At 34.4% G+C, this 106,202-nt stretch overlaps 9 protein-coding genes, 2 long non-coding RNA genes and 1 pseudogene across 19 annotated transcripts; 5 read left to right on the forward strand and 7 right to left on the reverse strand.

Moving 5' to 3' along the window:
- Nucleotides 1-375, reverse strand: part of LOC133703897 (tetrahydroberberine oxidase-like) — a 1,737-nt pseudogene extending 1,362 nt beyond the window's left edge.
- Nucleotides 376-12,963: 12,588 nt separating this feature from the next.
- Nucleotides 12,964-14,558, forward strand: LOC133670684 (uncharacterized). The gene is made up of 3 exons (XM_062091256.1): nt 12,964-13,076; nt 13,288-14,312; nt 14,407-14,558. The coding sequence occupies exons 1-3, from the start codon at nt 12,964-12,966 to the stop codon at nt 14,556-14,558; spliced, it is 1,290 nt and encodes a 429-aa protein (XP_061947240.1).
- A 4,297-nt stretch (nt 14,559-18,855) lies between these two features.
- On the reverse strand, nt 18,856-31,618 carry LOC133670695 (tetrahydroberberine oxidase-like). Its single transcript, XM_062091266.1, has 2 exons — nt 31,417-31,618; nt 18,856-20,344 (listed from the first exon to the last, which is right to left on the reverse strand). The coding sequence occupies exons 1-2, from the start codon at nt 31,616-31,618 to the stop codon at nt 19,074-19,076; spliced, it is 1,473 nt and encodes a 490-aa protein (XP_061947250.1). The 3' UTR covers nt 18,856-19,073.
- Nucleotides 31,619-35,089: 3,471 nt separating this feature from the next.
- LOC133703852 (tetrahydroberberine oxidase-like) lies at nt 35,090-36,782 on the reverse strand. Its single transcript, XM_062128559.1, has 2 exons — nt 36,730-36,782; nt 35,090-36,664 (listed from the first exon to the last, which is right to left on the reverse strand). The coding sequence occupies exons 1-2, from the start codon at nt 36,780-36,782 to the stop codon at nt 35,263-35,265; spliced, it is 1,455 nt and encodes a 484-aa protein (XP_061984543.1). The 3' UTR covers nt 35,090-35,262.
- A 10,870-nt stretch (nt 36,783-47,652) lies between these two features.
- On the forward strand, nt 47,653-49,301 carry LOC133687238 (tetrahydroberberine oxidase-like). The gene has a single exon (XM_062107026.1). It carries the CDS (start codon nt 47,668-47,670, stop codon nt 49,261-49,263), a length of 1,596 nt encoding a protein of 531 aa, XP_061963010.1. The 5' UTR covers nt 47,653-47,667; the 3' UTR covers nt 49,264-49,301.
- Nucleotides 49,302-52,005: 2,704 nt separating this feature from the next.
- LOC133692303 (uncharacterized) lies at nt 52,006-53,372 on the forward strand. Its single transcript, XR_009841864.1, has 2 exons — nt 52,006-52,152; nt 52,881-53,372. It is a non-coding gene; the product is annotated as an uncharacterized LOC133692303 (long non-coding RNA).
- Nucleotides 53,373-57,013: 3,641 nt separating this feature from the next.
- On the reverse strand, nt 57,014-59,501 carry LOC133675586 (patellin-4). The gene is made up of 5 exons (XM_062097015.1): nt 59,374-59,501; nt 58,193-59,276; nt 57,870-57,994; nt 57,637-57,781; nt 57,014-57,499 (listed from the first exon to the last, which is right to left on the reverse strand). The coding sequence occupies exons 2-5, from the start codon at nt 59,240-59,242 to the stop codon at nt 57,242-57,244; spliced, it is 1,578 nt and encodes a 525-aa protein (XP_061952999.1). The 5' UTR covers nt 59,243-59,276; nt 59,374-59,501; the 3' UTR covers nt 57,014-57,241.
- Nucleotides 59,502-61,847: 2,346 nt separating this feature from the next.
- LOC133690523 (twinkle homolog protein, chloroplastic/mitochondrial) lies at nt 61,848-73,063 on the reverse strand. 2 transcript variants are annotated; one of them, XM_062110760.1, is made up of 22 exons: nt 72,634-73,063; nt 72,298-72,422; nt 71,008-71,063; nt 70,869-70,926; nt 70,665-70,775; nt 70,247-70,336; nt 69,748-69,828; nt 69,114-69,179; nt 68,919-69,035; nt 67,920-67,967; nt 67,755-67,840; nt 67,587-67,647; nt 67,023-67,205; nt 65,817-65,948; nt 65,354-65,415; nt 64,960-65,043; nt 64,045-64,176; nt 63,139-63,235; nt 62,922-63,056; nt 62,616-62,683; nt 61,977-62,082; nt 61,848-61,946 (listed from the first exon to the last, which is right to left on the reverse strand). In XM_062110760.1, exons 1-21 carry the CDS (start codon nt 72,911-72,913, stop codon nt 62,007-62,009), a joined length of 2,148 nt encoding a protein of 715 aa, XP_061966744.1. In that variant the 5' UTR covers nt 72,914-73,063; the 3' UTR covers nt 61,848-61,946; nt 61,977-62,006. The 2 variants fall into 2 exon arrangements, with proteins under 2 accessions (XP_061966744.1, XP_061966738.1); XM_062110754.1 differs by having other exon boundaries at nt 61,848-62,082.
- Nucleotides 73,064-73,863: 800 nt separating this feature from the next.
- Nucleotides 73,864-78,911, reverse strand: LOC133689305 (primase homolog protein). The gene is made up of 14 exons (XM_062109120.1): nt 78,650-78,911; nt 78,389-78,540; nt 78,142-78,197; nt 77,980-78,031; nt 77,783-77,893; nt 77,576-77,656; nt 76,706-76,786; nt 76,478-76,543; nt 76,275-76,391; nt 75,910-75,957; nt 75,716-75,801; nt 75,094-75,154; nt 74,624-74,713; nt 73,864-74,367 (listed from the first exon to the last, which is right to left on the reverse strand). Exons 1-13 carry the CDS (start codon nt 78,810-78,812, stop codon nt 74,624-74,626), a joined length of 1,164 nt encoding a protein of 387 aa, XP_061965104.1. The 5' UTR covers nt 78,813-78,911; the 3' UTR covers nt 73,864-74,367.
- Nucleotides 78,912-79,392: 481 nt separating this feature from the next.
- On the forward strand, nt 79,393-82,424 carry LOC133696722 (protein BCCIP homolog). Of its 6 annotated transcripts, none has more exons than XM_062119014.1 (10): nt 79,393-79,554; nt 79,836-80,020; nt 80,120-80,193; nt 80,285-80,509; nt 80,895-81,104; nt 81,202-81,267; nt 81,364-81,453; nt 81,530-81,586; nt 81,970-82,082; nt 82,197-82,424. In XM_062119014.1, the coding sequence occupies exons 2-9, from the start codon at nt 79,864-79,866 to the stop codon at nt 82,066-82,068; spliced, it is 978 nt and encodes a 325-aa protein (XP_061974998.1). In that variant the 5' UTR covers nt 79,393-79,554; nt 79,836-79,863; the 3' UTR covers nt 82,069-82,082; nt 82,197-82,424. The 6 variants fall into 6 exon arrangements, with proteins under 6 accessions (XP_061974998.1, XP_061975004.1, XP_061975012.1 ...); XM_062119020.1 differs by having other exon boundaries at nt 81,970-82,077; XM_062119028.1 differs by having other exon boundaries at nt 80,129-80,193; nt 82,188-82,424.
- A 6,950-nt stretch (nt 82,425-89,374) lies between these two features.
- LOC133701343 (transcription factor bHLH52) lies at nt 89,375-90,363 on the forward strand. Its single transcript, XM_062125233.1, has 2 exons — nt 89,375-90,064; nt 90,157-90,363. Exons 1-2 carry the CDS (start codon nt 89,375-89,377, stop codon nt 90,361-90,363), a joined length of 897 nt encoding a protein of 298 aa, XP_061981217.1.
- A 4,726-nt stretch (nt 90,364-95,089) lies between these two features.
- On the reverse strand, nt 95,090-98,364 carry LOC133701350 (uncharacterized). Of its 3 annotated transcripts, none has more exons than XR_009843555.1 (3): nt 98,145-98,364; nt 96,146-97,316; nt 95,090-95,606 (listed from the first exon to the last, which is right to left on the reverse strand). It is a non-coding gene; the product is annotated as an uncharacterized LOC133701350 (long non-coding RNA). The 3 variants fall into 3 exon arrangements; XR_009843552.1 differs by having other exon boundaries at nt 95,724-97,316; XR_009843551.1 differs by having other exon boundaries at nt 95,090-97,316.
- Nucleotides 98,365-106,202: the final 7,838 nt, after the last annotated feature.

The following is a 106,202-nucleotide window of genomic DNA, read 5'->3' on the forward strand; positions in this document are numbered from 1 at the left end:
GGTATAACAGCAACATAAGAGAGACCCTCGTAGTCATGGCCACCACTGCGGACTCTAATTTGCAGGCCATGTTTCTGGGAACAAGTAATGGCAGCTTGAATGTGGGCTACATTTAGAGGTGTAACAATAACTAGTGGTTTCGGGGTGGCACTTGTGTTGAACCTGCCGTTTCGTATAGAAAACTGCAAGACAGATGAATATGAGGAGTTGATTGGGGTGTAAACGACCTTAGAAATGGCGTCAGAGTTTTGATAATGAAGGCATTGAAGAAAATCCTCATGACGATCAGCTGAAGCTACCCATGAGAATGAAAACAGAAAGAGAAACAGGAATGGGAACATTGAAGAGCTTAGAGAGTTCATGATTCTTAATGTTTTGTGCATATAGAAAGATGCAAGAGACTCGCTTATTTATATAGTTCTGAAGGGTACTTGTTTATGAGGATTTTGTTCCGTATTAATCTAGAAGATGATGACAATTCAACCATGATCTGGATTACAGCTGAGGAACATCGACAAATGGGAACGCCAAAATTTCCAAACAAGGATCGTAGCCAACTTGTTCTACAAGGCAAGAAGTTGACAATTTATGGTAGCAATTTCTGGGGTGTTAGCTTTGTTCATATTTTCTTGTTCTGTTACATGTGCAATGACAATCCAGCCATTGAATTTTCAATGAACTATTATTAGTTTATTCAAACGATTGAAATAATAATCGGATTGAAAGCTTGTACGTTCTAGTAATCTTTCTGCTTGTTATGCATGCCTGCAATTAATAAAATTCTCGCTCTGGATGATGATCCTATATATGCTTCAGTATCCATGTTGATCAAATTTTGTGTTTGGTAGGATCATGATGACGTTGTAATTGCACTCCATTAACATAACCTTCTTTCTTTGAGGGAAATTTTTTATTGGTCAAAATTGTACTTTTTCGGAAACGAAATAAATTTCTCATTACAATTATCCTTTAAACCACCGGCCGGCGAGATTGTCCATAATCAATTGTTAATTTTCAAGGGTTAAACGTACAAGATAAACCAAGTTGAGATGAGTTAATAAATAAATTTCCATTAATTAATTCAATCAGATTTCCAGAATTATCGTTGAAAGGATTGGACGTAGTGAATAATCTCAGTATAAGATACACTTTGCGGCACTATATGTTTTTTTAAAAAAAAATTAATTTTTTATTTTTTTAATTAATCTTTTTTTATATTTTTAACTTATTTTATGTGTTAATGTAAAAAATAAATTTACAAAAATATAAAAATATTATTTTAATATATTTTCAAATTAAAAATATTTTAAACAATAAAAACTATAATAACATCAAATTATATCTATAGCTAGGTTGATAAGATATATTCAGCAAAAAGTCAAGCCAGCCAATGAGATTTCTAGCACGAGAATTTACACACTTGCATGATTTTTGTGACTTGTTGCGTGGATGTCAAGATCATCTTATAATAAGTTTATGTCGCATTCATAGTTGACCTTTGGATAAATTATTCTAGTGTATGAATTTTATTAGCGGCACGTGCCAAACAATTGACTATAACCTTTAATTTATCCAAACATGATCTGAATCTATAAGTTAAGACAATATTTTTTTTAATAATACAATAAACATGCTTAGAAAGCTCAAAAAAATTTCAAAACAGTTTACATATTCATGTAATATGGATTTAAAATTGGTTTTCTCAACCAATTTTTTTTCATGAACAGGCTCAATAAACTTATGATAAACACTTTTGCATTAACATGCATAACGTAAACTAAATCAAAACTAAAAAAAATATTTATATATCAAAAGAAAAACTTAAATAGAAACTTTAATACATTAAAAACATAAAAACAAATATTAAAACAACTTCATTAAACAAAAATGAAGGCAATAAAAAGGTGAATGCAACATTGATTGTTAAGCATTCAAAAAAAATTTATATTTGTAAACATAGACATAAACAAAACAAATATAAAAAACAACAGGTCACAAAGGACCTACTTTTGGGTTTGCAATGTATACCTAGAATAGCTATTCTCTCTTGACTTTTCTTTGAAAAGTTTTACTTCTCAAAAGCTTACGAAGCTTAAGAACACTTGATTTTTTCTCTTGGACTTATAGTCTTATATTTTTACTATCATTACGCTCCTTTTTCTTATCTTTTCTTATATTTTTCTTCTTCTTTTTTCTCTTTTCTGTTCCAACCCCTAAGCATGATTTATAGGATTTTGAGAAGTCTTGAATCCATTCCTAACCTCTTGATCATGAGATGAGTTTTGTGAACCCTTGATATGGATCTATTTAGTAGCCTTTGAGTGTGAACACATGAAAACCAAATCATTTTTTCTAAGATAGTTGCACTGTCGGGATTGACTGATTTGTCCACTTTCGATGCTTCATTAATGCACTTTTAACGTTATCTTCGGCTAAGACAACCTGAATCTAATAGAGGGGGTGTACACCTTTCATTTGGATCCATCATTACTCAATTTGAAGGTTTGTAACTCCACATTCATTCATTTAAAGGTGTCAACCTGATTAGTCTCAAATCTGAAAATTGAGTGATGAATGATTAGGGACAAGATGTTACGGACTTTCATGGAAAAATTAGGATGTAAACATTTAATTTCATGGAAATAGGGTTATAAAAAGGATGTTAGTGTTTTTAATTTTTTATTTGGCAAAGTTTTAATTTAGTCCTTGTTCTTTCAATTGTGGCACATGCACCTTTAATTAAAACAAAAGCCTTTTAATTGCATGCAATTTAACCCCCGTCAAACTCAAATATCAGCCCTTAAGTTTGTTGCCTTTTTTATATTGATCCCACTACAACATTATCCAGTTTTACCGACGGACCAATTTCGTCGGTGACAGTAATGAAATCCGTCGGTGAAAATAATACCGACGGACTCACCGACGTACCACGTCCGTCGGTAAAACGGTCGTCGGTAAATCCCATTTCCGTCGCTAATGCTGTCGCAAATAAAAAAAACCACCTACCGACGGAAACACCGACGGTTTACAGACGGATACGCCCGCACCAAAAAAAAAGTTTCCCGCCGGAACATTACCGACGGAATAAATTCGTCGGTAATTTCAAGGGTAATTACCGACGGCATTACCGACGGCAAATCTGTCGGTAATTATGGCATGGCTGGTAATTTTGTTGCAACTCTCTGTGTAATACCGACGGATTATATCCGTCGGTGATGCCGTCGGTAATGATGGCATGGATGGTAATTGTTCGGCAACTCTCTGTTAAATACCGACGGATAGTATCCGTCGGTATATCCGTCGGTAGTTATTTAAAATATATAAAAATAATAATTTATTAATTGTAAAAAACCTTAATAAACAAATAGAAATGCATTAAACATTAATAATGTAAAAGTAATGTTAAATAATATTCATTACAAATTTAATGTGCTTAAAAAGCAAAATTAAACTAGAATAGCGGCGGAGCTGGAGGAGGAGGCGGAGGAGGAGGAGGAGGCTGGTTGTTCCCGGGACCATACGGCCAAAAAGAAGCTGCACAAGTATTGTCACCCATCTTTGATCTCATCTCCATGACTATTTGACGGAGCTCATCATAATTCGTCGAGAGTTGTTGATATTGTTGTTTCAACGCAATGAACTCCTCAGACTGGGTGTTCGATACTGATGGAGAGCTTCCAACAGTTGAGACACTACGAGTCGACCGCAAGTTGTCAGCCGTAGTGTTGGAGAGCCCGTAGACCCTATTTTTATCGGGTCCACCAGACGATCCCGCCTCCATCCACAAATCTGGATCGAAATCTGGATGGGTCGACGGATTGTCCCCATATCTCTCCCTCAACCGGCTATTATAGGTCTCCTGAAAATTCCATCGGTAAAAAAATCATCAAATGCAATTCAAGATGCAATTCAAGAAAATAATAACTTACAAAATAAAATAAATGAACGAACATACCACGAAGTGCTGAGCACGGTTGTCCACGAACTGTTGCACCCCCTTTTGGCGGTCTTGACTCCGCACATGCGTCTCTAGAAACAGCTCCATTGGACTCAGTTCACGTCCAAGAGACGCAGCCTGTAAGGAAAAAATAGGTTGAAAGTTAAATATATTATAAGGAACGACAAATTAATTAACGATATATTTCATTAAAATTAATCTTACCATCCGCTTTGCATGTGCGCTGAATGGGACGGATCCGCTAGTGTGCGTGGTCGCTGAACCATAAATTTGCCGGTTCCGGTTGTCGGCGCCAGACTGTGAGCGCCGTGAGAACCGCTCTGAGGTCACGTGCTCAATATATGCCGTCCATATTTCCCCCGAGATGAATGGCGGTTTGAATTCCTGCCAAACCGCCACCTCATTCCATCCTTCAAGACCGTTATCCCTCGCATGTCTTTTTGATTTTTTTTGGGTGTCATACCAAAAATCACGCAACCTACTTCCATAGTAACAAATTAGAATTTAAAACATAAAATTATAAAACAAAAATAAATATTATTTTCGATGTTACCTAGTTGCCGCGTGATTCTCCCATACCCTCCTCACAACATTGTTGTCCGCCCTATCCCACTCAAATTTGTTCTGTGTATATAAATAATTCATATAAAATAAAAATAGTACAAGATATAAAATTATAAAAATTATTTATTAAAAATTAACACCGACCTGAAATCGCTTAAACCATGCATCGATATTAGGTTTCCACTCAGGATGTTTGGAAACCTGGCTCCATTGAAACAATGGAATCTCCATCGACGATTTAAACGCCAATGTTATAGTCCTTACAACCTCAATGTTTGTGAACCTGAAATTAAATAAAAGTAGTAATTAATATTAATTAGTTGTTCATAAATTATGTTATAAGTATATAAAAAAAAAAACTAAAACCTAAACAAACTTACATTGAGAGGTCATCCTTCCATTGTGCCTGGTACTTGCGGGTGAATTGACCCCGCTGTGAAGGCACACCGCTTCTGCGCTGTGAAACCGCGCTAGAAGAGGCAGCATCACAAGTTGGCGTAGATTCCTCGCTGTGATCAGCACCTAAGGATACGTCCTCCTCGCTACTAGAAGAACTAGCTGCAACCGTCTTCTGACGACGTGCTGTAGATTTCATTCTACGCATCTACACAAATGTATACGAATAATTACATAATTAACTTCGATTATTTAAAAAAAAAATTCGATAGAGTCTCCCCTGTACTGGGGGGTCCCAAGTTGTCGACAAAATCATATTACACTTCCAATTTTATTTCACATCCCGATCCAATCATCCTGGATCTCAACCCAACTCATCATCATCAACACAACATTTTATTCAATAACATCATATAGAATTACAACTATGAACATTCATTGTTAAATTGGTACTAACATTAGATTTAAGTCATACAAATATCCTAAATTAAGATAAACTAATTAAATGCAATTCTATATATATAAATTAACATTTTTAAAATAAATCAACAATAACAATTATATTTATAAATTAACATTTTTAACATAAATTCAACAATAACAATTATAGCAATACAAACAATAATATCCTAAATTAAGATAAACTAATTAAATGCAATTCTATATATATAAATTAACATTTTTAAAATAAATCAACAATAACAATTATATTCATAAATTAACATTTTTAACATAAATTCAACAATAACAATTATAGCAATACAAACAATAATATCCTAAATTAAGATAAACTAATTAAATGCAATTCTATATATATAAATTAACATTTTTAAAATAAATCAACAATAACAATTATATATATAAATTAACATTTTTAACATAAAATTCAACAATAACAATTATAGCAATACAAACAATAATATCAAAACTAAAAAACTAAAATTAATAAATAAAATTAAAAAACTAAAAAACTAAAAAACACTACACAACACACAACATAAACACAAAACAAACAATACACAAAACTAAAAAACATTATATCAATTCAAAATAAATTTGGGAATAAAAAATGCTTACCTTAATAATGTATTGAATTTAAGATTTTATCTACAAACAATATACAAAACAAAGAACACCAAAAAAAATAATCATAATTAAAATAAAAAAAATAAAAAGATAAAGAAAAAAAAATACATACCTTTTAAAACTACCACCAAAATAATAAAATCCTTCTAAAAGCTAAATATAAATGAGAGAAGAAGAGCAAGGGAGAAGAGAAAGGGAGAAGAGGAGAAGAGGGGAAAATGAACAAAGTGGGGGGATGGGCGGTATATAAAGCAATATTTCCGACGGAATTTCCGACGGAAATTAATTGTTGTCGGTGCAATTAATTTCCGTCGGACATTCCGTCGGAAATTAATTGAAATTCGCACCAAAAAGTTTGGAAATCCCGCCAAACTTTTCGATCCGTCGGCAAATCCGTCGGAAATTCCGTCGGTACGGGTGCAGACGGACACGTGTCACACATGCGTGATCCGTCGGTAATGCCGTCGGTACTGGACGTCGGAAAGTCCGTCGGTAATCGTGCAGACGGACACGTGTCAGACATGGGACAACCCGTCGGTGATTCCGTCGGTATTGGACGTCGGAAATGCCGTCGGAAATCCGTCGGTGAATGTGGCAAAATCCTGTAATTTGTTTTGCAACTCTCTGTGAAATACCAACGGTTTATATTCCGTCGGTAAATCCGTCGGTGAATGTGGCAAAATCCTGTAGTTTTGCAACTCTCTGTGAAATACTGACGGTTTATATTCCGTCGGTAAATCCGTCGGTGAAAAGGTAAATTTTTATTATTTTTTTAATGTAACCCTCTCAAAAAATCTTGAATTGCAATCTTACAACACACACAACACAATAACAAAGGCTGACCCTTAAATAAGAATAAATATTTCATGTTTCAAATTATTACATTATAAAAATAAGGCTTTATAACATGTTTAGTTAGTCGGAATTTTCATCTTCGTCCTCTATTGAATTGTTATCATCAGCTTCATCGCACTCTTCAATTTCGTTATAATCTTCTTCAACAACATTCTTTTTTCCACTAGTAGAGCTCAGAACAACATTCAACTCCTCTGCGTCAACATCAACAAGACTATCGTTGAAAACACGAAAATTCGAATTTTCTTCTAAGTCAATCGACGGAGCAACTCGGTATGGTTCAACCAACTCACTAGCTTGAAAGACTTCATCTATCACACTTGTGTCTTCGTTCTCATCCTGAACAACCTCGACACGACCCTTGGGTTTTGTTTTTAAAACGGATAACCAATCAACTCTTGATCGGTCCTTTCTAAAGGAAGGGGTGTATGTGTAATAAACTTGTTGGCATTGCTTTGCGAAAACAAAGACGTCGTTTACGTTGCGGTGTCTAGCTTTTGAATTGATTTCAACGAGACCATAGTGAGGATCTACTCTGATTCCTCTGTCAGTTGTGTCATACCAATAGCATTTGAATAAAAACACTCTATTTTGCTCGCTATGATATTGCAATTCGATGACCTCTTCCAATCTACCGTAGTAGTCAACTTCAAACTCACTAGAAGTCGATCCCTTAATACAAACACCGCTGTTGTATGTCTTTCTTCCATGCCCGTATTCTTCAGTATGAAAGACATATCCATTGACAAAATATCCATTATAGCACTTGACTTTTCTTTCAGGGCCCAAACATAGTAAAGACAGTGAAATAGCAGCACTACCTCCCATTTGATAAACCTAGCTTGTAAATTAAATACAACAATAATCAATAAACGGATATTATGTAACATTGACTACAATTAATTACATTGCAAGAGATAATGAGTTTGTAATAGGACTTACATGTGTTCTAAACCATGTGGCAAATTGTTCATCTTGTAATTGAAAGATCTGGGATTCGGTCAGCTGTGAGTTATTGGACAGTAAGTATCGTCGATGTTGCCTGCAAGGTTGTTCCAAAGTATATGAGTGTATGGTATCACAAAACATAAATAGTACACTCTTGACAAAGTTTAAGTCGAACATCCACTTACTTAATAAAAGGTCTAAGCTCATCACAGTTAAATAGGACATAATTGTGTGCTTGTCTGAACTCTATTTCAGAAAAATATCTTCCCCTCACGGCATTTTTAGGTGTGGGTCGTCCAGGATTGGAGAATATTGACAAGTTCCCACTTGAATGCACTTCACCACCATCATCATGTCGTGGAACACGGTTTATCCTCGTTCTCAAATGAGGTTCAAAATAGTATGAGATAAATGTTGAGATCTCCTCAACAATATACGCCTCACATATCGACGCCTCAACATGCGCCTTGTTCTTAACCTTTTTTTTAAGATTGAACAAGTATCTGCATATATATATATATATATATATATATATATATATATATATATTAATAAAAAATTATCAATTAAAAACATTAAAATAAAAATAAAAACATTTAATTATAAATGTCATAGCAACTGTAATATCTAACCTCTCGAATGGATACATCCATCTGTACTGGACCGGTCCTCCAACTTTTACCTCAAACGGTAAATGTACGGGTAGATGCTCCATTGAGTCAAAAAATGATGGAGGGAATATCATCTCAAGTTTGCATATTGTCTCGACGATATTCTTTTCAAGCCTTTCAATGTGATCAACATTCAACTTGCTGGAGCATATGTCTCTGAAGAAATGACTAATCTCCGTTAGTGCATCCCATATCCCCTTTGGCAACAAATCACGAAAAGCTAATGGGATGAGTGTTTGCATAAACACATGGCAGTCATGACTCTTCATTCCATATAATCTGCATTCCTCCGTATTAACCAGCCTTGATATGTTCGAGGCATGTCCATCGGGGAAACGCAGACTCTTAAGCCATTTGTAGACTAGTAGTTGTGCGTTTTTCTCTAGCACGAAGCTTGCTCTTGGTTTTGCGACCCGTGACCCATCACAAACCAACTCCATATTTTTACGGTTACAGAACAACGCTACATCCAATCTAGCCTTGATGTTGTCCTTTGTCTTCCCCTTCACATCCATGACGGTGTTGAAAATGTTCTCAAACACGTTCTTTTCAATGTGCATGACGTCAAGGTTATGGCGGAGAAGATTGGTCTTCCAATAAGGAAGCTCCCAAAATATACTTCGCTTCACCCAATTATGGGTCAAACCAAAACCAGGAAACTTCTGCTTGCCTGATTGGAGACCAAACACAATTTCACCGTACTCTGACACAACATCAAACAATTCTTCACCGGCAAGACGCGGGGGTGCAACATCATTTTCAACTCTGCCAATAAAGAAATCCTTTCTGTTCTTTCTGTACCTGTGGTTATGTGGCAAGAAACGACGGTGACAGTAAAAAAAAGAAGCTTTACCCCCGTTTGTTAGCGTGAATTGTTCTCCATACAATATGGACATGCTAGCTTTCCATGCGTGCTCCAACCAGAAACCATTCCATAAGCTGGGAAATCATTGATAGTCCACATCAAAGCCGCTCTCATAACAAAATTTTGTTTCCTCGAGATGTCATAAGTCAAAGCTCCAGGGGACCACAACTGCGTCAACTCATCAATCAACGGACGAAGACAAACATCTATATTCCGCCCCGGACTGCTCGGACCTGGTATGACCATAGATAAAAACATGAACTCCGGCCTCATACACATCCCCGGTGGCAAAGTTATAAACCGTCAGTATGACCGGCCAACAAGAATAAGGAGCAGCAAATGACCCGAATGGGTTGAATCCGTCTGTACACAACCCAAGACGTACGTTCCTTGATTCAACTGAAAAGGGAGGATGCATACTGTTAAAGTGTTTCCAGGCTTCACCGTCAGAAGGATGAACCATCACTCCATCAACCGCATGGTGTGATTGGTGCCATGTCATGTGCTCAGCAGTCCTTGGTGACATGAATAACCTCTGCAGTCTAGGTGTGATTGGGAAGTATCTAAGTTTTTTATATGCCACGAGAGTCTTCCCTCTACCAGTTCTGGGTTTGTAACGGGAATGCCCGCATGTCATGCACTCGGTCATCTCAGCATTTTCAAGGTAGTATAACATGCAGAAGTTAGGGCATATCTCAATTTTCTGGTATCCTAAACCGAGGGGTTTCATCATGGACTTGGCAGCATAGAAGTTCTCTTTCAGCCTGTTCCCTTCAGGTAAAATGCTTCTCGCCCATTCAATAATCTTGTCATAACCGGCCTCACTCAACCCGTGATCTGACTTGATGGTGAACACCTGTGCTACGGCTGATAATTTACTGTGGTTCGTGCAGCCATCCCATAATGGTTCGTCAGAATCTCTCAACAGATCAAAAAACCTTGCTGCATCTGCATTAGGTTCTTCTTCTACGATTGGACATTCCCTGACATTACCTTCACTCATTCTCATTGCATCCATAACCATATTCCTGTAAGGATTACTGTTCTCATTTCCAACTTCATGCATGTTGCTAGCACTAGAAGTTGACCCAACCACCTGTTCTTCCATGCTCTCATCATGAACAAATAGTTCTCCGTGAGCATACCAACACAGGTAATCTTCCATGAACCCTTTGGTTAGAAGATGCATCGTTACAACATCTTGATGCAGAAACTTTAAATTTTTACACTTCCTGCATGGACACCTAATACCGCCATCAGTAAAATTCCTCAGAATAGATGTTGCGAAATTAATAAAACCCTGGATACCATTACAATAATCCATCCTCCGCAATCCTTGGGGTGAGTCCCGATACATCCATGAACGATCATCCATGACTTCTATTGAACCTCTATAAAACATAACAAAAATATTGGTTTTCCCCGACATTATCCAACAAACTAAAACAACACTTATGTTAAATATTCATTATCAATTATCAACTATCAACGTTCATACAAACAATTTAACAACTACAAAATTATACATTCATACTACAAGTTTCTTTGACAAATAACAATTAAACAAGTACAAACATTAACAAAATACATATACTAAAACAATAAAATTCACAATTAAATATTAAAACTAAAAAGGATAGATTTACTTATAAAAAAATGATAAAATCTACAAGAAACGGATATTGTGACCACGTACAAGATATAAGAAACTTGAGTGCTCGTGTTGAGAATAATGGAGAGTTTGGGATGGGTGTTTGGCTGCAGTTTGGAAGGGGAGCTGTAGTTTAGGAGGGGAGAGGTGGGATGGGAAAGAAGAAGAAGGAGAAACAGAGGAAGAGAGTGTCGGCAGATAGGTGCATATAATGGTTTTTTCCGACGGAATCACCGACGGACTCCTTCCGTCTGTGATTCCGTCGGTGATGCCGTCAGTGACAGCGCCACGTCACTGTACGGCTATCTCAGTTTGAATCCCTCGGTAATTTCCGTCGGTAAAATCGCCTGACGTCACCACGCCGTTGCATATTTCCAGACGAACTGTATACCCCGTCGGCGAAACCGTCGGTATATACCGATGGAATTGTTCCGTCGGTATATACCGACGGAATGACCGACGGAATAAATCCGTCGGTATATACCGACAGATTTTGAGACGGAATTATTTCCGTCGGTAATAATTACCGACGGAAAAATTCCGTCGGTAATTCCGTTGCTTTTCTCCGGTTTTCTGGTAGTGTCCTTGGTTCTGAATTTATGCATTTTGACCCTCAATTGACCAAGAAACTTTTAATTTTTTCAATTTAACCTCAAAAAGAAGAGTTTAATACTTGAAAGAGCTTGCCTCCTTGAAAGAGCTTGAAAGAGTTTAATAGTTGTTTAATAACTCTAAGTTTAACAGTAGATTTTCATCTTATTAGTTCATTAAGAAAGAGCTTGCCTCCTTGACTGTATATAAGGCCCCTCAAGCTTGGCTTTCTTTATTTTACTTGGCTTTTAATAAGCACTATATATTAGCCCATCACTTTAAACGTTCATCTTTTAATATTTATTTTTATTTTTTTAGCTTAACAAGATTTTTAATGAATTTTATAGTACACAATATATAGATGGTAGCCCTCCCTCATTTTTAAATCAAGTCCCACCATTCTCTAATGTTCAAGTAGGAATGCCATGTCTTTCAAACAACTGAATTTTAAAAAATAGGAATTAATTACCATTTGTACTATAACAATACTTGTTAGTGTTCAACATAATCTTTGCTTGTCATAAATTTCTTGATTAGAAACTTTCACATCTTGAGCTCCCCACCTAATCCTTGAAAAATGCTTGTTAGTTTTTAATCAAAGGTTGGTGTTGATTCTTGGTGGTGCCGGTTTGAGCAAGGCTTCTGGTAATGTTTTTTAGTTTTTTCAGTTTAGCTCGGTTTTGGCTTGGTTTGGCTCGGTTTTTTCAGTTCCAGGCTTAAAAAACCGAAACCGAACCGAACCGGTCGGTTTTTTTCAAAATTTTAATCGGTTTAATCAGTTTTTTTTCACGGTTCAATTTTTTCAGTTGTTTTTTTTCCAGTTTTCTCGGTTTAATCGATTTTTTGATTTTTTTGAACACTCTTAATTTTAGTAACCTTTCAAGAGCTCCGGGTAGGTTTTTTTATAGTCCTTTGACAAATGCATGTAAACATTGTTTATGGGCTAATGAATACATTCAGAATATATTCATTGATTTGTTGTAAAAAAGCTTTTAAATTGAGTATTGATTGGTCCTATGCTTTTGCCAGAAGTGATTCATTTAATGCAATTAGTTGGATTATAAGATGATAGCATTTACAAGGTGAATTCCATGACATTTCAAATGCTTGTAGTACCCTCTCTTTTGTGAACTTTACATACACTCTTAATTACAAAACAGAATCATGTAGCGAGCCATTTGGCAAAACATGAAGTCCAAAAAGAAACAAATTTAGTTTTGTGGATATTTATACACACCACACCAAACTAGGTTAACTTGAAATCATTCAAGGATCAAGAATTAAAGGTTCATTCACTTCGATTTTCATTAAATCATCATGATTTAGTTAAAATGGGTTTCGGTTCAAAACTAAAACCTCATGATTAAAAATCATTATAATGCTGGAAATAGGAGAGGTTTTGCAGATTGAAAAACCTCACAATTTAGATGACTTCACATCCTATATAAATCAGCAAAGGCGTAAAGAGAAGGCTGATTGGGAAGCATCCCAGTGAGCATATGTTCCTCTTTGTTCAGTAAGGATTTTAAATCTCTTTTCTTATGCAGATTCTTTCATGGAATTCTTGTGGTTTGGGGTTAACTAGAAAGAAGAGAATAGTTTCAAAGTGAATCAGGGATTTTAATATAGAGGTTTGTTTTTTGTTTGAAACTAAGTTACAAAGTTACTCAGACAGATTGGTTTTTCAGTTATGGAACGTCAGCAATGTTTCTTGGTTTGGTAATGAGGCTGAAGGTACTAAAGGGGGCATTTTGGCTATGTGGGATAACTCTAAGTTTGCGGTATCATCAGTGGAGTATGGTCATGGTTGGATCGGGTTATTTGGGCAGAATGTCTTGACTGGCTTCTTAGGGGCGGTGGTAGGTGTATATGCCCTTTACAATCAAGCTGACAGACTTCTTCTTTGGAAGGACCTTCGTATTCTGAAAGCTGCTTTTGAGTGTCCTTGGTTTTTAGCACGTGACTTCAATGAAACTTTGTTGCGAAGTGACAGAAGCAGCGACTTCATTAACAAGGTGGGTTCAACGGCTTTTAGACTTTTTATTGATGATTGTAACCTAATCGAGTACAACATGTCAGAGGGTTCGTACACCTGGTTTCGTGGGGGATCCATGAGTAAACTGGACTGTATTTTTTCTAGTCTTTGTTGTCATTTGCAATTCCCCCTTTTGTCTCTTCGACGGCTTCCAAGAGGGTTCTCTGATCATTGCCCTTTAATCCTAGGGGTTTTACCTATAGAAAAAGGTTGGATTCCTTTCAAATTCATGGATTGTTGGCTTCATCATCCAAATTTTAAAGATATCGTAAAGGGTATATGGGATGAAGCTTGCAATGAATTTTCAGGTCAGTTCAAGCTCATTAAGAAGCTCAGCTTTATGGCAACTCGGCTCAGACAGTGGAATTGGGTTGGGTTTGGGCATCAGGAGACTGCTTTGGCATTGATCCAAAGCAATATTTCAGCTATAGAACAAAAATCAGAGTATGGGAAATTATCTACTGCAGAGCAGAACTCGCTTGATTCATTGATCAAGAAGCAGTGGCAATGTAACTTGCATATAGAAAGCATGTGGCGTCAAAAGTCTCGCCAAATTTGGTGTCGCTTGGGTGATCGCAACACGCGTTTCTTCCATCTAATTGCTAACTTCAGGAGGGCTAAAAACTATCTCCTGAAAGTGGTTCATAATGGTTCTGTTGTTGAAGGCTTACCGGTCATAAAAAGATGTGGCAGTTAGCTTCTTCTCCAACTTATTCAGAAGTCCTGATAGATTCCGAATTGGTTTAGGGCCTATTGGTTTTAAAACACTCTCGGCTTCTTCTTCAGCTAGCTTGGAGCGAGATATCACATTGGAAGAATTAAAGCAGAGCGTTTGGGATTGTGATGGGAGCAAGAGTCCGGGTCCAGATGGTTTCAATTTCAAATTCTACAGGCTTGTTTGGAATTTCATTGCAGATGATCTGTTAAAAGCTCTTTAATTGGCATAAATGTTGGGGAAGATCTTGTGCTAGTATGGTATATTCAGTCTTTTGCAGATTTGATTCCTTGCCTTGCTTTTATCTGGGCATGCCTTTGGGATCCAATCCTAAAAGATTGTCTACATGGAAGCCTATTATTGAGAATTTCAGAAGAAAGTTGAGCATGTGGAGAGGTCGTATGCTTAGTATGGCAGGGCGTATTTGCCTAATCAAAAGTGTCTTGAGTTCATTGCCAGTATATTATATGTCTTCTTTTCTTATGCCGAAAGGTGTCTGTAATATACTAACATCTATTCAATGAAGATTCTTGTGGTCTGGAGTGGCGAAGCAAAAGAAAATCTGCAAGGTACAGTGGCGTATTGTTGTGAAAGCTCGAAAAGAGGAAGGCCTCGGGTTGGGTTCTTTAATGTCTAAAAATATATCCATGCTTTTGAAATGGATATGGAGGCTAAGCTTACCAGACCATGCCTTATGGAAACAGGTAACAACCCATTTTTACTCCCTAACTTTCGAGAATGGAATCCCAAAATTGCATGGTCATATTTCCCCATTTTGGAAAGACGTTTTGTCAATCTTAGATCAAAACAGTGTTATCGGCTTAGTATTGCATGAAAACATTAAATTCATGATTGGAGATGGATCCTCCATTCTCTTCTAGTCTAACGTGTGGATAGGATCAAATGCTTTACATAGCATTTTCCCTAGGCTTTACCAAAATTTTACTTTTCGGAATGGTTTGGTTAATGAGATGGGTCAATGGGTGAATGATCAATGGCGATGGAATTTGGTTTGGCGTAGGAACCTCTTATCTTATGAAGAGCAACAATATCATCATTTGCTCTCAATGCTGGAGCCAACGATAATTCAGCAAGGAAAAGATGACAAACTTATATGGCCATGTAATTATGATGGAAGCTTCTCAGTTAAATCTTGTTGCTCCCTAATTGATAATACCTCATCTACGAATGATAGAGTTTTCGAAGCTAATGTTTGGATTAAAGGGGCCCCTCCGAATGTTCAGGTGTTTCTCTGGTTGGCAGTACAGGACAAAGTTAGTACAAGAGCTTTTCTCTATCAACGGACTGTTTTGTCTGCCACACAAGCTTCATGTGTCTTTTGCAGCTCAGATTTGGAGACCTCAGAGCATCTTTTTATACATTGTATCTTTTCTATGAGTGTTTGGATGAAAGTTTTGGATTGGTGGGGTATCCAATGTTGTTTACCGAGAACACTTGACTCGCTGCTTCTGCAGTGGCCCGAAATGGTAGATGGCAAATTCCAAAGATCAGCTTGGAGACTAATTTCAAGTAGTACTATTTGGGGTATTTGGTTGTTGAGGAACAAAATTGTTTTTGAGGAGGGAACTATAAACTTGTTTGATTGTTTCTCCACCATCCTTCATCGGGTTGCTATTTGGTTGCATACTCAGGATTCAAACTTCACTTATACAGGAAATGACCTCTTAAGATCTTCTGATGGCATCAAATTGTGGTGTAATAAGAAATCTTAGGTAGTTTTTTTGTTGTTTGCTGTAGTAGATCAATTTTTTTCTTTTTTCATATCCCTTATATTTCTCTTTGGCTATTGGCTTTATGGCCTTCTCAATATACTCTCGATAATTATAAAAAAAAATCATTATAAACATGTTATTTGTACGAATAAACACTAGATTATTGGTTAGTCATGCATAAGAAAGAGTTTTGTGCAAAGAAATAGACCAAACATGGTCTGAATCTAGGAGCTAAGGCAATGTTCTTTCCAAGAACACAATGAACATGCCTAGAAAGCCCAGAAAATTTCCAAAACATTCTACATGTTCATGTAATATGGATTTAAAATTGGTTTTCTCAACCAAGTTTTATTCATGAACAGGCTCAATAAGATTATGATAAACACCTTTGCATTAACATGCATAACTTAAACTAAACCAAAGCTAAAAAAATATTTATATATCAAAAGAAAAACTTAAACAGAAACTTTAATACATTAAAAACATAAAACAAATATTAAAACAACTTCATTAAACAGAAATGAAGGTAATAAAGAGGTGAATGTAACATTGATTGTTAAGCATTCAAATTGTTTTTATACTTGTAAACATAGACATAAACAAAACAAATATAAAAAACAACAAAGCACGTCACAAAGGACCTACTTTGGGGTTTGCAATGTATACCTAGAATAGCTATTTTCTCTTGGCTTTTCTTTGAAAAGTTTTGCCTCTCACAAGCTTACGAAGCTTAAGAACACTTGATTTTTTTCTCTTAGACCTATAACTTTATATTTTTACTATTATTATGCTCTTTTTTCTTATCTTTTCTTATATTTTTCTTTTTTTTCTTTTTCTCTTTTCTGTTCCAGCCCCTAAGCATGATTTATAGGGTTTTGAGAAGTCTTGAATCCATTCCTAACCTCTTGATCTTGAGATAAGTTTTGTAAACCCTTGATATGGACCTATTGAGGAGCCTTTGTGTGTGAACACATGAAAACCAAATCGTTTTTTCTAAGATAGTTGCACTGTTGGGGTTGACTGATTTGTCCACTTTCAATGCTTTGTTAATGCACTTTTAACGTTATCTTCGGCTAAGACAACCTGAATCTAATAGAGGGGGTGTACACCTTTTATTTGGATCCATCCTTACTCAATTTGAAGGTTTGTAACTCCACATTCATCTCATTTAAAGGTGTCAACCTGATCAGCCTTAAATCTGAAAATTGAGTGATGAATGATTAAAGACAAGATGTTAGAGACCTTCATGGAAAAATTAGGATGTAAACATCTAATTTCATGCAAATAGGGTTATAAAGAGGATGTTAGCGTTTTTAATTTTTTATTTGGCAAAGTTTTAATTTAGTCCTTGTTCTTTCAATTGTGGTTATTTGGCAAAGTTTTAATTTAGTCCTTGTTCTTTCAATTGTGGCACATTCACCCTTAATTAACACAAAAGCTTTTTAATTGCATGCAATTTAACCCTCATCAAACTCAAATATCAGCCCTTAAGTTTGCCATCTTTTTTATTTTGGTCCTTGGTTCTGAATTTGTGCATTTTGACCCTTAATTGACCAACAAACTTCTAATTTCTTCAATTTGAGCCCGAATTTGGTCAATTCCAACCTGCATATTCACGCATCTTTTTCAATTTGATCCTTGGTTTTGGATTTCTTCATTATTTATCCAATTAAGCCCCTAATTTAATGAAATTAACTCTTAAAAATTACAATTCAACTTCCAGACTTTAATTAATTCTAATTAAACTTTAAATTGACTTTTAAAAATCAATTTTTCTTGCAATTAAGTCCTTAATAAATTTGATCTTCCTCAACCAGTCTTCGGCAATTTTCTAGGCATTCTGATATACTCTTCTCACTAATATATCTTTTTTATTATTATTTTCTTTCAACAATTTTTATTTTTTTATTTTCTCTTTTCTCTTTTTATTTTCTCTTTTCTGTTTATGTGGGTTCAAAAAATAAGTAACAATAGGCAAGACTAATTAGGTTTGACTAGATCAACACCCACCTAGTTCGACAAAAAACCCGGGTAAACCAAGTCTTAGGTTGTAGGTTACGTTATTGACCTACTAGAAAAGGAGAGTTTAACAACTCTAAGTTTAACAATAGATTTTCATCGTATTAGTTCATTCAGAAAGAGCTTGCCTCCTTGACTATATATAAGGCCCTCAAGTTTGGCTTTCTTTATTTTACTTGGCTTTTAATAAGCACTATATAGTCGCCCCTCACTTTAAACGTTCATCTTTTAATATCTATTTTTATTTTTTTAGCTTAACAAGATTTTTAATGAATTTTATAGTACACAATATATAGATGGTAGCCCTCCCTCATTTTTAAATCAAGTCCCACCATGCTCTAATGTTCAAGTAGGAATGCCAAGTCTTTCAAACAATTGAATTTTAAAAAATAGGAATTAATTACCATTTGTACTATAACAATACTTGTTAGTGTTCAACATAATCTTTGCTTGTCATAAATTTTTTGATTAGAACTTTCAACATCTTCATCAGGGAAAGAAAGAAATTAACAAGTGGAGACACGCAAGCCAAGGCAAAACAGAAAAAAAATCTTAATCTGTGTAAGGTCTAAGCTGTGCAAGGAAAAAATGATCCTAATTTACACAATGAGTGCCAAGTCAGTTTGCTATTTTCCTTTGCACTGGTGCAAGAAAGCTTTTTCCTTTTCTTTTTTCTTACAGCAAAGGAAAGAAAAGAATTGTAAATGAAAGCATGCAAACCAAGACAAGAGACAAAAAGAGTGAAAAAAAAATTTCATGTGCCATAATTCATCAACTATTATAAATCAAACATTTATACACTTCTTTAATTTTAAATGCTGAAAATTATGTCTACACCTTTATTTATTAATTACTAACTAGGCAAATCAATACAACGTGAAATTCTATCCATGACTAGTCAGACATGAAGAAGACCACCATATCTTTTATTATCTTTCATTTTTAATTTATTCAACAATAATATGTATAATATTTCTGATATACTATCACCAAGATGAGAGAGGAGGGATGCTTTGTTCATTTCTAAAGAAATTAGCTGGATCAACTTTTGTCTTCACATGCACCAACCGGTCAAAGTTGTTCTTGAAATATTTGGTACCCCAAATTCTTGCTTGTTTGTAACTTGTGTTGCCCAGGTTGTTCATTCCCAGGTCAAGATCTCTGTAATTGATATATGCTTGTCGTGGATTTTTCGTAACATAAGGAGTCATATAGCTGTAAAGTTTTCTGATCCAGCTTGTATATATTTGAGATCTCTCAGTGTCTTGATCGCCCAAAAAGACTGCATAATGAATTTGGAATAGATTCCCAGCTCTATGTGGAAATGGAATGCTGGTCTCGGAAATTCCGTCCATTTTTCCCCCATAGCCTGTGAATTGCAATTCAGCTACTTGGGCATCCAGTTGGTTAAGCCTTTCCCATATTCCTTCCAAAGCGATTTCAGGTATAGGCTCTGTCACATAGTCTGTTTTTCCTTTGAAAGATGTTGTGGATCCTGGCCTCCTATCAAGCAAAACATCCAAGGATGTATTGCGTGGAAATTTAGCAAAGTAGACAGTAGACTCGATCCAACTCATCTCGATGCAGTCTTCTTTAACCAAACCGAGCTGGGGAAAGCTCTGTTGCATCATTGATAGGAGTCTATCGACTCCACCAAGAAACAAGGAAGTGTATACGGCGAGTATTGTTGTCTTTCCTTCCTGAGAAGTGTTAACTCTCGAAAGGAAAATTCTGGAAAATAGATCTTCGTCAAACTTTCCTATTGCCGACTGCCACTGATGAACCAGTTTTGTTGCATTTTGTTCCAAAGTTCTAGTGACATTGAACACTGTCACAGTTGGTGGAACTGTGACCAATTCCAGTTTCCACGCAACAACAACTCCAAAGGTGTTGCCTCCACCTCCTCGAATGGCCCAAAACAGATCCTCTCCCATCGATGCTCGGTCAAGGATTCTACCTTTAACATCGATTAATTTGACATCAATAATGTGGTCTGCAGCGAGGCCATATTTACGCATCATCATCCCATGTCCTCCTCCACTAATGTGCCCACCGGATCCCATAGTTGGGCAAACACCTACTGGGAAGGCAAGAGTTCTACTTTTCTCAGCAATTCTGTAGTAAACTTCTCCTAGTGTAGCACCAGCTTGAACCCATGCAATTTTGTTTCCTACATCAACTGTAACTGTTCGCATATTGATCAGATCAATAACCACAAAGGGTAGAACCGAAACATAAGAGAGGCCCTCATAGCAGTGTTTTAAAACCCGGATCGGCCTGGCGGGTAGACCCGGGACCCGGCCGACCCAGGCCTGGGACCGTTCCGGGTGGAAGCAAAAACCCGCTTGGAAATTGGCCCGGCAAAACCCGGTCGACCCGCCGGGTCGACCCGGGACCCGGTCCACCCGGTCAGACCCGGGTGAGACCCGGTCAATTAACTATAGTGCGAGAGAGACGAGGAGAGATGGCTTGAGAAAGAGACGAGAAGAGATGGCTTTGATGGATAAAATTAAAGATTCAGGGAGGAGGTAGTTGAACGTAGCATAACAGAAGCAATGGTTACTCTTAGACAACCAAGAATCCCTACCCAGATCGAAAACTGCAACCAATAGTACCCAAGATGCCAAGAGGTTCTCTCTGCTTCTGTTTCTTCTCCAATCTGTTCTCTTTCGCTTCTTTTACCACTGATCAAGCTGGATAGTGTACTGTTTGGTGAAGAAACCCCAGTTTCGTCATCACAATCTGCCACAGCTGCCGGTACCCTGTTCATGTCAATCCCTCGTTGAAACAACCTCGTATCAAATATTCACATGTTCTATCTGCAATAACAAAAACAATAATGGGAATCTTGTAATTAACCGAAAACACAGATCTGAATCAAAGACAGTACTGAAAGCTTGTTTTTTTAGAGCCCAAAAACAAGAAGAAACAAAACAGGTACCTGGTGATTGAAAGAGGTCAGTCCAGGAAGTTTTTTTATGTTTGTTTTGTGAATCCAAAGGCATGAGATTTAGCTTCAAAGAAGGCTGCTGATGATGATTCCGTTGTGTAGCATATCCCAAGCTCAAACTCAAGCCCAAGCCATCATTTTTATCGCCCATCTTCTCTCTCTCCCTCTCAAACAACAAAACCAAAGTTTCAATCTTTCCGATCAAAATAAACACTCCTTTTTGCCTTTCAACTGGGATAACTGGGTTTTTATTCAGGATTGTGAGAAAGCAGAATGGGAAAAGTTTCAATCATTTATAATTTCCAGGATGGATTTCAATTTTGTGTGTAGATAAAATAATTAAGCTGTCGTGATGGATGATGTTGTATGTTTACAATAGTTTTTTAAAGTTAAATTATTTTAAAAAAATATATTTGATATTAAATAAAAAATTAGTAAATCTTTGAAGTTAATATATTGTCAGATCTTGTAGCAACTGGGATAATGGCGCGTAGAAATTCTATAATAATTGCTCATTGATTGATTGAGAAAACTGTGTCTCACAGGACAGGAAGGGTAGCCAGTGACTATTGCAAATTTGGAACCGCCAATTATTCTTGTTATTAGCCATCAAGAACACAAAAGCTGTTTTTTTTTGGGTTGACCCGGGTTAACCCGGGTCAACCCATCTGACCCGTGACCCGATCACTTGACCGGGTTGATAACCGGGTCGGGTTTTAAAACTATGCCTCATAGATGTTGTAATCCATTTTTTATCCCGCATAAAAAATAATAAAAATACAAAAAAAAATACAAAATACAAAATACAAAATAATAAAATACAAAAAAATCAAGAAAATATTCTAAAAAATGATAATAATAATAATAACAGTGAAAAAAGGATGCCAGAACGCTTAGAAAATAGTCAAAAATTGGTTGGGGAGGTTTAAAAATACAAAAATTAAAATTTGACAATATTTTGTTGACTGATAATAGCCCTATTGACAAAGAAAATTCAATTTGAGGAAGAAAAGTCCAAAATCAGATATTTATGGATTCAATTAAATTTTATTGAGAGTTTAATTGAATTTATGGAGGTTTTGATTGCAAGAAAAATTGATTTTGGAGTTAATTTGGGCTTTAATTGGAAGAAATTAAAGTTCTGGGGTCAAATTATAATTTTTAGAAGTTAATTTGGTCAAATCAGGGGCTTAATTGCATAAATATTGAAGTTTGATGGTCAATTAGGAACTTAATTGGAGAAATCCAAAACCAAGGACCAAAATAGAAAAGGCGCACAAGTAGAGGGGCTGGAATTAAAACCGTTCAGGGGCCTAATTGAAGAAATTAGAAGTTTATTGCTCAATTGAGGGTCAAATTGCACTAATTCAAGACCAAGGATCAAAGTGAAAAATACGGCCAACTTCAGGGGAGCTGTTGGATTTTGGCAGGGATGCAATTGCATTAATTTCTAAATCGAAATTGCAATTGAGGACTCGATTGAACAAATCACAAATTGCGGACCAATGTAAACTCTGTCATGTTTTGCCGCCTTTTCCTTTTAAATGAAACGGCGCATTTTGTCCAAAACGGCGTCGTTTCATACACTGTTCAAAAAAAAAAAAAAGAAGAAAGCTAGAAACGGTGCCGTTTTGAAACGTCACCATCTTCTTCTTCCCCTGGACACGCGAAACAGGGGAAGAAGAAGATTTGTTCTTCCTTCCTCTGTCACCGCCATCCATCCTTCAAAAAGACGCCGCCTCCCCTCTAAAAGATGCCGAATTGCCAACCACTTTCCACGTGTTGGAAGGGGCGGTGGAGGGGCGGTCGCACAGTGGCCGCCCCAGCCACGTCCCCTCCCCTGTTTTTGGCTATAAAAACAGGGGAGGCAGCCCAAAGAGGGGGGCCAAAAAAAAAAGCAAAAAGGGGAGACCGAGAGAGAGGAAAAGAGGAAAAGGAAGAAGAAGAAGAAGAAGAAAAAGGAGAACGAGAACAAAGAGAAGAGAGAGACCAAAAAACCAAAAGAAAAAGAAAGAAAGAAGAAGCAGAAAAGAGCAAAAAAAAACAGAGGAGGGAGAGGAAGAAGAAGGAGCAGCTCTGCCAGCCACCGCAGTCCCTCCACCGCGACAACAGCACCGCCGCCGCCGCTCCAGGTAACCTCCTGCTGCCCCGTTTTGTTTCCTCTTGCTCAGCCCCTGCCTGCATTTGCATGCAGAACGTGAATAATTCACGTTCTGCAGCAAATGGTGAAGGGGCTGGTTACTGTGTTGGTGCACAGTAACCAGCTCATTTGGTTTTGGGCCGAGTCAGGCCCAGCCCACTGATCTGGGCCGAGTCCAGCCCATTTCAAATTTTTTTTGAAAGAAAAAATATTTTTCAATATTTGTGATTTCCTGAGTGTATTGTTTTACGTTGTTTTGTTTAATCTCGATTTGTTTTCTGTTATTAAAATACCCGGTTTTCATCAAAACTTCCAAAATATGAAAAAATAGAAAAAAAAATGTTTTGTGCATATGGCCAAGTGTCTTAAAGCTAAAAAATCATATTGTATTTTTCATACATCAAAAAACAATGTTTTAGCATGCATTTTGGCTTTAATAACCAGTTTATTAAAGTCAAGAGAACATTGGCCAAAATTTCAAAAACAACAAAAAAATTTTATTTTGTTTATCTTTTAATATCCGGGGTATGACATTACACGTAATGCGTGTTCCGGATATTTGATTCTTTTTTCGGACAATAGAACCTGGGGTATGACATTACACGTAATGCGTATTCCAAACAATAAGAAACCACAACACGACCTTAGATTTTATCAGACATTAAAACAATGCAGCCTACCTTAGGTAGGGCGTAGTTGGGGTGCTAATACCTTCCCTTTACGCAACCAGTCTCCGTACTTGATCTCTAAAGACCAGTTAGGATTCCTAGTAACCAGAATACTAGGTGGCGACTCCCAATCCATATTTTAATGATAAAAGACAAGAATTCCTTGTCTCTTCATATTTTGCCAGAAATACACCACATTTCCATATTTTTTCCCTGAGAAGGGTGGATGATCGCCGCGATGCCGCACCCGTGCGACAGAATGGCGACTCCACTGGGGACCTTGTGGACTAAGCATTGTTTTTGTCTCATCATTGTGTTTTATTCATTGGTTTGCGGGTTTTATATATGCATTTCCTGTATTTATTGTTTACGCGCTGTAATTTACATACATATTTGTTCATGCATCGTATAGAACTGCTTCATGCATCACATGCTTTACATTTTTCAAGCGCACACAAGCTTCTAAGTTAAGTGGGGAATTAGCGATCTGCCCTATGACTATTGGTCAGGGTTCAGAGGCGTGAAACACCCAACTCATATCTGAGTGCCTGCTTGGTAATGGTGGGTATACGTGCCTTAACCATTTCTCGCAACGCCCCTATACTGTCTTTACGAAGATCGTCACTGGGCAGATATGAGACCCTTTTGAGACCAGGTAGAAAACTTACCCATGCTCACATAATGAATAGAACCTATCCTTAGGTTGTATGTGCTACTTTAGTTGCATAAAGACAAACCCTTCTTGAAGCATCTTGAACTCAAGACTTGTGGGTGACACAATGACCATCACACAGAATATGGTCCTCGCAGAGTTTGGACAAGAAACAAGATTCTTGTTTCAGCATGCAAGGGGTACGATCATGTGTCACCCCTTGAAGGGCGAGTTCATCATATAAATTATAATGCATAACTTATTTCAGTGTAAATAACATGCATACATGCCAGGTTGAAATATAGGTCCCCAAAAAGTCTACAACACCCGACTTCGAGCAAGAAACATGGAAGATGAAGAGCGTGCTCAACGTGATGCCCATTTTCAAGCAAAGTTGGAGTCTCTGAAAACAAGTGTGGCTCACCTCACTAGCTTAGTCGAGCAAACACTGAGAAATACCTCTGGTGAAGGTCTTTCTAACCGATCGGTCACCTTTAATCAGGCTCCTACTACAGTTCAACTTGAAGAAAGAATGAACGAACATGGTCAAGAGCCTCAGCAAAGTCCAATATTTATGCAGTCAGCGACACCTGCACCAGCCCCAACAGGCATGGAGGCATCGGCTAACGAGTCCTATAAGGCTAAGTCATCTGATAGCATTGATCAAGCTAAGATAGAGGCGCTAGAAGCTAGACTAAAAGTCATTGAAGGGGTAGACGTATATGACCCGGTACGGGCAGCAGAGATGTGTTTGGTCCCAAACGTGGTTATACCAAAGAAGTTTCGTGTTCCTGAGTTCATCAAATACAGTGGAACACAATGCCCCATGACTCATCTCAGGTCCTACTGTAATAAAATGGCAGAAGTAGTACATGATGAAAAACTACTAATGCATTTTTTTCAAGACAGCTTAAGTGGAGCAACTTTGAGCTGATATATGAGATTGGACAACACAAAAATTCAGAGATGGAAAGATCTGGTGGATGCTTTTGTCAAACAGTACAAGTACAACTTAGACATCGCTCCCGACAGAACCAGCTTGTCCAATCTAGAGAAAAGGGATAAAGAAAGCATAAGGGAATATGCTCAAAGATGGCGAGAATTAGCTGCTCAAGTACGTCCTCCACTTTTGGACAAAGAGATGGTCTCTTTATTTGCAAACACACTCAAAGCACCATATTACGAACATGTGATGGGTAGTTCAGCCCAACAATTTACTGATGTTGTGGTAGTGTGTGAACGCATAGAGCAAGGCGTCAAGAGTGGTAGAATTTCTACACCCACCGAGAAAAGAGGCTTCGAAAGAAAAGAGGTCCACCATGTTGAAGATGGTTACAGGGGTAGGAAAAATTCATCCCAAAACTACCACACTCCATCCCAGAATACCAACATAAAACTTGAGCCCCATAACTTTCAAGCCATAAGCCAAATTGAAAATTACCAAAGGGTTCAAGAACAACTACCTCCACTATCGCTACCCCTGAATGAGATGTACCAAAAGCTATTGAGCATCGGTCATATAGCTCCAGAACCTCTGTCACCTGTGCAGCCACCTTATCCTAATTGGTACAAGCCAGAACTCAATTGTGAATACCATGCTGGTATTGCTGGGCATAGCATCTATACCTGCAACGCCTTCAAGAGAAAGCTTCTGCAATTAATCAAGGCCGGGTGGATAGAATTTGAAGACACTCCTAACGTGAATACAGTGGAATGTTCGGGGAATCTGAAAGCATCAATGGTCCAGCATGGGTGCAGAAATCATAGCATGAATTTTGAAGGACACAAATTTTGACCGTGGTGTTTTTCCACATTGTCTTTTGAGTCCTCTACACAGAACTTTTGAAAGGAAGGCTAGCACGAGAACAAATTCACCAAGGAAGTCTACCCTATTATTGTCTTTTGTTCATGCTTTTGAACCAAACTGTCTATATCAAATGAGCACTTGTTAAATAAGATCATGTGCTTTCCTGTGTTCATATCACACTTCTTATTGTTGTTATCACATGTAAATACCGTTTTGAGCACAACTTTTGCTCACAAAACTACAACATGACGAATCCTTCAGTGTTTTTTTTAGGTTCTTCCAAAACCATACATAACTTCATATGTTTTCAAGGATATTTTTGGGACCTTCAAAGTGAGTACAAAAGCAGAAATCATATTGGTATTTGTCCAAAACGAATGCATTCTGAAAATTCAAGTGATTCCTTAGAAGGGTAAACATATACCTAGAAAACTTGAAAAAAAAAGACAAAAACAAAAATAAAACCCCATAAGGTGGCTCAAAAGTTGAGTTTCATTTGACTGAATAAATCACTTGGCATACGCACATGAAAGCAAGACCTATCGATCCTCAATGAATTAAGTTTGAGATGAAGAAAGGCCATCTTTGATAAATTCTTTCACGAGGCTGGAATCTATCCTTTGCAGTCCCCTGTTGAGCCTATTACATTTTTTGAAAATAACCTTGGCTAGGATCACACCCCACACTGGGGGGGAAATAAGAGAAGTTTTTTTAATCATCCAGACAAAGCAGTGAAGATGGGTGCTGGAATTGATCATGTAATTTTTAGTCCTTCATTATCATCCAAATGAAGCAGTGAAGATAGATGCTGTGAAAAGAAGATCCAAAAGATTTGAGCTTCTCATAAAAACAACTGAGGTGATTATGCTCAACCAAACAAAAATGAAGAAAATAAAAAAGAGCCCAAACCCGACACTGGGGGGCAAGAAATCCATTTTGTCAAGAAAGTCAAAAGAAAAGGTCAGGGAATAAGCTCAAGTGATCCTTAGTCTTAAAATCCCTTAAACACCTTTTGAGCCTGAAAAATATCCTTTTCTTCATAACCAATAGCCAAAGCCTACATTACGTACCTAATCAAGCCCTTTCTGATCAAAGGCAAGCAATCTGGATTGGTAGACAGTGCTTTCTCATGCGGGTCAAATCATTATTCATGCAAATAAAATAAATGCTTTGAACCGATTCGGTTCTCAATAACCCTCAAATTGAAATTTAAACCTTTTAGACCAACCAGATGTCACTTCATCTTTAACCTAAAAGCTTCAAAACGCTTTCATCACTTCAAAAAAACCTGTCTATAGGAATCGCTTGAATTTTTTAGAACAAGTTTATTTTGAACCAATGTCAAAATGATTTTTCTAATTGGAAAAACTTGGAAGTTCAAAAAATTTTGCATGAAAACATTTCATTGTACAAAAAACCCAAACTTAACTTCACATAGCCTCACCCCAAAGTAAACCCAATTTGAAACATTTGGGGGGCATAATCAAGCTGGGGGGGCAATCAAAAGCACATGCTAGGGTTGGCTTCATGATTCCTTTTTTAAGGAAAATATCGGGCAAAATTGGCAATGCTTGAGATAAATGGTGGAGGACATAGAAGTAGGAGGGCAGCAAAACCCTTCCAGATGTTCAGCTTGCAAGATGTGACTTGAGTAAGCAAGAATGAAAAAGCCATCAAAGTTTACTATCAACACTCCAACTTGTGAGAAAAGAAAGACACCATGAAGAAATGGGGGCCTATATTTTTCAGGTAAGTACACATGCATATCATGCATAATGCATTGTTTTCAACATTTCAGCAAATTGTTAATCCATCACCACTTAGGTAGTGCGTTTTCTAACCCTGCTTCCCTTTTTTAGTGTACCTTTGTGCCCTCACCTTCTTTTTTTAATGCGTCTTTGAGCCCTCACTTCTTAGGTAATGCGTTTTCTAACCCTACCTACTTTCGAGTGCGCCTTTGAGCCCTCACCACTTTTGTTGGGTAGGTCACCCATTACAACTCGACCATTCCTCCACCTGGGTAGGTCACCCATTACATCAGACCATTCTTTCCTTTTCTACTTGGGCAGGTCGCCCATGAAAATAGACCAGGGTAAGAGTGAGTGTGTGGGCAGGTCGCCCGTGAAAATATACCGTCTTTTTTTTCAGAAAACAAAGGATTTGAACCCGTAGGGTTTTGGTTCTGGTTAGAGGAGATTGGCGAAAGGAATCTCAGTCTATCCTAACCTCACAAGGATTTTGGTTCTGGTTAGAGGGGATTGGCGAAAGGAATCTCAGTCTATCCTAACCTCACAAGAGTTTTGGTTCTGGTTAGAGGGGATTGGCGAAAGGAATCTCAGTCTATCCTAACCACATAAGATTTTAGTTATGGTTAGAGGGGATTGACGAAAGGAATCTCAGTCTATCCTAACCACCCGTAGGATTTTGGTTCTGGTTAGAGGGGATTGGCGAAAGGAATCTCAGTCTATCCTAACCACATAGGATTTTGGTTCTGGTTAGAGGGGATTGGCGAAAGGAATCTCAGTCTATCCTAACCACTCGTAGGATTTTGGTTCTGGTTAGAGGGGATTGGCGAAAGGAATCTCAATCTATCCTAACCACTCACAAGATTTGGTTCTGGTTAGAGGGGATTGGCGAAAGGAATCTCAGTTTAGCCTAACCACACACAGGACTTTGGGTCCGGTTGAAGTTTCAGGTCAACCAAATGTTGAGAAAACCAGTTTCGGAAGACCAATCTTGTTTATCTTTATAACACTTACTACGTAAAATCTTTGCTCCGTAAGTATTGTAAAGAGGGGGGCAACGTAAAAATAATAAAAATACAAAAAAAATACAAAATACAAAATACAAAATAATAAAATACAAAAAAATCAAGAAAATATTCTTAAAAAAAATAAAATAATAACAGTGAAAAAAGGATGCCAAAACACTTAGAAAATGGTCAAAAATTGGTTGGGGAGGTTTAAAAATAAAAAAATTAAAATTTGACAATATTTTGTTGACTGATAATAGCCCTATTGACAAAGAAAATTCAATTTGAGGAAGAAAAGTCCAAAATCAGATGTTTATGGACTCAATTAAATTTTATTGAGAGTTTAATTGAATTTATGGAGGTTTTGATTGCAAGAAAAATTGATTTTGGAGTTAATTTGGGCTTTAATTGGAAGAAATTAAAGTTCTGGGGTCAAATTATAATTTTTAGAAGTTAATTTGGTCAAATCAGGGGCTTAATTGCATAAATATTGAAGTTTGATGGTCAATTAGGGACTTAATTGGAGATATCCAAAACCAAGGACCAAAATGGAAAAGGCGCGCAAGTAGAGGGGCTGGAATTAAAACCGTTCAGGGGCCTAATTGAAGAAATTAGAAGTTTATTGCTTAATTGAGGGTCAAATTGCACTAATTCAATACCAAGGATCAAAGTGAAAAAGGCGGCCAACTTCAGGGGCGCTATTGGATTTTGGCAGGGATGCAATTGCATTAATTTTTAAATCGAAATTGCAATTGAGGGCTAGATTGAACAAATCACAAATTACGGACCAATGTAAACTCTGTCACGTTTTGCCGCCTTTTCCTTTTAAATGAAACGGCGCGTTTTGTCCAAAACAGCGCCGTTTCATACACTGTTCAAAAAAAAAGAAAGAAGAAAGCTAGAAACGGTGCCGTTTTGAAACGGCACCATCTTCTTCTTCCCCTGGACACGCGAAACAGGGGAAGATGAAGATTTGTTCTTCCTTCCTCTGTCACCGTCATCCATCCTTCAAAAAGACGCCGCCTCCCCTCTAAAAGATGCCGAATTGCCAACCACTTTCCACGTGTTGGAAGGGGCGGTGGAGAGGCGGTCGCACAGTGGCCGCCCCAGCCACGTCCCCTCCCCTGTTTTTGGCTATAAAAACAGGGGAGGCAACCCAAAGAGGGGGACCAAAAAAAAAGAAGAAAAGGGGAGACCGAGAGAGAGGAAGAGAGGAAAAGGAAGAAGAAGAAGAAAAAAAAAAGGAGACCGAGATCAAAGAGAAGAGAGAGACCGAAAAACCAAAAGAAAAAGAAAGAAAGAAGAAGCAGAAAAGAGCAAAAAAAAAAAACAGAGGAGGGAGAGGAAGAAGAAGGAGCAGCTCTGCCGACCACCGCAGTCCCTCCACCGCGACAACAGTACCGCCGCCGCCGCTCCAGGTAACCTCCTGCTGCCCCGTTTTGTTTCCTCTTGCTCAGCCCCTGCCTGCATTTGCATGCAAAACGTGAATAATTCACGTTCTGCAGCAAATGGTGAAGGGGCTGGTTACTGTGTTGGTGCACAGTAACCAGCCCATTTGGTTTTGGGCCGAGTCAGGCCCAGCCCACTGATCTGGGCCGAGTCCGGCCCATTTCAAATTTTTTTTTGAAAGAACAAATATTTTTCAATATTTGTGATTTCCCGAGTTTATTGTTTTACGTTGTTTTGTTTAATCTCGATTTGTTTTCTGTCATTAAAATACCCGGTTTTCATCAAAACTTCCAAAATATGAAAAAATAGAAAAACAAATGTTTTGTGCATACGGCCAAGTGTCTCAAAACTAAAAAATCATATTGTATTTTTCATACATCAAAAAACAATGTTTTAGCATGCATTTTGGCTTTAATAACCAGTTTATTAAAGTCAAGAGAACATTGGCCAAAATTTCAAAAACTACAAAAAAAATTTATTTTGTTTATCTTTTAATATCTGGGGTATGACATTACACGTAATGCGTATTCCGGATATTTGATTCTTTTTTCGGACAATAGAACCTGGGGTATGACATTACACGTAATGCGTATTCCGAACAATAAGAAACCACAACACGACCTTAGATTTTATCAGACATTAAAACAATGCAGCCTACCTTAGGTAGGGCGTAGTTGGGGTGCTAATATCTTCCCTTTACGCAACCAGTCTCCGTACCTGATCTCTAAAGACCAGTTAGGATTCCTAGTAATCAGAATACTAGGTGGCGACTCCCAATCCATATTTTAATGATAAAAGACAAGAATTCCTTGTCTCTTCATATTTTGCCAGAAATACACCACATTTCCATATTTTTTCCCTGAGAAGGGTGGATGATCGCCGCGACGCCGCACCCGTGCAACAATAGTCATGGCCACCACTTCGAACTCTAATTTGCAGGCCATGTTTATGGGAACAAGCAATGACAGCTTGAATGTAGGCAACATTTAGAGGTGTAACAATAACTAGTGGTTTCGGGGTGGCACTTGTGTTGAACCTGCCGTTTCGTATAGAAAACTGCAAGACAGATGAATATAAGGAGTTGATTGGGGTAAGAGGATATCCCCCAACCATTGTTCAATTCCACTATTTTTTTTACTAATTTACCCCAACCATTGTTCATATCATAGATTAATTATTGGGGTAAGAGGATATCCTCCTTGTTAATCAATTTGACCGAATTATATTGATTAGTAAATGTGATTCACCCTGTTAAAAATTATTATGCATTGATGTCATCAAAATCTTATCTTGGTATAGATTAATTTATTGTAGGAAAAATCCTATACCAGTTCCTATTTAAACATTAGTTTTCAGTTGAATCCTTTTGGTCTTCAAACTTTTATTTTGCGTGATTTAACCTTTTTAAATTCAAATTAGTATCCAATTGCATCTTTTTTTAGAATAGGATTAAATTGAAAGATAAAAGACTGAAAAATGAAAAAGACAGGTTGAATAGATGATGGATTAAAATTTTATTTTAAAAGTTCATTAGTCTTCTATTTTTTTTGAGCTATTAGGTAATCAGTTCCTATAATTTTTAAAATTTTAATTTTAATACTTAACTCTATTTTTCTTATTTTTCAGTTTTTTTTTATGGAAGGAAAGAGAGGGAGTCGCTAGATTTCAATGTAAAAAGAGAAAGTTGATGTTAGTTTAGATTATGTTGTTTTCTTTTACCTTAAAAGTGTCTAAAATAGATCTGAAATCCGGGAGATTTTGTTTTTCAGGTTGATTTTTGGTTTAGGGTTGATTTTTAGTGTTTTTTAGGGCCACTGATTGGTTTAATAAGGTTTCTAGGGTATTTTCTAAATATTTTAGGTAAAAAAGAGGTTGAAATTGGTTTATTTCTAAAAAAATCTAATATCTTGTTTTTTCAGCCTATATGGTTGAGATGGATGACATGTCGTTGTTTCCCCTATTATTGTTTTTTAAAAATAAAGGCTCATGTGGAGGCCATTTCTTGATGGGCCAAGTGTTAGGTTTAGCTTACCAAGCCCAACAACGTTTAACTTAATTCTTTTTTAATTTTTTTTTAAATTAATGCCTTATTTTATATTTATTTTTTAAAATAATTTCTTGGTATATAATTTAATTAATACCCCTTCTCTGTGATTTTTTTCCACTTATTTAGACTCTTTTAGATTGCAATTATTTTTTAATGATATTGAGTATGTTTAATTGTTAAAGAAGCTGGTATGATTCATCTGTGATGTTTTTAAAATTTTATATAAATTAATTTTTTTAATATTGATTTTTTATAAGATTTTTAAGAAATATTTGATTAGATTAAAAGAAAGAAGGAATGTGGGTTTTAATGTGTAATTAAAAGAACTATGTCTCAAGAGTGTAATTAAAGAAAATTGGTGAATTATAAAAGGAATAAATAGTGTTTTTTTACGGTCATAAGTGGCCGGCCAAGTGATTAGAACTGATAAGCTAGCAATAATTGTTATAGAGATGAACAAGAAGCAAATAGAAGTAGAGAAAGATGCTGCTGCAATGCAGAGAAAAAAGAAAATGTTTGTGTGTATTATTCACTGCTTACATTCTCAGCACTGTTATATTCATTTTATATCAACAGAAGGTGAGAAGCTTGGTTATGTATTCTACTCAACAGTAACAGAATTCATTAACTGTCTAACCATATTAATAAACTTGCTAACCATTATATTCTCTATTCTCTTTGACAGGTGGCTGAAGCAAAGGTGGCTAAAGTAGAGCCTTTGATATCTTGACAAGAACAGCTCCTCTTCATTGAAGATTCAAATCCTTCGTCCATTCCTCGAAAGCTTGGTTTCGAGCTTGGTTTAGATTTCGCTTTTAGGATAGGTAGCGTGCGTGATGCTACTAGGGAAAAAATAGTTGAGGAGACATTTATGTTTTAAAAAATATAAGAGAAATTCATTAAATCAAATTAAATTTTGATTAATATGATGATATGATAAAAATATGAGGAAACAAAATAAAAATAAAAAACAATATCGAATGACAATATTGAAAAAAAAAGGAAATTTTTTTTTTAATCCACGTTAACTTTTTAAACCATGACGCAAATTATCAACGTAAAAAACAAAACATAACCGAGATAAAAATAAGGATCAAATCTGAAACATCAAAACATAATAAAAAAAATTGAACATGCATAATTTTTCAACATCTTTTTTTACACAAAAAAAATTAATAGATGTAAATTGAAAAACTTGGCATTAATTAAAAAAATATTTTTTTAAAAAAAATAAGTTAAATGCTGCTAAGTTTGGTAAGTTAGACCTAACGCCTAACCTATCAAGCAATGGCCTGCGTGTGGGCCTTTATTTTTTAAAAACATTAACAGGACAAATGGCATGTCGTCTACCTCAACCATATATATATATATATATAAAAGAAGCGTTGTTTGGGAAGCTCTAGAATCTGGTCATTGTGGTGATTAGAAAAATAGGGTACTGAAGTTTTTTTAGAAATAAACTCATTTCAACCTATTTTTTACCCAAAATAATTAGAAAACACTCTAGAAACCTTGTTAAACCAATCCATGGTTCTAAAAGTGCTAAAAATCAACCCTAAACCAATCTAGTTTTTTATTTTTATTTCGTTGCCTTATATTTTTATTATATTATTAAATTAATCACAATTTAATTTGATTATTGAATTTTTCTTACTTTTTTAAAAACGTAAAAGTCCCTTTCAATAATTTTTTCCTAATTAAAAAATATTAATTCAGCTCGTAATGTCACACAGGCCACTAATCTAGTCGATGCTAAAATCGAAATCTAAACTAAGCCAACAACCAAGCTTCCGAGGAATGGACGAAGGATTTGAAATCTTCAATGAAGAGGAGCTTGTGGGCTCACATTATTTTAAGTAATGAAATCTGAGGATGAAGATTGGGATCTCCTGATTTGAACTTTGAAGTAATGAAATAGTACTGGATAATGATAGCGTAAAGGGGCTAAATGAAGGTAGTAGTTTTTCTTTTCTTTCCCCACTAAATAAAATAATTATTTTATCTGGAAGCTTAGCATGGGACTAAGTAGGTTCATTACCCATGTTATTAATTTTGAGATTAGTATACATAAAAATTTATTAATTTTTTTCTGAATTAACCAGACCGATAGAAGAAGTCCGGCTTTAAAATTTCATGTACAAGTACTTGTTGTCAATTGACTTGCAAGCTAACTGGATGATATTCTTATAATGAAAAACAAAATTAGTATTCCTTTATCATATAAAAAAAATCAACAGAACTCTAAGTAGAGCTAGAAAATGAAATTCCATGATGGTGGTACGTCATGGGGCGTGAGTTGTGTCATTTTTCATGCAAGTGTGGTTTAATAGGGGAAGAAGAAGCAACACAATATGGTTTAAAACGGCACCGTGTCGTGTTCCATTATTTTTATTTTTATTTTATTTTTAGATTGAAAAAAAAATAAATTTAATGAATAATCCAAAAATAAGTTATGAAATACATAGAAAATGAAATCCTAGGTTATATATATAGGCAAGACAAGTACAAAGTAATCTTAATCTATATATATATATATATATATATTAATTGATTTATCTTTATTAGGGTATGCTGTAATCTTATAAGACAAGCACGTCAGATGGCACGTCCGTACAACCCCATACAGCATTAAATTTTATACATAAAATAACCAAATATTTAATTTATTACCAGTCATATTTTCTATATAACTATACTCAGTAATCTTCTATCACCACGATGATAAAGGAGGAATGCTTTGTTCATTTCTAAAGAAATTAGCTGGATCAACTGCGGTCTTGACTCGCACCAACCTGTCGAAGTTGTTCTTGAAATATTTGGTACCCCAAATGCTAGCTTGTCTGTAACTTGTGTTGCCTAGGTTGTTCACTCCTAGGTCAAGATCTCTATAGTTGACATATGCTTGTCTGGGATTTTTTGAGACATAAGGCGCCATGTAGCTGTAAAGCCTTCTGATCCAACTTATATATTTTGCATATGCCTCAATGCCTTCTTCATCCCAAGAGATTGCATAATGAATTTGGTATAGAGTTCCGGCTCTATGAGGAAATGGAGTGCTGGATTCTGCAATTTCGTTCATCTTTCCTCCATAGGCAGTGAATTGCAATTCAGCCGATTCGGCATCGACTTGGTCAAGCCTTTCCCATATTCCTTCCAATGCAGTTTTAGGTATAGGTTCCTTAACAAAGTCAGTTTTTCCTTTGAAAAAGTTTGTGGATCGAGGACCCCTATTAAGCAACACTTCCAAGGATGTATTACGAGGAAATTGAGCAAAGTAGACTGTAGACTCGATCCAACTCATTTCAATGCAATCCTCTCTCACCAAACCAAGCTCGGGAAAGCTCTCTTGCATATAAGAAAGAAGTCTATCTACACCGCCAAGAAACAAAGAAGTGAATGCAGCCTGTATCATTGGCTTTCCTTCTTGAGTAGAGTTAGCTGATCTCCATATGAAAATTCTTGAGAATAAATCTTCGTCGAACTTTTCTATTGCGTATTGCCATTGATGAATGAGTTTTGTTGCATCTTCTTTCATTAATATTCTTGTGACATTGAAGACAGTTACAGAAGCTGGAATTGGAACCAATTCTAGTTTCCAAGCAACAACTACTCCAAAGGTATTTCCTCCACCGCCTCGAATAGCCCAAAAGAGATCTTCTCCCATTGATGCTCTATCAAGGATTCTACCCTTGACATCGATTAATTGTGCATCAATAATATGATCTACAGCGAGGCCATATTTACGCATGATCATGCCAGTTCCTCCTCCGCTAATGTGACCACCAACTCCCACTGTAGGGCAAACACCCGCTGGGAAGGCAAGAGTTCTACTTTTCTCGGCAATTCTATAGTAAACTTCGCCTAAAGTAGCCCCACCTTGAACCCATGCAGTTTTATTTGCTACATCAACAGTAACTGTTCGCATATTGATTAGATCAACAACCACGAAGGGTATAACAGCAACATAAGAGAGACCCTCGTAGTCATGGCCACCACTGCGGACTCTAATTTGCAGGCCATGTTTCTGGGAACAAGTAATGGCAGCTTGAATGTGGGCTACATTTAGAGGTGTAACAATAACTAGTGGTTTCGGGGTGGCACTTGTGTTGAACCTGCCGTTTCGTATAGAAAACTGCAAGACAGATGAATATGAGGAGTTGATTGGGGTGTAAACGACCTTAGAAATGGCGTCAGAGTTTTGATAATGAAGGCATTGAAGAAAATCCTCATGACGATCAGCTGAAGCTACCCATGAGAATGAAAACAGAAAGAGAAACAGGAATGGGAACATTGAAGAGCTTAGAGAGTTCATGATTCTTAATGTTTTGTGCATATAGAAAGATGCAAGAGACTCGCTTATTTATATAGTTCTGAAGGGTACTTGTTTATGAGGATTTTGTTCCGTATTAATCTAGAAGATGATGACAATTCAACCATGATCTGGATTACAGCTGAGGAACATCGACAAATGGGAACGCCAAAATTTCCAAACAAGGATCGTAGCCAACTTGTTCTACAAGGCAAGAAGTTGACAATTTATGGTAGCAATTTCTGGGGTGTTAGCTTTGTTCATATTTTCTTGTTCTGTTACATGTGCAATGACAATCCAGCCATTGAATTTTCAATGAACTATTATTAGTTTATTCAAACGATTGAAATAATAATCGGATTGAAAGCTTGTACGTTCTAGTAATCTTTCTGCTTGTTATGCATGCCTGCAATTAATAAAATTCTCGCTCTGGATGATGATCCTATATATGCTTCAGTATCCATGTTGATCAAATTTTGTGTTTGGTAGGATCATGATGACGTTGTAATTGCACTCCATTAACATAACCTTCTTTCTTTGAGGGAAATTTTTTATTGGTCAAAATTGTACTTTTTCGGAAACGAAATAAATTTCTCATTACAATTATCCTTTAAACCACCGGCCGGCGAGATTGTCCATAATCAATTGTTAATTTTCAAGGGTTAAACGTACAAGATAAACCAAGTTGAGATGAGTTAATAAATAAATTTCCATTAATTAATTCAATCAGATTTCCAGAATTATCGTTGAAAGGATTGGACGTAGTGAATAATCTCAGTATAAGATACACTTTGCGGCACTATATGTTTTTTTAAAAAAAAATTAATTTTTTATTTTTTTAATTAATCTTTTTTTATATTTTTAACTTATTTTATGTGTTAATGTAAAAAATAAATTTACAAAAATATAAAAATATTATTTTAATATATTTTCAAATTAAAAATATTTTAAACAATAAAAACTATAATAACATCAAATTATATCTATAGCTAGGTTGATAAGATATATTCAGCAAAAAGTCAAGCCAGCCAATGAGATTTCTAGCACGAGAATTTACACACTTGCATGATTTTTGTGACTTGTTGCGTGGATGTCAAGATCATCTTATAATAAGTTTATGTCGCATTCATAGTTGACCTTTGGATAAATTATTCTAGTGTATGAATTTTATTAGCGGCACGTGCCAAACAATTGACTATAACCTTTAATTTATCCAAACATGATCTGAATCTATAAGTTAAGACAATATTTTTTTTAATAATACAATAAATATGCTTAGAAAGCTCAAAAATTTTCCAAAACAGTCTATATGTTCTTGTAATATGGATTTAAAATTGGTTTTCTCAACCAATTATTTTTCATGAATAGGCTTAATAAACTTATGATAAACACATTTGCATTAGCATGCATAACTTAAACTAAAGCTAAAGCTAAAAAAAATATTTATATATCAAAAGAAAAACTTAAATAGAAACTTTAATACATTAAAAACATAAAAACAAATATTAAAACAACTTCATTAAACAAAAATAAAGGCAATAAAGAGGTGAATGCAACATTGATTGTTAAGCATTCAAATTTTTTATATATTTGTAAACATAGACATAAACAAAACAAATATAAAAAACAACAAAGCAGGTCACAAAGGATCTACTTTTGGGTTTGCAATGTATACCTAGAATAGCTATTCTCTCTTGGCTTTTCTTTGAAAAGTTTTACTTCTCACAAACTTACCAAGCTTAAGAACACTTGATTTTTTCTCTTGGACTTATAGTCTTATATTTTTACTATCATTACACTCCTTTTTCTTATCTTTTCTTATATTTTTCTTCTTATTTTTTCTCTTTTCTGTTCCAACCCCTAAGCATGATTTATAGGATTTTGAGAAGTCTTGAATCCATTCCTAACCTTTGGATCTTGAGATGAGTTTTGTGAACCCTTGATATGGACCTATTGAGTAGCCTTTGAGTGTAAACACATGAAAACCAAATCATTTTTTCTAAGATAGTTGCATTGTCGGGATTGACTGATTTGTCCACTTTCGATGCTTCATTAATGCACTTTTAACGTTATCTTCGGCTAAGACAACCTGAATCTAATAGAGGGGGTGTACATCTTTCATTTGGATCCATCATTACTCAATTTGAAAGTTTGTAACTCCACATTCATTCATTTAAAGGTGTCAACCTGATTAGCCTCAAATCTGAAAATTGAGTGATGAATGATTAGGGACAAGATGTTAGGGACTTTCATGGAAAAATTAGGATGTAAACATCTAATTTCATGGAAATAGGGTTATAAAGAGGATGTTAGTGTTTTTAATTTTTTATTTGGCAAAGTTTTAATTTAGTCCTTGTTCTTTCAATTGTGGCACATGCACCCTTAATTAAAACAAAAGCCTTTTAATTGCATGCAATTTAACCCCCGTCAAACTCAAATATCAACCCTTAAGTTTGCCGCCTTTTTTATATTGATCTTTGGTTCTGAATTTGTGCATTTTGACCCTCAATTGACCAACAAACTTTTAATTTTTTCAATTTAACCTAAAAAAGGAGAGTTTAATAACTCTAAGTTTAACAGTAGATTTTCATCTTATTAGTTCATTAAAAAAGAGCTTGCCTCCTTGACTGTATATAAGGCCCCTCAAGCTTGGCTTTCTTTATTTTACTTGGCTTTTAATAAGCACTATATATTAGCCCATCACTTTAAACGTTCATCTTTTAATATTTATTTTTATTTTTTTAGCTTAACAAGATTTTTAATGAATTTTATAGTACACAATATATAGATGGTAGCCCTCCCTCATTTTTAAATCAAGTCCCACCATTCTCTAATGTTCAAGTAGGAATGCCATGTCTTTCAAACAACTGAATTTTAAAAAATAGGAATTAATAACCATTTGTACTATAACAATACTTGTTAGTGTTCAACATAATCTTTGCTTGTCATAAATTTCTTGATTAGAACTTTCACATCTTGAGCTCCCCACCTAATCCTTGAAAAATGTTTGTTAGTTTTTAATCAAAGGTTGGTGTTGATTCTTGGTGGTGCCGGTTTGAGCAAGGCTTCTGGTAATGTTTTTTAGTCTTAAATAGATAGATATGGAATATTCAAGAAACGGTCTATCATAAGGTTTATTAAATAAATATTTAATTGTTTTAACTCTAAGGTATTTTTAGATTAGCTTTTGTGTATTCTTAATTCAGCTTTTCATCTACTCAAACTATGTTCCCCTTTCGTCAGATTTTAAATAGGCAATCCATGTTGGTTTTGGACATTCATGAGGAATTATTTATATGCTCGATGGTAACATATGCTATATTTGAGTCAAGATCCTAACCTAATCTAGCGACTATGTGCAAATGAGCTTACCGTTGCTCTATACATCAATCCTAACATTGTTCGGTGTTTTTTTTTTTTTTGGTTCGTTAAGTTACTCAATAGAGATAATCTTCCTCCACATTATATTATTAAATTGAAAAATAATTAATAGGGACCCGGAATTTTGTACTAAAGTATGCAAAAATATATGTAGAAAAACTAGGTAGAATGAAAATCAATCTAGCAAAAAAGTAGGTAGAATGATTAGATTGTTTTTACTACATGAACGAAAATTATTACAAGGCAAAACTTTATTAATTTGTTTAGCTAAATGCTAAAACATCATTACACTGAGAGTGCAATATATATTACAGTACAATGACAAATCAATACAAGAAATTAACATGTTCTTCAATATATATCATAATACTGTTTGTAATGATTTTCTCTCCTATATATCACCACGAAGAGAGAGAAGGAATGCTTTGTTCATGTTTAAAGAAATTAATTAGCAGGATCAACTGCAGTCTTCACGCGAACCAACCTATCAAAGTTGTTCTTAAAATATTTCCTACCCCAAATGCTTGCTTGTTTATAACTTGTATTGCCTGCAAGTTTATTGATTCTAATGTCAAGATCTCTATAATTCACGTATGCTTCTCTAGGGTTTTTTGAAACATAAGGAGTTATGTAACTGTGTAACCTTCTCCAATTTATATATCGTTCGGATGTCTGACTGTTTTCATCAGACCAAATCACCAAGTATTCAATTTGATATAAATTCCCAGCTCTATGAGGAAATGGAAGGCTAGACTCTGATACCTCATTCATTCTTCCTCCATATGCACTGAATTGCAATTCAGCTATCTCAACCTCTAATTGATTCATCCTTTCTCAAATACCTTCCAAAGCGATTTCTGGTATAGGTTTCTTCACGTAGTCAGATTTTCCTTTGATTAATGCATTAAATATACTGAAGAGATATAATCTGTCAACCATGATCCTATCTCCATGACTTCCTCTCATATTTAATTCCTTACTATGTTTTGTATACATGATTACTTTTCATATACAGCATAATAGGCAGTGATTATGTTTTCATATATAGCACTATAGACAGCCATAATATTAGCTATATATAGATAATCGTTACTCACACTTGTAATGTCTATTTAAGATGAATACAATACTAAAGAAAAACAAGTTAGTTTTCATACGTGGTATCAGAGATTCCAAAGGTATCACCAACGATGGAGTCTTCTACTTCTTTGATCCCACCTATGTCAAATTCTCATTCTCTTGAATTCTCACCTTCTTCTTCTCATTTACCTAATATCTCTATTAAGATAGCCTCCACCAATTATCTTTTGTGGAAAGCCCAAGTTATTCCCATTCTGCGTGGCAATGGTCTTCTTAGTTATGTGCAAAATCAGGTTCCTTACTCGTCGCAAACCATCATTGGTGAAGATGGTGTGTCTCGAACCAACCCAGCGGCAGCTATTTGGCTGCACACTGATCAATTGATCCTTGGGTGGATCAATAGCTCCCTGTCCGATAGTACCTATCCCAAGTCATCATTAGTGAATCCTCTCATGATGCTTGGCATGTTTTGGAGACTCTTTATGGTAGTTATAATCGGGATCATCTTCAACAGATGAAGGGCGAGATGCAGTCGCTCAACAAAGACAATTTTTCTTTAGAAGATTATCTGCACAAGGCCAAATCTCTAGCCTTGTCTCCGTGAGGTGCAGGTAAGCCAATGGATGACGATGAGTTCATCATATGTATTCTTCAAGGCTTAGGATCTGATCGCCTTCAATGGATGATGATGAGTTTGATCATATAGTAGCAGCCTTAAATGCTCGGGATATTTTTCCACCTTTTAAAGGGTCATCGACAAACTACATGATTTTGAAATTCGCCTTCAAGCAGCATGGGTGACTCCTCCTAACGTTGCATTTTACACAAATCATGGTAGAATCAATACAAACTTTCATGGAACTCATGGTTCTCGTGGTCGTAATATTGCACATAACTAGACCACTTCTCAATCCCACTAGAAAGATGCTTGTTTTTCACGCTCAACTAGAGGTAATTCTGGAACTTGCACTCAAACATTCATAAATCATCTTCAATGATGGAGCTGCGACCTTCGAAGATAGTTTCTCCTTAATTCTTTATCGCCTCTCAAATTGGCTCAAGTCTATTGATAAGTTCTTTATAGCTACTGGCACTACTTTAATTATGGGACCTGAAGGTATTATAGATTGGTCAAACACCAAATCAAGGCTTTAAGCATGGTGTATTAGCTTGATGTTCTTCTTCGGTTATGTATTTGTTGACTCTCTATTCCTTTCCTTTTGTATTTGCTTTTTGTTTTTGTGACTCTCTTTTCTTTTCTTTTTTGTTTTTCTTTCGTGTATCTTGTTTTTGGCTATCTTCTGGTTAGCCCTTTCAATATATCGACTTATTCTATAAAAAAAAACATTCATAAATCATGATTGGCGCAGCGCTAGTCGCGGATGTGGAGGCATAACTTGTTTTCAATGTGGAGGCCCGAATCATAAAGTAAATGGATGCTTTGCCTTCTATGAGGAAGCAAAATAGTTCAAAGATTTTGCTACACTCCAAGTTGTCGATACAGAGGAAACTTGGTACCCCGACACTGGAGCAAATCATTATGTGACATCTGATACAAGTTAAGTATAAGGTATTCATTCTTATCTCGGAAGTGATTCTGTTATGGTTGGAAATGGAAATGGATTACAAATATCTGGTATTGGACAAGTCTCACTACTTGCTACTGATATCAAACTCAATAATGTTCTTATCGTCCCTGATAATAAAATAAATTGTTATCTCTCTCTCAACTTACAAAGGAACATAATTGTTATTTTATATTTTATCCTTGGGGCTTTCTTCTTAAGGACATGAGGACGAAGCAGGTGCTGCTTAAAGGCTCCATGGTTGATGGCTTGTATCCAATCCAGTTACGACAGCATTCAGATTCTCCAGTTGGTCTGTTATCAACTAAAGTACCTAGCAACTTGTGGTATGCTCGGCTTGGACATCCTCAATCTTACGTTCTTGAAGTTTTATGTTTATCATCACTGAATCACATTGTTGGTTTTTGTGAAAGTTTTGTTTTGGGTAAATCAACAAAGTGACCATTTGGCTTTCGAGAGACATATGTTGCTACCTTTTTACATACTTTTCATACTGATGTATGGGGACCTGCCTCAATCCCCTCCTATGATAGGTTTCAATTTTATTTAATTTTTGTCGATGAATATTCTCAATACATATGGCACTTTCCTATGGCTCATAAATCTGATGTCGCCATTATATTTCCTACATTTCTGTAGCGAATGGTTAACTAATTCAATACTTGTGTAAAAATAATTCAAAGTGATGATGGCGAAGAATTTGTAAACCAAAGTTTACAAGAGTGTTTTTATCCAATGGCATTATTCACAGATTATCATGTCCCAGTACACCAGAGCAAAATGGATTGGCCAAACATCGGCATCGGCATATTGTGGACACTGGTTTAACATTAATGGCCCATGCCTCTATTTCACCATGATTTTGGACAGCTGCATTCGCAATTGCAGTATTTATTATCAATCGACTTCCAACTTCTATTCTTGGTAACAAGTCTCTTTATAAGCTTGTTTTTGGATCGCCATCATCCTATACTCTTCTACGAGTTTTTGGGTGTGCATGTTACCCATTACTTAATAGTTTTGAAAGGTTCAAATTGGACTATAAATCTGTTCATTGTGTGTTCCTGGGATACTCTACACATCACAAAGGGTATCAATGTTTAAACATGCAAACAAGTCGCATATATATCTCTCGGCATGTAAAATTTGATGAATTAATGTTTCCCTTCAAGTCCACACAAGGGTCCACTAAATTTGATTTTCATGCTTTCCAAGTTCGTGCTCTTCCCAGGCCTATTCAAATTGATGTTTTGCAATCTATTCCATCAGATTCTTTACCTGCAACTGCCAATCATGTTGACTATATGCATTTTTCATATCGTCATGTTCAACACTCTGCATTAATGCCTCAGTCCGCACCATGCCAGGAGCCTCCTACTAACACTGTCATCCAGGATGCTTCAGAATTGTCTTCTCTGCCAATTGAGGTCATCTCACACTCTGCTACACGTCGAAGCCATCCTATGATCACACGGGCTCAAACAGGTTCATTAAAGCCTAAGGTTTTCTATTCTTCAAGATATCCAATACCTGCATGCTTTCTAGCTGATTTTGCAAACCAAACACAAGAGCCTCAAATGTATAAGTAAGCTCTCATTGATCCAAAATGGCAGCAAGCAATGCAAGCTAAAATTACTACTCATTCCAGCAACAACACGTGGACTTTGGTTCCTCGAAGACCAGACATGAACCTGGTTAGCAGCAAATGAGTGTTTCAAATTAAAACACGATCTGATGGCTCAATTGAACGGTATAAGGCCCAACTAGTGGTCCGTGGTTTCACACAACTTCCTGGCCTGGATTATTATGAAACCTTTATTCCAGTGGTTAAACATGGTACCATTCGATTAATTCTCACACTTGGTTTGTCTCACGACTGGTTAATTAAACAACTTGATGTAAGTAATGTTTTTTTTTTATAGTGATTTACAAAAGCATGTCTATTTATCCAAACCACCTAGCTTTGAAGACTCATCTCGTCCTCATCATGTTTGCCAACTACATAAAGCTCTCTACGATTAAAAACAGACTTCAAGAGCGTGGTACATGAAGTTCAGTACTTATATTCAGCACATGGGTTTCCATCGATGTCCCTATGATTAATCCTTGTTTTCTCACCGTCAAGGTTCAAATATAATTGTGCTCTTAATTTCTATCGATGACATACTTATAACAGGGAGCTCTCCTTAAAAATTAGAAGCTTTATTTATCATCTTTTTGTTGCTTTTCACATGAAGGATCTTGGAGATGTTCATTTCTTTTTAGGACTACAAATCACACGAGATAAGTCAACCATCACTGTCACTCGGACTCGTTATCTACTTTCGCTGCTTCAAAATTTTGGCCTGGACGGTGCGAAACCAATGTCAACTCCTATGGCCTCCGATACGTCATTGATTGTTAATTTTATAATTTTCCTTTTCATTGTTTAGCTCAATGGTTTTGAGTTAGATTTCAGAATTTTATTTATATAGGTATTGGATCTAGCTAGATGTTCATATCAAGATTTTGTTGATTAACCTAACATCCTGAATTTGCAAATTCGGATGACAGAATTTTTTATATATTAATAAAAAATAAAACATGCTTGAAGAATTCAAGATTGAAAGTTTTCTCCTATTTTTGGACGATGGATCTACGATTTTGTTGTTGGGGAACGTAAATTTGGACCATTCTTGAAATTAACAGAATTACTAATGTTGAGGGACGAAATAATAATGCTATTAAACCCTAAAATATTTTATAACAACGCATTCAGACAAATTTCCCTGTTCGCTTCAACTTTTTCAATATATATTTGAGCCTTGTTTGATAAAATTACTTGAGTTTTTCACGTGCTGAAAACCGCAATTTCAACAAAAATCATGCAAGTGTGACATTCTCGTGATAGAAACCTCATTGGCTGTCTTCATGACATTTTGTTTTTGTTGATTATTTTATCAACCTAGCTATATATCAAGTTGCTTGCCTTAGACTTTGAGACGTCATATACTTCTATAGGCAGCAGTGTTCAATGAATCCTGATTTTCATACGTTTCTTTACAAGAATTAAGGTAAAACTCAACTTGGACCAAATTATATGTATCTTATGCCTGAAATTGTTAGAAAATAATATAAATTATATCTTGAAAACTCACCTAAAAGTTTAAGTTTTTAGATTGAATTAGTTCTTTAACATGATATTAAAACCTTAATGATCAAGCAGTTACAAGTTCGAATCTCATCATTTCTATTTATTTAATAAAAATTAAGTATAAAATAGTATGAGTCTTTACAAGTTTCAAACTCGAAAGGTTTTTACTTAAGAAAGTGTGTTAAATAATAATATAAATCATATTTTGAGACTTTATCAAATAGCTTAAAATTTTAGATTGAATTCGTTATTTTACATAGATTATCCACGAGTCCAATCCTTTCAATGATAATTAATAGTATAGCAATCGGTTGCAATGAAATTTATTTATTAACTCATCTCAACTGGGTTTATCTTGCACGTTTTAAATTTGAAAATTACCAGTTGGATCATTTTGAAGGAAAATCCCATCGGTGGTTTATAGGATTATTGTAATGAGAAAACATTCAAAATTCCGTAGAAAACTGCAGGACAGATGAATATGAGGAGTTTGTTGGGAGTGTAAATTACCTTAGAAATGGAACTGGCGTTTTCGTTATAATCTGAAAGGCATTGAAGAAAATCTTCATGAGTATGAGCTGAAGTTGCGCATGAGAAAGAAAGCAGAATGATGGCCAAAAATGGCAAAATTGAAGGGATTAAGGAATTCATCTCTGTTATAATCTTTTGTCCCTACAGAAGTGGGCTTGAGGCTCCCTCTCATTTATAGCATTGAGTACAAGTGCCTAGTTTTCTGAACGATGTACCTCTTTCTAGAGTAGGGAGACAATTCAACTATCATCTAGAACTAATCTCTAATATATATACTATAAAATTTCATGATGACATTCAAAGTATTAATACAAATCCTACCATATATTAGTTGGTGCATGCCGAAAAGCATAGATCAAGTTGTGCTATAGTGGAGTATAATGGTTTAAGACAAATTTCAGCGAGTAGCTTTTACAATATTATCCTATGGTATTTTATGGGGGATTTGGAATGTTAGGAATGATTTGGTTTTCGAGGATAAGAAAACAAATTGGAATAAGCTGTTTGATATTGTTCTACATCGTCTAGCCCTATGGTTTAACTTGTACGTTTTAAATTTGAAAATTATCAGTTGGATCATTTTCTCCCATCGGTGGTTTATAGGATTATTGTAATGAGAAAACATTCAAAATTCCGTAGAATTTTGACCATAGGGTCATCATCTGTAGGAGTAATTACGTTACAAGTTTAGCTTATCGTTGATTCAATGTATTGATAGCGAGAATACTCAGTCTATTAATCCTTTGACGTGGTTATTATGTCAATCGTCTGAATAAATTCAAAATATTGAAAATTAAATGGCTGGATTGTCAATGCCTATGTAATAGAACAAGAAAATAAGAAGAAAGCTCACTCACCAAGAAATGCTGCCATAAATTGTCAACTTCGTGTCTTGTGAACAAGTTGGCTACGATCCTTGTTTGGAAATTTTCACGTTCCCTTTTTCGATGTTCTCAGCTGTAATCCAGATCATGTTTAACTTGTCATCATCTTCTAGATTAATACGGCACAAAATCTTCATAAACAAGCACCCTTCAGAACTATATAATAAGGGAGTCTCTTGCATCTTTCTATATGCCCAAAACATTAAGAATCATGAACTCTCTAAGCTCGTCAATGTTCCCATTCCTGTTTCTCTTTCTGTTTTCATTCTCATGGGTAGCTTCAGCTGATCGTCATGAGGATTTTCTTCAATGCCTTCATTATCAAAACTCTAACGCCATTTCTAAGGTCATTTACACCCCAATGAACTCCTCATATTCATCTGTCTTGCAGTTTTCTATACGAAACGGCAGGTTCAACACAAGTGCCACCCCGAAACCACTAGTTATTGTTACAGCTCTAAATGTAGCCCACATTCAAGCTGCCATTACTTGTTCCCAGAAACATGGCCTGCAAATTAGAGTCCGAAGTGGTGGCCATGACTATGAGGGCCTCTCTTATGTTTCTGTTCTACCCTTCGTGGTTATTGATCTGATCAATATGCGAACAGTTACAGTTGATGTAGGAAACAAAATTGCATGGGTTCAAGCTGGTGCTACACTAGGAGAAGTTTACTACAGAATCGCTGAGAAAAGTAGAACTCTTGCCTTCCCAGCAGGTGTTTGCCCAACTGTGGGATCCGGTGGGCACATCAGTGGAGGAGGACATGGGATGATGATGCGTAAATATGGCCTTGCTGCGGACCACATTATTGATGCCAAATTAATCGATGTTAAAGGTAGAATCCTTGACCGAGCATCGATGGGAGAAGATCTGTTTTGGGCCATTCGAGGAGGTGGAGGCAACACCTTTGGAGTTGTTGTTGAGTGGAAACTGGAATTGGTCACAGTTCCACCAACTGTGACAGTGTTCAATGTCACTAGAACTTTGGAACAAAATGCAACAAAACTGGTTCATCAGTGGCAGTCTGCAATAGGAAAGTTTGACGAAGATCTATTTTCCAGAATTTTCCTTTCGAGAGTTAACACTTCTCTGGAAGGTAAGACAACAATACTCGCTGTATACACTTCCTTGTTTCTTGGTGGAGTCGATAGACTCCTATCAATGATGCAACAGAGCTTTCCCCAGCTCGGTTTGATTAAAGAAGACTGCATCGAGATGAGTTGGATCGAGTCTACTGTCTACTTCGCGCAATTTCCACGCAATACATCCTTGGATGTTTTGCTTGATAGGAGTCCAGGATACACAGTATCTTTCAAGGCAAAAACAGACTATGTGAAAGAGCCTTTACCTGAAATCGCTTTGGAAGGAATATGGGAAAGGCTTAACCAACTGGATGCCGAAGTAGCTCAATTGCAATTCACAGCCTATGGGGGCAAAATGGACGAAATTTCCGAGACCAGCATTCCATTTCCACATAGAGCTGGAAATCTATTCCAAATTCATTATGGAGTCTTTTGGGGCGATCAAGACAGTGAGAGATCTCAAATATATACAAGCTGGATCAGAAAACTTTACAGCTATATGACTCCTTATGTTACAAAAAATCCACGACAAGCATATATCAATTATAGAGATCTTGATCTGGGAATGAACAGCCTAGGCAACACAAGTTACAAACAAGCAAGAATTTGGGGTACCAAATATTTCAAGAACAACTTTGACCGGTTGGTGCATGTGAAGACCAAAGTTGATCCGGCTAATTTCTTTAGAAATGAACAAAGCATCCCTCCTCTCACATCTTGGTGATAGTATATCAGAAATATTATATATATTGATAGACGAAAAAAAAATGAAAGATAATAGAAGATATGGTGGTCTTCTTCGTGTAGCTAGGATTAGACTTCCATTTTGTATATATTGAGTTCTGTCTTGGTGGTCTTCTTCATGTAGGATTAGACATGAATAGAATTCCACTTTGTATATATTGAGTTGTGTTTTAGTAATTAATAAATAAAGGTTTGCTATGTAATTAAGATCTAGAGAGCTTACATAAGTTTTTCTTTGTAAAAATCTTAACTAAAATCACACTCCATACTTGGAGCAAAAAGAAAATGTGAGCCAATTACCGAAATATATACATGAAACTATGAAAATTAGAAAATTAAAACCCAAAACTAGAGGGCATTATCATAAAAAAGGGAAGGACAAGAAAGAAAAAAGCAAAAGTAATAATAAAAAAAGGAAGAAAATGAAGAGGTAAAAGAAAGAAAGAGAAAAAGAATATGATGGTTTGATGAAGCTCTTAGATTGAGGTAAAATTCCTGAAGCAAGACTCTTCATCAAAATATAGAGTATATCCGAACAAAGTTCATGAAATGACTTTACGAGAGAAAAGAGATAAAAAAAAAAAAATGATCCTAAATATTTAAAACCCTATATATTTGAGCCTTGAAAGCATCTATTTTTTTCATAGCTTACATTACATGCGTTTATAAAATTTTTCTAATCAAGTATACACAACCTGAATTATGCATGTTGTACAAATAGGAGCATGGTAGATATCCAATTTTCCATGACACTGAGACCCATCAACACCATGACATGCAGCCAAGAATCAACAACTTGTACGCACGTGGCCAGGCAAAACACCAGCGCTACCACACAGACAGACTGGAATCATGAAACCACCACGGTATAAAGCTTCCCATAAGAGTAGTTCAACTTCAACTGTGTCGGGATTGCAGAACACAACAATTCTGCTTTTGATTTCATGAAATGGTCTGAATATAAGTTCATGTTGCTTGGTTCATTTCAAGTGTTCTTGATGTTCTTTAAATTTTTGTGTTTGATCCGTTTTATTAAAAAGTATTTGAGTTTTTATGTTTTCTTAGTGTTTAATCTTCTTCTTTTTTATTTTAATTTTGTTTTTGAATTATTTTTCAGGTCAAACTAAAATTTTAATTAGGTTTATAGTCGAGTCAAAGATTTCAGGGTTAACCCGGTCGGGTTGGGTCAATAAAATAAAAAATTATCTTTTTTTTTATATATGGTTAAAAATCATAAAGTTATTTAAGCATTTTAATATATATATATATATATATATATATATATATATATAATACTTTGACATGTTTTTTAAAAAATAATGTATGGATTTTACAACAAGTTTGTAAATTCCTAAAGAATTTTGGCTTACATTTCAAAAATACTAAAATTTATTTTTGTTTCTTTTAATACATGAGATTATGAACTTATATGTAAGATATATTACTGGTATTAAATGAAAAGATAATTTATTTATTTTGGCATTAAAATGGTTAAAAACACAAATTATTTTTAGTTTATATCAAACAAATAAATAATATAACTTATTTCAAATAAGATATATTAAGAGTGCTAATATTTTCTCTTTACATAATTATTTTTCTTTTTCAAACTTTGAAATTAGTTAGAATCAAAATATTAAATTTACCTTTGCTTTGCAGATAAAAGACAAGAATGCCTTTAGAGTAAGGATGATAGCCTTCTTAAAACAATATTATTTTTTATTGATCTGCATTGACGCCCACAACCTGTGACGCATCAATCCATGAGCTTGGAGAAAAAAAATGTAGAGAGAAACATTTTAACATGCCAAACATCAAACATTTGCTAAGCATTATATCCAAAATAAACGAGCAAACATTACATCCTTAGTTACTTTAGATAATTGAATATTATTTACACGATAAAATGTGGAATTTTATTGATGTTTAAAAGAGAAAACATATTCTTTAATTACCAAATGTAATGAATGATTGTTTTTTTAGTAATTCTACGTCCATGCACATGTTCTATAATCCAAGTATAAATATCTAGAATTATCCATACATAGATATATATGTTAAAAGTATTATAATCCAAGTTCAAGTTTATCATAACCTAATTTTTGAATTTTTTAAAATAAAAAAATAAAAAATAATTTGAGAATTGAGTCAAGACAGCACAAATTAAAAGTTTAAAAACTAATAAGGTTGAATTATAAATTTGAGAGTCAATTTGGTCAAATTGAAAGAAATGATAAGTTTGGGGACTAAATTAAACTTTGATTTAATCAATTAATGCAATAAAGAACTTAATTGAATAAATATCAAATTTTACGGCTAATTTGGGTTAAAATTGCAAGAAATTAAAAATCCAAGTACCAAAATAAATAGGTGGTATTACTATAGGGGGTTAATTGATTTTTTCAGGGGGTAATTTTGAAAGAATTAAAAGTTGAAGAGCCAATTAAGGACCGAATTGATTAAATTGGAAACCAAGAACTATTTTGTAAATGGCGCTGAAATCCAGGGGTTTAGTTGTAATTAATCCAGGGGCAAAATTAAAAAAAACAAAAACGGCTAAATGTCAGAACTTCAGGTGGGAGCAAACAGAGAGACGAGAAGAGAAAACCAGAGGGCGAACAAAAACAAACAAGAACAGGGAATAGACACGAAGTGGGCGCACGATCACCAACTTCGTCCCCCCCACGAACAGACAGAAACAGAAAGAAAAACAGAGGAACCAACCAAACGAAAACAGAGGAGATAGAACAGAGAAAAACATAGAGAAAACCAGGGGGGAGAACACAGAGACGAAGGAGAAGAAGAGGATAGACACGAAACGAACAAAAGGGAGAACCAGAAACGAAACAAGAACAACGAACACAAAAATGTAAGAACTATGGACACCACCTATCTCCACATTGGTATGATATTGTCCACTTTAGGCCTAAGCCCTCATGGATTTGCTCTTGGGCTATACCCAAAAGGCCTCATACCAATGAAGATATTTGTCCATCCTTATATGCCCATGATCCTCCTCATTTCTAGCCAATGTGGGACTTTGGTCGTATACCCAACAATCCTCCCCTCGAACGAAGGACCACCGAGCCTCCCCTCAAACCGATCATTCATCTGTCCACTCTCAACCAACCAGGATTCTTCATTCTCTACTTCACCGTGTTGGGGTCAGGACACGTCCATGAAGCATCCGGAGAGCACTACCTGACTTGAGAGTTTGCTCTTTCTAGGTCAACTCCTCTTCACCGTGTTGGGATCAGGACACGTCCATGAAGAGAGCACCACGCCTATCCAATAGAGCTAATCCATGGATTACATCGTGATTGGGGGCCCACCACCTTCTGTTCGGCATTCCGAGGATTCATCCATCATGGCTAACTCCGGGGCCTGGCTCTGATACCACTTGTAAGAACTATGGACACCACCTATCTCCACATTGGTATGATATTGTCCACTTTAGGCCTAAGCCCTCATGGATTTGCTCTTGGGCTATACCCAAAAGGCCTCATACCAATGAAGATATTTGTCCATCCTTATATGCCCATGATCCTCCCCATTTCTAGCCAATGTGGGACTTTGGTCGTATACCCAACAAAAAAGAAAAAAAAAACCAGAGAAACCAGAGAGAAGGACGACCTGAGAGAAACGAAAACAGGAGCAGAGGGGGAATAAAGTAGCTTTGGTCAGCCAGCACACCGTCGCCATCGTCTTCGTCCCCAAGCAGCTCCAGGTACGCAAGTTCTACAATTCCCTCCCATTTGCATTTTAATTAAATAGGCACTGTGCATCTTCAATTATAATTAACTCATTCCTGTAGCAAGCGTGCGTGAACATTTCACAGGTGTAAGAATGACAAGCGGTACAGGGGTAGAAGCTGAGCAATACCTTGAATTTAGTCTTCAAGGCTGCAAGAGGGATGAATATGAGGAGTCGGTTGGGGTGTGAATTTCCTTGGAAAAGGAGTCGTAGTTTTCAGAATAATGAGAAAGGCATTGGAGAAAACTTTTATGATCAGTGTGAGCTGCATTTGTAAATGGGATTGAAAAAAGAAAGAAAAATATTAGAACCGATAGTATCATTGAAGAAATGCTACTACTTTTGTGCATTAGAGTATGGGAAAAAGCCCCTTTTTTATAAGGTTCATTAGGCCTCTTGCAGTAGAAGAACCTTTGGCTGAACTCAGCCGCGCCTCATCACCAAACTCTCCAATCTGTTTGGGAATACTATTGAAACTGCATTGTTTTAAATTAAAAAACAAATTGTTAAAATTTTTTATATATATCTTCATAATATTTTGATATATTGATATAAAAAATATTTTTAAAAAAAAAATTATTTTAATATATTTATAAATAAAATATACTTTAAACTACTACTATTATGAGAGTCTATTATCACAGTCTTGAATATATTCTCTCACCTCACCAAACTCTCTATATAAAAAAATTATTTTATTATATTTTTAAATTAAATATACTTTGAACCACTACTATTATTACTACTATTATTATGATAGTCTATTATCACAGTCTCGAATATATTCTCTCACCTCACCAAATTTTCTGTATAAAAAAATTATTTTAATATATTTTTAAATAATCATTACTATTACTATTATTATGACAGTCTTTTATCACAATCTCGAATATATTCTCTCACCTCACCAAACTCTCTATATCCTCTCCTCCCCATTGATTTCACGAGTCAACAATTATATTACATTACTAAAAAATTATGGTTTTTTTATGGTGTTTCAATACGAGGTCACGGGGGGTTGGACCCCACTCCCACCATTATTTTCAACAAATAACATGAATCACGTTAATAAGTTTTAAAAGTCAATTACAACAAATAAGTGCCTTGGTTTAGTTGGAAAAATTACAAGATGTCATGAGTTTGAATTTTGCTGGAATCATTTTTTCAACAGATAACGGGTGATATGTTATTTGTTTATTTTTGTTTAAGTTTTTTTTCAATTTTCTTTTTTTTTCCTCCTTTCTAAAAATTTCCCTTATTTGTAGTCAAAATCCTTTCATTTTCTCCTCATATATTAGGGAGCAAGTAACCCATTTTCATTTTGGCCCTTTATCTCCTCCTCAATTGTTGTTATGGTCACTAAACTTTTTGTGATTAATTTTCTTTTCATGATTTTTTTTAGAAGTTTCTCAATTTTGAAAATTCATCAACATGCACACGAAAAGAGAAAAGGTTAAAAAAAATTAAAAAAAGGGTCAAAATTGACTAAATTGCATTGAAAATGTATTTTTTGGTAATTTTATTTTTAAAAAAAATATATTAAAAAACCAAGGTTAAAATTGAGTAATGACATAGTTCATCACGACTCAATTCATTATTCATATCACTATGCTTAGGTTGTTTTCCTTCTAGATCCTCAAGTTTTGTATCATTTCCACTTGTGTCATTAAACTATATTTTTTTTGTTAATTGACCATCAAAAGTTATGTTGGCATGGTTTTATATGATGAAATTTGTTTCACTTTGCATGCTCTCAAGTTTGTGATATGTTAGAGAATATTGTGATATTAAATTAAAGATCAATATTATAAAATAGAGTTTTAAGTTATAGATAAAATAATAAAAGAACAAGGACCATTATATATTTGGTTCTTTTTTCTTAGGTTTTTATATTTCGGTCTTAAAATAATAAGGTAGTTTCGCTCTTTACCTGTGTCGAAAAACATAGATTGGAGCCTTAAAAAAAATTTATTCAATTTGTTTTCAGTTTCTTCACTAACTAAAAGGTATTTTAAGGTTGAAATGGGTTTATTAAAGTTTTTTGTGATGTTTCTAGGGATTCTTTAGATGAAAGTTATCGAGAGTTAGGTTTTGAAATCCTAATACTTGGATCCCCATTTTTCTAATCTTCGAAGGTGACAGAAAAATATTTCTATAGATGACACTTCCATTTAAAAAATAAAAGATTGAGAAAATGACTCCTCCACTTGTTTAAAAATAAAAATAAAAATAAAAATCAGGTTCAACTAGGCTTTTTTCCTTTTTAGCTATGCGTGCATGTTAACCTTCCATGTTAAAAAAAAAAAAAGGATTGAGATTGTATACAATAAGGAGTATGGCTGAACTTTATGAAGAATTTAGGAGGGAAGCACATCAATTTGGAATGTAAGGAATCCAAGTACTGAAAACAAGAGAGGGGGAAACTGTTTTCCAATATAAGAGAGAGGGTATACAATTATTAAAGAAAAAAAATAAAGGAAAGAACTTGAACTTATTTTCTTTGTAAAAAAATTAAAAACTTATAGCCTCCAGAGTATCATTGTAAGGAAAGACTGATGTGATTGTAGGAAATTCTTTCAAATGAGAGAAATATTCATAAAAAATTTAAAAAAAACCATAAAGATTTCAAAAAGTAATTCAAGAAAAGCAAGAAGAAGCAAAGGGATCGTGGATGAGAGGAATGATTAATCAAAGTTGAATTAACATAAAACTAATTGTTAAGGCTCTCTAAACACCCAATCTTTATATTAATATAGGAAATAATGTAAACTCCTCAAATTCTTAAAATTAGCTTTTATGTTGAATTGGAAAATTGGAGGATATTTTGACATGATTGATTATGTTAGTTTGTAGAAAACTTAAGTTAGAGGGATTGTAAGATGAATAACAAGATGAATTGAAGGAAAATCCTAGAAATTTTAAGGGCAGAGAATTCAACTAAGACAAGGATTACTTGGTGTGTGTTCTTTGTTGAAATTCACTCATGACGAATTTCAAGGGAAAATCTTTCATGAAATATATGTAGTTGTTTGCATGATAAGTTTCTTGAATTTTAAGGTTTTGAGTAATATTAGGAAAAAAATTCATGATTCTTAATGAACTTATATGAACAAGGAATGAAATTAAGTGTAATTTTTTGTAAAATTAAAAAGAAATCCTTAGGGATAATGATAGGGATTTCAGCCCCTATGAGTTTTGTGAGAAAAAAAAAGAAAATTTGTAGTATTTGAGTGTGTCCTTAAAGAATTCATCATTTGATATGTTAAGAATGAAATTTATATGAATATAAATTGATCTTGAAAGGAAAGGAAAACTCAAGATTTTAAGGAAAGGTCTTACCATTTTGAGAAACGACCTAATTGTTATTAAGAGAGAAAAAAAAAAATTTCAATAATAAAAACGAGTTAATCATTTTGAGAAATGATTAGACAGATTCAAGAAACAATCATATCGTTTCTCAAAATAGTGAGATCATTTTAGCTATTGTTTCATGGTAGCCAATTATATTGAGAATTGCAACAAAAAGTTTCATGCCTCTCTCTTCTTCTTCTTTTTTAAGAGAGAGAGAGAGATTATGCATTTCTCATAAATAATTATTTCAATTTAAAAAGTAAAAATAGTTTCATCTAAAAAAATCAACAATAAAGTAAGACTATATTTAAGATTGTTTGTTATAAAATAATTCCAATTTAATACTTTATGGTGTTTGTTTTTGAGCTCATGGTTTTTATATATATATTTCTTTCAACCCATGATTTGTTGCTGAAGTATTGGAAATATTGCTATGACAAGATCCTATTTACGCATTATGGCCATGGACACCCTCACAAGTGTTGTCCATGTTTTTTCCAGTTAGCAATTGCCTGGATGTTGACTTGCCTGCGCACACTTTCTTCTTCTTCTTGTTTTTTCATATGGAAACCAGAGACCTAGGTTTGTCTACATGCATACAAGGAGAAAAGGTAACTGGATCAAGATACGGAAATGGTCATCAATCTTAATTTATTGCATTTTCCACAAAATAATCTTTCTTTCTCACAAAATTTTAACAAAAACTGAAAAAGGAACCCCAGAAATAACAAATCAAATCACACGATCAGATATAGATATAGATATCAATCCTGAAAAGAATCAATGTTTTCTATCTAGAAAAGAATTGTCACGGCAAATGAAAGACTGACAATATAAAAGAATGGAGTCTTGTCTCAATAGGAAGCATTCTTCTTGGTCTTGTATCGGTATAGGACCCTCTTCTTCTTGCTTGACCAATTCTGAATGGTCAGAACTACCTTTCCAGGTTCATTGTTCCTGAAAGTGTTGCGAGTTGGCTCTTCATTTGAGCTCATTTTCTTGCCCTTTTGGATGATGATGGTGTAGGAAGCCTCGTCACTTGGCACAAATTCCTCCTTGTAATTCACTTCCCATCCCACAACTGTCAGGTCCCAAAGCAATGTGGCTCCAACCTGTCACCAAATACCAGTTTTAGTCAGGCATTCTGTTCCTTGTTCCTGTCAACAATTATACAGGAAAAACAGGCATCTCCGTGGAAGGAAAAAAGGGCAGGAAAAACGAATCATTAAGGATCATTGCTAATTAGTACCTCTGCTGCAGGGATCTCAATGGTTTCAGTTGATCCAGCTTTGATTACAAGTTCTGAAACTTCACCATCTTCGCTGGAGAACTCGAAATCATTCTCCCTCTTGAAACCACCATATTGGACAGGGATTTCCTCGGCCTGAACATACCTGTAGTTGCCATTAAATTCAAGTTGTCAGATTCTAATGAACAGTTCGATATTTATTTCAAGAAAGGGGAAAAAAGGAGATTATTTACTTGAGCAATGTCTCGGTGGTCTTGGCAGGGCGAACAACGACAAATTTGCTCTTGGTTCTTTGAGCCAAGAAAGGAGATAGCAGGGCGTTGAAAGCATAATACCAAAATGGAACATTTATGAATATCTGCAATGTTCAAAAACATAGAAGAAAATCAAAGACTATACAAGTCATAGTCACATTGGCTTCTAATTTCTGTCTAAATCTACCATGATGTGCGTTGGCAATGTAATTTCTTTCCAAATCTACCGTCATGGGTGAATCAAAACAAGATCAACATCAAAACAAGAAACAACTTTGGCCAATCAAATTTAGACCACTCACATTTTTTGCAACAAATTCTGGATAATTGTCCTGCAAAAGGGTGACAGCTTTGCTCATGGCAGTCCTGAGCTCTTTCTTTGATGGGGAAGGAGAATTCTTGAGATCACTGATTTGAAGCAAAGAAGCAATACCACCAGGCCTCAAATCAAGCTTTTGAATACCTTTCTCCATTAATTGAAATCTCCATCTCAAGAACTGCTTGCGCTTCTCTTCATCTCCAAATGCCTTTGCATAAAGCTCCTCATTCTCAAACACCCCATAGATGTTGTAACACACAGGGTGGCCTTCGCGATCGATGCCATTCATGTAGAATGCCGAGCTTAGATCCACTCCTATTTCTTCATCCAAGAGTGAATCAATGCTGGATTCTTTCCTCCATTGAAGGGTCTTCTTGAGCATCTCCAGTGCATCGTTAACTTTGAAATCTCTAGCCCTTAAGAACTTCAATAAGACCACATCAGTTCCTTCTGATCCCTTGCTAGGAAAAAGAGGGACTCCCCAAATGGAAATATCCCTGTCAATTTCTTCACTTTTTTCTTCAATAACAACCTCAGTTTTCTCTTCTTCACATTCCAGGACTGTTTTTTCCTTCTCATTATCTCCTTCTGGTTTCACATCTTCTTTCTTTTCACCTTCTTGTTCCCCACTCTCTTCTCCTTCCTTGGTTTCTTTTTCCTTCTCTTTCTCTTCTTCCACTGGCTTCTCCACCTCCCTCTCCTTCTCCACCTCCTTCTCCTTCTTCTTTGCCCCTTCTTTCTTGAACAAACTGTTTCCAAGAATTGCCTCTTCCAGTTTCAATTTCAGCTCACTCAAGGCCTTCCTCTCAAACTCCTTAAGATCAGAAAGAAAATTGCTTTCTTCCTTGTAAGAAGAACTCTTTTGAACTGTTTTAGGCCCATCATTATCAGCAGCGTCCACTTCCTTCACCTCCACATCTCCATTAACATCATTCTTTCTCTCTTCAACAACAACAACCTTCTCGGGTTCTTCTTGAGGAACCACAACAACCTCAGCCACCTTAGTTTCTTCAACCTTAACCTCAACAGTCATGGTTTCAACTTTCAAATCACCTTCTAACACCAAACTGAAACATCAAAAAGAACAACAAGACAGCATATATAAGAAAGTTTTGTACTTTAAAAAACGAAACAGCATAAACAACAAAACGAAAGAAAACCCACCTCAAATCTTGAAAGTTAATTTTGGATCTCTTCAAAAAATTTAGGTTGAGTTTGAGCTGTAGTGTCTATTTTGTTTGCTGAGATGAAAGTGGAGGGCTTTGTAACGGTTATATATTTTGGAAGAGTTTAAAGGAAGGCCCCACAAACGGTCACTTAATTATCTGGAGCCACCGCATGGGAGCCGTTGAGGGATTCTCTTTCCCTAGAGTTTTGCGACCCTGGAAGCCAGCAATATTTTGGCATGAAAGAATCCTTTTGGGTCCACATAGCAACAAAAGCTTGGATTTATTCGGTAAAGCCATTTGAAATGATGCTAAATTTAATCATTGTGTTAACATGACAACATAAGAAATTTAATCATTGCCATTAACATGACAGTTGTTTTCTTATAATTGTTTAATTTATCGAATTGCTTGAACACTTTTAGCATGCCAGAGGCACAGAAAATCTTTGTGCACTGCCTTCCTGTTTTGAAGGGTATTGACAAGAATCACCACACCAACCACCTTCCATAACTTTGGCCACTTCAAGCACCGTTTTAAAACTCTGACCGAATTGTGGTTTAGCATCTAGATCGGGCTAGATTTAATAAAAATAAATGAGATTTACATGGGTTAAAATAGATTAATTTATCTAACTTATAACTCAAAATTTATCTCGAATTAATTTCTAGTTGGGTTTAAATATTCCTCCAACACAAGACATGCTTTGTACTTCATGGCAAAATATTTGTAAATCATTTTCTTTGGCATTTCTTATGTCCCCATTTTCTAAGAAATTTTAACCATATAGTCCTTAATTTGGTAGGTTTTCTTCAATCCAAGTTGTTAATAATCTCCTTAAATTTCTAGACTCCTTTGCTTTCCATCAAGAACATTTTCATGCATGGTTGGACTATTATTCTTATTAAAGGGACAGCTAGCTAGCCAACTGTAATGGCAAGAAAAGAATTAAAAAATAGAAAAAGGTGGCAACAAATTGTCATGGTAGCAGCACTTCACCTCCCCTTTTAAAAGGTTGATGAAATTTAATGGGAAAGCATGTTGTTATGTGCTTGCCCTTGACCCACTCCATTGCAGCAAAGCACCCGTCTGCACTCTAACAGATGGTCACATGGCACTATAACATTGGAGAGAAAGTTTGACCACTTTTTTGGCATTGTTCTGTGGCATCATTGCTCTTTGTTAGGTGGCCAAGTCACAGCAGCATGTGGTAGATTTGCTACTTGAATGAATAATGCCTTGTAAAATATTGGAGGCTTCATACAGCTCTCTTCTTTCTTCTTTTTTTTTTTTTTATTGAGGTTGTCCAGACCAACTTGCATGCAGCTCGATTAATCTTATAGTCTCTAAAATTAACAATCATGTAAATTTCCAGTTATCCTGAGATTTGTAGGACTCGAACTAGTAATCTCTAGATAACAAACTTAAAACCTAACCAGTTAAACTTTACCTTTCAGGATTGTTTCATGCAGCTCTCTTGATGCTCAATGAGTTGTGCATACACAACAAAATAAAACTTCTAAGATTACCGACCAAACATTTTATCTTCAACCTTCAAACCCCAATGAGCAGCTATGAAAAGGTTCATAATCTCTTCAAATTTGCTTCAGACATCGTCAAATGTGATAACCTAAACGTCACCAAAAGCAACAAGGTTGAGGTGTATTTTGTTCTTGTGGCTGAAAGAAGAACTTGCACGCACAAAATTGCTGAGATTAGAAAAGTGAGGGCATATATCGATGTACCAAACCAATTCTTATATAATGGACAACAAAAACATCTAACAATTTTTTGGTGAATCACATCTTGTCTCTGATAAAACAGTGTCTGCAGAATGATATTTTGCTCTACAACACAAGTATTGTGCTTCTTAATAAAGTAGTCTTACATAAATAGGATGTTCCTCTTTTGTTCTGTTAACCATGTGTGAATATATATATATATATATATATATATATATATATATATATATATATTATCTTCTCTTTTAGTATTCTAGCAAAACTAAATTCCTTTTTGTGGTTTAAAAATTGTCATTCTTTCTAATCTCTTGTGGTTTTATAGTTATAAAACCAACCCAAGATCGATCAAGACAAGGTATGATCACAAGTTCAGAGGATAAACATCAAGATTAACCCTTGAAATTTATTTTAAAAAAAAAAACCAAAACAATATTGTTATAAACAAAAAAATTCAATAAGAAAAAATAGAAGACCAGGTCACATGTCAACCCTGGTTTTTACCCTGTCACTGCCTTGACCTATTTTTTCTTCAACCTAGATTAGTCCAGGCCTACTACCCGCCAGACCAGTCTGGATTTAGGGTCTATGAGATCAACCCCACGTTAGATATTAAATTCATACTTAAAATACTGCACTTGGACAAAAACATGCACACCAGCATGTTTAGGCTGAGAGAAAGGAACTACAGAATAAAGAAATAAGAAAAGAAAGAAAACTGTGAAGACATGGCTTGTTAAATCAAAGCATCAAAACCTGATATATGAAGCCCTAGTTTACAAGATTAGATCATTAAAGTACATCATCATACAAAAAATAACTGTGATGTATATATTAACTCACAAGTGAAAATGTACAAGTCTTTTTATCTTCATGTTAGTTACATAATTTGCTATCTTCTAAGTGGTTTAAAGCCTTGATTGTCGCTTCCAGTAGATTTATCAACATTCATGAATTCACCAGTTACTCTGCCAATGTGCACGCAACAGATTCATTAGCAATTGTTTCATGTAAAGAAACAAAACATCCAAATCTAAACATGGTGAAAACAAGTACACGAAGTAGAGAGAGCTGGGGGAAAGGGTGAGAAGATGGTGCATATTAGGGAAGACATCTGGGGACACAAATGAGCAACAAAACAATCAGATTAAACTGCACTCTAGACCAAAAACAGAACTATTTGTTACCCTAAATATGGTTAAATCTTCTTCGGTTTTGGCGGAAGAAAGAAACCAATACCGCGCAAATAGTTTCCCAGCTATTGCCATGTAGATAGGACTATTTTCTACTGAAACAAAAATCTTAGTTTATTTACATTCCATGGTGATGATATACATATTATGCTAGAATTGGAATTCTAAGAAACCAGATTAAAACCTGTTGTATTTGACAGAATCAAGTCAAGCCAAAATAATTTCGGTAGCCAAGAGAAGTTACTCGTAATCATTGCTAAGGCTAAGGTTGTGATGTGACACCATAACAACAATTTTGAGTCTCATACCTGTTATATGACAGGAAGGCATCTCCTATGGTTCCAGCTACCTTATTTCTAACCTTCCTGACCAAAACCTGCAGGTCATAAAACTTATTAATAGACTTGTGTCCAGGAATAATGACAGTGATAAGTACATGAAAAGAAAACTTTTTGGTTTAAAGGGAGAAAGAAAAGAAAACAAAGAGTATGCCATGTGTCTCTGTGCAATACAAGATTATCATGTAGATTCCATTGTCTACTAATGATGTTGAAAAATTAGCTATATAAACACAAGCATATGCAGGAGACCATACAAATGTTCTATGCTCTCACCTGTACTTGATCAATAGGTCCAGCATTTGGATTCCTATTACGATGAATGACAATGCCGTTGTCGCATTTATTAACAAAGTGTGCACTGCCACTGATATCATATAGATTAGGAGGCTGGCCGGTCCAATTTTGCAACTGGTAGACAGAACACATGTTAGTAAAAACTAACGGAGGTCCTTAAGAAGACAGGTAAAAACCTGAGATCACAAATGCCAACCTGTCTCGGATGCGCCACTAACCAAACATGACAAGCATGATGTTGAGCAAACCTTTTGATCAGTGTAAGCATCTGACTAACATACTCAGTCTCTGTCCTGTCATAAGCAAATTTCATATCAAGCATCGAATTACAAATTTATGGCACATATACATAATTCAAAAAGAAATCCTACAAAAAGAATATGGTTTTCTTCGAACATTTCAAGGGATTATGTTTCCTGCATTTAGTTTCTGCTAAACAAGATGCATTTTCAATTAGCAATTAAGCTAAGACAACAAAATAGATAATCAAGAGAATGTTTATTGTCCTCTAATACATCTGTGAAATAAACTATATGGAAGAACACATCTGTGAAAAGCTGAGATAGCACCTTGCCATAAGCTTCTGTACAAATTTAACAAAAGTTGAATCAGTCTTGCATTTCAGTGATTGGTGCTTGACACTAGGCTTATACTCATAAAACTCAACATAAACAAATGAGTAGTAAGAAAAGAGGGGGGATGGATTAGTCTAAACAACAAGTGTGAATTATGAGGATAATACATATTTATCGGACTGGAAGGAGAGATAGTAAAACCCTTTTGTACTGCTTTGATAAAAAGAAAAGAAAGTAACCAACAATTCGAAGGTTTATGGATGAAAAAAAACAGGGCGACAGAATATTTCAGCTTAATGATGCTATTATCATTAACAACAATTTAACACGTAAAAGAGAAGAGTCGAAATTAACAGAAACTAGGCAAGTGAACAAATTTTAATCATTCAAAAGCCATGAGTTCTACACTGCAATCTCTCATTAGCAGATAAAGAATGAAGAAATAACAAATAACTAGAGAATTTAGAGCATGTGTTAGTTCCCATCACAAACTCAACATTTACAAGCGAAAGGGATGGACATCTCACATGTTAGGAGGGCGTTGATGATCGAGCTCATTGTAAGGATCAATTACTAGTCCACGGACCCCATGTCTCAGAACTGCAGCTCTTGCAAGGTCAAGAACCCATTTTATATTTGGAAGCGCATCGTCTTCACATCTACTCCATGAACCACAGGAAAAGCCCACATAATAAGACAACAAAAGCAATGCAGACAGGTTACATCATGAACTTGATTAGAATGACAACAATTAGATCAAAAGCAAGTGTTTGGAAACATCAGAGGCTTCACAGTGAGGACTACTCTTCCAGAAGTTATTATTAATTAATGTTCTGGGACCATTCAAACATTTGTTCTTCAAAGTGCAAAGGAAGTTCAACAGCCAGTAAATAGAATATTTATTAACCATTCCCTACATGTAATTATTCATCAACCTACTTTGGTTTGGGAACAGAACAGCAAATAGTCAAAATATTTTAAAAGTTCTATGCCAGACATGAAAGTTCATAAACCAGAATAAAAGGCTGTACTATCTTTTCTAAAAAATAAATTAAAAAAAAACACTTATGAACCGAGATAGCTTTAGAAAATAAACTGACAGGTTGTGGTCTCAGCATATTTCTGGACATCAACGTACAACCATGTAATTTTTCTTTTTTAGACATCAGTTACTGCAACTTGTAACTAAAAAACTACAAATTTATAGCTATAGAAGCTGAGGACCTTCCAATCACTATAGCCAGTTGCCCTATTTCAGGATAGACTTGACTTATAAATGCATGAACATTAAGAATCAGTGAGAAATCAACAAGCAGAAATATAAAAGTCCAGATTAACTAGAACAGAAACATGAAACAGGTTGTCACTCCAAGTCAAAATTATAATAACTAGATGTACTTATATCACCTGAACTGTAATGGAAACTATAAAGTGTAACTTACCTTATGAGATAAAAAGTATCGCTCAACCACTGCTTCCCTTCTTCTAACTCCTCAGCACTCATACGTTCAGCAGATTCTCCATAACTATGGTTAGCAAAGAAATCAAACAATAAAGTTAAAAGAATTCATGTGAGATGAAAAGTAGAAGGAAATCAGCACAAGTGACAAAAACCCAAATGAATTATCACAACTAATCTGGCAATCTAAAGTAAATATTACATATTATTATAGACAAGAATCAATCGATTTACAATTAGAAAGGTAAGAGTTTTAGAGTACATTTTCAAGAAAAGATTTCAATTGCTGTATTACTCGTCAAGAATTACAATATAGGAAGTTGAAAATCATGACAAGGACATCATAGAGCAATGATGGAGAAATAGACCATACTGACCGTGCATCAAAAAAGGGCTTCTTCATGTGTTTCTCCAAAAGTTTCCTAGCATGTTGCCGAACCTATAGTGAAGAAAAAAGACAACCAGTTGAGAAAAATATTAGTAAAAAGAACATACATAATAAACATAATATTGATAAAGGATGAAAAAATATATTAAACAAAGCCTTTTTGCATGTGAAGAACACTCACATGAATATGATTAAGAATTTTAAAATATGTGAAGCTAACTACATTTCTAAAACCATGTTGCTCAATCAATGAATATGACAACTTGCATGGCTTGATTCTACAAAACCCAAATCCTATGCGCTAAATGCATCTAAACTGTATCCAGAGACTGCTATTTCAATTTCATCACAATTAATCCATGTTTAAATGAACATGCACAAAGAAGGGTGATAACCACCACTAACATCAAGATTGTGCATGTCAAAACACAACCAAAAAGGAACTAGCTTACATTGTTCTCCATGGAGCAAAGTGCAAATTTCCAGCCAACACTTTCATTAAGATTGCATAATAGAGCATCGATCCACTCACTCTTGCCTGAATTGGGAACCCCGGTTACCAAAGTCAACTCTCCTGGCATAACCTGATCAAAATACATGCAATTAAAACCAGTCTGTCTGCCATTATTCAGAGACACACATATATGTAATTTACTAGTAATTTAATGAGTTCAGCTGCAACATTAACTCCCTTCCCAGAGATCATAAAAACACCATGTTTATTAGTTACTTCTCAATTCCCTTTTTTCCCTCTTTGTTAAGAAGATTATAATATTCATGAAAAGAGCACGAATCATTGCAGCTGGGAGAATATGGCATCCTTCTATACAGAGAAATGGAGAAGAAAATTAAGACGATATGAATTTCCAACCACACTGAATGTCACTCCTTTCAAAACCCTGGAAATTCAGTTCTCTCACTGCATATCTTCCTAATTTAAAAGAACGAATGATTAACTTCCTCTTGCTCTCTCTCACTGTCACTCTCCCTAACATTCACATACACAGATTTCTCTAATTTACTGATACGTAGTAATTTTAAAAGAATATAACAGCAGCATTACCCCCCTTCCAAGAGATGATAAGAGAAACACCTGTTTATCGGTTACTTTTTTCAGTTCACATTCTTCTCCTCTTCATAAAGAAGATTTTAATTTCAATATTCAAAAAAGAGATCGAATGATTATAACTGAAATAATGAGAAATCCTTCTACATAAAGAAATGGAGAAGAAAATTAAGACAACATGAATATTTCCACCCTACTGAATATCAGACAAAAACTCCTTTCAAAACCACAGATTACAGAAGTTCAGCTCCCTCCCACTGTACCCCCTTCCCTTCTTTGTAATCCATTCCCTCATTTCAATATTTTCCTTTAATTCTTCTTCTTTTTTTCAATTGAATTAGAATTAGGAAAACTGGATCAGTTATCTCCAGACGTATTATTGAAAGCATCTGATTAGATTATCAATATATTCAGATGATAAATACAACTTCATATTTTGAAAACCATAACAATTTTCTACAAATACAGTTTTTCAAAGGATGTTCTCATGCGACATAATATTTCATTACCTGAAATTAAATAAATACTCCATGATGAAAGATAAAAAATGCAGGTTTAAAGGAGAAGGAAAGAAAGAAAAATCAGGACTTACATTATATATTTCATTTAGAGCTGTCCACCCAGTTGAGGCACCAAATTCATACCCAAGAGTGCGATTATAATATGCATCAATCTCAGGGAAGTAATCGCTAAATTGGAACAATCCACGTATAGGATATAGCTCAGCATTTTCAATTATATCCCTCAGCGCAAGTGGCCCCGAAAACATGAGAACCTGAAGATATTTTCTACCAGTGTTGTTAAATATCAAGAAGGAAATGTCCAACGTAAGTAAGCTTCATGAGCCTTTCGAAAATCGTTCTTTGTGGATTCATCTAGTGAAGGACAATTATCTATAAAAATGCATGAACTGCATACGACCAACAACATGGTTTAATGTTAATAAACTAAATCATAAATCATTCCAGAATAAATAGTTCAGAGGAAAGGAAAAATAGCATATAGCATATGAACTCAGTTTCCTTTTTGTTGAATCAGAGCCATATGAATCATCATTTGCCAAATGATGTACAAGTTTATCACTGAAAAAAATTAGAACAAGGTGAAACAAAATCAACTTGTACTTTAAACATAGTCATTGCTATTCATATCTGACCTCATTTGCATCCTTGAAATGTTCATCTGTATTTTTCTTTGGCCATTTGACTCGCCAGCATCTATATCCACCAAAAAAAAAGAAGAATAATGGCTTTTCTTAACAAATTTGCGAAAAGCATTATCATGTAACAAAGGAAACAGTATTATCAGCAGACAAGCTGTGCACCTTTCCCTTCCAAGGCGGCGCGCCAGCTCTTCAGCCAATGCTTGACCCGGTGGATCTCCATCAGTGGCAAGTATTATGCGAGATACCTATAAAAGTAAATGTCAAAACTTGCATCTTTAAATTGACAGGTTGCACCCACTAGCAGTGCAAGTTATTTTTACCAACCTTATCCAAGTACTCCTTGCAATTCCAGAGATACTGATATTTTGTGTCCTAGCTTCACAGATACATATAAGCAAATCAGATGCAGATTTCCAGTACAGAAGGAACCAAATATTATTAACATGGACAATGAGAAAATTACTGGTTTAATTTGGCAAGGTCTCTGAATGCCCGTTTGAGAAATTAACGGTACTTTGTTAGTATGGTTACAGAAGAACAGAAAAAAAAAATTAGCAACTAGCATTCAAATGGTTTTTAATCACAAAGGTGAGGATTGCATTTTTATTCAGTCTGTGTAGAAGTGTTTTCACACTAATGCTATTTCTCCCTGCATAAATAAGCCTCATGGGGTCACATGCATGGATCCTTTCCTCCATTTTGTTTTCCAATGGACATGACTAGATTCAATAATGATGTCAGACAAATTTAGATTAGTGTCCTATGGAGGATTTGTTGATAGAGTTGGAGAGATAGGAATTTAAGAGATGAATCAGGGTTTAAGTTGCAGCTATGCAGAATTGTGATTGATTAAGGATGTGTTTTAGGTGGAATTGGGATTTTAACTGTAATGTGAATAGCAATCCGAGATTACTGTAGCAATCAGAAATACTTCAGGAGGGAGAAGAAAAGAGTGGAAGGAAAAAAAAAAAAAAAACAAGGCCACAACCCTTAAACTATATCAAATACTCATAATTCAATTATTCAAAGTCCTCTCACTGCATAAATATGTAAGCACCAAATATAGTCCTAAACTAATAGGAAAACATAATTACAAACTCCTAATTAATATTCTAGTTTCTAAATAAACTAAGATGTCTAAATAGCACTAATAATCCTAAGAGAAATACCTAAATATAGACTAGTTTTACCGGAATTATCAAAATATACATAATCACAGATTAAATAACTATAATTTCTCAACTTCTCTATCATTGACTGCATTAAATAATAAATAGTAATAAAATTGCTGACAAAACTCTGAATTTTAAAGTTGACACAGACCTCCTGATTAGGTGGTAATTCCTTTGGAGAAACTGATGGAGGAGCACCATCAGGGACACTCACACAATTACGAAATCCAGCTTCTTCCATTGCAAGCTTGTCCATTTCACCTTCAACCTACAATCAGAATAAATTAATAAGCATCACACGAAGTAACTAAGGAATTTCTCACAAATTGAAAGGCAAACACAATACAATGATGATTTCATCTGCTCCCTTTATATCATCTAGCCCGTAAAATACTTTTTTTGTATCCTTTTCCTGAAATAAAGCAGAATAGCAAAGGATCAGAAACACATTACTTCAAATTAAATATCAAATAAATACTCTTTGTGCCTTTCACCTGAAATAAATGCAAATTAGTAAAGGATCTAATAAACACTGCTAAAAAATTCCTAGGAGAAATTGAATGTGACAAGGATACCATCATAAGAATTTACTGAAAGGCTGAATGAAACAACCCAAGCAGTAAAACATGAAGTTCAAGTTTAAATAAGGATAAAAAAGGTACAAGCACAACCATAGAGGAAGCACATCTTTAAATGAAGAAAAACATAGATTATGAAGTTCTCAAAAAAAGTCTCCCTTGTCAGTGGTGCATGCAAATTACTAGTCTGGGGTGTTTGACACCAATCAGAGAAAGTTCAATGATCCCTCTAGGAGTCATTCAAGAGAGATTTCCCAGTAGGAATTCATCCACTGGAGATTCAAAATACAAGGTCTACGGATTTTAAAATGATGGCAATGATTGGTCGGAACTAAATATAGAAGTTCAACAATACAAGCCTAGACATTTTTTTTATAGAAAAGTAACATTTATGACAAGAACCTGCCAAAATCTCTTGTTGATGTCCCGATACTTGCAGCTTACAAGCACTCCATTCCGCCGATAAGTGAAAGCAATAGCAACCTGCCAATGAAATGTCTAGAATTATTAGAAAGGGCAGAAGTAATTCACATTTAAACTGAAATGACAAGAACATATTGTCCAAACAAATTAATCAATATTTGAAATAGGCAACAGAAAATACCCCCACCCCTCTTTTTCTTACACATATGAATGAAGGAACAACTTTAAAATCTCTTCTTGTACTGATCATAAAAGGGAGATATAACTTTATTTCCATTCATAAAGGTGAAAGTAGCAAATTTTTTGCATTTTATGTATCCAAAAAAAAGAAAGATAAATCCACCCAAAATTCCATTTAGTTTATCCGTGATTATGATTCATTTGAATTTACAACTATTAGAGGTTCGTAGGAATCTTCACACTACAATTAATGATTAAACATAAGAAGTATTCTTGTTGTTTCAGTAGTGTCGTGAACCTGGCCACGGTCGCCATAACCTTTCTGCATAACTTGATTTCTCGCCAGTGTCTCTGCTGATATTAACCGCTCCTTGAAATAACAAACAAGCTGAAACGATGCCAAAAATAGTTATATGCCTTGCATTGCAATAAGAAAAAGGCAAATAGATTGGCTGAGAACGTAAAGAATGTAGCTAAACTGACTCTCATTTCCCATCCCACTGAAAATTAGTTATGCTAAAAACATTTCCCAGAGATGTGCCTGAAAATCAATATGAAGAAAGTGCTCCCAAATGCAGACAACAATCTCGACCACAGGCACATCAAGAGACTGAACTGGCCAGCACCTTTAAAAGTGGACTAACCATCACCCAAATCAGCATCATACAAGACAAGATTAGTATTAAAACACAAAGGTAAAAAGATAACGCAACAACCTCATCGCATAGCGGTTCCAATTCCAGACTCTGCTCTGTGATTTCTCTTATCTCCTTAACTTTGGAAAGTTTGAGTGAGGTTCCATATGTAGATTTGCTACCTGCAAAGGGCTGCAACCAAAGGAGGAGTTTTCAGGCAAATGCTTTTCACTACTATATGACCAACAAATAGTTTTACATGAAACACAGACAAGAAATTCTTACTTTTGTTCCACCATTCCACCCACATTTTGCTCGAAAGCAATTCCAGGATGCATTTCCCCTAGACATCAAAGATGCCCCAAGTTGACAATTTTATAATCACCACAAATAAAAATGATTCACGAAAAGTGCAAGAGCATACCCATCTGCACTGATGAAAAGAGAAAAGGATTTCTCTTTTGAACCACCACCTTTGCACTAACACAAAAAACAGCAACCACAAATAAGTACAATTTCTAAACATTGCAATCAAACTTAATAAAAGGAGTTCCTGATAGCACAGAAACTGAGACTTTACACCAAATTTAGCAGATTGTTCCCATGTCCAAATTTTTTTGCAAGGAAAAATTATTTCAAAGCTCAAACATTTTATTAATGCTCCTTTGTTTCAAAACAAACAAATATCTTTCGCTAGCTGAAGCAATCAGCTATTGTGACTGCATTAACTACTTAAATCAATTTCAAGCAACACAAACCTCATCAAATTTTTTACTACTTAGACCGCGTTTGTTTGCTGGAAAGTAGTTTCTTTTCAGAAAGTGATTTCCTTAGAAAGTGGATTCCAGGAAAGTGAATTATTTTCTAATGTTTGGTAATGTCATAGAAAAAAAGTTAGAAAACACTTTCTAGTGTTTGATTATGTCATGGAAAATGAACTAGAAAATAACTTATTAATATTTTTTTTCAAGTTTATTACAATAATGAGAAACAAATCTTATGAATTAAAATGTTGAATGAGAATGAAATAGAAAAAACTCTAATTTTATAAATTATCTCAAATAAAATAAATAACAATCAAAATAATGGAGATCAAATCTAAAGATAAAAAAATTGAAAGATGATGAAATTAAAATAATAATAATTACAATTTCATAAATTATTTCAAATAAAATAAATAACAATCAAATTTGATAGATAAAAAATTTCAATTAAAAAAATAATAAGAAAAAAGCAAATAACAATCATAAAAATAAGAACCAAAATTAATATAAAAATCAAATTCTAAGGGTTGAAATTAAAAAAAAAATTCAAAACAAAATATATAGCAATTAAAAGTTTGAAGATAAAATTTATTATAATCAGCAAATAATATAATATTTTTAAATTTTTTATAACTTCTGAAAAGTGTTTTTCGTCCAAAATAAAAAGAAAACACTTTTTTAAAAACCAAATTAAATTTTTTTTTAACTGAAAAGTATTTCGGTTAACTAATTTTTCTAATGATAAATAAACACCAAAGTTTAAAAAATAATTTTCAAGAAACTAACTTTAAAAACAAAGGAGTCCTTAGTTCTTTTCCAATATCAACTGTCAATATCTAAGTTTAAAATTTGCTTTCGCATGATAAGCACACAATCAAATCTTATAGACAACACCTTGACAAAGCTAAACTTTAGCATTGCAACAAAAAGTAACATGCAAAGATCTTTACCATTGGACAAGTTAAGGCATTGTACTGTCCAGGAGCAAAGTGATCTAGTTCAATCCCCACCTCTGCTAATTTAAACCTTAAAATCTCCAACTTTGATTTCTTCACTTCTGGGTCCAAACCATAAACTGAAAACCAGACCAAAAAAACACACAAAAACACCACATCAACCCTCTAAAACACGCATTTATCTTCACATGAACATACAAATTCATATACACTAACCTTTCTAAAAAAAACAAAACAAAACTTTCAGCCTTATCCAACAAAATCCAAGAACCCCACGTAACAGAAACAAAAACCCATATCAAAAAACACGAAAAAACATAAGATAAATACCTGGGGCAGCAAGAGGAGAAAAAGGGAGGCCATTAGTTTGAGTAAGCAAAGAACGGTTAAACTTAGAGGTGGGTTTTGAAGAACAAAAAACAGGTGACAATCTTTTAAAGGTGCGATATTGTTGTTTATTTGAAGAAGGTAACAGAGGCAAAGGAGTAGGAATAGTACTAGTTGTGGGTTTAAGCAAGAATTTAGAGCCCATGTAGTAGTGAAAAGAAGATAAAAAAGCAAGCTTTTTGTTCAAATTGACGTGAGGTTTGTGAATGGCAAAAGCAAGCATCTTTTTCTCTCTCTCTCTCTTTTGGATTTTCTATGGTTCTTGTTGTTGGTGTTTCAGCAGGGCTGTTCTTCCATGGGTGAGAGTGGAAGATAGAGGAGGGAAAGGCAGAAAACAGGGTTTAAGGGTTTGTGGGTTCTGTCTGTTGTTGTCTTACTTGTTTTATTTTATTTTTATTTTATCTTTTACACTTCACCTTTTTAATAAAGTTATTAAACCTGTTAACCGGTTCAAAACAATATTATTTTAAAATATATATATATATATATATAAACATCAATTTAAAAAAGAAAATGAAAATGAGTTTCATTTTCACCAAATTTAATTAACTTTGATTAATTTCTACATGAACAAGTTATTGAATTAAATTAATTAATTAAAAAACTAAGTATATTTAATATTATTATTTTTTAAAATGAAAGAAAATGATTAATTAATTTAAAAAAATTGATAAGTAGAACTTTATGTGACTGTCAGTGTATTAATTTTTCAAAATGAAGAAAAAACAAACACATACTTAATTCTCTTTCAGGTTGAAACCCGCCCGAATAACTAACCGGGTCTGCTTTCCTTTTCTTTTCCTTTCTTTGTTGGCTCTTTTGCCACTTGTATTTTAAAAAATCTCATTCACACCCTTCTCTTTCCCAACCATTTTCTTTTTTATATATATATATTTTGCAATGAACTCAATTTAATATTTATCCATAATTTTTATATGTTAAAAAACTATTTTTCTCAATGAAAAATATAAAAAAAGAGAAAACATTAATTATGAAATATTGAAGAAACAAAAATATATTTAATTAAAAAAAGGGATATATAAAACAAATCTAATGATATTTTTAGAATATCTTCCAAGACAGTAACCAAACACAATTTCTTGACTTTTAACACTTAAACATGCAAAGAATTAAATCCAAACGAAGAGAATGGGGATATTTTAGATAGTACAATTCGAAAAAAAGTCTAGTACATTGCATTATTAATTATGAAATGGGAAACAAAAGGAGTTTTTTTTTTTGTCAAATATCTAATTGGTTTTATCGATTTTGTCTTCAAGAGAAAATATATGCAAGCCCCAAGAGGACATGCTCTCCGAAGTGGAAATAAACCACATTGCCAGCAGCTAAACCAGATCTAGTTAGAGTGAAAATCTTCAAGTTACATTTAAATTTCCACATTTGGCATCTCATCACAGGTGACCTTGTATCTGCATCATGATGCCTCAGGGCTTTCTTCTTCCTGGTGTTTAGCACCAGACACAGAGCTTCAGGACTCGTAGCATAACACTTTGTGCTGGTGCAAAGAAAACTGCATTTTCCAAGTAAAGAAGAAGAAATTGTGCAAAGGGATTCCGTCTTCTTGTCTGCACATGGTTTTCTTCGGCAGATAGGCTTTGGAGAACACCAACTTCAAGATTTGAAACTATTTGTGTTTGATCCTCAACCATTTCCAAGCTGTAAGAAATTTCAATAAAAATAGCCACCACATGTCAGTCTTAGACATGAAAGATCAGTAACTTGGAGCGTTAGTATATTCCTATACACCAGAAATGTTGTGGCATCATCAATCTACGAATTGCAACAAAAAGAGAAATCTCGACTAAAAGTTATGAAACAAAATCTGTACTTGAACTTCACATGTTTGTGGTACAAATTGCGCAAACATCATAAAGAAGTTTTGTTTTCAATCCAAATATAATCCTGAAGTTACCTAATTCAGACGATGTAGCTGACAAGCCTCATATTTTTCTGCGGTTTGAATTACTTCCTTCAAAGCAGCTGGTCCCAAACACATCAGAACCTGTAACCATAAACAGAACAAAGACAACATGCAGATGCTAATATTCAGTTTATTCTGCAACATCATAAGGACATAATTAGTATGTTTACTGTTACATTACCCAATACTATCATCTCTGCTATAAATGGTTAAAAAGCATAGAAAGATCCAAGTTTTATAGATGATAGTAGCATCATCAGCAGGCATAGTTCTCAGCCCTCAAGCTTAATCTCTACTCCCAAGGATTGAGAGTTTTGTCCTGTTTATCATCATTTGAACATTATCCCTAGCATCCTTTTACCACAAAAAAGTCGAAATGATTGTCCATGATCTTTTTTTAACATAACCTAAATTTCAAAACCAAATGAACTTTCCAGAGCATATAATGAAAATGCACAAACCTCATTTGCATCTTTGAAGCACCGTGAGTCATCTTTCTTCGGCCAACGTACCACCCAACATCTGGTGAAGTCCAGGACAAAGAAAGGCATAACAGGAATGAGTTTGAATTAAAGCCTATTTTGGTGGCAAGATCAAACTGCTTTGTCGTGTGAAATGGCAGTATAATTTCAAAGGTATAAACTCATAATGTGTTACACAGGTCCTATTTAGCTAACCATTACTTTTCCATTACAGATTGCAACCCATGTGTGCTACATAAATTAAAAGTATGGAGCTCCGATGATGAAACAAAAAGAACAGATGAAAAGCTAGCCATAAAAGAAAATGAAACCCTTCTCAGTAAGACAAAATAAGAGATATAAAGAAGAAACCAGTAAAAGCTAGGAAACCTAGATGGCTCTCAAAATCTGAACTGCTTATTGCATAGCTATTGTATGTGCTCTTTATATGGTAGCATATACAAGTTTCGGAAATACCCCCACTTGAGCTAATAAAAAATAATAAGCCTTGTCACCTGATCAACCAGCATAAATCTAATAGTTTCACCAAACTGGCCCTATTTCTGTGTGAAAGATAATTTCTGACCATATCATTCAGGTTTCATCATGGGATAGTTATCACCTTTCTTTTCCCAGCCGGCGTGCTAACTCTTCAGCCAACGATCGCCCACTTGTGTCGCCATCAGTTGCCAGGACAATGCGAGATAGCTAAGAGGTTTATGTGTAAAAAGAAAAGAGTAATTAAGAAATTAAAACAGGAAGAAAGTCTGAAGGATCACTTCATGTACAACTCAAGTTCTGTCCAAAGATGCTTACTTTATTCAAGTACTCTTTGCTGTTCCATAGATACTGATACGCTCTGTCCTAGCTTCACACATGCATTGATACACAAAACAAACTAAAGTAAATTAATGATAGAATAGACATCAAAATCTGTGAGAAAAGGAAAGATAGCACAAGAACCATAATGTAAAATGTACAAGCTGGAAAGAGAGAATATTGTGTACTTAGCAATAAATAAGAGAAACATTTTGAAGAAAAAACAGTAAGCTTTATGGCCTAATTAGATTCTCAGTTCAGTTAGAAGAAAGACAGTTGTTTCACCTTGAAGAAAGAAAGAACGTATAGTTAAATCTTACAACAAAAACATGCCCAAGAAATTTATCAGTCTCAATTCAAACCTTCTTTATGGATGGTAAATCTTTCACAGAAACTATTTGTGGCGCACCGCCAGGAACACTAACACAATTACGGAAGCCAGCTTCCTCCACTGAAAGCTTATCTATTTCCCCTTCAACCTTAGACAACCAAAGTAATAACAATCAGGACAGAGAGAAATTTCACTATCCAGTTACAAGAGGGCAAATAAGGTGAGAGCATTTACAATAATAATTTCGGTGGCTTCATTTATGTCATCTAGTCCATATAACCATTTTCTTGTGTCCTTCTCCTGAAAAGGAGTTACACAAATATGATAAGTCAAAAAAACAAAAACAGAATAAATCTAGGGTTTATTTTAATAATATCTCAAACATTAACCCCATCTTGAGCTTGCCAAAACATCACCACTGCATGTCAATTTTAAAATGCAGGGTAAGCTTAGCATATTTACCTGCCAAAACCTTTTCTCCATGGTTCGGTATTTGCAACCAACAATCGCCCCATTTTGTCTGTATGTAAAAGCAATAATATACTGCAACCAACAGTAATTAGAAAAGATCACATTCTTAGAGTTGAAGTTCTTGAGACAGATCATTAAGCTGAACATCAAATAAAAATGTTAGAGATTCATCTCATCATTCTTCCCTCTTTTACATAAAACAGCCATCGTTAATCCTAGTTTCAGTCCTTCACCCTTGTCTTAGGTGGTAGAAGTACAAGATGTGGCTAGAAATGGCCTTTACTTTAGTTCCTGCCTTAGCCTAACATATGTTCTAGAGCAAGGAATGCATTGCACAAACATGAAGATCAAAGAACTTGTTTGACCATTTGAATTATCCTGGATAGCTGAATCCAAATTTATCACTTCATGTTTGAGAACCAGAATAAGAGTTGAAGCTAGAAATAACATCACAAAATTAGAGAAAGGGAATATAGCCTAGAAAACCTATATTGTTGCCTACTCAATCCAGAATCATACGAGCAATTTGGCTACTCAATTGAGCAAAGGCTTAGGTCACAGTTGTCTCACTTATTCCCTCAAGTAAACGATTGCAAATACTAGGCTAATAGTCCCAATCAAATTTCTTGGACAATTATTAAGAGTACAACTGCCCCAAAGGATTAAAAAGTACGTTTAGAAAATGATGAGGGGTATCTTCACATTTACCATATGAGCATGAATCCTAAGCCATTTTCCCTTCTCTTAACTATGTTTCTTCCAGCAAACTAAAGCATACGTTGAAAAGTTTTTATCTCATGGTGAAACGTTAAAGTAAAAATGGTAAGTAGTGCAATGCTCCAAATGATACACTTTAGGGACCTTATCACCGGACATCTGCATAACAGCATTTCTCCGCAGAGTTTCCTCAGAAATCATTCTTTCACTAAAGTATGCAATCAGCTGGTAAAAAAAACAAAGAAAAAATTATAACCAACATCAATAACATTCCACCAGTCAATTCATTAAGACTTGGCAAGAAAATTTAAAAACTACACTAGAATATTCTGTGAATAATAATCAGTATACCTTGTCACCCAATGGTTCCAAAACTACGTTCTCTGGGGTTACTTGCTTGGAGGACTTAACTTTGAAAATTTTGTTCACTCCAGCGATTGGCATCCTGCTATCAGCAAAGGCCTACAATAAAAATTTGTGAATGGCTTAAGAATCTCCCACTTCCAATTAACCTAAAATTCGAATGAATTTTCACATTGCATCTTCACCTGGCCTGTCCATCCACAACTAGTCCCGAAACATCTCCACATTGCAACATCCCTACAACACCCATTATCAAAATCCTTTAAATGTTTAGGTCCAATAACTCAATAAATTATTCCAATGCAATGCATTTCCAACTATACTAGAAAGTACAAGCAGCAGCTTACACATCTTGGGTGATATTAAATGATAAGCTCCTCTCCATGGTCTTGCCACCTTTGCACTGTACAAAAAATTAACCACTCAAAAATATCAAAAAAAGTTACAAAAAAGCAATAATTTTGTTTCAAACAATCATGTGTATCCAATATCCATGTCTACACAAACATAAATATCATGTTTATGATCATAGCAATACACTACAAAGCAAGACTATGTACCACATAAAAAATTTAAAAAGTGGTTTCATCTCACCTTGGGACAAAGCAAGCGATAGTACTGTCCCGGAAAGCAAGAATCATCACATTTAATCCCAAGAACCTCTATTTTCTGCTTTAACACCCTTACTTTATCACTATCAACCATACCCTCCCCCTCTTCTATAGCCTCCTTTAAACAACCATTAGCTTCAACCAAAAAAAAAAACCCATGATTTATCAACTTTCAATTCTCTGAAAGGAACATAGAAACACACACTTTGAGGGGGGGGAAAGGTTAAAGCAAAGAACTAAATACCTGAGTGTAAAGCTGGAATCCTGGTAGTTTTAGAGTAAGACCAAACATGACTAATTAATCTTGTTGATTTTGGTGTTGAGAAATTCTTGTTTATGAACAAGAAGTGTACTTCAGAAGAGAAGCGACATAACTGATTAGTGAGACTGAGAGCTGATGTTGCCATTCTTTCTTCTGTTGTTCTAGGTCTCAACAGTTTTACTTCACTAGCCACTCATCAAAGTTTTATCCCTTTCTTTTTTTGGCTGGCAGACATCTTCTGAAACTTTTTGGGCAGAAGCCTATGATGGGTTTTCAAAGTCTCATATGCTGTCCTTGTTTTATATTCGATTTCTCGATTTAGTCCCTGTATAACAATTTAGTCAGCTGAAAACCCGATCCCTTTTCTGTGGCAATCAATTGAGCTCTATAAAACTTTATGCTTTTCTCCAATTATTCTATTAACTGAATTGAGGTGGCGATTTTTATGTCAAGTAAGATTTTGTGCTAAAAGTTATAATATGAAAAGTAAAAGGAAAAATTATAACTTCATGTAGCCCCATTTGGATACAGAGATTTCTTCCCCATGATACTTGATAAACAATTGGTTGGAAGTTGTGTGTCGAAGTAGATAACTGCAATTAGAAAAAACAGTGTTTCGTTGACCAAATTATATATAAGGGCTAAAGTGACTGATTAGGGATAGATCAGGGGTGAAAATATAGTCTTAGCCCCTAATTGTTTTCTTGTCAGCAGCTGAGCCCAAGTAACGTCTCTGGCCCAGTAAAGTAAACAAAATAAAGATGGAAACTTTGAGAGAGAGAGAAGACAAGAGAACCTCTCATAAACCCTAAGTATAATACTCAATAAAGATTGAAGCTTTAGCATATTGTAACGTCCTGTCTCTTGACAAACTTGTCTTTGATAAGGTTAGTTACGCAAATCTTGTTATTTTGTTAGAGAAGGATTTGACAGTATGGGTTAGGACTTAACTTGCAAAGATTTCATCTTTATTTGTGTGTCTGAGTTGTTAATTCAATTGGCATGAAATAAGAACATTGTTTGTTCGGTTGTTGCTATTTTTTCTGTTGTCATGGAACTTATAGCAGATAGCTCTAGCTTAGTACTCTGTTTTCTCATTGTTGTTGAATGGTTTTACTTATGTTGTTTTGGTAATTTCTAATCTAATTTTAATCTTAATGGCTTTCAGATTATTTTTTGTTTAGTTTTAGGTACCAATGCCAAGAAAGCCAACAAGGCGTCGTAGATCATTGATAGCTAGGCCCTTGACCTTTGCTCCGTTTTCGCGTTCACTTGCTCATCTTCATTCTACATTCATGCCAAAGCATCAAATGCTTGGCAGTAAAGTCCCTGGGTCTCCCACCCACAATGAAGGTATTATCTCTTTGGAACATCGTTCTACTTTAATTTGAAATGTATTAAACTACCCTGTTTAAGGTGTTCCTGATTCAATTAGCTTGACATTGTATCAAGGTGGTGCAGTGGTTAAGAAGACTTCAAAGGAAAAGATTGAGCAGTCCGAGTCTTCTGAGGAAGAAGAGTTTGGGGTTTGTTATTTATTTTGGTGATGCTGCCTTCTTTTGTGTTAGTTTGGTTTATTTTATTATCTTAATGTGGTTCGATGTGTATCTTTTGAAGGGAGAGGTCCAAGCAGACTTTGCATTCTTTGATCCAAAACCTGAAGACTTTCATGGAGTGAAGATCTTGCTGCAATCCTACCTTGATAATACGGAATGGGATTTGAGTGGTTTTGTAGACTTGATATTGGAACAGACCACAGTAGGGACGGTTGTTAAAATTGAGGATGATGAAGATAATGGACTTTTCTCTGTTGTTTCTGCCCTTAACTTGGGGAGATATAAGGTAAGTAGCTTGCACTTTTGTTTATCCTGCACACAATGTCAATGGCTAATGCCATGTCAATTAAAATGCGGTACATCATCATGGGAAGTTTGCTTTCAATATTTAGTGAGATATGAGGCATCATGCCTCTTCTTTTTTGTAAAGATCCCTAAACCTGAATCCTACTATGGCCAATGCTTAGCTACAACATCGGATCATCTTAATTTGAAACCCAGCATGCGTAGGTGTGTGGAAAATTACCCTCTTACTGATTTTGTTAATATTGCCCACTCTGGTGTAAATAGTGTTTTAGGTGGTTGTTGCCTGTTTATTAGCCAACAATTAACATCCCTTCAAATCTGTTACATTTCAACTGCGCTGGCTAAGGAATGTCTTGCTCTTACAGGATCATAAATGTATTGCAGATCTCAAGGAGTACCTGCTCAAACTATGCCTGGAGAAAAGCATAAAAGGAGATCTGAGAGTTCTTTTGGGAGAACAAGCACCTAATGTGGGTCTTTTGGTCTCTCGGCGAGTTGTTAATCTTCCACCCCAGCTTTTGCCACCTCTTTATGATGCTCTGTTTGATGAAATCTCTTGGGCTACAGAAGATGAGGTTAGATAAGATATGAGATGGGTGAGCTTAATAAATATATTTCTTTAAATGTTGGAGAGAACTCTGTCTAGCTAACTTCTTGTTTCTTTATTTGAAGCCAACAGAGGAGCTCCGGAATTCCTTCTGTTTTAATTCCTATGTACTAGTTAGCAAAATGTACAAGGTATTTCTGTACTGGATTCTTCCTCCTACTCTTTGTACTTCCGTTATTTGTTCCTTCATGATCAAATCAACACTCTCTTCTCTCGCTACATTGCAGCACAAGAATGCAGACAAGAAAAACAGGCTAAGTAGTGATAGTGAGGAAGCAATTATATATGTGAATCCTGAAGATGAAATTTTTCACAAGGTACATATTCTTTTGACTTTTATTGATAGTATTTTGCATCTCGGTCTTTCATTGATTGTTGCCAGTTACATTTCAGCTCAGCTTGTGGTCCTTCAACTTTCCTTTTCATGCTGAGCAGGTTACAGCTCGTGAGGTTAGTAGTAATTGTGCTATTATCTTGAAGAGGTTACATCTCTGATTGCATTTTGGAGTCAACTTCAAACTAAATGCTAGTGATTTTGAACTTAATGATAGAACCGGTGGTACTCTTATTTGTAAAAAATTTGTGATTTTTACTGTTTTGTTGTTAATTCCTAGCATAGCTGTCTACAGTATTCTTTTTCTCAACTTCCCTAGATGAAGAACCTCTAAATGTCAGTGAGCTACTGTAGTCAAACCTCAATTGGCTTTTGTTGTGCTGTTTTGGTGACCAAGTCTTTCGGCACTACATTATTGCTTCCCGTGGACATTTACTTTTATCATTGATGGCTTGAATAATAGAACTGTTTGCTAATTATTGGTTTTGATAATTTACAGCTAAAAAACTACCGGCCAATGGGATTAGTAATGGCTGTTGAGGCAGATAAAATTTCTACATTCCGAGAGCAGCTTCGTTCATTGATTGATGAGCCATAAATTCCTATTGTAAGGTGCATCAAATTTCAATTCACAAGTCCTTAATTATTATTTTTTTCATCTGTCATTTGTGAAAAAACAAAATCAATTCTAGTGGTTGATCTTAATTGTGTCTATAGGTGTCTCAGGTGCCAAGTTTTGATTTCTTCCCAGATGGAAGCAATTTTGCAGTAACCTGGTTTACAAGACAAGTTTATGGAAACTGTTAGATAGGCAGGATGACATTTGATGTTGTGTTTTCTACACATTGTGTTATTTTCTCTCCTTTTTTATACAATTTCTCCCATTTTTCTTGATGGTACCTGGCCAGAAACTGAACAGCATAAGCATTTATACGAATGACTTCATTTCTTTAATATTGTTTCATAGAACGAAGGCATGTTTGAACATCACAAGATTAATGAACTCCAATGTTAAAACAAATAGTGAAGTGGTGATTTTGTTCTTTACTCCAGGATCATCAAGCCTTGCATGGAATAGAATGGTCTGGTCTTTTTCTATTGGTTAAAAAGTCATTTACAAATTGAATAGAGGCAAGAAGGTTTTTAACATTATTAAGCATAGTAAAATTATTTAATCACTTTTAAAATTAAAATTTTCTAAACTTGGTTCTAGGGCTTTATAAACCTTTTTTTAAAATAAAAAAAAGTAGTAAAATACTATTTTAACCTCGGTAATGGGCTTTTTTTTAAAAAAAAAAGTAGTAAAATACTATTTTAACCTTGGTAATGGGTTTATTGAGATACTTGAATCTTTTAAATTTGGTTATTTTGTAATTCTCAAGTTTCATTAAGGGTGATAGGGTCAATTGCTAAATAAGAAAGTTAAAAAAAAAAAACTAGAGATGCGTGAACAATGGCCATATGCTTTGGACAATGTGTACGGTGTCGTTTGGTGGTCAAAATTTAGCTTCAGGACAGTGACCGAAAGCATCTTGATGGCCCCTCCATGTATAGGTGGCGAGCATGCTATAATTGTCTCTAGTTTGGTGAGTGTGGCTTTTTTTTTCCTTTTCCCTCTCTTATTGCAGGCATATTTGAACACCACAAGGTTAATGAACTCCATGTTAAAACAAATATTGAAGTGGTGATTTTGCTCTTCACTCAAGGATCATCAAGCCTTGTATGGAGTAAAATGGTCTTTTTTTATTGGTTAAAAAGTCATTTACAAATTTAATAGAGGGCAGGAAAGTTTTTAACATTATTCAGTATAGTAAAATTATATAATCACCCTTAAAATTAAAATTTTCTAAACTTGGTTTTAGGGCTTTATAAACCTTTTCTTTTTTAAAAAAGTAGTAAAATACTATTTTAAACTTGGTAATGGAGTTCTTAAGGTACTTTAGTCTTTTAAATTTGGTTATTTTGTAATTCTCAAGTTTCATTAGGGGTGATAGGGTTAATTGCTAAATAAGAAAGTTAAAAAAAAACTAGAGGTGCATGAACAGTGGCTGTATGCTTTGGACGGTGTGTATAGTGTTGTTCGGTGGTCAAAATCTAGCTTCGGGGTCAGTGGCCGAAGCATCTTGACGGCCCCTCCATGCCTAGGGGCGAGCATGATATAATTGTCTCCGGTTTGACGAGTGTGACTTTCTTTTTCTTTTTCCCTCTCTCAATACAGGCATATTTGAACACCACAAGGTTAATGAATTCCATGTTAAAACAAATAGTGAAGTGGTGATTTTGTTCTTCACTTCAGGATCATCAAGCCTTGCATGGAGTAGAATGGTCTTTTTCTGATGGTCAAAAAGTCATTTACAAATTGAATGCGAGGTAAGAAGGTTTTTAACATTTATTCAGCATAGTAAAATTATTTAATCACCGTTAAAATTAAAATTTTCTAAACTTGGTTCTAGGGCTTTATAAACTTTTTTTTAAAAAAAAAAAGTAGTAAAATACTATTTAAACCTTGGTCATGGGCTTCTTGGGGTACTTTAATCTTTTAAATTTGGTTATTTTGTAATTTTTAAGTTTCATTAGAGGTGATAGGGTCAAGTGCTAAATAAAAGAGTTTTAAAAAAACTGGAGGTGCGTGAACAGTGGTTGCATGTTTTGGACGGTATGCGCGATGTCGTTTGGTGGTCAAAATCTAACTTTGGGGGCAATGACCAAAGCGTCTCGACGGCCCCTCCATGCCTAAGTGGCGAGCATGATATAATTGTATCCGGTCTGGCGAGTGTGGTTTTTTTTTTCTTTTTCCCTTTCTCATTGCAGGCATGTTTGAACACCACAAGGTTAATAAACTCCATATTAGAAAAAATAGTGAGGTGATGATTTTTTTTTCTTCTTTCCATGATCATTAAGCCTTGCATGAGGTAGAATGGTCCTTTTCTAATGTCAAAAAGTCATTTAGAAATTGAATGAAGTAGGCCTGAGCATTTTCAATTCGGTCCGGTTTTAGACCAAAATAAACAACCAAACTGATATTTTTTTTTAGTTTTTGAACCGAACCGAATCGAAAACCAGTTCAAACCGATTAATTTTGGTTTGGTTCCGTTCGGTTCAGTTTTTTTCCCTTCCAAACCGGTTCAAACCAAAATTATGATGCTCGAGCTAATTTCATATTCAATCCACTCCTTCTCCAGGGAATGTTATAAGGTCTACCAGTTGCAAACAAATAGAAAGCAATTCCCAACATCATTCATGCACCTAAATCTCATCCTATTGAAGTCACCAAAGATCAGATCGAGTCTATAATTACTAGATTCAATCAGAAGCATTTTCAAAAGAAATTACCAAACATCGCTACAGGGAAAGAATTAAGCAAAAGCATGATCTGAGAGATGAACCTATTAAAACTATCAAGCACCACAAAGCCATAGCATCTAAGCCAAGAATATGCAGATATGAGAGACAGAGATAGAGAGCATGGAAGAGAAGAAGACAGATCTGACTCAAGTCATTTGAGAGATGAGAGATAGAGAATAGGGAGAGGGGGCGGCTGAAGGAGCATGGAGCTTAAGCAAAGAAGCATGGAGCAGGAGCTTAACAACTAACAAGTACCAATCGTGGAGCTAAGTATGAAGAAAAATCAGAGAATAGAGATGAGGGGGAGATGCAGAAAGCAAAGGGAGGAGGGGGACACAAAGAGGGGGGGTTGAATGTAGGTTTAGGGTAGAAAACTTTCTATTTATATTTGCTTTTTTTTAGTGGTGGCTTGGTTGAACCAGTTCGGTTCGATTCAATTGGTTTCAGATTTTGAAAACCGAAACTGAACCAAACCAAAAATTTTTTGTGATTTTTTAATCGGTTAATTCGGGTTTTTTTCGGTTCGGTTTTTTTGGTTATTTTTTTTCTGATTTTTTCAGTTTAATCGGTTTATCGTTTTTTTTTACTCACCCCTAGAATGAAGGGCAAGTAGGTTTTTAACATTTATTCTGCATAGTAAAATTACTTAATCACTCTTAGAATTAAAAATTTCTAAACTTGGTTATAGGGTTTTATAAACCTTTTCTTTAAAAAAAAAGTAGTAAATTACTCGTTTAACCTTGGTCATGAGCTTTTTGGGATACTTTAGTCTTTTAAATTTGGTTAATTTGTAATTCTCAAGTTTTATTAGGGGTGATATGGTCAATTTCTAAATAAGAAAGTTAAAAAAAACTGGAGGTGCGTTAACAGTAGTTGCAAGCTTTAGATGGTGTGTGCGATGTTGTTTGGTGGTCGAAATCTAGCTTCAAGGGCAATCCAAAGCATATCGCCGACCCCTCCATGCCTAGGTGGCAAGCATGATATAATTGTCTTTGATTTGATGAGTTTTATTTTTTTTTCCCTTTATCCCTCTCTCATTGCAGGCATGTTTGAACACCGCAAGGTTAATGAACTCCATGTTAAAACAAATAGTGAAGTGGTGATTTTGTTCTTCACTCTAGGGCCATCAAGCCTTGCATGGAGTAGAATGGTCCTTTTCTAATGGTCAAAACGTCATTTACAAATTGAATGGAGGGCAAAACGGTTTTTAACATTTATTCAGCATAGTAAAATTACTTAATCACCCTTGAAATTAAAATTTTCTAAACTTGGTTCTAGGGCTCTATAAACCTTTCTTAAAAAAAAGCAATAAAATATTATTTTAACCTTTGTCATGGGATTTTTGGCCGTTTATGAAATTTAAACACAATTAAATTACTTCATTGCCTTTTGAATTTAAAAAGAACTTGTTATTTGTTTTAGGGGTGCTTTATTCTTTTAAATTTGGTTATTTTGTGATTCTCAAGTTTCATTACAGGTGATAGGGTCAATTGATAAATAGGTAGGTTAGAAAAAAACTGGAGGTGCGTGAACAATGGTTGCAGGCTTTGGACGGTGTGTGTAGCATCGTTCGATAGTTGAAATCCAGCTTTGGGGGCAGTGACCGAAGCGTCTTGGCAACCCCTCCACACCTAGGTGGTGAGTATGATATAATTGTCTCCAGTTTGGCGAGTGTGGCTTTTTTTTTCCCTTTTTCCTTTCTCATTGAATTTTATGTTGGCCTTTTAATTTTTCAAAGCAACCCTTTAATTTTAATTTTCTTAAAATTTGATCCTTGTTCTTTTGATTACTATTTGTTTTATTTGGAATAATTTATGAAGTTAAATTTTTTTTTTCAATTTCATCTCCCATGGATTTTTTTATCTGTCAAATTTAGTCTTCATTCTTTTGATTGTTATTTGTTTTTTTAAGATGATTATTAAAATTAGTTTTTTTTTTACAATTTCATCCTTCAATTTTTGTCCTATCAAATATAATCTTCTTTTTTCTTATTGCTATTTTTTTACCTTGAAAAATTTTAAAATTATTTTTTTTAATGATTTCATCATTTAATATTTAATTGGTCTGGTGTTGAACTTCTTGATTGAGCTTGTGTCTAAAATTTAATGGGTTGCAGGTTTGAAAGATTAACTCAAGTTTACGATGTTCACTGGAGTTCCCCCCCTCCCTTTTAAGTTTATTTTTTTTTTCAGTTTCATCCTCCAATATTTTTTCCCACTTTCAATGAGATTTTTCAATCGTTTTGAAAATAACATAGGTTATTGCAGTTTTTTTTTTCAATCTTTGTTAAATTTATCTTTTTTAATAGGAATTTTATTTTTTTAATTTAATTTAATTAATTAATTTTATCATTCAACATTAAATTAGTCAGGTATTGAGCTTTTTGGTTGAGCCCGAGTTTAGAATTTAAGAGGTTCACTCGGGCTTACTTGGTTTTTTTTTTTCTTTTTCTAAGCTCATTTTTATCCGATTTTTTCTCCTAACATCTTTTTGCTTTCCCCTTGTTTTAATTGGAAGTTTTTAATCGATTTGAAAATAACACGGGTTATCTCAGATTTTTTATTTTTGGTCTTTTGTTGAATTTATCTTTTTTAAAAGGATTTTTATTTTTGAATTAAATTAAATTAATTGATTGAGTATAAGCATAAAATGCTCACTTCATGGTATTTTATTTTGTTCACTTTCCATATAGTTGTTCTAACAACAAGTGTGATCTCTTTCAATTATCTAATTAAATCTTAGATTTTTCTTATTTTTTTTAAAACATTGATGTTGTATAAATATTTTTTTATGTTGAAAAAAGAAATAATTTGGCTTACAACATAGCGAGGTCCATTTAACTAATATTAGCTAAATGCTAAAATCTGAAATTAAAAAATTAAAACTAGTATTATAAAAACCAATCCAATTTTACTAACATGAAACCGGACTTGGATCGAGTTTCTGTATTTATAAACACTAAACCCTGGTAAGTAACATCCACTTTCACACCTTCAATAAGACATTAATATACCCTCAATTGGCAATTTTGTTTACTATTTTGCTAATTATATTTAAATTAATATTTATTCATATTATCCAATTTAGGTTTAACATGAAAAATGTTCGCTAATAAAAAAGAAAAAAAAATTATCAACCACTACTAAAAAAAAAAACTCATTCAACAATTAAAAAATTATTATGGCGACACGAAAACAAATAATTAAAAATAACTTGACAATTTTTTCATCAAAATCAAGAGAAAAACACCTAATATTAACATTAATCATTCTTAGCAATAAAAAATGGAAAATAATCTGTTAAAACAAAGCAAAATAAAAGCAAGAGTAACTGCAAGGTTAATTAATTATGAAGCAGTAATATACATATATAGTAGCCGCCATGCAACGTAACGGTTTATAGAGAATTAATGGGAAATCCTAGCTGCCAAATAAACAAGAAAAAACCACCTGAAGTATAGTTTAGAGCGGGTAATACGTGAGATTCGTCCCTATATTCTTCTTAATATTTTAATATTGTCCTTGTACCAAATTATTTCTTAATTTAACCCCTAGCCACCATCCTCTGTCAATAATATAGTCTCTGATCATGACCCTGTTGGAAATTCAGTCCACATTTCCTAATAAGTTCTTGTAAGTTCTTGTCAATGGTCGACCCAGTCACAAATCGACATCTTTTAGTGTTAATAATTACGGGTTGTATTTCTTGATATTTATACTCTACTCGTTGTTCATTAGGTAAAGGCTAACCCAATTGCGAAGAATCGACGTGGTTTGGTGTTACTGATGGAGAATGGTGTATAGGGATGATATTAAGAAATAATTTAGCGCAAGGATGATATTGACAAAGAGACAAGAATACAAGGACAAATCTAATGTATTTTCCAAATTAAGGCTCCCCAATTATTAGGAGTTGGTTACTCTATCTTTAAGCCCATAATCCCCTCATTAATCTCCTACAAAAACTCTAACTCCCCACTTCCCCACCTCTCCCCCTCTCTGTCACATAACCATAATATTTAGCGAAGTCTTTTTCTCTTTCAAGCTGTTAGTCTGTGTTAAGTGTGCTTAGTTTGATAAGGTTGGTTAGTGAGTGACTTCAGGTCTTCTTGAATTCAAAGGGACAATATCTATGGTATCTCTCTTTCTTTATCTCTCTATGTCTTACGGATTTCTTTTCATAGTATCTTGCATTTGTCTTGTCTCATGATTGTATAATATTCACTTTGGTCCTTTTAGTTGTCCTTCTTGCTTCTTGCTTCTTGCCTAACTCTTCAGCTTCTGTTCTTCTGTTTTCTTGCTCAAAATGGGACATGAACTCGAGACCTCCGAAGCAGAGGGGGGCATAGATCGATGTCCTAGTCGAGCTATAGGCTCATTTGCCTATTTGTCTTCATCTCCGAGCTATTTGTTGGATTGTTGTTTTATTGCTTGCACTAGCTAGCAGTACTTGAACTTAATGTTTGTGTTGATTGATGAAGTTAATGACAATTAGTACATATAATGAACAAATTTTGATGGAAGTTTCTGATCTTTTTTCTTTTCTAGATTCTATCCTCCATGGCTCTGAGCTTCTGTTCAAACCTGGGATCATCACTTCAGCATCACAGCCTTCCAGAGTTAACCGCCTATCCACAAGGCAGCGTAGAGATAGGAAATCATGAGCTCTTTGGTTGTAATGACAACCTGATGTTGTCAGATTCTTTCATCAACCCTTTGTATGAGGTTGAGGATCAGCTATTTTACTCAGATAGCTACACCAATCTCCTCCCATTCTTCTCTTCTCCTTCAGATAACACAAGCTCTCTCTCCCCCGAAATCTCTCCTCTTGAAGATTTCGAGTCCTACGCATGCCCGAAACGCCAAAAACTCTACACAGACCATTTCAACACAAAATTTGCAACAAGTTTCTTTGAAGGATATGTGCCGAATCCCAATCCAGGACCCCCAGAATTCTTGCCAGAAATCCCAGTTCCAGATCCTAAGTTTCAGGTTCCAACAACCTTCAATGTTGGGAGGACTGAGAGTCTGATGGATTCAAAGAAACCAAGCACAGGAGTCAGCTTGTCTGCGCAGAGCATCGCTGCGCGTGAGAGGAGAAGGAAGATTACTGAGAAGACACAGCAGCTTGGAAAGCTGATTCCTGGTGGAAATAAGATGAATACTGCTTCAATGTTCCAAGCTGCTTCCAAGTATGTCAAGTTCTTGCAGGCTCAAATTGGAATTCTTGAACTCACGGGGACTGCTCAGGTAATTAAAACTTTCGTGTTCCTCATAAATTTTTGGTGGCTAAAATGTTCTGTCTTTTCATAACCTATGTGTTCATTCAACAAATGTTACAGGAAAACAGAGAGGCAATGCATACTCAAGAACTTCAAACTCTTGTAACGTCTCCAACAATTCAAGAGAAGTTGTACTCGGAGCAAAAGTGCTTGGTTCCAAGAGATTTTGTTCAAACCATTGCCAATGACTGTGAGATCCAAGCAAAACCTTTGAATATCGTAGAGGAGATCGATCAAGAGTTTCTGGGGGAGCAATTTCTTGGATAGTTAGTAGCAGAAATATGATGTTTATATCCAAGTAGAGTCTGTTGTTGTTTACCTTGTTTTTTAAAAAAAATATGGCCTAATTATCCTCAATTTACTTGCTAATTAACAACTTTCCTTCTTGTAATGTTAGCAATAGGAGCTGATTGTCCATCTTCATTTTAGTTTTAGGTGGTCCTAATTTCTTGTAAATTTCTTGCTTTCAAGAAAATAATTAATTGATTTCCTTCTTTTATTTTATGAGTTTTCCTTCTGATTGCAAGATGTTGATAAAATATTGAGGTTAACGATAGATCACAATTATAAATAAACAAGTTGTGTGTATATGATAAATGTGTAGAAAAAAGCTGGAAATCACCAGCTAGGAAGCAATGAAGTTATTCAAGGAAATGAAGTTTCTTTATGTGCAACCTAATCAGACTAATTTGAGTCATTATTTTAAAACTTAGAATAGCATGACTCAGTTGAGTACTTGGGATAAAATCTACTTGAGATCTATATTAATTCGAGTTAAAAAAAAAACTTGATTGACTTGATTGTATTTGTTGGAAATGAAGTTTTGTAAATTTTTTTTTTAATTTTATTTTTCAATATTAAATTGATTGGAAATTGAATTTTTTATTTTTTTTATTTGTTTTCTATAGAGTTATTTCGATATTGTGACATAAGTTACGAGTTTAGTAGGTTAATATTTGTTGACTTGGGTATGGTTTTTTTTTTTTGTTTCTTTTAATTTAATATCTTTATTTTCTTTTTAATTTTATCTTTCAACATTAAGTTGATTAAAAATTGACCTTTATAATTTATATTGATTTGTTTACTATAAGATTATCATGGTCTCATAACTTGAATCGTATATTTGACAAGTTAACTTAGATCAATTCAATATATTACAATCTTATTATTTGAAAAAAAAATTCAATATGTCATCGTATCAATATTTTTTTAGAAAAAATATCCAATAGTCATCACATTTTCAGTTTATGATTAAAAAAAATTATTAGAAAATATATTAAAAACACTTGGATAATTTTTTTTATATTAAAAAAAATGATCCCACACTTAGACACCGTTTGGGAACGCGGCTGCGGCCGCGTTCCCAAAAAATTTGAAAATTTTTTATTTTTTTTTTTTGCTAAAATTTAATATGGTTTGTACGTTTTGGATCGTTTTGATGTGCTGATGTCAAAAATAATTTTTAAAAAATAAAAAAACATCGTTGGCATGCATTTTGGCACGAAAAGTTATTTGAAAAGCACCCGCAACTACACTGCCAAACACGCTCTTAGGATAACACAAAGCAATATTCTAATTACAACTAATTAAATTATATAGAGAAATCAGATTTAATAAACTCTATATATGTAAATAATGTCAATATCATACAAAACATTCGATAATGGCTCAGATTCAAAAGGAATGTTATGCTACAAATATCCTCCTCAAGTTTAGTTTTTTAGGTAAGCGGACTGTTTCTCTTGGAAGCTTGGATTTCAAGATAGAAGAGTGGACAACAGGTTCTGAGGTCTGCAGGATTCAACAGGTTCTGAGGAATTTCAGAAATTGCTGCATCAAACTCCCAACAGGAATAGTTTCTCTTGGTTTTGGAACCTGACACCCACTTTGGAGTTTTCTTATTTTTTTTAATATGGTATTTTTTGCCATTAATAAGTGTTTTTTAATATTTAAGTTAAAGTTCCAGTTGGGGGTTAAGTAACTCAACCTACTTGACTGAGTTAATCTAAAATAATTTCATTTTAATTTTTTTAAAGGCAGTTGCCTATCATTTCTTCATTGGGAACCCAAAAATCAATTGATGACAAAGTCCCGAATGCCTTCAGTCCTTCTCTATATAAACCTATGACCTCCCCAAGCACTCTTCACCAACCTACATTGCCTCAATATAGCAAGGTTTGACAGGAGTCAAAGACATAGCCATGAAGAACATCTTCTTCTCCATGCTTTTCCTACTTTAAAACATTTGATGATAAGAAGGCTATATTTGCAAATGCTTGAAAGCTTCCGGAGGCTCTTTGGGTGTGAAAGACCAGTTCTTGAGCAAGATTCCTAGAGCTTGCAACATCAAAGTTGGATTCCCTGTCTACAAGCGTCAACTGTGATGCGTAAGTATACTGTTGTTACATTATAAGGTGTTGATGTCCATTGATCTTGCCTCAAAGCTTCAAGGAAACGAGGTTGCAGGATCCACTAAATGACCATGAGGCTGTTTCTGGTTGAGGAATTGTCTTAAATTACATCATGCTAAATAAGACAGTTTAGGCAACGCCATATGAGGTCCTTGTCAGACACTCTTTTGGTCTGAACAATCATGTAATTTGGTGTTGATTTTAATGGATCAGTTTACTATTTCATCACTTCTTTGCAGTTTGAATCTCTTATTATCCCGAACATTTAGCGGCTAAATGCTTTTATGAAATTGTTTTGGCACTTTCACTATCCTTTTCAGGACAACAGCGGAGGCAAAACCCTGTTTTTAATTAAAGAGTATAGACTAAATCTTTCCCCATAAAAACCATCACCCGGACAGATATTCTCTATCAACCAAAGCTACTAGCTGCATTTGCAATACAGAACAAGAGTTAACATCTTGTAGCCTGAATTTGAAAATGTTCCTAACCTAAACTAGTATTAGATGGTCAGCACTGTAGAAAACAGAGCATGTATAACATCCCAGAAAAACAACTTGATTTAATAATCGGATAAAAAATTATATCTGAAAGCCCGTCTAACATGTTCAAACTTCTTTTGCTACTCCACCTTGTTCATTTGAACCCGTATGTACTAAATGTTCCATGCCAGTAAAGAAATTCCTAGCCCTCTTAGGCAAAAAGAACAAAAAATTGCCGTTGTCTCTGCTCTTTGCATTATTAATGATGATTAAGAGCTTCTGTATTGAGTTCTCTGAAATGGCCTTCCTACAGAGTTATGTATCCGCCGTGCTTATTTGCAAAAGGGATGGCATATTCAATGCTATAGCTCTATTTGAAATTTGAATTTAACTTGGAAGATAAACTTCTCAACATGAATTAACTAGTAAATGTTTGTTTTTGTGTTAAATATTTTTAGTTTTTTTTCTTTAAATTATTTTTTTTAATGATTTTGGATTATTTTTATGTAATGATATTAAAAATAAATTTTTAAAAAAATATAATTGTTTTAGCAGATTAATAATTTTGGATTTTTTTACTATATATATATATATATATATATCCTCTGTCATCTTTTTAAGATTGTGGTCCTGGGTATATAGTAAGCAAGCATCAAGAGTGAAGCTTTAGCAGATAAAGTTTTAGGGATATGTATACATATAATTTAATTAATTAATTACTGGAATTTACATATGAAGAGTTTTTGACGAACATTTTGGAAAATTATTACACATGTGACTAACCTGGTCTAGAACATATAGTTGTTTGTTTGATGAAAATTATGTGAAGTGTACTATTAAGGTGCTTGCATGGGTGAAACCAATATGAAGATAGATATACATCCCTGCCATGAAAGTCCTGCCAGGATCATCAATCCCAATGAATTTTAACCCGCAACATAATCAGAATTCATTGGAAAGCTCAAACTTTGACAAAATCCCAGTTCCCAAAGACAATATTTTTCCCTATGAATACCCATGAAGAACATTGTCCATCAACCAATACTAGTAGCTGCATTTGTAACATCCAAGAGTTTATTGGGAGTTACTTTGAACACTAGAAATCCATGAAGAACACTTTCTTTTATGTGATCTTCCTCCTCTCCTTCCTCTTTTTCCTTGCCAACATGAACGAGGCAGCTGTTCCATGCAGCCCTGTTGATGAAAAGGCAGCTGCCTGTGTAGGGTTTGCCACTGGAAAATCTCCTAAGCCAACTCCTGCTTGCTGCACTGGGCTGCAAGAGCTTGCCAAGACTTAAAACAGTTGATGATAAGAAGGCTATTTGCAAGTGTTTGAAGGCTGCCGGAGGCTCTTTGGGGGTGAAAGACCAGTTCTTGAGCAAGATTCCTGGAGCTTGCAACATTAAAGTTGGATTCCCCGTCTCTACAAGCGTCAACTGTGATGCGTAAGTATAATCTTGTTACATTATAGGTTCCGTTGATCATTCTCCTCACAGCTTAAGCACTAAAAGCAGGAGCACCTAATGAATTGCTCATGCTTTGAATTTGGTTTTGCAGGATTCACTAGATTTCTTACAATGAAGTTGAGCAGTCGTTGAAGAGTTTCTTAAGAGATGATGGGAATTTACTACTGGTTGAATAAAACAGTTGAAGGCAATGTATGTGGTCTTTTGCTAGACCCTACTTTGTACCTTAATAATCATGTGATTTGATACTATATTGGCTTTCTAAATCCAGTTTTCATGTTTTTCATTTCTTCCTCCTATTATCATCTTGTCATGTGCTAAACTTCGAATTTTGACGTATGGCAAGACATGCATTGCAGTGTTGTTCAAATATAGAAAAACCGAACTAAATATATGCAGGGTAGTGAAGAAAACAAGGTGAGTTGCGCCGCCTGCTATGCTTCATTTGTTCACGTTTTCTTGCAAGCACAATGTTCTGCTCTCTTCATATCCAGCTATCAGGCCCTAGGCCCTAAAGAGCAAGTCCATTGACTACCAAAATTGTCCATTTATCACTGACATAGACACCCATAACAAAAGGAGCTTTATGCAAACATCATGTGTATAATAAGCATGGCCTTATGGGAGCATCAAATTATCACCAAGAATGCTGGCATGTGCAGTCCTGCCAACAATTTGATTGCTTCGAAACCAAATGAAGCCTCGAATGATTAGCATTTCACAAGTGAAAAATTAAGTTACAAATAAGAAACCAAAAAATTAATCTTAGATTCTACCTTGCTCCTTGGGGTAGCATATTGTTCTTGATTAGGATTTACAAATTTGCTTCAGGGAGAACAAAAAAAGAAAATAAAATGGATCACCCTACTGCATCACTCAGTCATCAATTTATAATCAATCCACTACACTAAGCGACTACCACGGTATTTCCTGGCCATCACAGGCAAACAGTTTGCCATTATCTTGCCTTTTTGCATTATTAATGAAGCTTAAGAGTTTCTGCAATGCAAACTCTTTGGTGAAAAGCTTGCCTTCAGGAACATTTCTACGAAATGGCTTAGAGAGGTCTGTGTCCACTGTGCCAGGGTGCAGAAGGATGCCTATTATCGGATCCTTCTTTCATGCAAACTCTACCGACACGGTTTTTGTCGCTGCAATCAGCAAACAAAACAAATACTATCACAAGAGAAGTCAAATCATGAGGGCTTTAAGGTGCGTCATTTTAGTTTGGTATAAAACAATAACAAAAGCTAACAGCGATTGATTACCGCCCCAAACAGAGTTATGTGTAAACACACACCAAGATACCACGTTTCCACGCCACAGTCATAGTCATCCTCTTCATGTGTATTTGCATATTCTTAAGGGACTACCAATCAAAATCATTCTAAGACATGATTTAAGTGAGTGAGCTAGAAGATCAGAAACTTGAATCATATTAGTCAATGGAAAGTGGAGATGGGAAAGTGTACTGATTGCGTGTGTGCGTGTGCGTGTGCGTGTGAAAGTTTTAAGGTGGAAAATGTTTACTCGAAGGAAGTGGATGGACAAGATGAGGAAGGTGTCATCCAGTAAGGTTTCACAATTTTTGAAAATGAAGCAAATGACATCCAGAAAGCCTTCACAGAAGTAAATGCCATGCAGGGAATCTTTTAGAATCTTATTCAAAGACCACAGAAATTTGTCTCACAAAGTAATTATTTCTTCACTGATATTTCCTGCCTCACAAGGACTTGGCCAGAAAACTTCAGGACACCGAGCTTGTGCTTTGCATCGCCAATCTGTAGCATGTGCATTGGATGGTCAAAACAAAGAAAATGAGGTACCCCATATGCATGAGTAGTCTCACATTTTAGGCAATGGTACCCATGGCAGATTCCTTGCCAAGTTGCGCTCAAAAGAGTGTTGAGAGTTGACATATCGAATATTCCTTGCCGAGGTGAAAATAAACATAAGCCAACATAGATGTCAGTCACTAAAGTGATCATGATTCTTCTTGTCATACCCAATAGCCATACTAGCAAAAATGAAGCCATGAATCAAGAAAATCATGCCAAGGGAACTTTGGAGAGGAAATCATATGCTGATTTAAAGCAGACTTTGAAGATCGATATGAATGCCAGCCCCCTAGATGATTATCTTCATTTGAGCCAACCCTGGCACTTAAATTGGCAACCACGCAACATCCCTTTCAAGTCTCCTCCAGCCATCAGAAGAGGCCACATGTGCTGCAAATGGCAAACAGTGATATTATGCTATGTTGTGAATCATTACCTCCAAGAAGAAACAAAAGGGGCAATAACGAAACCCCTATTGCAACAACTTTATCTTTGCCTAGTATTACTAACATTATATTTGAACACATCTCTTCAGGGCTAACACTACTAAGAAATTTCTGTGTCTGCAATAATTATTTCTTCGATACTAATAACTACTATTACTAGTTATAAACAGCATAGGAAATGCTTGTGATTTTTCTTTTCTTTTTGTGCTATAGCTTTCCATTTATCCATGGATCGATTTAAAATGAAGGCTTCTTTCCTCTTATTAAGGAAAAGGTAAAAGGTATTCTTCCTGCATTTTGCTTCATGCTCACAATGTCCCTTCCTAGGGAGACATCCTCTACAATTTTTCAGGATATTGAAAGAAATGAAATCATGACTAATTTTGGTATTCAATACGCTTGATATTCCAGCATTCATAAATTGTTGATCTTAACCCACAAACAGCCACACCAAAAAAGAAAGCTTAAGGCGCTCAGCAAACTTATTTTTCAAATCAGTAATTCCCGTTGCCCCACTAGGATTTCAGCAAGCAGCAATAACATGCCCTTTGTCATTCTTTTCCAGAAGTTGTTTAACCTGCATCAGGCAGTACACAAGTCAATTTTTGCTCACAGACTCAACTGATTCCTCGCACTGATAAATTACAATCTAATGACGACATCAATTAACCCAAGCAGAAGAATAATAGGTTTTTGTCATTTATTTTCCCCAAAAGTCAGTTGGCATCAAGACCGATACTAAATCAACTTATTACAAAGTCCTTCTACCTTGGAAGAAAATTGAGGACAATTATATTCTTAAACGGAGTCTAAAATTCATATCCAATGGGATGCCAACAAGCAATCTGGCACAACAGCACCATAATCTAATCAGATTGTTCCTAAGAATTTTAGCACAACAATGCAACTAACTACAGCTGAGAAAGCAATGAAAACTGACATATGAAAATGTTTGGCATCCTTAAATGACTCCAAGGATGAATTAGTCCATAAAATCCATCTTTCGAAAACAAAAACCAAAAAAAAGGAAAGCCCTTTCGATGATTATCAAGGAAATGAACACCCTTTCAATGCAAAATGGAAAATAAAAGAAAAGAACCAAGCAGCTCTCTAGTAATTCATCAAGACCATGACAAGACAAGGGAAGAAAAACATTAGCCACCAATGTGATAGGTCTCAATCAACATACTTAATTAATCATACAGTTTCTTTAATTATGCTAATCAAGTAATCTAAGTTCAATCATCAAGAGCCAAATGCCAATCATCTAGCTTACACATTCTTCTCCAAATCTTTCTCCACAAAACAACACCAACCATTTTCGGCAAATGCAAGAAATTAACTAAAAGACAAGAACTTTGTATAAAACAAAAAAACAACTGAAGTGAAAACAAGAAAAGCTTACAAATTCAAGGCCAATTCATCTAGAAGTTCCTTGAACCACTGAGACTCCACATTCCCATTTAAGAGCAGAAGATGCAAAACCCCTTCTCATTGATCTGAAAGCCAATGGTGTGGCCATGAATTCTCGGCTGTTAAGAAGCCAAAGCTTCAATCTTTTTTAACTTAAGTTTTTTAGAACTGGAAACAAGACATCTGAACAGTTAAGTTAGATTAACTTGTAAGTTGTAGGGTGTGTCCCGATGTAGGAATGTTTATTTTTTAAAATATTTTTTATTTTAAAATAATTTTTTTTATTGTTTTAAAAAATATAATTTAAATAACATCATATAAAAATAAAATAAAAACATACATTGAAAAATAATTTTAAATAAATATAATACAAATTTTTACCATACGATATTTGAGTCTAATTTCCAAACGCTATTTTAATCGAGTATTAAAATAAAATTTTATTAATTAGTCCTAAATTTTTCATAAATTTTTCAATTGAGCTCTTTATCAATTTATTTTTTAATATTTTATACTATAAAACATTATTCCTTGGACAATTTTTATATAAAAGTTTATTAGAAATCGATGAAAAGACCCAATTGATAAAATTTTCAAACCTTTTGTACTTATTTGATAAAATATATTGCTTGGAGCAAAATTCAGAATTGTATAATAAATTAGGAGCTAATTTGAAGTTTCTCCTTGTATTATAGATAAACAAATGTAGATAGATAACAAGATAGATGAGTATTCATGAATGCAATTAAATTTGGGTAAACTTGTTGACATAAAAATTCAATTTAAGTTTAGTTTTAAAGTAAAATGAATAGAAATTGACTTAGATCATCTAATGATTGAACTCGAAATATAATTCACTTAGTAAAAATTCAAATTAATTTTTTAAAAAAATTAAAATAATATTTTTTAAAAAAAATAAAATATATTATTTTAAAGTAACTCTTATTAATTAAAATTAATTCTATTAATTATTGACTTGAATTTTTTACCGGGTTAGTAAGTACTCTTTTTTATACCGGGAAAATAAATGCTAATGATGCTTTTAAGAGCACAAAATGAAAAAAATTATAGATTCAGATATAGCATATTATAAAATAGGCCCCAGAATATTTCATCTACTAGAGCTTAATATAACAAGAGAAAATATATATATATATATATATATAAAGTGATTATTATTGAAATCACCAAAATTAATTTTATTTTTGAGACTAGATTTCTTTTATATAGCACTATAATGAAAGCTAAGTTAAAACCATAGTTATTAAACCTAGTCTGGAGGTTGACCCGGTCAAAGGATCGAGTCCCAAATTTCATTGATCAACTCAGAAAAATTAAAAAATATATATTAAAAATTTTAATATTTCATATGAAAAAATTATAAAAAAATCCATGTAAATATAGGCCGTACATATTATATATAATGAAGTTTAAAATCATATTTTAAAAAGTTTTTTATTCCACATTAAAAAATATTAAGCTTTTAAGTTGAAGTATTTGAACAAAAAAAAAATTTATCCCATATTGAAAAAACATAACTTTTTTCTTGGGAACACAGAGTATATATACTAATGGGTTTCAAATCCCACATTGAAAAAATATAACTTTTTTCTTTGAAATATAGAGTATATATACGAAAGTTCTTCAAATCTCACATTAAAAAGATATTATATTATCCTTTTAAGTTGAAGTATTTAAATTAAAAGGTTTTTTATCTTACATTGAAAAAACATAACTTTTTTCTTAGGAACATAGAATATATATACTAATGAGTTTCAAATCTCACATTGAAAAAACATAATTTTTTTCTTGAGAATATAAAGTATATATATGAAAGGACTTCAAATCTCATATTGAAAAGATATTATGTTATCCTTTTAAGTTAAAGTTTTTAAACCAAAAAGTTTTTTATCCCACATTAAAAAAACATAACTTTTTTTTCTTGAGAACATAGAGTATATATACTAATGGATTTCAAATCTTACATTTAAAAAAAAACACCGGGTCTCGTCCGGGTTCGTCCGGGTCACCCGGGTCATGGGTCGACCGGGTTTTGCCAGGTTGTTTCCCCGGCCGGTCTTTTATTAAACCTAGACCGGTCCAACCACCAGGTCGTCCGAGTCCTAAGTTGACTCGTCGAGCTATGTTTAATAACTAGGGTTGAAACCAAGGAACAATATTTTAATTCTTCTTACAAGAAACTAAAATAAAAACCGGAGATTAATAAGAAAACTTAAAGGAAATTAAAATTCTAAGAAGAAAATATAAGAGATATTTCATTGTTTATATGTTCGGTTCAAAGAGATTGTCTATTTAACGAATTAGATTGATCATCAAAGTAAAATAAGTATTTTTTTCTTAATTCAAGCAAATACTAAAATTCATTTAAGCAAGGAAGATAAAACATATTAAATTAATTGGAAAAAATTTCCTAACTAATTCTTAACATCAATCGAATTAAAGATTGAAAAGAAATTTTTATATTCGGTGAAGTAAGCTTGACAAACAAAAAACAATCAAGTATTCCAAGCTATCGTTAAAAAGCTTAATGATTTTTACTTGTCTTATTTTTTTAACCTAAAAGTTAAATTAAACAAATTCATTTATTTTTCTTTCTTCTTGATTCAAATCAACAATTACAGATTGAAAATTCACAAAAAGAAAAGCATGTCTACCGCATAAACCATTCAAAAAGCTTGAAAGAAAAACAGTAGCTTACGTACCAAATTTAAGTAAAACAAGTACTTGAATGCCTAGAAAAAAAAATTATAAATATCTTTTCTCACAATTCAAAACAATAATGGAACAAAATTCATCTAAAATGAAAGCCAAAGTTTAGTTTATAGCTGCTGAAAAATTGAAAAACAAAGAAGAAAAGAATGTTGCATCCCTCATATTTTAGTTGCCTCCCTCCCATTCCAGTTGTGTTTTGCTCTATTTATTCTTCTTTGGTTGCCGAATTTTCTTCAAGATTCTTAGGCTAATTAGAAGTCCTTGTGCTACTTAATTATTTTCTTTGTTTATGTTGAAAATAAACTCTGTTATTGTCATAACTCTATTATAATTCCAACTTTGCAGCAACTTAGATTTTATTTCTGACTTGGTTTCATACACTACCCAATCATCTCAGCTTTATCCTTTCATTCATGGCATGTTAGAAACTTCATCTGCATCTTTTTTTTATTCTAAAGCTTACCATTTCTATAATAGACTCTCATCTTTTATTGGGATACTCGACATCATATATCGTTAATGACATTCGTCTCATCAAAAAGCAAACCTAACATGCTACATTATTCATTGAAACTTTCATGATATGCAAAAAAATTCGAAACAATTTCAATAATAATCCCCCTCACACTTAGCTTGAACATTGTCCTCAATGTTTAAGTGATTAAAGAAAAATTACTAGTGAAGGAAAATTCCCTTGATTCTGTGTTGATGACATGCTGGGATTTTACTATTTTAGCATCCATTGCAGCAACTTTCATTCATTCAGAATGTTTTTTTGTTTTTGCCATATCCTGTTGGATTTGGCTGCTGCATTTGTTGTTGTGATGTCGTGTCTTGCTAAGAATTTGTATAGTATGACAGAGCAAGTAAATGGCGCGGGAACTAGGTGTAGGCATGGGTGCTAGTAGAGGAGATTTCATTGTTGGTAGCTACATAAAAGGCAAAGTAAGTAAGATATGATGTAAAAAGAAAGTAAAACAAAAACAGAGAATAAATTTCTTGTCTTTTGCATTTTTTATATTTTTTTTATGGATTGTTTTCACGTTGGGTTGCCTCCCTAAAATGCTTTTTTTTTTAATTGTCTTTGGCTAGACAGAGTTGTCTTCACTTAATGCATCCTCGTAGATTGGATCAACCATTTTAATCTTTTTCCCAGCAATGCCTTTAAAATTCTCAACAAAAGGATTAAATCTGTGACCATTTATCTTGAAAAACTTGTTAGTTTCAATACTTTGGATTTCAATAGCATCATGAGAAAAAACATTTAAAATAACAATCATAAACTCTAATATTTTTTTTATTAGGGTTTACTATCTTTTTTAACTTCAGCTTGACCATTAGTTTATGGGTGATAAGTTGTTGTTATTTGGTGATGTACTTTATATTTTTTTATTAGAGCTTCAATAGTTTTATTGCAAAAATGAGTGTCTTGATCACTAGAATCATTAGCACGGGTAGCATTTCTTTTTATCTATTTTGAAATATAATCAACAACAAGCAATATATAAATAAACCCAAAAGAACTAGGAAGAGGTCCCATAAAATCCATAGCCCACACATCAAAAGTTTCACAATACAACATGGGTGTTTGTAGCATCTCATGTCTATAGGACAAACCATCTATTTTTTGACATTGTTCGCAACTTTTACAAAATTTATAGACATATTTAATTTTTATCTCTATTTCTATTATCGTTTGCTTGAATAAAAATATTATTTTAATAAAAAAAAATTAGCAAACACAACCGAATAAATATCTCATATTGCAAGATTAAATATCTTAATTTACATTTATCTTTCAGTTTTTTTATTTTTATTTTTAGTTATTGTTTATGGTTTTTTTTCATTTATTACACACACATAACTCTCAATTTATTTGATTACATGTATGTATAAATTTTTTTATTTTCACTTACAAAATTTTAAATATAAAAATGTATTAAAAAACTTGTATAAATAATTTTTTTTATTTGAAAAACAAATATTTGACCCCCTTCCAGTGAGTTAATAAATCTCGAGGCTAACTTATTTCATCAGGAAGAGAGGTTATCTCTCTCAAAAAAAAAAAAAAGAGGGTATAGGGATTATCATTTGTCACCATTATTCCCCTAGATTGACAAGCTTTGGCCATCATTTGACCTTTGTTCTAATCATTGAAATTCAATGGTTGAAGCCACTCTCGTTCATTTTACTAAATGCATGCTTGTTTCTCGAGTCTAATAAAACAACAAAGCATGCCGAAAAAGAATGGCTCACCTACTCAAGTACACTCTGATTAAACTTGATGTGAAATTAAGCTATAATTGTTCGAGTAATTTTTATGAATGCAAAGCATTTCCAATCAAATCGAAAGACATCCTTTGTCAAAACATATAGTAAATGTTCCAAAACAATCAATGGTGAAAACAAATGTTGCAGAGGTTCTTTTTTCAAACAAAATCCACTTAGATTGTAAGTTAGGTGGAAGAACACCTTTTAGAAAACATGCAAGTGATCGATGGTTACGAGTATTTCAGGGAAACAACTGATATAATTATATTGGAGATTTAAGTAAAGCAGACTATATATGATTTAATATTTTAATATATTTTTTTATGGATTAATTAAATAAATTTAGATTTTAAAAAAAATTTGACCCTACCAGATTATATTAACATCTTAAAACAAAGATAATAAGAGTTTAAATCTCCTAGAATCAAGTTTATAATTTGCTATTTTAGCTAATTTTGTTATTTTTCTAGTATTTTTTAAATTTATTATTTTTATTTTAAATTCTGTTTTAATTTTCTTAATGCTTTCAAATTTCATAACAAATTCTTTCATTATCTCGAATTAATGACTATGAGTGTTTGATTAATAATCAACCACACACATGAGTCTCGTTGGCTTAAATGAATTAGACTACTAGTTCATGGTGCCAATGGAATCAAATTTATGGCCAACAAAACATAATGAATTTAACCAATTATATTGATAGATGTGAATGCATTAATCGGTCCCACTACACAATAATAGAGCAAAAACTTCTTGCTCTGAACAACTTTGGAGGGTTGTTGTACCTCAAAACGATCGATTAAATCTTTGACGAGAACAACTATATATATACTTATTGTGCTTAACTCTGTTCTGATGATCATCAATTTCTGCCCATTATAGCCAAATTTTTTTTATTATTATTTATTAATATAAGTATTTAGGACAGTTTCTGTATACCTCAACTAATCCCACGGATCCTGAAGTTAGCAACCATATAAGCCTCCAATGACCCTGAAGTTTGTGAGACTCGAACTAGTAATCTTTAGGAAACAAACCTATAACATGACCAGTTAAACTATGCTTTTTAAGATTATTATAGCCAAAATCTTGTTCCTACTTAGTAATTAGCTAAGAAAAACGAAAGAAAATTAACATAAAAGCGTAAGGAATAGCAAGAACCGGAATCAAGATCTTCATGAGGGGTATTAAAACTAATATATAAACATCTTTTTTTGCTTGTTTGGATTAGTACAGGATGACATTATATATATATAGAACAGCTTGAAAGGGACTCAAGGATATTAATTTTCTTGATATCAAATAATTTTTTTTTTTATTTCCTGAGTGAGATCATGATAGCAATACTTAATAATTTATAATCGTACCAAGATTCGATTATTGCTTAGTCATGACAATTGGAAATTTGTTTGTTCTTCGATTTCTTAAAAGAATAATATATATATATATATATATATATATATATATAACAAATCTTCTTCTTTTTTATCATTGTTATTAATTCTGATCATGATCTATCTTAATAATTACTCCATTAATAATTTCTTAAACAATAATGCATAACAAATCAACCCTTTAATTTGTTGGGGTTTTCTTCTTCTTTATCATTATTATTACTTTTGATGATGTGATATCTCATATATACTAAAATTAAATTCTTAACCTTTTTTTTAACTAAAATTACAGAATGATTTTTTAAAAGAATAATATATAACAAACCAACAGCACTTTTGTTGGGTTTTTCTTCTTCTTCATCATTGTTATTAACTTCGATCGTGATCTAGCTCTTATCTTTCAGAAAAGACGACTTATGCCGGCAAATGAATCATATTTTAGTGTTGATCGAAATCGAAAAGCTAACAGGAAAAGATTTATGCTAATGACATGATGAGAGAACATTGCACTTATGAGTAATATTTTGACCAAAAACCTAGAAAGAAAACATCAAATGATGTTTAATGTGCATGTTTCTTTTAAGATTTGAGATAAGAAGATTAAAAGCATGCCGAAAGAGTTATCACCATAGCACTTTTTAAAAGAGCATATATGGTCCCGTTTGTTTTATAGTTGAAAAGTGTTTTTAAAAATAAATATTATTTTATATTTGTAAATCATTTTGATAAAATGATATCAAAAATAAATTTTAAAAATAAAAAAAATTATTATTTTAATATAATTTTAAATAAAATCATGTTAAGAAACAACAACAATTACCACTGTATCAATCCTTTTTCTCCATGTAATCAATGAACTCCATTTCTTCATCCTTCCTTTTCAAAATCATGAGCACAGTAGTCCCATAAGCCCAATTGCACCTAATTTTCCTTCAAAAGCATAATGACTATCACCCCAATCCAATCAAGAATGAAAAAAAAGAACCATTCCATGGAACTTTAGACTGTTCTTTTCTCCATTGAAGTGACTTCATTTGAAAGGATATGAAAACTTCATTAAAGGTGATGGATTTGACAGAACTTAGTGTCACTATTTGGCATTCGGTGATATATTGGGTAAAAGTTGGAGTCATGTAGTTTCCAATGTAACGATGGCATGTTTGGACAGGTGTTGAAGGATGGAACATATAATTTAATGTTTAAGGCAGTTTTTATTTTATTTATCTATTTTTTAACCGTTATCTAAGCTAATTTAAATCAATTTAATTGGTGAGTGTTTGTTTTTTATTATAATATGTTTTTTAAATGATTTTGATGGGGGTAATATAAAAAAAAATATAATTCTTACAATCTTAAAGATTCCAAGTTAATTAGCTAGCTAGTACTCCTTTCGTCCATTTATATACTATAATTTTGACCTTCTCTTTTACATAATTTTATTTTCATCACCTACTCTTTTATTAAATTTATAAATTTAAAAACTTTAAAAATAATAATTATTTTTAAAATAAAGTTAGTATTATTCTCCATAACATTTTAATCAAATCAACATAAAATCAATAGAAAGAATCGGTCAAAAGTTATTTATACACTCTAAAAAGTTAAAAAAAAAAAAACATTTACTGAGAGATAAATATGAGAGGAAAATT

The sequence above is a fragment of the Populus nigra genome, chromosome 1 (genome assembly GCF_951802175.1).
Source record: "Populus nigra chromosome 1, ddPopNigr1.1, whole genome shotgun sequence".
Lineage (NCBI taxonomy): Eukaryota > Viridiplantae > Streptophyta > Magnoliopsida > Malpighiales > Salicaceae > Populus > Populus nigra.

Excerpts from the sequence above, each read along its gene's own strand:
- LOC133687238 (XM_062107026.1), top strand. The coding sequence starts at position 47,668 with ATGAACTCTCTAAGCTCGTCAATGTTCCCATTCCTGTTTCTCTTTCTG.
- LOC133670684 (XM_062091256.1), top strand. The coding sequence starts at position 12,964 with ATGCTGGAAATAGGAGAGGTTTTGCAGATTGAAAAACCTCACAATTTA. Across the intron at positions 13,077-13,287 it reads GCTGATTGGGAAGCATCCCA|CAATGTTTCTTGGTTTGGTA; the intron begins GTGAGCATATGT and ends ATGGAACGTCAG. Across the intron at positions 14,313-14,406 it reads GGTCATAAAAAGATGTGGCA|CTAGCTTGGAGCGAGATATC; the intron begins GTTAGCTTCTTC and ends CTTCTTCTTCAG.
- LOC133675586 (XM_062097015.1), bottom strand. The coding sequence starts at position 59,242 with ATGACTGTTGAGGTTAAGGTTGAAGAAACTAAGGTGGCTGAGGTTGTT. Across the intron at positions 57,995-58,192 it reads CAGAATTTGTTGCAAAAAAT|ATATTCATAAATGTTCCATT; the intron begins GTGAGTGGTCTA and ends TGAACATTGCAG. Across the intron at positions 57,500-57,636 it reads TTGAGATCCCTGCAGCAGAG|GTTGGAGCCACATTGCTTTG; the intron begins GTACTAATTAGC and ends ATTTGGTGACAG.
- LOC133670695 (XM_062091266.1), bottom strand. The coding sequence starts at position 31,618 with ATGGTTGGGGGATATCCTCTTACCCCAATCAACTCCTTATATTCATCT. Across the intron at positions 20,345-31,416 it reads TAGAGTTCGAAGTGGTGGCC|ACTGCTATGAGGGCCTCTCT; the intron begins ATGACTATTGTT and ends GGGTTTTAAAAC.
- LOC133701343 (XM_062125233.1), top strand. The coding sequence starts at position 89,375 with ATGGCTCTGAGCTTCTGTTCAAACCTGGGATCATCACTTCAGCATCAC. Across the intron at positions 90,065-90,156 it reads AACTCACGGGGACTGCTCAG|GAAAACAGAGAGGCAATGCA; the intron begins GTAATTAAAACT and ends CAAATGTTACAG.
- LOC133689305 (XM_062109120.1), bottom strand. The coding sequence starts at position 78,812 with ATGGCAACATCAGCTCTCAGTCTCACTAATCAGTTATGTCGCTTCTCT. Across the intron at positions 77,657-77,782 it reads TGGAACCATTGGGTGACAAG|CTGATTGCATACTTTAGTGA; the intron begins GTATACTGATTA and ends TTTTTTTACCAG. Across the intron at positions 76,787-77,575 it reads TGCAGATGTCCGGTGATAAG|TATATTATTGCTTTTACATA; the intron begins GTCCCTAAAGTG and ends TGTTGGTTGCAG.
- LOC133696722 (XM_062119014.1), top strand. The coding sequence starts at position 79,864 with ATGCCAAGAAAGCCAACAAGGCGTCGTAGATCATTGATAGCTAGGCCC. Across the intron at positions 80,021-80,119 it reads GTCTCCCACCCACAATGAAG|GTGGTGCAGTGGTTAAGAAG; the intron begins GTATTATCTCTT and ends CATTGTATCAAG. Across the intron at positions 81,105-81,201 it reads CTTGGGCTACAGAAGATGAG|CCAACAGAGGAGCTCCGGAA; the intron begins GTTAGATAAGAT and ends CTTTATTTGAAG.
- LOC133690523 (XM_062110760.1), bottom strand. The coding sequence starts at position 72,913 with ATGCTTGCTTTTGCCATTCACAAACCTCACGTCAATTTGAACAAAAAG. Across the intron at positions 69,829-70,246 it reads GTTATGGCGACCGTGGCCAG|GTTGCTATTGCTTTCACTTA; the intron begins GTTCACGACACT and ends TTTCATTGGCAG. Across the intron at positions 63,057-63,138 it reads TAGTGGCGCATCCGAGACAG|TTGCAAAATTGGACCGGCCA; the intron begins GTTGGCATTTGT and ends TCTGTCTACCAG.
- LOC133703852 (XM_062128559.1), bottom strand. The coding sequence starts at position 36,782 with ATGAGGATTTTCTTCAATGCCTTCATTATCAAAACTCTGACGCCATTT. Across the intron at positions 36,665-36,729 it reads ACTCTGACGCCATTTCTAAG|GTTCAACACAAGTGCCACCC; the intron begins GTCGTTTACACC and ends ACGAAACGGCAG.